Source organism: Bos taurus, chromosome 3 (genome assembly GCF_002263795.3).
Source record: "Bos taurus isolate L1 Dominette 01449 registration number 42190680 breed Hereford chromosome 3, ARS-UCD2.0, whole genome shotgun sequence".
NCBI lineage: Eukaryota > Metazoa > Chordata > Mammalia > Artiodactyla > Bovidae > Bos > Bos taurus.
In genome coordinates, this window is record NC_037330.1 from 32,029,696 (window position 1) to 32,137,044 (window position 107,349).

The window sequence follows — 107,349 nt, forward strand, 5'->3', positions numbered from 1 at the left end:
TTGGGAAGGAAGCATCTGAAACCAGGGCAGCTGGATGAGATGCATTTTCACTTTCATCGGATCCTCTCAGGACAATTATCACTTAGGTTGTCATAAGTTCTTTGATGCAACTCTCATAGGTTTTGGATTCCTCTGCTAATCTTTATGATACTACATGTACCATCTAGAATAAATGTAATCAGGGAGAGCCAGCGGCCATTCTAGTCTCTCCAAATGTCACTAGTCTTGTAAAATATTCTACTGAGTTACACCACCTACTACCTTACAATTTAACTGAGTGTCAGTGAAGGATCCTGGGTCCTAAGTCCTAATAGTCCATGGAGGAGAAGTGTTCTTCCTTCTGGGATAGTACTGGCTACCTGGTCATTGGAACTGACATGGGACCAATGTTTTAGTCATTAGTCAATTATTTCCTTTGTACCGCATCCCCCAATGATGGCTTTATTCAACTCCCTATAATGCTTTTATGCCATCAGTAAGGAAAATAGTTATTGATGGGTTGATTCTGGATATACATGACAATTTCTGTTCTATGTAATGTGCTCATCAGGGGTTCTTCCTTGTGAATGAACATCTTCCTCTATTGGCCTCAGGCAAATGAGACTTTCACCCTGTGGAAGATTCACCCAGTCATTCTTAGCTTTCCAGGACTTTGTGGCCATTATTTCTCCTGATTCAAAGAAGTCACCTTTCTATGGAGTAGGCTTCATAATGCTCCTCAGCTTTATTTGTAGTCTCATCTTTGGATGATAAAATGCAGAAGAGTTAACTTAATGTGATGCATGGCAGTAGTAACTCTAGAAGATATTAATAAGATGGAACAATTTTCCAAGAGATGAGACAAAATTAAAGATAATCAACAGCTCCTGTATTTCATTTACATTAAATTGAAATAATTATACATTAGTTGATTAATACCTTGAAAGACCAAGAACTGTGCTAGAGATATAGAGATGGATAAAATAGTATCTGCCTCCAAGGAACTTACCTATTAGCAGGAGATATGGGCTATAAACAAATGACACAAAGCACAGTGCTGTATCTAATAAAATTTTGCATAGGGTTACACAAAATCAATTTTCTAAGTACATATGAGAAAGATGTTACTTGAGTCCATTTCATATGCAGGCTCCATATGAAGCAAAACTGTGGGAAAGTTGCTGTAAGAGATAATAGTCTTAGGCTGCATTAGTAAAAATATTGAATTCAGCAAAATGATAAACAAACAAGTAAATAAAAACACAGAACTAGGAGTCAGAAGCTCCAAGCTCAAGTTCTGGCTAATATTTTACTGTGTAACTTCAGCAAATTCTCATTCTCAGTTTCCTCTTCTGTTAATAGGAACAATAAAGAAACAATGAAGTCTGACTGGCCTCCCTAATTGCTGTTGATAGAGCAAACGGATACAACTGCTTTGGAAAAGAAGTGCTTAGCTAAGCAGTAAAGTTTAAGATGCATGTACTATTTCACTCAGCAATCCCACTCCCAGGCACACACACAAGAAATCTGAAAGTGTGCACCCAGAGTTGGGTAGAGGAATGCTTACAGCAGCAGGTGAGTGGGGAACCTGGGAAAAAAAAAAACAAACAAATGTTTTCTAGACAGAAAGGATAAAGAAATCACAGCATATTCATATAATGAAATAGCATACAGCTGTGAAAAGTAAATAGTTTCTACTTGTAACAACTTGAATGAATCTCAAAAACTTAATACTGAGCTAAAAACAAGAAAAAGAAGAATATATATTGTATTATTTCACGTATACAAAAAACAAACTAATGAATATATTATAACTAAATAAGAAATACATTTTAATAATTTATTCTAAACTATTTAATATATTGTTTATGGATACATATGCATATGTGATAAAATTATAAGTAAAGCAAAGAAATGGTTGGCACAAACTTCAGGATAGTTGCTTACTCCAGGGAAGTGAGAAGCATCTAACTGGGGAAGGACATTATAAGATAATTTTCAAAAATAATATCATCTCCTTCAAACTGGGTTTTTGCGGAGTTCCCTCATGGTCCAGTGGTAAAGAATTTGCCTTTCAATGGAGGGGATGCAGGTTCGATCCCTGGTCAGGGAACTAAGATTCCACATGCCATTAGGCAACTAAGCCCCCTTGCACCACGACTACAAACTTGCACTCCACAGGAAAGACCCAGCCCAGCCAAAAAAAAAAAAAAACCAAAACCTGAAAAAAAAAAAGCCTGGGTGCTGGGACAGGGGTTTCACTTTATTATTTTTCTTTGAAATGTATACCTAAACTCATGTACTATAAAATTGAGAGAGACTGGAAATAGTATGGGTTTATTGAAAAAAGTTGGACAGTATGAGAAAATACACAATGCCAACACTTTTCAATATTTATTATTTTCAAATCTTATGATGATAGTAATTCTTTTTAGCATAGAAGTGCTCAGATGGAAGGCAAGTTTGACAGGGGCTCAGTGGATATCCTAGGCAGTTATTAAGAAGGGATGTTTTATGTGCAGGTCTTTACACAGGGCCAGGAGAACCAAATTCAATAGAAAATATCTCATTAAGTTAGGTCCAAATTTTAATAGGATAAATCTGGGACTAGTAGTCTTACTGCTTGTTTTTGCATATCTTTGACTTAACGTTGGTTTGGCACAGTTCTGGCTCTTTGTCCCAACCGTATTCTCTTGGGCACTGCATAGAAATGCCTTTCCCAGTTCAACCTGGGACCACTTAATATGAGGAAGCAATGTGGTGTAAATATTAGGATATTTCTGTTGTGGACACCTCTAACCTTGGCACTGAATCCCGGACCTGGTGCTTATGATTTGTTTGATCAACTTTCTCATCCACAAAGTTGAAGTGACAGTAATAATCCCTTTTATAGGCTAAAAAAATAATGAAATAGAGCCCTCTGATTGTCTTTCAGTCATTCAGTATTTACCCTCCATTCTTTTAGAATTTCATTTTGTGGCCAATCTGGATGGAAATTTAAATCCAAGTGCCCTGTCCTTTCCCTAAGTAAGGGACTGGTTCAGACTCAAAGCTTCACAATCATACCATTTCTCCCAGGACTTGGATTCTTGTGTGGACTGATGCATGAATGAAAAGTAAAATTGGTCCTCAGTTCTCCTCATACATTGCTTCCCTAAGAAATGTGATTTCTGTCACATCAGGGGCAGGTTCTATGTTCTTATCTTTGATTCTGTGAGCTTCTTCATATTCTCCCCATATACTCTTTTGTGCTTGTTGTATTTTTTGTTGTTGTTTGTTTGTTTGTTTTAGTAGCTAAGTCAAGTCTTACTCTTTTGCAATCCCATGGACTGTAGCCCTTCAGGCTCCTGTGTCCATGGGAATTCCAAGGCAAATATACTGGGTTTCCTTCTCCAGGGGATCTTCACAACCCAGGGATCAAACCTGCATCTCCTGCACTGGCAGGTGGATTCTTTATCACTGGGCCACCCGGGAAGCTCAGAGCTGGTTTTAGTCATTTGTAAAAAATAAATTCTTTAATTATATAAACACCAGAATGATCTCTGGTGTATAGTAAGTGCTTATAGTGTTTGCTGATATTACTATTTTTATAACTGAAATCCTCCCTGGAAGCACTTCTACCAGACTTTCTCTGGCCCTATTAGAACCAGATATCCAGGATCTAATCATCACTGGGAGAATGGATACAATTATTTAGTTCCTAAATGTGATAAAAATAAAAGTCAGTCTATATCTACAATAAGTCTGCTAAGGTGCCGGCATCCCATGATGGGCACTCATATGTCCACCACCTGCTTTCCAGGTACCATCATGAGACAGCGTCATGGAAGCAAGCACAGTATGTACTTGAGGATATACTTGAGGCAGTATGCGCTAGAGGACATGAGTGTTTCAGAGAAGGAGAGATCATTGAGCTTCCGAGAGAGGATCCGAGCTGGGCCTTGAAGAACTAATACTGGGGTAGGCAGTGAGGAGAAGGAGAAGACATGACAGGCAAAGTATGGAGAGACAGTGTGAGCAAAGGCATGCAAAACACGTTGGGGACAATGAACAGACCATTATGGCCGAGGCAGACGTTTTTAATAGGATAATAGTAGTGCATAATGTTTAGGAAGCTGAACTGGAGTAAATTTTAAATAAAAAGTTCCACCAATGGTCAAGTTGCAAATATTTCTCTTAAAAGAGACCCCAATAGCATCCCCATCATCTCTATCTGTCTGCAGCACAAAATATTTTTAAACATTTTCTAGATACAATTTGGAACTGTGGATTAGAGAGTTCTTACTGACCTTCAGAGGGTACATTTTGGGAACCATATGTTTTTTGATAAAATTACTTATAATCATGACTAAGGTTGCCTCACATTGGGTGGCTCAGTGGTAAAGAATCTGCCTGCTAGCGCAGGAGACATGGAGATGGTGGGTTTGATCCTTGGGTTTCCTCCCTGAAGGAGGAAATGACAATCCACTCCAGTACTCCAGCGTTCTTGCCTGGGAAATCCCACAGACAGAAGGCTACAGTCCATGGGGTCACAAAGAGTAGGACATGACTGAGCAACTGAGCACATACATTCCAAAGAACAGGTGTAGAAGGTTCATAAAGTAGCACCTAAAGATGAACTTTTCTTAGGCACTGATTGCATAAGTTATATAAGACTAATTCTACAAAGAAAAAAGGTTTAAGAACAGCTAATACCGTCCAAGGATTTTTAGTGTTTACTTTTCAATAAATACATGCTTTGATGCCAGGCACTAAATGTCCACAGCATAGGAATCTAATTATGTTTAAATGGATGTCTATCAGCCCTGAGAACTGCCACACACACACACACAAAAAAAAACCCACCCTATTAAGCGGGTACTTTTCATGGTGATGGTCTCTGCCACCTTGTTAGGAGATGTTTTGTCCTTATTGAGCAGAGGAGGTGGTGGAGGAGTGCAGGTTGGAGGTCCATGAGTGGTTGTAGGGGAGGAGATCTGTTGACTTACTGATTAGCTATATACACATCTGGGTTAGATGCTCTCCGCTTGGAAGATATCCTTTATGACGAGCTGGTAGTCAGATGATATAAAAGGCAAATCCAGGCTCTGCAAGACCAGTGCTGACAACAACCATGGCAAAGCTTATTCTCCTCACAGGTGAGTCTGTAATTGTTGTGTGTGTTAGTTGCTCAGTCGTGTCCAACTCTTTGCAACCCACCAGGCTCCCCTGTTCATGGAATTCTCCAGGCAAGAATAATGGAGTGGGTTGCCATTTCCTTCTCCAGGGGATCTTCCCTACTCAGGGATTGAACTTGGGTCTCCTGCATTACAGGTGGATGCTTTACCACCTTAGCTACTAGGGAAACCTGAAGTAAAGGTCACTCAGTCATGTCGGACTATTTGTGACCCCATGAACTATACAGCTCATGGAATTCTCCAGGCCAGAATACTGGAGTAGATAGCTGTTCCCTTCTCCAGGGGATCTTCCCAACCCTGGGATTAAACCCAGGTCTCCCACACTGCAGGTGAATTCTTTACCAGTTGAGCCACAAGGGGAGCCCAAGAATACTGGAGTGGGTAGCCTATCCCTTCTCCAGCAGATCTTCCCAACCCAGGAATTGAACTGGGGTTCCCTGCATTGCAGGTGGATTCTTTCTCAACTGAGCTATCAGAGATGTCCCTCTATAATTGGAGATGGAGTCTTATTCTTACCTGATTTCTTTTCTCTCTGGATCTGATAGGCATGAAGTAGTCTTTACACTTTTCTATTCTTCTTTCATCATTTCAAATTTCCAAGGGAAAAATCCTGACATGCACAAATATGTCTGCTTCTAATTCTCTTATCTCAATTGACTATGGCAGCATTTCTATCTACATTGATGCTAGAAGCATGGTCCTAAAAGAAAGGCTAGTTTTCTTCCAATGCTTGTTTTACTCTCCCATCTCTTGTTGGGTTCTCTTTTATCTATTCATCTTCCTGCACCATCTCTTTTTAATTGGCATTATTTTTATTTACATGCTTGTGTTTTTGGTATTTTTCAGAGATGAAAATCAGTAGGAACTGAGATAAAGTTATGCTAGCTACCTTTGTTCTACTCTTTTCAGGATTATTCCTTTTTTATCCCTTACTGTCCTACTATGCTGTTGATATATTATAAAAATATCAGTTAGAAAGTCAATCATTTAAATGGGTTGATTCAGTACATTGTTTAGAGCCCAGTTGTATCCATGGCTTTTTAGTTTACTCCAAACTTTTTATAGCTTCAGCTTGTCCAGATGAGATTTCTAACTCAATTTATAAAACAATCAGATCAAAAATGTTCCTTACACCCTGATGCCACCACCCCACCCAGAATGAGGATGAGAGGGCAGAGGTACAAGGTTCATGTTTATCTGACAGCTGATGCCCTCTCCTCATCCCAATATGGGAGGAAAGCTAGCACCTGCAGCATCCTCTGTCTGCCTCTATCCTTCCCCCCAGAACTGTGGCTGTAAAATCCCCAGGAGACAAGGGGGAGAAGATGAGGCTGATCCTGCCCCTTCCCTGTATTAGGTTCATTCCAGGACCCTGGCCACTGGCCTTAAGATAAAGGCTGGTCCTGTAGGAGGAAAATTATTCCTTAAATGAAAGCTGCTCAGTATCACAACTAACCCCCATGTGTTTTTCTGGCTTGGGACCCTGACTCCAGAACCGTGCCCTTCATTCCTACTCTGGGCTTTCATAGACTTGGCCTCAGTGCTGAGCTAAGTCCTCCAATTGTACAGGGTTCTGTCAGAATAGCCAGGCCTGGGCTGGTGAGGGAATATTCCTGGAACTCTCTCCCCTTACATTCCTATGAGTCTGAGATGGGTGGAGGTATGAACATGACAACCTTGGGCACCTGTGCCAGGAGGTGGCAGCTGTGCTTTTCCTGCGGTGATAAAAGTCTTATATAAGATTGAGCCCAGAGGCTGCCCAGGTGGCCAGTGTGTAGGCACAATGGGGAGGATGTTGTTCTGGGCCTGTGAGTCTCCCACTCTTTCTGCTCTTCTTCCTTCCCACACATCATGGGGTATCCCTGGGAATGCAGAGAGGGTGGGCTTTTGTTTTAGTGAAGCTTCTACATGAGTTATTCCCCCATGCCTTGGACTCTGTGTAGAGGAACTTGGGATCCAGGCCTGAGAATGATGAAATGGGGTCCTGGAAAATACCACTGATAAATCCAAAAACTCCCAGGCCCTTGACATTCTGAAAGTCTCCTGGGTAGCACCGAGTCCTAACTGGGAAGCCCATCTAAGGATGCTTGTTTCTGAGTTTTGCTTCTTTGTTTGTTTCAGCCTTGGCTGTTCTGCTGCAGGTACAACTAGGTAAGGAGTAACACAACCTCCTATCCACACTCCAATTTTCCTGATAGTTACTCTTCTTTCCCTCCTTTCTTCTGACTCTGAATTTCCTCCACCTTTCATGATGTCAGGACTAGGGCCTGTTTTGTGATGTCGGGACTTGAGCTAGCTCCCAGCCTGTTTTGCTTGATCTCAGAAAGGCAGCAATGGGAGGGGGCCTATAGCTCACCTAATCCAGAATAATTCACTTTATAGATGGGAAAACTAAAGCAGAGAGGGCAGAAGTGATTTGTCCTTGATTGTTCAGAATCAGGACTTAAACCTATATTCTGATGCCAAGACAAGTAAAGTATTTATTACCTGTGTAGTTTATACTCTTCTTTGTTTTGTCTTTTTCCCCCTCAAATATCTTCACATTATTTCTAATAACTAGGCATTGGCTGTAGATGTGAACATGACTAAAATCCAGATATGGGGACTCAGGAGACTGGGAAGAGCATGAGCTTTGGAGCAAGACTGCCTGGAAGTAGTGTAGGCACAATCAGTATTTGCGGAATAAATGGATGAATGAATTGGAATTCATCTTAAACTTTCAGCCTTGAGTAGTCCCAAGTTTCATCTGAAAATGAGAATGTTTCCCCCATTAGGCTGTATGGGAATTAAAATTTGCATAAAGCCCCTAAATAAAATATCAGTCATATCATATGCAATCAACAAAAGATATTTGTTTTATTGGTAGTGAAATTGAGTAATCTTTGAAATTATGAATTATTTGAGGAGCATCATTAACCTTACCACTTGCTGCTATGATGGCAAATTTATTTTATTTTATGTGTTGACTTGAAATGATCTCAAACTTTCTGGGTCAAGAAATAAGCTTAGACCTTGCTGGGATTCTGTTGACAAAAGTGTCATGACTGTTTAGCCAGGTCTTCCATAGGCGAGGGAAAAGGGTACTGCAGTATCTACCAGGTATCTGCCATGTGACCTCGTAGGGACCCCTTCCCCTTGAGTTCATCAGCAAGTGACACAGACAGTGGAGCCCTCCACCACAATGACTGCCACCTTCTCTTGCAGGTTCAGCCTATAAGCTAGTGTGCTACTTTACCAACTGGTCTCAGTATCGACCAGAACCAGCCAAGTTCTTCCCCAGGGATGTGGACCCATGTCTGTGCACACACCTGATATATGCTTTTGCCACCATGAATGACAACAAGATTGCTCCCTATGAATGGAATGATATTGATGTCCTGTATCCTGGGTTCCAAGCCCTGAAAGAACAGTCAGTAGGACTTGAATCCAAAGTGAATGGGAATCAACGAGGGAGAGTGGAGATGCCCAAGTTCTGTCCCCAGTTTATTCCCAAATATCATAAGATTCTGAAAGGCAGTCCTTTGCAGATTTCTGATGCATATGTGGTAACCTATGATGTAAAGACTAACGTGGGCAGATGGGAGGAGCACTTGCCATGGGAACTTTAGAGCTTGTACTTGGCTGTTGCCCATTTCCCAGAGACTCAAGAATGGGGATAGAAGAGTTGTTTTCTGCAATAAATGTATCCTAAAACTCACAGAGCTTTCACTTAAATGTGCCTCTTGGTTTCTTTCTGCAGCAACAAAGATCTGGTCACTTTGCTGGTTGTTGGTGGCTGGAACTTTGGCACTCAGAAGTAAGTCTTTCCATGGCCAGAAAATGAGAGTGGAGGCAAAAGAAAGAAACCCTCAAGCTGGAGTGGGAAAATAAGATACCAGTGGGGAGGTGAAAATGAATGTTCCGGGGGAAAGAGGCCAGCTCTTAAGAAGTAACTGTCCGTGGATGGGAAAGGCTGACTGAAGCAGACCTGGAGAAATAGCAGTAGAATGGGGGAAATGATGGGGAAACACTCAAAAGACAGTGGACAATGGTGAGTGAGACAGACTGGCTTGGTGACGGAGAAGCACTTGGGCTGCCGTAAGAGCATGAGCCCTGGGCTGGGTCATAGGCTCTTTTCTGGGGAAGTAGCGAGAAAGGAGGATTGGTAACCTCATAGGCTTTTTGACTCTGAGTTAGAAAAAAGAGATGATGAGGTTAGACTTGACTTATATGTTGAAAGTTGTCCAAGTCAGTGGTAAATGACTTTTTAAATTATGAAGTTGATGTCTTCCCATCTGCTGTGTGTGCTAAGTCACTTCAGTCATGTCCCACTCTTTGTGACCTTATGAACTGCAGCCTGCCAGGCTCTTCTGTCCATGGGATTCTCCAGGCAAGAACACTGGAGTGGGTTGCCATGCCCTTTTCCAGGGGATCTTCCTGACCCAGGATCAAACCCATACCTCATGTCTCCTGCACTGGTAGGCGGGTTCTTTATAACTAGCGCCACCTGGGAAGCCCAATGTCTTCCCATAATTATTTTAAAATTAGACAGCACAAAGTTATTTGACATGAAAAGTAACTTGCCCCTCTCTTCTTCCCTCCACAATTTTCCTGAGGTAGCCAGTCATGCTTAAAATGTTGGAGCAAAATGTACTGAGTGTTTTTATTCTCACTCTAATAGCCAAGTGAAACTTCTGGCAGTTACCTATCAGGTAACAAGCTAATTCTCACATATAGCATTTGATCAATATTTCTTTTACCTCAAGTCCACTCTGCCAGTAGAACTTTTTCTTATCTTGCTCACAAATCACTTAAATAAGAAAATCTTTGCAGGTCAATTCCCCCAAACTCCAGACAATATCTCTACCCTTCACTTTTTAGATTACCCAGTTTGTGCTAGTCATTTTTTTTTTTTAAAGTATAGCCACTGAATACCAGAATTAAAAACAAAAAGAAAAGAAAAAAGAAAAAAGAGATGAATTAGGGAGGTTGTGATCCAGTTTACAAAGGGTTTACCACAGGCTTTTTATAATCAGGAACTAACCAAGAGGGTTTGAATACATGTTAATAGACAATAAAATTATTGACTATGGCAGAGGCACTAATTTTTCTAGATATTAAGTTACCTTCAAATGCAAGACTCACAATATATTCATATATTGGGGGCCAGAAATGCTTCATTAAATGTATTCACATTTTATAAATCACATCTTAATTTTGGAAACAGTAAATAGAAAAATAAACATCTTAGGATCAAAGAACTGTGGTGGCTAAACCACTGCCCCTGAAAGATCTCACTAATAAGTAAAATGCACATGTACCATTGATGCTATAAACAGAAAAATATTATTCATTGGGTATACTGAAGAAAATAAAATTTTAATTATAAACTTTTCTACTAATTACCATTAACAATTTGGATTCACCTTAGCTGTAAAAATCCAACAGAAGTTATTATAAAATGCATAATAAAATTTATATTCGAGGGTGTAAGGAGGATTTAAGGATTGGTGATGTTAATATAGACAACCTCTCTGCTTAGATTCACCACCATGGTCTCCTCAGCTGCCAACCGAAGAATCTTCATCTGTTCTGTCATTGACTTCCTTCGTCAACATGAATTTGATGGCATTGACTTGGATATCGAATATCCAGGGTCCAGGGGAAGCCCACCTGAGGACAAACAGTGATTTACCATCCTGATTAAGGTGGGAACGAAGCACTAGTTCCTGTGTCTTTTCGTAGAGAGGCTAGTGACTTCATGGACTGTCTGTGAGAGTTGCGTTTCCCGGGGATAGCAAATGCTGCTGTCTTCAGAAGTACACTTATGAAGGTGTTTGGGAGTTGCAAGCAATAGAAACAGACTCTCTGGGCAGCTTAAATCAAAAAAGAATTTACTGGGAGGATATAGGTAGCTGAAGGAATCTGATGAAGAAATTCTTTTTTTATTATATGTTTCTGGTAACACAGCATTATAGTTCAACATCTGTGTACATTGCAGAGTGATCACAACCATAAATCCAGTTATTAGCCATCACCATGAAGCTGATGTCTTTCATCTGTTTTGTCCACCCCCCAACCCCCATCCTCTCTGGTAACCACCAATTCATTCTCTATATCTATGAATTTGCTTTTATTTGTTTGCTGTTTTTTTTTTTCTCCTCAGATTCCATATATGATTAATATAATACTGTATTTGTTTTTCTCCCTCTCACTCATTTCACTTAGCAAAATACCCTTACCTCTATCCATGTGGTTGCAAATGGCAGGATTTCTTTCTTTTTTAAGGCTGAGTAGAATTCCTATAACATCTTATGGAAAGATCCAAATGAACTTCTAGGACAAACATTGTGTGTGTGTGTGTGTGTGTGTGTATGCTAAGTCACTTCAGTTGTGGCCAACTCTGCCACCCTATGGACTGCTGCTTGCCAGGCTCTTCTGTCCATGGGATTCTCCAGGCAAGAATACTGGAGTGGGTTGCTATTTCCTTCTCCAGGGGATCTTCCTGACCCAGGGACTGAACTTGTGTCTCTTGTGTCTCCTCCATTGGCAGGTGGGTTTTTTTTTTTAACACTAGTGCCACCTGGGAAGCCCTGTCATCTCATATATAGGAAGAGAAACTAATACCCTCCTCCCAGGACTTAGTCCTCATCCCCTTTCTTTCTTTGTAGCTTAAGAATATGTAAGAATATGTTATGCCTCTTCCTACTGACCTATAAGGTTTCTGCAGAAAAATCTAATGATAGCCTTATGGGATTTCACTTTTAAGTAACAAATTATTTGTCCCTTTCTGCTTTCCTTAAAGCAGCAGATTCTTTCTTTTTCATTAAATTTTACCATTTGTATTACAATGTGTCTTAGAGCATGTCTCTTTGGGTTCATTTTATTTTGAATTCTCTAAGCATCTTGGACCTGGATGTCTATTTCCTTCCCCAGATTAGGAAGTCTTCAGTTGCTATTTCTTCAAATAATTTTATGTCCCTTTCTCTTCTACTTCTGGGACTGTATAATGGGAATGCTGTTCTACTTGATATTGTACTAAAGGTTCCTTAAAGTATCTTCACTTTTTAAAATCCTTTGTTCAACCTGCTGTTCTGTGGTAGTGAGTTCCGTTACTTTGTCTTTTGGCTCACTGATTTTTCTACCTCTTCCAATCTGTTGTTGAACACATATAGGGTATTTTGCAGTTCAGTTATAACTTCTGTTTAGTTTTAGTTTTTTTTTTTTAATATTTTCTAGCTATTTGTTGATTTTGTCATTGTTTTCTTCCCTTCTCCTCCCAAGTTCAGTATCTTTATAATCATTTTGTTGAACTCTTTCTCAGGTAGATTGGTTATCTCCATTTCATTTCATTCTTTTTCTGAGATTTTTGTCTTCTTCTCTTGACTGGAACATGTCTCCTCACTTTTTCCTAATTCTCTGTGTTTGTTTTGATGCATTAGGTAAAGCAGCTAAGTCTCCCAGTCTTGATGAGTGGCTTTGTGTGGGAGATATCCTGTGGGGTTCTCACCATAGGGAATAGATAATGAAGACAACCACTAAAATCCACCCTTTTTTCTCTCTCCAGGAAATGATACAGGCTTTTGAAGAAGAGGCTGAAGAAGCAGGAAAACCCAGACTTCTGATCACAGCAGCTGTGTCTGCTGGAAAAGAGACCACTGATGCAGGATATGAAATCGCAGAGATTGGAAAGTGAGTGTGATGAGCCTCCCAGGGCCTCCACATCCCAGAGCAGAGAATCCCTAAACATTTTAATAGAAAGCATTCCCAGTAGTTATGTAAACATAATGTTGAGAAGGATGGTACCATCAATTGCCAAAAATGGTTGAATATTTAGTGGTTCTGGGATAAGGTGGTGACCCCTTTATATTGTCACTATGGTAGGCTTTAGGGGAAAGAGAAATAAGATTTAAGATCTTGGAAAATCTTTATATGTAACAGCATATTTCACTGACAGTTTCTTTTGAAAAGCTGTAAAATCGAGAAAGCTATTATTGACAAAACAATAGGATAGCTTTCCACTTGCAGTTCCCATAATCCTAAAGACATGTGTTTCTGAGACATATACTCTAACAACTATATTTCCTTATCTTCTGCTCTGGGTTTTCCCTTAATCTTTCAAGGAAGTAAAGGAGACTTTCTGTCTAGCCTCACGGGAGTCACAGAAGATAACCAGGAGACACCTAGGAAGCCACACTAATGGGATCATATGGATATCTACTTGACATCATGAATTTCCATGGCTATCATTTCTTGCTCTTAAATTTTCTATTAAAAAATGCTCCCGTATCATGATGCTCAAATTCTCTTGTTCTAGGCTTCTTGATTTCATAAGCATGATGACCTATGACTTCCATGGTGGCTGGGACCCATGTACAGGACACAACAGTCCTCTGCATGTGGGATCCAAGGATCAAGGCAACATGTGTTATTTCAACTGTGTAAGAAAGAAAACCCCTAGTCATATGCAGAGGAAAGACAGGGGAGAGATTAGGAGTGTTGGTAGTTGGAAGGTTTTCTCTTTGTGGGACAATTAGCTAGACGTTTTTCATCACGTGGGACAAACACTGGTGAGGAATAATGCCCGTGTTGCTTCTGCAGGAATATGCCATGAAGTACTGGAGAGACAACGGGGTCCCTTCAGAGAAGCTCATCATGGGGTTCCCCACCTATGGGAGGACCTTCCGGCTCAGCACTTCTGACACCTGTCTGTGCCCCAGTCTCTGGAGCAGGGTCATCTGGTCCTTACACACGTGAGGCTGGCTTCTGGGCTTACTATGAGGTAACCACCATGGCTAATTCAGGCTAAAATGCCCTGGGGAAAATTCTTCCACTCTCCAAGTCATCTTGCTATCCTTATGTTCTTGAGATCCTGTACCCTGGTGGCTCAAAACTTGGAGCATATAGCCTGTGGAAAGGTAGGTTGATGGCTGAAGAACACTTTTCACTAAAAAAAAATCAATGTGAATTTCCTTTTGGGTTTAGAAGTATATGGGACCATCTTTTCTGTAGCTCAAAACTGATCTTGAGAAAGAAAAATGGAACTGGAGGAATCAACCTACCTGACTTCAGGCTCTACTACAAAGCCACAGTTATCAAGACAGTATGGTACTGGCACAAAGACAGAAATATAGATCAATGGAACAAAATAGAAAGCCCAGAGATAAATCCACGCACATATGGGCACCTTATCTTTGACAAAGGAGGCAAGAATATACAATGGATTAAAGACAATCTCTTTAACAAGTGGTGCTGGGAAATCTGGTCAACCACTTGTAAAAGAATGAAACTAGAACACTTTCTAACACCATATACAAAAATAAACTCAAAATGGATTAAAGATCTCAATGTAAGACCAGAAACTATAAAACTCCTAGAGGAGAACATAGGCAAAACACTCTCTGACATACATCACAGCAGGATCCTCTATGACCCACCTCCCAGAATATTGGAAATAAAAGCAAAAATAAACAAATGGGACCTAATTAACCTTAAAAGCTTCTGCACATCAAAGGAAACTATTAGCAAGGTGAAAAGACAGCCTTCAGAATGGGAGAAAATAATAGCAAATGAAGCAACCGACAAACAACTAATCTCAAAAATATACAAGCAACTCCTACAGCTCAACTCTAGAAAAATAAATGACCCAATCAAAAAATGGGCCAAAGATCTAAATAGACATTTCTCCAAAGAAGACATACAGATGGCTAACAAACACATGAAAAGATGCTCAACATCACTCATTATCAGAGAAATGCAAATCAAAACCACTATGAGATACCATTTCACACCAGTCAGAATGGCTGCAATCCAAAAGTCTACAAATAATAAATGCTGGAGAGGGTGTGGAGAAAAGGGAACCCTCTTACACTGTTGGTGGGAATGCAAACTAGTACAGCCACTATGGAGAACAGTGTGGAGATTCCTTAAAAAACTGGAAATAGAACTGCCTTATGATCCAGCAATCCCACTGCTGGGCATACACACTGAGGAAACCAGAAGGGAAAGAGACACGTGTACCCCAATGTTCATCGCAGCACTGTTTATAATAGCCAGGACATGGAAACAACCTAGATGTCCATCAGCAGATGAATGGATAAGAAAGCAGTGGTACATATACACAATGGAGTATTACTCAGCCATTAAAAAGAATACATTTGAATCAGTTCTAATGAGGTGGATGAAACTGGAGCCTATTATACAGAGTGAAGTAAGCCAGAAGGACAAACACCAATACAGTATACTAACGCATATATATGGAATTTAGAAAGATGGTAACGATAACCCTGTATATGAGACAGCAAAAGAGACACTGATGTATAGAACAGGCTTATGGACTCTGTGGGAGAGGGAGAGGGTGGGAAGATTTGGGAGAATGGCATTGAAACATGTGAAATGTCATGTATGAAACGAGATGCCAGTCCAGGTTCAATGCACGATGCTGGATGCTTGGGGATGGTGCACTGGGATGACCCAGAGGGATGGTGTGGGGAGGGAGGAGGGAGGAGGGTTCAGGATGGGGAACACATGTATAATTTTTTTAAAATTAAAATTGAATAAAAAAAAGAAAAACAAAAAAACAAAAAAAAAAAACAAAAAAAACTATACTGAATTCTATTACATCCATGTAAATAGATGGAGAAGGATTTTAATAATTTAGCTCAGGGATGGCAAATACTTGGATCTTCTTTCAAACCTGATTTGATTGCATTTACTGAAATCTGAAGCTCTAATACTTGGGCCATCTGATGTGAAGAGCCAACTTATTGGAAAAGACCTTGATGATGGGTAAGATTGAAGACAAAATGAGAAGAGGGCTGGAGAGGATGTGATGGTTAGATAGCCTCACTGACTAAATGGATATGAATTTGAGCAGACTCCAGGAGATAGTGGAGGACAGAGGAGCCTGGCGTGCTGCAAGCCATGGGGTTGCAAAGAGTCAGACATGAGTAAGTGACTAAACAAGGGCTATTCAAATCTTATGTTAAAAATTCAGACCGATAGAATAGTTAGCAGTTTTTGCCAGAGACTCAAGTGTTTTCAGAAGAATGACCTTAGCACTCATGGTCATGCTTACCATTTCTCAACTAAACTGTGGTTATGGAATTGGAATTTCACTTCTTGGTACCTGGTTTCATAGAAATTTGTATCTTTGTTTTATGATATAAAGTTACTTTCTAGAGAAATATGTGAAATTAATGTAGGTATTTCACAATGCCACTTTTCCCATCCCTCTTCCATTTCTTACTATTTTCCCCCTCCTTCCTCATGCAATACGTGACATAATCTGTGACATGCCCAATGTTGCCTTCTTCCTTCGCTTCATAGATCTGCACATTCCTAAGTGAAGCCACAAATGCCTGGATTGAAGACCAAAAGGTTCCATATGCTTATAAAGACACTGAGTGGGTTGGCTATGACAATATTAGGAGCTACAAATATAAGGTAAGAGCAGTGTAAAAAAATGCAATTCTAGCTTCAAATCCTAAGTTCATCATGAGCCCATTTTACTAAGATCTGTGGCTTCAAAGTTATAAATATATACAAAGTGGAATAAATCAACCTCATTATGATTTACCTTTCCCTCAAGACAGAGCAAATGATATGATTAAATACAGATTTAATGATCCAGTGTACAGCATATACTACTATACACTAACATATAGTATAATATTCTAAGGTGGTTAAAATTTATTTCCCCAATTTTTGTCCAGAATTAATCTATACTAACTTCCGTGAAATGATTATATAAGCCAGGCTTAAGACCAACATTTTCATGGACAATAATGAAAATATCCTTTAAATTTTTACTTAAATACTTTACAACCATTACCTAACTTGATTCTACACAATCCAGTGAAGTAAGAAATAGCCTCTCTGGTTTACAGATGTGTACACTGAGGTTCATAGATGCTGTGACTAATCCAAGGTTTCATAGCTGGAAAATGCAAAGGCAGTAATGGAACATGTTGTTCCCTGGCTCAGAGTCTAGGCTCTTTCCATAACATTGCATCTTTACTGAATCTTGGTCAGGAGAAGGTGGTCAAAATGGAGGAGAAAAAGAGCTGTATGGCGCAATGGTTAAGAATCTAGACTTTGGTGTTAGATATACCTGGTCCTCAAGCCCCGAAAGACAGGATGAGTTCCTACAAACTTGTGAAAGAGAAAAATCAACCTAGTAGTTCCTGTAAAGATTAAGCAAGTGATGAAAGCTAAAATGAAATGTAGCTTACCCTAGAATACCAGTATTATTTAATAGTATATTAAATTAGCTAATATATAGCTAATTTAATATACTATTATAATTAATTAATGCTATCAATATACTATATGTGTATGTATATACCTAAGAATTTATATGGAGAAGGCAATGACACCCCATTCCAGTACTCTTGCCTGGAAAATCCCATGGATGGAGGAGCCTGGCAGGCTGCAGTCCATGAGGTCGTGAAGAGTTGGACACGACTGGGCGACTTCACTTTCACTTTTCACTTTCATGCATTGGATAAGGAAATGGCAACCCACTCCAGTGTTCTTGCCTGGAGAATCCCAGGGATGGGGGAGCCTGGTGGGCTGCTGTCTATGGGGTCACACAGAGTCGGACACGACTGAAGTGACTTAGCAGCAGCAGCAGCAGCAAGAATTTATTAACTGGAGGAAGAAAACAAGAATGGGGCTGAGATAGCCCATCAAACCTTGAATTCACAAAGTGCATATCACATCCTTTCATAAAAGATATATCGACAGGTTTCAACCCACCTGCATTTTTCTCCCTAATATCACCTTGTCGCCCTGTACTCCAGTTTGTTGTGTAGATGCCATTTGATTTTGGTTGCCAAATGCTCCTTTGTCCATAGGTTGACTTTCTTAAGGAGAACAATTTTGGTGGGGCCATGGTTTGGGCCATCGACCTGGATGACTTCTTAGGCTCCTTCTGCAATGAGGGCAAATATCCACTCATACTCGAGCTGCAGTCACTCCTGGGCCTGTCCTCAGGTGGGTCACTACTGAGTTTACCACATTGTTCTAAAGATGATGCAGGTCAAGCTGCAAGAATGGCAACTGCAGAGGGACAAGAGTGCATGAGGCAGCCACAGACATCTAGACCCTCACATGTGAAAAAGGGACAGGTTTATAGGAAGAAGCTTTTTAGAAATGCGTTCTTTAATCAAAGAGGCCAGTCTAAGTTCAGTAGCTATGTGGGTAAGGTTTTGAATATACCTTATACTCAGAGATGGACTTTTCTTCTCAGGAAAACTTTGTCTGGGAGGAAGAATCAGATACCTTCAAAGTGAGTCTGATGTATGTGCTAACATTTTCTCTAAAGTAAACTGCATCTCTCTCAGTTCTGTGCACCATATCCTAACTTAGAAATAGGCAGGCTGGCTTAGCCACTTCCCACCTGCCTTAAAGGCAGATATTATCTTTGGCTGCTAGTGGTGAGGTTGGAGGTAGGTCTTGAAGAAGAACAGGGATAAAGACTCACATTGCTGACTCAGTAGTGTGTGACATTGTATGTTCCTTGGCTAAGCATCTCTGGAGAAGGCCTAAAGGTGGAGGCAGAGGTAAAGAAGTGGAAGATATAGGGTTCCCTATGTCTCTGCTTTCAGGAAATTCACAGAATCATTGTTTGTTTGTTTGTTTTTACTGTAAAACCTGTTAAAAGATAATTACAAAAAGATGGGTTCAGGACTTCCCTGTTTGTCCAGTGGTTAAGAATCTGCCTGCCAATCCAGGGAACTCGGGTTTAATCCCTGGTCTGGGAAGATCCCACATGCTGCAGGACAACTAAGCCCAAGTGCCACAACTACTGAAACCCACACACTCTACAACCTGTGCCCGGCAACGAGAAGCCCGCTGCAATGAGAAGACAGAGCAGCCCAACTAGAGAGTAGCCCTGCTCGCCACAACTAGAGAAAACCTACACGTAACAACAAAGACTCATATAGCCTAAAGAAACAAATATATAAAATTAATTTTTAAAAAAGATGGGCTCAAATTACAGAATGAGGGAGTAAGAGGCAGCAAATTGTGGTGGTGGAGAATGTTCTAGCAATAGAGTAAAATGAAAAATAAAATGTCTGAATTGCTAGAGGGAGAAAAAAAAAAAAAAGGGCAATGTTGAAAGGAAACAAGCAAAAACTAGAGCCTAAGAAACAAAACATAACAAGATGACAAAAATCAAAATACAGCACTTAAGGTTAACAAGATGACAAAAATACAGATGTATTACTTATGGCAGAAAAATGGACAGATAAGCCTCCCCTGCTAACACAAGTGTTAATTAGCCTCACACATAAAATCCTCCATCCAGTCACTATAGTGCTGTGTTCATTCCCCCCTTGAGTGGAAACAGAGTAGAAGCCAAGGACTGCTTGGACCACTGCTAGGACTTCAGTGGCCCTGTTCTCCCGTCCTCCTTGCTTGGACATCTGTCCCCTTGTAACATTCTTCCCAGCCACAGCTTGGAACTCTCATGGGGCTCAAGTTCTTGGAGAACAAAGCCAATACAGGAGAAAGTCTAGAGTTGTTGCTTCTGGGCTCAAAGATAACTTATGATGATGTTCTGAAGAGATCTTCTTGTTCTTCTAGAATGCACTCCATCAGCCACCAAGACTTGGTATCATCAACAAGTGATACCCAGAAGTGAAGGTTTCTGTGCCAATATTGGTGGAGACAGTGGCAGTGGTGGAGAAGGTGGTGGTGATGGGGGCAGTGAAGGAGATGAAGGTTTCTGCACTGGTAAAGCAGATGGCATTTATAGCGATCCTGAAGACAACACCAAGTTCTACCAGAGTGCAGGAGGCAGGACCTTCTACTTCCAGTGTAACCAAGGTCTGGTCTTCGACCAAACCTGCATATGTTGTAACTGGCCTTCAATTTAAAATGTTGGAAAAACTCTACTTTGCTTCAGATTTTCTCATGCTGCATGTCAAACTCCATCTTCCAATACTCCATGTTGTCTATGTATTATATCAGTCTATCTGTCAATTTGGAGGCCCTACCTTACTAAAACAGCATTATGATTAGGTTTTACTCCATTAGAACCTAAAAAAACTATAAACACCTTGAACCAAATCCATATGTAAAATAAATATGACACTGCATGTTTTATTTTTTATAATCATCTGTATTTTTTCTTACATACTTGTATATATAGCTCAGCATTTCAAGTGACCCTGAAGTTTAATAGAAGCTATTTTTATGGAAGTTAAAATTTTACTTTTTATCAAATCAGACTACTGTTTTGGAAAGGGGAGTTTCCTTCCCTGGCAAAAGCCTTGAGAATGTGAACCAAACAACAGTGTGAAAAAATTCTCTCACTCTTGTCAATACCTCCAAAGAAGGGGCCCAAGACCCTGTGTCAGAAAAATAACAAATGCTAAATTACCAACTCTGAAAAAAGTTGCATTTATGTGGATCCAAAGGAGAAAAGAAAGGGATGTGTGTGAGAGAGGTGAGAAAGGTTAATATTGACTAATTTCAAGTCATAAAAATACTTTTAACATGATAATAAAAATCTTTAAATCATCAGATTAAATGGAGTAAATGTTTTTAGATTGAGGTATCTAGGCTTATCTTAATATTTTAAGTTGATTTCCAGTGAACTCTCACTATTTTCTTCAGAGGATCCTGTCCCCTAAAGAATTAGGCCTCTCAGCATAATTTAGCAGGTTTCACCCTCCAGTGCCTCGTTCACCAGCTAACACTTACCATGGGGTGGCCTTGAAGGGTACAGCAGGCTATAGTTTTCTGAGGCACTAGCAGTATCTCACTCTTTGTTATCCAGACACATGAAGTCTTGCCATCAGGCTAAGTAGGGGACTACCCTGGTAGTCTGGTGATGAAGAATCCACCTTGCAATACAGGGCACACAGGTTCAATCCCTGGTAGGGGAACTAAGATCCATGTGAGTACCTCACATGTTATCCTGTGAGTAACATGCTGTGCGAAACTAAGCCTGTGTGCCGCAACACTGAGCCTGCATACTCTGGAGCCCATGAGCCACAACTAGAGAGGCCGAGTTCCACAACTACTGAAGCCTACATTCTCTGGAGCCCACACGCTGCAACTACGGGGCCCACGTGCCACAATTAGAGCATCCATGCACTGCAAAGAAAGCTCCTGCATGACACAATGAAGACCCTCTGTGCCACAACGAGGACCCAACACAGCCAGATAAGTAAATAAATAAGAAGACTAAGTAGGCATAGAAGGACCTTCCCAATACAAGAAGCTAGACTACACTTAATGCCCATTCTGAAGAAACTATACTTGAGTTATTAAGGTTTGTGTTGGAAGTAAAAGGCCTGTCTTCCAGGCAATGTCTGGGCTTCCCAGGTGGCTCAGTGGTAAAGAATCCACCTGCCAACATAGGAGATGCAGGTTCGATCCCTGGATGGGGAAGGTCACCTGGAGAAGGAAATGGCAACCCATTCCAGTATTCTTGCCTGGAACATTCCATGGACAGAGGATCCCAGTGGGCTACAGTCCATGAGACCGCAAAGAGTGGGAGTGCAACTGAGCAAATGAACACACACCAGGCAATGTCTAGATGAGTACTTTGAACGTGTCTCTCATGACTTTTGACCTTGGCACACCTAGAGCAACTTGTGAGGCTTTAGGGTATGATTCAAACTGGAAGACGGGGGCAGATCCAAACTACTAGCCTCCCTGGGAAGTCCTTTTCACATTGCAGTTCAGGGCCGTGGAGCCAGTAGATGAGTCTACTCTGATTTCTGCTGCATCCCCAGTGCTTGCCACTCTGCCTGAGGCACGTTTGGAATTCAGTATGATGATGACCGACAGACTAAATAGATGATGTAATAGGAAAGGGGGAAGGGGGATTATTGGTTCTTTGAGTTTTACATGAACATGAGGAAGGCAATCAAATCAACAACCCACTCCAGTACTCTTTCCTGGAAAATCCCATGAACAGAGGAGCCTGGCTGGCTAGAGTCCACAGAGTCACAGAGTCAGACTCAACTCAGCACAGCACAGAGAAATGCAGTCAAATCAGGACCTTCCCACTCCATGCTGGGAAACTCGGACACTTTGAAGCACTCCTGAAATATTTACTCTGTCTTTAAGTGTCCTCTGGGTCCCAAAAGCCCCAAAACAAGGCCCAGCAAGCCATTCAAAGCCTTGGCATGTATAGAAAAATAAATAGTCTCCTATCACCAGGGCTAGTGGTGTGGTGGTTTAGTTGCCAAGTCGTGTCTAACTCTTGCAACCCCATGGACTGTAGCCTGCCAGGCTCCACTTTCCATGGGATTTCCCAGACAAGAATACTAGAGTGGGTTGCCATTTCCTTCTCCAGAGGAGAGGCTCTCCCAACTCAGGGACTGAACCCATAACTCCTGCATCACAAGCAGATTCTTCACTGATGAGCCACCAGGGAAGCCCCGGGCTAGTGGTAGAAAACATAACACTTGTGGCTGGGAATTAGAGGGCGAGGACCCACAAGTATAATATTTCAGTCAAGTGAAGCCACCCTGCTGAACATTCACTAGGAACTAGCCCTTCTACATGAATACACAACAAACCAGCACAAGGAGAAAGAGCCTTGTAAACTAGTCTTTACACTGTCATGTAGTACTTATGAGGCCCTTGCCCCTCCCTGTGTCCCATGCTGGCAGACAGGAGGGTCAGAGCAATGCAGAAAGACAAGAGCACCTCTGGGCTCTGCATTGCTCTGTCCTGGAGGATTTGTGGTCAGGAGGCGCATGTGAAGGGAGTCGCAGCTTTTCAGTCATAGTACAGGCTTAGGTAGGCCAGACGGTTCCGATGCTTTCTAAAGTCTTTGTCTGTGGGCAGCTGCAATGAAAGAATATTATCTAGGTCAATATTCAAATGAGAACCCACTGCCTCTGGTCTTCCTGGCTCTGTGAAATAGGCATGTATGTTATACCTGTTGTGGCCTAGCTGAACCTCAACCCCATAGTAACCTAGCCTCACTGAGTCTCTCAGCATTGCTCTGTGCATCTACTCTTTGTCGTCTTACTCTGGAAATGTCATACTAGGAATTATTTTCTACTTGGGAAGTTGTCAAGTATAGCTGGTAGGACTTCCCTGGTAGTAGAGTGGGTAAGAATCCACCTGCCAATACAGGGGACATGGGTTCCATCCCTAGTCCAGTAAGATTCTACATGACATGAGCATCTAAGCGCGTGCACCACAACCACTGAGCCCACATCCTAGAGCCCGCAAGTCACAACTACTGAGCCCATGTGCTGCAACTACGGTAGCCTGTGTGTCTAGAGCTTGTGCTGTGCAACAAGAGAAGCCATTGCATTAAGAAGCCTGAGCACTGCAAGGAAGAGTAGCCCCAGCCTGCTGCAACTGAAGAAAGCCTGCCCATGCGCAGCAACGAAAACCTAGCACAATGAAAAATAAATAAATAATTAATTATTTTAAAATTATAGCTGGTGAACTTCTTGAAAAGAAAAATTATATATTTAATTCTTGAACGTTACCCATAGGCTCTAGCATAATGATGTTAATACATTTGGTGTTTAATACATACTTGGAGAATTAATCCCAGGTTCCACTGGATAATAAAGGGCACCTCTGGAATTATGATAGCTGATATGGACTGAGCATTTATTATGCTACAAGTATGGCACTAAATACTTTTCTACAATATCTCAATCTTTACAACTTTATCAGATAGAGTCTATTATTATATGCATTTTAACACTAAGCACACTGATGCTTAGAAAAGTAAGATTATTAGACAAAATCACACAGCAAGCAAATATGGAACTAGAATTTGAACCCAGGCAGTCTGTTCCTAAAATCCATATTCTTGGCAGAATGATCCACAGCCCTTGATGATCTAACACTAAGTGGTGTGATGGGAAGAGCAGTGGCTTAGGAGTCATCAGATCTAGGCTCTATTTGAGCAACTTCAACAAGCCACTTAATCCATCTGAGCCTCAGTTTCCTCCTCAGTCGCAGAGGATAATTATTTTGGACTAACCACAGAAGATTATTTGAAGACTAAATAAGAAAATGTGACTTCTGTTCCATCATACTCACCTTTAAAAATCTAGTGAAATTGGGTAACTCTCCAAAAAAAATTCCCATATGTATATACACAAAATTGTGCAAGTAATTTTAGGGGAACAAGGACTTAACTGAAGCTTATTCACAGACTTCTGGTTAAGAATCACTGATACACACGGAAGTATTAGGTAAAGAACTCCAGAGAAGTCCAATCCTATTACCTCAGTTCTCAGGGTTCTTTTCTGTAGACATGGAACCTGAGCCCAGTCTGGAGATCCAAATTTCATTGGCCATCTGACTCTCTTGGGTGGCTTTATCTCTAGGTTGTATGTGGTAGGGCTAGAAAAAATACAGAACATCATGTGTAATGAGTTAGCAATCATATATAACCTTCCACCCCTGATCTAGAGTCCTAACCCTTTGGGAAAAGGCAGTCAACTGATTCACATAGGATTCTTTTGCCTGCTAAAGTATTTCTGATTAAGTTTCAGTGTTCAAGGTATCTAGTCTTGACAAAGTAAAAACTCAACCCCAGTTTAAAATATTTCTGGAAGTTCAGTCTCCTTAGCTGAGAGATCAAAAGATCCCAGAAATGGTGGATGATAAAGTTAACACAGTGATGCATAAGTATTGCTCATGATGTAAAATTGAGGAGGAAAGAAAAATGCTAATTTAAAGTATCAACGACCTGGGGTCAGTAAAGTAGAACCATGTACAATTCCTTGACAATGGGATTATTTAATTATAGCCTTTGTTCATAACATTCTTTTGGTATAGACTCTTTGCTGTGGAAATAACATGTAGAGTGGACATAGGAATCAAGATTCAATATCTCTATTCCTTACTACAACCTTGAAAAAGTTACACTCACTCTCTGATCTTTGAAATTCTCACCAGTAAAAAAAAAGACCTTGACCCCATGCCCTACCATTCCACACATTCTCAACAGCTTCCTCAAGCACAGAGATGCCTCCCTTGGTCTACTGGCCTATGTAATATAGCCACCACCACCCCACCTTCCCCACCCCATTCTCACTTCCTCTTTGCCCATGATACTGTAGTCACACTAGCCTTCTTTCTTTTTTTCTGCACACCAATTTCCTTCCCAACAACAGCCTTTGTACAAGTTCCTTCTGCCTGGGAAACTCTGGGCCTAGATTTTCACAGGGCCAGCTCATTCTTGTCATAATGATTTCAGACCAAGTGTCATTTCCCTAAAAGAGCTATCTTGACAATCCTTGCCAAAGTATATAGATTTTAGTCCACCACTCTGTATCATATCATCATCTTGTTTGGTTTCATTCAGCATTACACCAGGTCACCTTACTTCCTAGTGTGTCTATGATAGCCCCAGCTAATGGCTACTGTCTTGGTATAATTATTAAAATCCCATTTCAAGTCTCAGAAGTGTCATGTGCTGACTAATAAATTATATAGTCGCTCTCTTTATTCCTATTTATATTTTCTTGTTTGTTTGCTTCTCATCTGTCTGGACTCTAGAATATAAGCTTCAAGAAGTCAGGAATCTTGCATGATGGGTTTAATGCAAAATCTTTGGAACCCACAAAACTGCTTGGCCTTTTATAAATATTTATTGAATGAACCACTATACTCTACCATTCTATAATTTCTAGAGATCTAGAAGGCAAGAGGTTGAATTTTTAAAGCTAGATGGTTTCTTATTTAGAGGGCATGGTTGGGATGAAACCACTTTTTGTATTTCCTTTCCTATTGTTCTTTGTTGAAGTGCAGCAGAAAAAGGGGCACATACCCAGGATAATAAGAGTCCTTTGAGTATGTCCAAAAGCGAGGCAACAAGGCATTAAATGGAGCAAAATTTGGTTTGTGTGTTTGCTCTCGAACATTGACTGTCTGGTACATGCCTGGGTAAGGTGTCATATCCTGTTTCCAAGAAAATGATCAATATGTTAGAGGGTGATATATACATGTAAAGCCTTTTAATTAGAAAAAACAAAGGTATCCTCTCCCTGTTCATGTATCAGCTATGGTTTAACTACCTCAATCTATAGAAATGGCCTACAGTAGGTAGAAAACCAAGATACGCGTATGCTTCAACTACATAAAGGTGCCTAATGCTTAGGCTGTAGAAATAAACCTATGAGGGTAGAGAGCCATGGTAACTTATTACAGTTACTACCCCACCATCCCACCATCCCACTCAGATTCTTTTGGAGCCAGTATCCCTCTCCCTGAGCTTAAGTGTCAAGAAAAAGTCTAACAAGAGATTAACAGAAGATAATTAAGACTTGAAATCCAGTTACACAAAAGAATGAAGAAGTTGGAATTGGTTTTTTAACTGATAAGATATTATACTATATATTACATATAATTATATGATGCATATAAATAAAGCTTCTAGTATTTTACAAGCAAGTGTCGCAGGGCTAAAACCTTGCTTTGGTATTATTTCTTCTTAGAATTATTTTCCACTCTCCCAGGACACTCACACACACATTTGCCATGTTAACATCCATGCTTTTAAGATAGGTTTTTTAGTGGCTTTTGCCCAAAAGACTTTTTTGTCTTGAATTTTGGGCATATTCTTTAGGTAGCCTCCAGCTATGCTCCCCAATGCAAATACATTCAGCAACATGGATAACAGTGAAATCTAAGCACATTCAGCCATGTCTAACCTTGCTAACTGGCTTAAACCTTGTAGCTGTTCTGGCACCAAGAGTGTATCCTTTTTTACTGGTCGGGATCTTAGAGAGGTTGTATGCCAAGCCATACTTCTTCAGGTGTTATGTAGAAAACAAACAAAGAAAAAAACACATATAGAGAACATTATAGTTATTAAAACAGTGTGAACTTAAAGTATTCCTGAATCTTCTCTGCCAAAGTTGCTCTTTCTTTCTTGATTCTTCTGAATCATGACCATAGAATTACATAAATAACACAAACAGTTGCATTCCTACAAAGGAATGTGGCTAGATAGGTAGAGAGAATGCCATTTCTATACATTCCAGTGAATCCAGTTCTCTAGGTCCCACAGAGCTGAATCTGCTCTAATTCAACTATCAGTATGATCATACAATTTCATAAACTACCTATCAGCACAGCCACAGTCCAGGTTTGGACTAAGAGGAGATACTGAGTCACTGGTCTTTCTGACTGTGAATAGTGAAGGAACAATACTGGGAACTGCATGAGGCCCAGGCTTGCATTTGGTGGGGATGGCAAAGGGGAACAGTGGCCCTTTACTTTCTGACTGTAGAGGACCAGGGCACTTTTTCATGTTGGGACCCTGATGGTCACAAATCCCATAGGGCTTTTCTTCGGGAAAACTTGGGTTTCCTTAGATAATGGTCTGGGAACTGACACCCATCTAAGGGAAGGTGAATACTCACATCTTCTGCTATATAACATCCAGGCCCTCTGTTGGGGGCTCCTCTAATAGGGGGAAATTTGTTTCCCAACAAGCTTTGGGGATGGATGTGAGGAAAGATCTTCCTATTCTGACATGTTCCAAAGGAATAGTTAAGCAGCGGCTCTGCAAATAGAGAAAGAAGAGAAACTTCACATGAGGAAAGGCCCCTTGGTCTAAGTGAGAGCTTCAGGGCTAGTTGGGGGTGGGCCACGGGACAGAGCTCTTAGGGGCAGACCCTTAAGAAAAATCCATGTAAAGGGTAGCTCAAATCTGTGTAAGGGGATGAACTGCATTTTCCCCTCCTTTTGCCCTTCGTTCCCAGCCTTCCTACTCTTCCTCCTGCCTCTACTGTAGACTCCCCTACTACAACCCTCCTCACCTGCTTTAACGAAGCACATCTCAGGAGCTCCACCAGGCCCCGGGTTTGTGTACTGCGTTGCCCAAGAAACAGAGGCGGGCCCGGCAGCCCCAGCCGTGGAGCTCCCAGAGAGGAGTGGCTCTGAGCTAGCCTACTCAGCAGTGGGGATTCCTGCGGAGCCCGCTTTGGGGCAGGAACTGTGCCTCCCAGACCAGGAACCCAGGGGAGTGAGAACTCTGAAGCTGGGCAGGAGGTAGGGGGTTTGCTAGATCCAAGTTGTAGGCTGAAGAGCTTTGAAAGCTGGGCCACTGGAAATGCACTACTGAGGAAGGATGGACTCCTCCACGTGCAGGATGCCCTGAAATCCAGGCTGCCAGGACCAGGAATATAGAAAACACAGCCTCTGCAGTGATGATCTATGGAGGTGGGCTTCCTGGGCAGTGCCAGAAGAGGGGAGTTGGGAACCTAATGGAGCCTAGATAGTTCCGTATTAAGCCTGTTTTAGACCCATTTTTCCTTTTCTTCAAGGCATTCCCATCAGGTTACCCCCTTATACCCTTAAGAGGGGCTCAAGTCTATAAAAGTTCTGGAATCCTTAAGTAGAACAGTAAGAGTACAATGGAATAAAAGAAGTGCTTAAATTTGGAGGCAGTTACTTAATGTTTAAGTCCCAGGTTCCTCAGACGCTTTACCATCTGAGCCACAAGGGAAGCCCTATCTCTAAATTAGGAACAGTAATTCCTTTTTATAGGGTTGTTGAGAGGGTTAAGATAACAGCATTAAAGAGAGTCATTGCCTAGTGCTTGGTAGTTCACAATAGGAGAGATTTTTTTAGTGCAACAGTATCTAGCCAGCTTAGGAGTACTCCCACCCTAACCTAAGAAGAAATATCAGGGTGTATGATGACTTCTTCACCTTTGTCCTAGATATTACCCTGACTTGTTCTCACTTGATTTTAGGATAACTTTCAGAGTTGGCAAGTGTGGCAGGCAACAGAAAGCACAGTGTGATAGTGTGATTGGTACATTCTGACTTTGGCTTCTAAGAACGATCTTGGGATCCACACATACTCAGGGTTAGAACTGTCTACAGGCGTGATTTTATAGCTCTCATGTCGGGTTCCAAGAGAAGTGATCCTGAGTCCTAGAGGATATTTTGGAAACTTAGAGAAGTCTTTTGGGCTTCCCAGGTGATACTAGTGGTAAAGACCCCGCCTGCCAATGCAGGAGACATAAGACACATGGGTTCACTCCCTGGGTTGGAAAGATCCCCTGGAGGAGGGCATGGCAGCCCACTCCAGTATTCTTGCCTAGAGAATCCCATGGACAGAGGAGCCTGGTGGACTACAGTCCATAGAGGTTGCAAAGAGTCGGACATGACTGAAATGACAGCACAGAAGCTTTTTCCTTGTTAAAAATTATTGAGGCGATGCTCCTGGTCAGTGGACCAGGAAGGCTGGATACGTGTAGCTCACTGTGCAATTGTACAGTGAATTGTGTCAAGTCCTGTATAACAAACACTCCAATGCTTTCCTGGCCTCTACAAAAAAAAAAAATTATATTTGACATACATACAAAAAAGACAGTGGTTTTTTTTTTTTTTTTTTTTAAGAAGTAATGCAGAAAGCCTGATAATATAGGAGAAGGTCTTAAGAGAAACAAAACTTAACTGGAATAACGATATGGTCTCAACATTATTGAACAATTTGCTTCAAGTCTCCTTTCTACTCAAAATATAATTGCAGTAACAATCATGGTAAACAAAATGTAAAGAGACATAGTATTAATTTGATTATTTTCACTGTCTTTAGAAATATTAATATTTTTAATACCCACAGTTTTTTTGGAAATTAATGTTTACATTATTAGTAACATGAAACAGGTCTCACAAAGTACTTTGAAATTATGACAACATATTCTTCACTGGTAGGTTGGTTTGCTTCAGACTAATTCTCCAGCTGAGAAGAGATAGAAATACCAGACAAAACATACATATTTCAAGATATCAGAGATATAGCAAAGAAAAAAGAATCTGAAAGGCTAAGACCCTGGAGAGAGGGCAGCCCAAAGTGGTGAGCCCAACAGTTGATGCTCTTGTTCCTTTTGAACATTCACTAATTACAAATCTCACTGAGAAGCAGAGAATTTGAGCAGAACTTTGATCAATCAGTCTCTAAAAACAGGGAGCAAAAGTTAGGCTGACCATGGCAGAGGAGAGACTGGAAAACACCCTGGACTTTTAGTTAGGAGTCTAAAGAGATACAACTCAGCTACAAAAGTAAATAAATAGAGCAGCTGTCAAAAAAAAAAAAAAAATTCTGAAGTTCAGTTTTGTATCAACTCTAGTCCCCAGCTCCATTAAGATAATCTATTTCTACCCTTACTGCATACCCAAAACAAAAGTAAATCATCTTGTACAATAGCATTATTTGAGCCCCAAATAATTTGTATGATTTTTTAAGCAAAATGTTCAGCATTCAATATAAAGCAACTTCTCGTACCAAAACAAAAAACAAAACACCTAAGTAGACATAAACCCAAAAGGAATCCAGAGACTGGAGTATCAAGAGTGGACTTTGACTGTGCTTGGCTTCAGGTTTTACAAGAAGGCTGAAGACTGCAGCGTGAACTGCAGGAAGCAAAAGAAAGCAAGGAAATTTGTCATCATGAAGCAGATTCTTGGCTTCTCAGGTAAGAGGCTAAAAGAAAAATATAGATTACACTCTAAAAACAAAGTCAATAAAGACTACAGTGTACTTAGGGAAAGAGACAATTTCCCCCATCAATCTTTATGTTTATGTTACTAATATAACACACAAGAGTGTCCACATACATCCAGATTGATGCAAATTTATCGACTTTTCATTAAAGCCAATCCAGACATAGTACAAAGATAGACTGTATTTTATGTATATTTCCTGTATTACTAATTGTGTGATGGTAAAATTCAGAAGTTAAACAGAATTTCAGGTAGCTCTAAGGATTGTCAAGAATCATTGAATCTTTAAATGATGGATTTTTTGAATGATGATCATGTGTAAAGGAAACTTTGCAGGTGACTGCTTGGAACAGAATAATAGACAAAATTTTATTTGTAGCCACCTTTGATGAAGACTTTTTAAAGACTTCAGCAGGTCCTGTCATGTCCATTTCTAACTATGATGATAGCATCAAGGGATGCCTGATGCTTATGGAGACTGTTATGGACTTATGAGTTAGTTATCTGCTTTCTTCATCTGACTATGTATGAGGCCATTGTATTAATAAGAATTACAATTCTAGGAAACCACCTCCTCTGTTGAATGGAGATGAGTAATTCAACATTTATATAATGTTTTAAATATATTTTTGTCTCATTTTAAAACATATTGGATTTAATGGTATTATATCAATTCAGCAAATGGTAAAAGTGATAATTGTATTTAAGAAACTAAATGAAAAGATGGAGGAATTTTAGAAACAGTAAGAGGAAAGCAAATAAAAACTGTAGAAATAACTGCCATCACCAAAAGTAAGAACTGAATACATGGGGAACAGAAGATTATAAAAGTTGAAAAAAAAATTAATGAAATGAAAAATGAATCAGAAGAATGTATACAGACCGAAGCTTGAGGAGGCAAGGACAGAAAATACAGAGGCAGAGGGAAAACAGTGAAAAGTTCTAACACACATGTATTTGAAGTTCCACAAGGAATGGAGAGAAAGAGAATGTGGCAGATGCTAGAGTTGAAGAGATAATGGCTGAGAATATTTCAGAACTGACGAAAAACATTTAACCAGAATTTAACAAATGCTATAGTCTACAGCAAGATGAATACAAAGAAAATTTCATTTGGTCATATCATAGTGAAACGTATGAAAAATAGAAAAATTTGAGATTGGCTAGATAGAAAAGGTAGGTTACTTTTAAAGAAGTAACAATAAGCCTGGAGGATGAATTCTTAAGAGAAACAAGAGAAACTAGAAAACAATGGAATAGTATCTTTAAGTGCTAAAGAAATCACAGTAAAAAGGATGGAATACATATTCCATATGAAGACTAACAAAAACAAAGTTAATGTATGTGTACCAAGGATATGAGGGACATAGAAAAGCTGAGCAATTACTTCAGATTGAGGTATACTGATGAACACAGCGTAATACAACATTTAATCCTGGATAGGATCCTGGGTGAGATCGGAAAGATACATTGTTGGGACAATAAATTTGAATAGGGTGTGTGGATTTAAGAATAGTGTATCAATCTGATTTTCAAACTGAAAGAGCTGTTCTGATCATGATTTATCAGAATCTCAGGGGGGATAACAGTAGAGTTTTTAGAGGGGATGGGGAATCATTGCAGAAAAAAAAGATATATATATATATATGGAAAAAAATAGAAGCAAAATTTAACAAGTGAGGAATTTGGGTGAATGGGGCTGAGGGAATTCTTGGTACTGTTTTGAAGCTTTTTCTTTAGATTTGAAACTTTCAAAATAATAATTAAAAACATGTCTGTATAATTATGGGTGAGAAAGGAAGCCAAGATATGAGAGAAACTATAAACTAGTGAAAGTGTTAGCCGCTTAGTTGTGTCTGACTCTTTGCGACCCCATGGACTCTAGCCCACCAGGTTACTGTCTGTGGAATTCTCCAGGCAAGAATACCAAAGTGGGTTGCCAATCTGTAATGTACAATAAAGTATCCACTACCCATAGGTAACTACTGAGCACTTGAAATGTGGTTAGTCCAAATTGAGATGTATGTAAGTATAAAATGCACACTAGATTTTAAAAGCTTAGAATGAAAACAAAGTGTACAAACTATGATTTAAGTGTCATATTGGTTACATGTTGAAATGATAATAATTAGATATATTTGGTTAAATAAACATATATTTAAGTTAACTTCATATTCTACTTTTTGCTCTTTTAAATATAACTGTTAGAAAATTTAAACACATTGAGTTGTATTTCCATTGGATAATGCTGATCTCTAGAAATAAAACACTTACAGATCAATAAGGAAAAACAACCTAATTTTTTTAAGTTGGTAAAATGCTTGAATGCACACTATAGACAAAAAGAATATCCAAATGACTAGTAAACATACTAAAAACTGCCCAATATCAACAGTCAAAAAGGAAATGCAAATTAAAACCACAATAACATACCCACCTGATGGCTAAAATTATAAAGATGGAGAAGAGTGCTAAGGACGTGAAATAGCTAAAAACCTTTAATACACTTTTAGTATAAGTATAAATTGATATATTCACTTTTAAAAATAGATAGTATTTGCTGAAGCTGAACATAGACATCTCTATGATCTAATAATTTCTACTCCTTGGTATGTTCTCAGCAGAAATGCATACAGTTGTGTTCCAAAGACATTATAAGAACATTAAAAAACGTTACCAATAATACTCTCCAAACTAGAACAACTGAATGTCCATTAACATTAGAATGGAAAAATATGTTGTGCTATACTCATGTAAATGAACACTATACAGGAATGAAAATGAATAAAATCCTGCACATTTAATAATGTAGATTAATCTTAACAGAGTTCAATGAAATAATTCAGACATGAATATTTACACACTGCATGAGCAAATTTACATGATGTTCAAAAATAGGCAAAGCTAATGGAGAAGGAAACGGCAACCCACTCCAGTGTTCTTGCTTGGAGAATCCCATGGAAGGAGAAGCCTGGTAGGCTGCAGTCCATGGGGTCGCACAGAGTCGGACACGACTGAAGCGACTTAGCAGCAGCAATCTATATGTTAGAAGTCAGGATGGGAGTAGCTTTGTAAAAGAGAGTGGAAGGAATAAATAAAAGGGAACTTGAGGAACACTTGGAGTGAAAGCAGTGTTCCATTTCTTTTTTAATTGAGGTATCGTAGATTTATAATATTATATTGGTTTAATGTATACGACATAGAGTCAAAGTTTTTATCAATTATACTCCATTTATAGTTATTATAAAATGTTGACTGTATTCCCTGTGCTGTATGACATATATTTGTATCTTATTTATTTTATACATAGTAATTTGTATCTCCCAATCCCCTACCCCTATTTTACCCAGCCTTACCCCGCCCCCTTCCCTCTCCCCACTAGTAACCATTGGTTTGTTCTCTGTATCTCAGTCATTCTTTTTGTTATTTCATTATTTTATTTTATGTTTTAGATTCCACATCTAAGTGATGTCATACAGTATTTGTCTTTCTCTGACTTATTTCACTTAATATAATACCCCCTCATCTCCATCCATGTTGTTGCAAATAGCAACATTTTGTTATTTTTCATGGCTGCGTAGTATTGCTTCCATACCTTGGCTATTGTAAATAATGCTGCTACGAACATTGGGGTGCATGTGTCTTTTCGAATTAGTGTTTTTGTTTTCTTTGACTGTGTACCCAGAAGTGGACCTGCTGGATCATATGACAGAAAGTGACTAACCTAAAATTGGTATTTAACAAATATTAATGCATTTTCAACCTACCACCCCCATGCCAGGGCTATATCTAACTCCAAGGGTGCCTTTGTGCAAATTTTTTAATGGTGCCCTTTTATCTGGATGGGTGTTACCCCTAGTCAAGGTTCATGACTTGTTGAGTGGAGCACTGACTCCGTCCCCACTGGGATCAAGGTTCCTACCCCATTGCTTTCCAATTAGACTCCAATACTGAAGGAATGAATTTTCATATATGTGCTAGAGTTCAAGAATATGATTACCATGATCGAAGTCCCAAAGGAATGGCTGGGTGATCTGTAGCATAATGTTGTTTTCCTTCAAGCTCCTGGATAGGACAGATGGCATGATCTTTGAAAATCTCCGAGAAGCTCTGGACCATAACTCTTCCCTATAGGGACTTTCAAAAACCCTGGCTCTCTCGTGTATTGACTCCATTAGTGACAAATTTTATAAGTGGACTTTAACCAAGACTTTGGACAGTGTAACTCAGACTGGCTGCTAAGCAACAGCCCCACCCTTGAAGTCACCTCTTCAAGTCATTGTGACAGAGCTTTCTACAAGGCAACATTATGGTGTACAGGAAGCCAGAAAGGCCCAATTTTGAAAATAAGCTCTGCCATTTATTATAACTTCATCATCTTGGACAAGTTTTCCCTCAATTTCTTTACCTGTAACACCAGGACAATATTCACCATGCAGGAGATAACCTATATAAAGTACCCAGTCCAGTGCTTGGCTTACTTAACTTGTTCACCATCTCCCTTCCTGCCCTCATTGATTTATTCATTCAGTAGGTACGTACTAAACTCTTATAATATGCTCTAGGCATTGGGAATATAGCCATGATCAGAGGCTCACAGAGGTTAATCCTCATTGACCTTAATTCTAGCGGGGGAGGCAATAAAAATGATAAACACATAAAATGCATGTGATATCAGGTATTGATAGGAAAAACAGAGGAATCAGAGGGAAGAAGGGAAAAGGGAGTTTCATGGCCAGGAATGGTGAAAGGTAGCTTCAAGGAAAGGCCTACAGGAAGTGAGGTAGAAAGTCAAATGGAAATCTCAGGAAGGAATACTTCAGCTTGTGCAAAAGCCCTGAAGCAGTAACAAGCCTGGACTATTGGAGAAACAGCACAGATGTCAACATAGTTGACGTAGAGGGAATAAGAAGAATCAAAGGAGGTGAGATTAGAGTGGTCATGGGTGCTGGGTTCTGCCTGTCCTCTTCTTGCACATATTAGGTATACAGTACACATTAATTTGAATGACTAATTAATATGTAAATGTAGCACAAAAATAGGGGGCAAACCAATTTTTTAGGTTGCCATGATTTCTGCATTCTAGAAATGGTGACAGGATTAATCTTTGCAGGAAAATAGTGGTGGAAAAAGCATTAGTCTAGGAAACCACTTTGATCTAGCCGGTAGCCATTGTGTTGTTCAAAAATGCTTTTCCTCAAATTCAGCAGTATTTTTCATGCTCTTCATGAAAAAGATCAGTTTTCATTCCAATCCTAAAGAAAAGCAATGCCACAAAATGTTCAAACTACCACGCAATTGCACTCATCTCACACGCTGGCAAAGTAATTCTCAAAATTCTCCAAGCCAGGCTTCAATAGTATGTGAACTGTGAACTTCCAGATGTTCAAGCTGGATTTAGAAAAGGCAGAGGAACCAGAAATCAAATTGTCAACATTCGTTGGATCCTCAAAAAAGCAAGAGAGTTCCAGAAGAACATCTACTTCTGCTTTATTGATTTCCCCAAAGTCTTTGACTGTGTAGATCACAACAAACTGTGGAAAATTCTTAAAAAGATGGGAATACCAGACCACCTTACCTGCCTCCTGAGAAATCTGTATACAGGCCAAGAGGCAACAGTTAGAACCAAACATGGAGCAATAGACAAGTTCCAAATTGGGAAAGGAGTACATCAAGGATGTATATTGTCACCTTGCTTATTTAACTTATATGCAGGGTGCATCATGCGAAATGCCAGGCTGGATGAAGCACAAACTGGAATCAAGATTTCTGGTAGAAATATCAACAACCTCAGATATGCAGATGACACCAGCCTTATGGCAGAAAATGAAGAGAAATGAAAGAGCCTCTTGATGAAAGTGAAAGAGGAGAGTGAAAAAGCTGGCTTAAAACTCAACATTCAGAAAATGAAGATCATGGCAACCAGTCCCATCACTTCATGGAAAACAGATGGGGAAGTAACGGAAACAGTGACAGGCCAAACTCACTGCAGATGGTGCCTGCAGCCATGAAATTAAAAGATGCTTACTCCTTGGAAGAAAAGCTATGAACAACCTAGACTGCTCATTAAAAAGTAGAGACATTACTTTACTGACAAAGGTCCATAGACCTATGGTTTTTCCGGTAGTCATGTATGGATGTGAGAGTTAGACTCTAAAGAAAGCTGAGCACTGAAGAATTGATGTTTTAGAACTGTGGTGTTGGAGAAGACTCTTGAGAGTCCCTTGGACTGCAAGGAGATCCAACCAGTCAATCCTAAAGGAAATCAGTCCTGAATATTCATTGGAAGGACTGATGCTGAAGCTGAAACTCCAATACTCTAGCCACCTGATGCAAAGAGCTGACTCATTGCAAAAAACCCTGATGCTGGGAAAGATTGAAGGCAGGAGAAGAAGGGGATGACAGAGGATGAGACAGTTGGATGACATCACTGACTCAATGGACATGAGCTTGAGCAAGCTTGGGGAGTTGATGATGGATAGGGAAGCCTGGTGTGCTGCAATTCATGGGGTCACAAAGAGTCGGACATGACTGAGCAAATAAACTGAACTGAACTGCATGCTCTTCACCAAGTCTAGTGCTCCACATCTTCACATCCCCTCCTCAGTATTATAGGAACTCCTTCCAAAAAGACTCCCCCAAATCCCTGTGTTCTCTTTTGCTGTTGTTGAGTTGCTAAGTTGTGTCTGACTCTTTGCAGGCCCATGGAGTGCAACAAGCCATGCTCTTCTGTCCTCCACTATCTCCCAGAGTTTGCTCAATTTCATGTCCATTGAGTCAGTGATGCTATCTAACCATCTCATCCTCTGCTGCCTCTTTCTCCTTTTGCCTTCAATCTTTCCTAGCATCAGGGTCTTTTCTAACGAGTCAGCTTTTCTCATCAGGTGGAGAACGTATTGGAGCCTCAGCTTCAGCATCAGTCCTTCCAATGAATATTCAGTGTTGATTTCCTTTAGGATTGACTGATTTGATTTCCTTGCAGTCCAAGTGGCTCACAGGAGTCTTCTCCAACACACCACACTTTGAAAGCATCAATTCTTCTGCACTCAGCCTTTTTTGTGGTCCATCTCTCACATCTGTACATGACTACTGGAAAAACCATAGCTTTGACTATACAGACTATTGTCGACAAAGTGATGTCTCTGCTTTTGAATATGCTGTCTAGGTTTATCATAGCTTTCCTTCCCAGGAGCAACCATCTTTTAATTTCATGGCTGTAGTCACCATCTAAAGTGATTTTGGAGCTCAAGAAAAGAAAATCTGTGACTACGTCTACTTTTTCCCTTTTTATTTGCCATTACATGATGGGACTGGATACCATGATCTTAGTGCTTTGAATGTAGAGTTTTAAGTCATCTGTTTCACTCTTCTCTTTCAGTCTCATCAAGAGGCTCTTCACTTTCTGCCATTAGAGTGGTATCATCTGCATATCTGAGGTTGTTGATATTTTTCCTGGCAATCTTGGTTTCAGCTTGTGATTTATCCAGTCCAGCATTCTTCATGATGTACTCTGCATAAGTTAAATAAGCAGAGTGATAGCCTTTTCGTACTCCTCTCAGAATTTTGAACCAGTCCGTTATTCCATATCAGGTTCTGTTTTACTCCAGGCTTTATCATTCTTTGGCTGGAAATGTAATTACATTAATAACCCAATTTTACTGGCTCTTGCCTTTACCTGCTCACTGAGGACACTAGTCCCCCATATCAATGTCTTCAATCTCCAAGGTAAGTCATGCAAGTGCTCAGCTACGATCATCATGAGTGCTGTTTTTCCATGTTCTATAATCCTATCTCAGCTCCATTTAGATCATGATATAACCTTCAGATTACTTCACAGTTCACTTAAAATAAAATCCAAACTTTTAACCATGTTTCAACACCTCGCATGATCTGACCCTTCCCTAGTTTTCCCTGGCAACACTGGTCTCCTTTTTTTTTTTTTTTTACTGAAGTGACATTGGCTTATAACATTATGTAAGTTTCATGCGTATGACATTATTGTTTGACATCTGTGTACACTTCTGCATCCCCACCACCAAAAGTCTTGTTTCCATTCATCATCTCACATTTGACCCTTTCTACCCATTTTTCCCTCCCTTTCCTGCTCTTCCCCCCTGGTAGCCACCAATTTGCTCTCTGTGTGTATGTGTTTTGATTTTTATATCCAAAATGAGTGAAATCGTACATTTGTCTTTCTCCATCTTATTTATTTCACATGGATTAATATCTTTAGGTTTCATTTATATTGTCACAAATGGCAAGATTTCATTTTTGCTTAATGGCTGAGTACTATTTCATTGCATACACATACCATACCTTCTTTATCCATTCATCTGTCAGTGGTCACTCAAATTGTACCACATCTTGGCTATTGTAAATAGTGCTGCAGTGAACATATGGGTGCATGTATCTTTTCAAATTATGTTTTCATATTCTTCAGATAACTACCCCAAAGTGGAACAGTTGAGTCTCCCAGAGGCAGCATATAATTAAATCTTGTTTTGAATCCATCCAGCCACTCTGTGTCTTAATTGGTGAACTTAATTCACTTGTATTTAAGGTGATCACTGCCAAGTGAAGGCTTAGTACTGCCATTTAATCTTTTGTTTACTGGTTGCTCTGTATCTCCATTGTTTCTTTTCCCTTGTGTTTTTGTCTGCCATTTTAGTTTGATAGTTTTCTATGATGTTTTTCTCAGTTTCTCTTTTCTTACATTTTGTTTCTCTGCTCTAGATGTTTTATGGTTATCATGAGATTTGTATAAAACATATCACAGGTAAAATAGTCCTTTTTCTGCTAATAGCAATTTATTTGCCTGTATGGATTCCGTCCTTTTCCTCTTCCCCTCTTATGTTTTTGTTGTCTCAAATTAACCCTTTTTAAGTTGTGAGTTCATTACCAAATTAAAGTAGGTGTAGTAATTTTACTGCTTTTTCCCTTTAACTTTTACTCTATAACTGTTTAACAATCTGTTCTGAAGTTACAATTTTCTGATTCCATTTACCACTTTACTCAAAGTTTTGAATTCTTTTGCCTTTTTGTTTGAGTTAGAAGAGTTGTTTTCAACATCTCTTGTAAGGCAGGTTGAGTGATGATGAATTGGAGTGTCTCATATCACCATGATATTGACGTCATCTCTGATCCTTTTTCTAATATTCATCTCCATTTACACCTGAAGGACTTTGTACCTGGTGCATCTCTGTCTGAAATGCACTTTTCCCAGATCTCAAAACAATTGGTTCTCCTGTAATATCAAGGCTCATCTCATATGGGATCTCTCCAGAGAGGCCTTCCTGGACTGCTCAAACTAAAGTTGGCTCTTCCCTTGGTCACTTTCTATTACTGTTTCATTTTCCTCTTTTTTATTTTTATTTTTTGGCTAATTTATTGCTTAAGATTCCTATCAGCAAAATATAATCCCCATAAATGTGAACTCTTTATCTTATTTACCACTGTGTCTTTAGTACCTAGAACATTATCTGGCACATAATAATAAAGAATCTATGTAGACTCATAAATGAATATTCATTACCCAGAAAGCAGCAGCCACCTCATCATTAACACCAGTACTGCCGTATGCCTTGAGAACACTGAGGTCTGTGTCAAAGGAGGCAGTGAAACATAATAGTTAGGACTGTGACTTCATTGAATCTAGCTCTGCAGTTAATGAGAAGTGAGATGTTGGGTGGGTTATTCAGTTTTAGATTAATGTTACCTTCTTTTCCTCACTAAGTTGTTGGGAGAATTAAATAATAAAATACATGTAAAACACTTAGAACAGAATTTGACTTTCAGCAAGTATGCCAGAAAATAGGAGCCATTATATTCTTATTTTATTAGTTAGGTCCTTTTAGTTGCAAATAAAGAAATAAACAAGCCAGCTTATGTAGCAAAGAGAAATTTATTATATAGTTATAGAGGTGTTTCATAGAACCCAAAGGCAGAAATGCCTCTAGGCCTCAGGGAAGAGCTAGAATCAAGAGTTGGAAAACCATCAATAAATGTTCTCTCTCCATCTCTCATCGTGGCTTTTCTCCATAACCCACCCTGCCCCCTTTAATCTTCTTGCTCTGCATGCGCAGCAACTTTCCCTTCTCCTCGGCTTCTCTCTACAGAGCCTGAACTTACATATTATAGGCAAAGCCACTCTCAGACACTGACAGCTGTTTCTTGTTCTCTGTTGTAGATTCCAAGGGATGATAATCTAATTAGCCCTTGTGAGTCTGATGTCTACCCTGTCAATCAGCCAAGCCAGGGGAGGATGTGATGCAGTACAATTACAGCCGTAAGTGACCACTATATATGGTTTCAAGGAAGGGACCTCTTATTTCACTCCTGAGAAAAGCAGGCATCCCCAGAGGAGTCCATTGCACAGACCTTCCCAATGCTGACAATTCAGAGGGTTGGACAAGCTCCAGGACTTCAGCAGGCATGGAGAGAATGCCCTGGCCTTCTATTCCTTGAGCAAGTCAAGAGGCCTGTGCCCCTAAGACTCCTAGAATCACTTTGGCTCCCTACCAAGGACACTCACCAAACTAGAGACCTATCTTCTTCATGACTTCATCCCCTGCCAACACCAAACATGCATAAATTTCCTTCTGACAGCTTTCAACCTTCATAAAGATCAACCTAAGCAAATAAAAGACTTGTGAGGTTGTTGGTGCCATGACTTCCTCACACACACTCTTCTGCCACTCCAAGCCCATGCACAGCCTATATTTTCACATCTAGAAAGGTCTCCACCCAAATCACTTAAAACCAAGGACACTCATGTTTTAACTGATGCGTTTTATTGCAGAACTCTAGGTAGGAACAAGGTGTGCTAGGCAAAGGAGACTTGTACCCTAGGAAATGGAGACACAGGTCAGTTTTATGCCCAGTTGCAGCAGTGACAGCTGGTGTCAAAGACAAGCCCAGTCAGGCAATTCTGTTTGTATGTGATTCCATTTACGCAGTTCCAGAAGGCATTTCTGTTATCCGCCACTGGGTAGAGGCCATCAGCTTTGCCAGCACAGTATCCTCTACCCTCGGAGCTGCTGCTCTTATTTCCACTCCCACTTTCATTTCCAGGACTGCTGTTGGGCTCACTGGACTGCGTGGAGGCATTACAGGCTGAAACAGCACAAAAAGCAGACCTGGCAGAGGCTCCCAGATTCACCTACAGGTGAAGAACTAGCAGGCCTGAGGTGAGGTCTGGAGATGGGTTGCTGTTCACTCTGGGTCCTGACACCTGAGAAGCTCACAAGGTAACTCCATACTTAGGAATTATGAAATGAGTCGCCAGTCCAGGTTCGATGCACAATACTGAATGCTTGGGGCTGGTGCACTGGGATGACCCAGAGGGATGGTATGGGGAGGGAGGAAGGAGGAGGGTTCAGGATGGGGAACACGTGTATGCCTGTGGCGGATTCATTTCAATATATGGCAGAACCAATACAATATTGTAAAGTTTAAAAATAAATAAAATTAAAAAATAAAAATAAATAAAAAGAGAGAGAGAGAGAGAGAGAGAAAAAAAAAAGAGCAGCTCTAATTTCAATCCGGAGAAGGCAATGGCACCCCACTCCAGTACTCTTGCCTGGAAAATCCCATGGATGGAGGAGCCTGGTAGGCTGCAGTCGATGGGATCTCGAAGAGTTGGACACGACTGATCGACTTCACTTTCACTTTTCACTTTCATGCATTGGAGAAGGAAATGGCAACCCACTCCAGTGTTCTTGCCTGGAGAATCCCAGGGACGGGGGAGCCTGGTGGGCTGCCGTCTATGGGGTCGCACAGAGTCGGACACTACTGAAGCGACTTAGCAGCAGCAATTTCAAGCCAGCCTGGTTTTAAATTTTAAAAGTTCTCTCTTATGATGCTAAAATAATTTTTAAAAAATTTTACTGAGCAATCAGTATATGCAAAATGCTTTTCTAGGATTTGTGTTTAAGTGGGGGAGCAGATAGGCTCTAAGAGAAAATCTGGACAAAATTTAGAGAATTGGTACTTCCTCTGAATTATAGATTAAAAAATATGTCAGTATGGGCTTCCCTCTTAGCTCAGTCGGTAAAGAATATGCCTGCAATGCAGGAGACCTGGGTTCTATTCCTAGATCGGGATGATCCCCTGGAGAAGGAAATGGCAACTCACTCCAGTATTCTTGCCTGGAGAATTCCATGGACAGGGGAGCCTGGCAGGCTATAGTCAGTCCATGGGGTCACAAGAGTTGGACACAACTTAACAACTAAACCCTAAACCCACCCCAGTACTGCTTAGAGTTTGTTATTCAGTCTCCCCAGGCAGGCTGAAAGAGACTTTTAATAAGGGTTTCATAGAAAAATAAATGCTAATATTGAAGGTCAGCCTAATTTCTTGAGGCTTTTCCACACCTTTAAGACTTAGCAGACCTGGAAAACCCTCACAGCAGACCTGGTTTCTCATTAGAGCATACAATTTCTAACAAGGAAAGAATGTAAGTGCCTCTCTCTCAGCCAGGCAACAGCAATGATGAGACTTCTGGGGGCAAAGGGCGTGGGAAGATGTTAGGTTGTCTTGAGTTGGAAAAGGAGCATCTATACACCCTGGGCATTCCCCTACTGTCACTTACTTGCACTCTTCAGGCCAAGAGCATCCTTCAAGGTATTTATCAGGGGGAACTTGCCCTGGTTGCAGAAAGTGCCTGTGAAATCATCCAGGTCAATGGCCCAGACCATGGCACCTCCAAAGTTGTTCTCCTTAAGCCACTGAGCCTATTTAAGAATCGAGGACACCAGGAGTCATTTTATTTCTTGAGACTCTGTGCTGAGCTGAAAGCACATTGGAGGGGCTGACCTTACCTTGATTCTGAAGCTGTTAACATTGTCATAACCAACCCACTCAGTGCCCTTGTAGGCATAGGGCACATTCTGAGAGTCATCCCATGCCTCAGTGGCTCCATCTTTCAGGAAGGCACAGATCTTTAAAAAGTCAAGAGATTCAAATCCTTTAAATATGACTCCCATGAAAAATAAAACATACACCTTCCTCTTTGATTTTTTTTTTTTTTCTGTCATGTCTCCAATTGGGGTTTTCCACAGGTTTCTAATTATGGCCTTTTATCTACAGTAAATAGCAACAAGTTGTTTTTGAAATACTCAGATGTTAACCTTATTCTTAGTGCTTGATTTTGGGAACCCACATCAGTATGGGAGATAGTTACTTAATTCCCTTATGTGTTAATATAAATGACTTTAAGTATGCAGTCTGTTGTTTGAATGGGCTTCCCTGGTGGCTCAGCAGTAAAGAATTCACCTGCAATGCAGGAGATGTGGGTTCAACCCCTGAGTTGAGAAGATCCCCTGCAGAAGAAAATGGCAACCCACTCCAGTTTTCTTGCCTGGAGAATCCCATGGACAGAGGAGCCTTGCAGGCTACAGTCCATGGAGTTGCAAAAGAGTCAGACATGACTTAGCGACTAAACAACAAACAACAATTGTAGTTTGAAGGGATATTGCACGCTATAAATCTTCATACTGGATTAGGTAAATGAATAGGTTACTTATACATCTGAAGCATCTGGAGTAATATTTGTGTTAAAGTATGTAAATAGTGGACAGAATGAACATTCAAGCTTCTTGCAGGTTCTAGCCCTAAGGCTAGTGTGCAGCCCAGGACATGGCATTCCCAGAGTTCCAATGTACAGCCCAGCCTACCTACCTCATAGTAGGCCCAGAACCCAGCCTCCCTGGTGTAGGGCCCGGCAGGACCAGCTCCAGAAGTGGGGGCACCGATACCATTGTTGGAAGCGTCTCTTAGGATGAAATTGTGTCCGTAGGCAGGGAATCCAATGATGAGCTTCTCAGCCGGGGCCCCATTTTTCTTCCAGTAGTTCATGGCGTATTCCTGAAAAGGTAGCAGGTGAGTTAGAGGCCTACCCAGCTGAAGACCCCACGCTTAGTTATGCTAGTCCACTGACCTAACAGGCAAAATTTAATGATGCTCATGACATAGATTAGTTTGTACTTTTTCAAAAATATTTTGGTGAGGTTATAGTTAATGAGATAAAATCGGTCACTTAGAAGATTTATCCAAATGAGACTTTTGCAAAATTTGTTTGTTTTGTCCCTGAATCTGCATGTAATTTACATCATCTCTGGTCTGCATCTGCATCTGTGTGGAGACTCACCACATTGAGGTAAGTATTGCTGCCAGTGTCAGTTGGGTATTTGTAGAGAGGGCTGTTCTCTCCTGTGTAGCCTTCCCAGGAGCCATGGAAGTCATAGGTCATGACATGGATGAAGTCCAGGTACCTGAGGTAGAATACAGGGTTGTAAAGCATTTCCCATGGCTGTTTCCCATACTTATGTGGGCATCCCTGGTAGCTCAACATTAAAGAATCAGTGATTAAGAATCCACCTGCTAATGCAGGAGACACGGCTTCTGAACCTGGGTAGGAAAGATCCCCTAGAGATGGAAATGGCAACTCACTCCAGTATTCTTGCCTGGGAATTCCCATGGACCTAGGAGCCTGGTGGGCTACAGTCCATAGGGTCCCAAGAGAGCTGGACATGACTTAGTGACTAAATAACAATAGTAGGTATGTCCCACACTTAAGCGAGCAAAAGATACCACCTCCAAAACACCCTAAACAAAGTCCCTGGGTAGTAAGACAAAGCACAAGTCTACCTTGCAAGAGTGATGCCTACAGGAGTTTTGAGGATAAGGTGAGTCACTCACTGGGATAGCTGGGGAATCTCATAGCCAGCCTGGATATTAGAGATGCCAGCAGCTACTGCAGCGGTGACCAGCAGCCTGGGCTTGTTGGTTTGCTTGGCTTCCTGTTCAAAAGCTTCACGTGTTTCCTATAGAATAATCAAGTATAGTAAAGTATCTATGAAGCTGATTTCAACTCCTTAACTATTATAAATTTATATTTGTATAATGCTTTACTTTTTCAAAATGCTTTCACATATTTTACCTTACTTTTGTTTCTCAATACTCCTATAAAGTAGACAAGATTGATGGTATTGATTGTATAGCTAATATGTGTATAAGTTAGATAATTTCACCAAAGTCTCACAGCAAGTTAGTAGCCAGGTCATGACCAAAACCCAGGTCCCAGATGATGAGTCAGAGCTCTACTTATATCACTGCACTATGAAGTTATAGTTGCTGTAATAATTTATATCCAGGTTTTAGCAGTACAGAAATTTGCTTCCCTCTGTCCAGTGAATGAGCTACTTTATTGGACTGACATCCCAATAAATGAAATGTTCAATTGGTCGATGAGGAAGCTATGAACAGCCAGGTGATAGGTTCCCATTCAAGGCTAGAGGTTAATCCACCTTTATTTTGTGTGACTCTAATCTCATCCTGAGTACTGAATTCAGTTTTCATAACTGCATTATTAGGGTGTACCAGAGTGTGCTCAAGTGAAGAATGTGTCTAAAAATTGTCATATGTATGCTTGTTAAATGAACTAGGTTATTTAACTAGAAAAAAAATTATTAACAAGATATTATAGCTGTCTTCAAATATTGGACCAACCAATATATTGCCAAAGGGAGAAGCTTTATTCTTTGTTAGTTCAGTGAACAGACTAGAACCAATGATTGGAAGTTATTAATTGTGACTGGAAGTATGTCTTGACTAAGAATATAGATGTTCTTTTTGATCACTAGAGCTGTTCAACAAGTAAGTGGATTGATTTTTCAACCAATGAATATTGAAATTATTGGATACTGGCAGACAATCTGGTGAAACAGATGGTATAGGAAAAATCTCTATCTTGGGGGAGGATAAATCTATGAAAGCCTTCCTCAGTGATCAATGCAAAGAAATAGAGGAAAACAATAGAATGGGAAAGACTAGAGATCTCTTCAAGAAAATTAGAGATACCAAGGGAACATTTCATGCAAAGATGGGATCAATAAAGGGCAGAAATTGTATGGACCTAACAGAAGCAGAAGATATTAAGAAGAGGTGGCAAGAATACACAGAAGAACTGTGCAAAAAAGATCTTCATGACCCAGATAATCACAATGGTGTGATCACTGACACTTACCTAGAGCCAAACATTCTGGAATGTGAAGTCAAGTGGTCCCTAGGAAACATCAGTATGAACAAAGCTAGTGGAGGTGATGGAATTTCAGTTGAGCTATTTTAAATGCTAAAAGATGATGCTGTGAAAGTGCTGCACTCAATATGCCAGCAAATTTGGAAAACTCAGCAGTGGCCACAGGACTGGAAAAGGTCAGTTTTCATTCCAATCCCAAAGAAAGGCAATGCCAAAGAATGCTCAAAACTACCACACAATTGCACTCATCTCACACACTAGTAAAGTAATGCTCAAAATTCTCCAAGCCAGGTTTCAGCAGTATGTGAATTGTGAACTTCCAGATGTTCAAGCTGGTTTCAGAAAAAGCAGAGGAACCAGAGATCAAATTGCCAACATCCACTGGATCATTGAAAAAGCAAGAGAGTTTCAGAAAAACATCTATTTCTGCTTTATTGACTATGCCAAAGCTTTTGACTGTGTGGATCACAATAAACTGTGGTCAATTCTGAAGGAGATGGGAATACCAGACCACCTGACCTGCCTCTTGAGAAACCTGTATGCAGGTCAGGAAGCAACAGTTAGAACTGGACATGGGCCAACAGACTGGTTCCAAATAGAAAAAGGAGAACGTCAAGGCTGTATATTGTCACCCTGCTTATTTAACTTCTATGCAGAGTACATCATGAGAAACACTGGGCTGGAGAAAGCACAAGCTGAAATCAAGATTTCCAGGAGAAATATCAATAACCTCAGATATGCAGATGCCACCACCCTTATGGCAGAAAGTGAAGAAGAACTAAAGAGCCTCTTGATGAAAGTGAAAGAGGAGAATGAAAAAGTTGGCTTAAAGCTCAACATTCAGAAAACTAAGATCATGGTATCCAGTCCCATCACTTCATGCCAAATAGATGGGGAAGCAGTGGCTGACTTTATTTTTGGGGGCTCCAAAATCACCGCAGATGGTGAGCACAGCCATGAAATTAAAAGATGCTTACTCCTTGGAAGGAAAGTTATGACTAACCTAGACAGCATATTAAAAAGCAGAGACATTACTTTGTCAACAAAGGTCCATCTAGTCAAGGCTATGGTTTTTCCAGTAGTCATGTATGGATGTGAGAGTTGGACTATAAAGAAAGCTGAGCACCGAAGAATTGATGCTTTTGAACTGTGGTGTTGAAGAAGACTCTTGAGAGTTCCTTGGACTGCAAGGAGATCCAACCAGTCCATCCTAAAGGAAATGAGTCTTGGGTGTTCATTGGAAGGACTAATGTTGAAGCTGAAACTTCAATACTTTGGCCACCTGATGCGAAGAACTGACTCATTTGAAAAGACCCTGATGCTGGGAAAGATCGAGGGCAGGAGGAGAAGGGGCCGACAGAGGATGAGATGGTTGAATGGCATCACTGGCTCAATGGACACGGGTTTGGGTAGACTCTGGCGGTTGGTGATGGACAGGGAGGCCTTGTATGCTCCGGTTCATGGGGTCGCAAAGAGTCGAACACAACTGAGTGACTGAACTGAACTGAACTGAAATCTAAAAGCCATCCTTGCTTTTCTTACTGCATTCATTTTTCCTTGGTGATCTCTTAATTATTTAACTTTATTGATGATGTCAATAAAATATATCAAATCAAGTTCTTGTCCTGAACACCAGTTTCTCATTCATCCAGTATCTATTCATCCAGCGTCTATTGGACATTCTTATGACGCCCTACAAATTCCTCTCACTCATCATGTTCAAAGACAAATTAATGAGTTTTTCTTGTTTCAAATCTACCTTTTTCCTGTATTTACCATCTTAGTTAAGAGGACCACAGTCAAATCAATTCTCAAGGACAGAAAACTGGAAGTTCTCTCTTTTCACACTTCCAATTGGTCTCCAAATCCTATTGATTCTACCCTCCTAATATCTCATATACTTCCTCTTTCTGTCCTCTCTGTTAGGATCTTTGTTCAGATCCTCAGCATTTCTGGCTTGAGTTATTGTAATGGACTCCTCTCTCCCTGCCTCCCTACCTCCTTGTAATTCATCCTCCATGGTTAAAGTCAGAGTAATTCTTCTAAAACATGAGTTTTGCCATATGTCTAGATTACTTAAGAATCCTTCAAAAATTAGTACTCATTAGTACCCATGTAGAACCCAGACTACATAGGTAGTTATGACACCTATTAGTTGTTTGATGTTAGGTTACTTAAACTCTTTATATTTTAGCTTTCTCATTTGTAAAATAAAGGTTATGATACTTATAGTATCTTTATCATAGGGTACATATGAAGATGAAATGGGTTATGACTTTAAAAACAGCGTATAAAATTGTGCCTGGCACATAACACATGTAATGTTGTTGTTGTTGTTATCAAATGCTGTTGAATGTAGGCATGATATCCAATAATCTTTGTGATGCAAAGATCCAGTAAGTCAAAACTCCAGTTGACTTTCATTCTGGAACCACCAGATTCTCCTTGCAAAGAATTCTTCTTTGAATTTTCTTGGGCTCGGTGCTGCCACCTTCCTCCTCACCTGCACTAAGACAGTGAAGAGATGCTTGTCCTGAGAAGGGCTTCCACGAGAGCCAGGGTACTCCCAATCAAAATCCAGCCCGTCAAATCCATACTGGTGTAGGAATTTGATGACTGAAGAAATGAAAGTCTTGCGGTTCTCCGGAGTGGCAACCATAGCAGTGAAACTGAGGGAGATTCAAAGAAGGCAGAGTGAGGCCTTGGTGGCCACGTCTTGTTGTAAAGTCAAACTCCTATATTTTTTGCCTCAAAGCTTTTCATTAGGACCCAAAGCCCAGATAAAAGTATATTGCTGGTTTTCTCCTGTACTTCTTTATATAACTACTCTGCCAGCCATGGTACCTCAACGTTCTCTTTACTTTGTTATCCACCCAACTGATTTTTCTCCCAAATTGGACCTGTTGCTTTGAACACCTGTCTACCTTGGCTCACTGTGTGGTCTCTCTAAACAGTCTCTGAAGTTCATATGCCCTTAAAAGAGTCTCCTTATTTATTTTCATGACTTTCTCTTCCTTTCTTCCAGAAGGTAAATGGAGAAAAGTGCTATAATGCTCTTCTCAGGCGTTGTGCTTCTGAAATACTGTAAGAAGAGATTGTTTTGAAGTCTCAGTCACTGAATCTCTGTGAATGGAGTCCTGGAATATCCATCTAAATGTAAACATATACAACAAATTGTGTTCTATTTAGTATTGAGATTCTGGTATAGTAATTTATTTAAGTAGCATATTTGTTTAATATACATCCTTAATACCCCATCTTAGGTTATGAAATCTGAAGGAAACGGCAACCCACTCCTGTATTCTTGCCTAGAGATCCGGGATTCTCTAGGCAAGGAGCCTAGTGGGCTGGTGCCCATAGGGTTGCACAGAGTCGGACACGACTGAAGCGACTTAGCCTGCATGCATGGATTGGAGAAGGAAATGGCAACCCACTCCAGTATTCTTGCCTGGAGAATCCCAGGGACAGAGCAGCCTGGTGGGCTGCCTTCTATGGGGTCACACAGAATTGGACATGACTGAAGCGACTTAGCAGCAGCAGCAGCAGGTTATGAAATCTGAAGGGACATGGGTCACACTGGGCTAACCTGTTACCCATAGCAAATTAAATGAACATCCAACGCTGTCACAGAGGACTTACGGGGCAGTTCCAAAGTTCCAGCCTCCAATGGCCAGGAGAATTTTCAGCTGGCTGTTCCTGTAAAACAAAGTAGAGAAAAGAAAAACTTCAAAATCCATGAATCCCTCAATTTAAAATAATAATGCTTTGTATCGGGCCTGATTATAAACTTTAATGTTGTCTTGATAAGATATTCTGTAGAACAATTACCCATCACTACAGAACAATTTCTTTATAAAAATTATTTGTGTTATCATTATGAATGCACAGAGTTCTTTAGCAAAATCTAAGTTAGAGGACTGCTTTTTTTCCCTTGAGAATAAAAGAACAGTTTATCCATGAGTTAAAAGGAACATGGGCTTCCCAGGTGGTGCTAGTGGTAAAGTATCTGCCTGCCAATGCAGGAGACATAAGAGAAGCAGGTCTGATCCCTGTGTAGAGATCTCCTGGAAAAGGGAACGGCAACCCACTCTTGTATTCTTGCCTGGAGCATCCAATGGACAGAGAAGCCTGACAGGCTACAGTTCAGACGATCGCAAAGAGCCGGACACGACTGAAGCAACTTAGCATATAAAAGAGACATATAAGCATACTATAGTTTAAAATATTACAGTAAAAATTTGAGGAAATAAAATAGGTTGATACTTATGAAACTACAGAGCTTCCCTGGTGGCTCAGAAGGTAAAGAATCTGCTTGCAATGCAGGGGACCAGGGTTTGATCTCTGAGTTGGGAAGATCCACTAGAGGAGGAAATGGCAACATACTCCAGTATTTTTGCAAGGAGAATCCCATGGACAGAAGAGCCTGGAAGGCTACAGTCCGGGGGGTGGGGTGGAGTGGGGGTCACAAAGATTCAGACACGACTGAGTGACTAACACTATTAGGGCAACCCATTTGCGTGGGATGGATGTTTCAGGGCAGCACTTGATGGGTGAGCAGGATCTCCTGGATCTTGTCCTGGAAGTTCTTTTCTGCAGCTATCCCTGCTTCAAACTCTCAAAGTTCCTCTTCCTTCTCTGTTTCTCAGGCCTAATTTTGGAAGCCCATTTGCATCTGAAGTTGCTTCCAGTACTCCTGGGCTAAACTGCAGCAAGTGAGTGTCTTATAAAATTCTCCCTCTCTTCATGGTTAAGCTCTTTAAGACCTTCATTTATGAGTTCCTGTTCCACAGGACTAGGTTTTTTAAAAATGGGATTGTACTGGGAATTCTTACATTCTATCCTATCAGCTGAAATGATAAATGTTGCTTGGACAAAATTACTTTCTCAGACTCTGTGATAATGAATATGAATCATTGGCTTAGAATCATGAACATTTTCTGGACTAGTGGTTCTCAACCATCAGCTTAGATAAGAATAGAGTACAAGGACCAGAGTTGAAGGATAACATTAAAATTTCAGGTGTTTAACCCCTTTCTCAAAGACTGTGATTCAGTTGGATTAGGGACTGAGATTTTTATCAACTGCCTTATATGTGATTTTGATGCAAGATCAATAATAAATCACAGTTTAAGAAATACCACTTTGAAAGGCCTTGGGCTTCCCAGGCGGTGCTAGTGGTAAAAAATCTGCCTGCCTATGCAGGAGATGTAAGAGATGTGGGTTCAGTCCCTGGGTGGGAAAGATCCCCTGGAGGAGAGCATGGCAACCCACTCCAGTATTCTTGCCTGGAGAATCCCATGGACAGAGGAGCCTGGTGGGCTATAGTCCATACAGTCACAAAGAGTGGGACATGACTGAAGTGGCTTAGCATGCACACACACATCATAACTCAAATTCTAGTAGCTACATTCTAGATACTGCCACTACTGATGTTTGCAATAGCCCATAGCCTTACTTCTCCTAGATGTAACTAACCAAACAAATTAGAAATTTAAAGATACCAAGATTTTCTTGCTTGTTTTGTTTCATTTTCCCACAAAGTAGAACTCTATTAAAATGCAGTAAACTCTTCTTATTTCCTGACCTCTGCTATGTCTAATCTTCAGTGTCCTCTGCCTCCTGCTCTCTGATTCAAGTAGTTAAGATGGTTTGCAGTTTCCTAGGCCATAAAAAAGATATCGAGAAGATGGTGGAGGAATAGGATGGGGAGACCACTTTCTCCCCCACAAATTCATCAAAAGAGCATTTGAACACTGAGCAAATACCACAAAACAACTTCTGACGCTGGCAGAGGACACCAGGCACCCAGAAAGGCAGCCCATTGTCTTCAAAAGGAGGTAGGACAAAATATAAAAAATAAAAAGAGAGTCGAAAGAGGTAGGGATGGAGAGCCGTCCTGGGAAGGGAATCTTAAAAGAGGAGAAGTTTCCAAACACCAGAAAACCCTCTCACCAGCAGGTCTGTGGAGAGTTTTGGAATCTCAGAGGGCAACATAACCGGGAGGAAAAAACAAATAAATAAAACCCACAGGTTACGCGCCTAACTACAACTCCCAGCAGAGAAGTAGCCCAGATGCTTGTATCCACCATAAGCAAGCGGGGGCTGAACAGGGAGGTGCAGGCTGCATTGCTTAGGGTAAGGACCAGGCTTGAATGCCCTGAGGGCAATGTGAGGGAGCTAACGTGAGATAGCAACCCAAATTGTGGGATAGCCAGAAAGAGAAGAAAAAAAAAAAAAGAGGAAAGGGAAGTTTCTGGCGAAAAGCTCTAACCTAAAGCTCTGCAGGCCCGCTCACTGAACAAAGGACTGAACAAATACCAGAGGAGAGCCAGCCAGCAGTGGACCGGCCCATCCCCCGCTGGAGCAGGGAGGCAGGTGGGTGACAGCCAGAGCTGGAAAGGGGCAATCTCCGCCCCAGAGATGGCATCCTCTACCAAACTGAGAGCAGGCTTCCTGTTGTTAACCAAGTCTTCCTGGGATCCTGGATGGTTGACATCCACCAGGAGAGTCACAGCCAGAGATCAGCTCCCCAGAGGAGACACATGGCACACCTGAGACAGCGCTCCTGCTGCGCACCCAGGAAACCAAATGACTGGAACAGAGGAGGTGATAAGACGCCCGGCCCCACCTGGGGAGACTGAGCTCGCCAAGCACTGGGTCGCCTGAGCTGCTCGGACCTGGGAAGGGCACAAAACGCAGGCCCAACCAAGTCTGTACCTTTGTGGAGTACCTGAGAACCTGAACCCGAGTGGCTTAGACCTGGGAAGTGCATACAATCCAGGGCCTGCCTTTGATAGTTCCTTTGCAGAGCAACTTGGAGCCTGAGCAGTATAGACCGGGAAAGCACACACATGGTGGGCGGGGGAAAACCCAGTGTGGCCCAGACACTGTGAACACTCCCCACACACGCCAGTGATATTTGTTTGCGGTGCTCCTCCCTCCCCGCAGCCCAATTGAAAAAGTGAGCCTAAATAAATGGCCACCTTCGCCAACTTGTGTCAGGGTGGAAGTTAGATACTGAAGAGACTTGCAGAGGAAGCCAAAATAAACAAAGAAGAAGGAACCACTTTGGAAGTGACAGGTGCAACAGATTAAAACCCTGTAGTTAGCATTGGCTATATTGGAAGAGACCTATAGACCTTGAGAAGAATTATAAGCTGAAACAAGGAACTATCTGAAACTGAACTGACCCCATACTGCCCCCAACAGCTCCAGAGAAATTCCTAGATATATTTTACTATTATCATATTTTAATTAAAATTAAAAAAATTTTAAGTTCTTTATCACTCCTTTAATTCTTATTTTTAAAACTTACTATTACCTTGCCAAAAAAAACCCCCTATTTTTAAAGCAAATTTCATATTTTTAAAATAACTTTTGTGATTTTTTTTTAATATTGTATTTTTGAGAGATTTTTAATCTTTGCTTTTTGGTATTTGTTATCAATTCTGTACCTTTAAGATTCCACTTTTCAGTACTCATTTTTACTTAGGAGTTTGATTACTGGCCGGAGAAGACAATGGCAACCCACTCCAGTACTATGCCTGGAAAAATCCCATGGACGGAGGAGCCTGGTAGGCTGCAGTCCATGAAGTCGCTAAGAGTCAGACACGACTGAGCGACTTCACTTTCACTTTTCACTTTCATGCATTGGAGAAGGAAATGGCAACCCACTCCAGTAGTCTTGCCTGGAGAATCCCAGGGACGGGGGAGCCTGGTGGGCTGCCGTCTATGGGGTCGCACAGAGTTGGACACGACTGAAGCGACTTAGTGATTACCGGCTTGATTGCTCTCTCCTCTTTTGACTCTCCATTTTCTCCCCCAGGTCACCTCTATCTTCTCCCTCCCCTTTATGCTGCTGCTGCTGCTAAGTCACTCAATGGTGAAAAATTGAAAGCATTTACCCTAAAGTCAGAACTGGACATGGAACAACAGACTGGTTCCAAATAGGAAAAGGAGTACGTCAGGCTGTATATTGTCACCCTGCTTATTTAACTTATATGCAGAGTACATCATGAGAGACGCTGGACTGGAAGAAACACAAGCTGGAATCAAGATTACCAGGAGAAATATCAATAACCTCAGATACACAGATGACACCACCCTTATGGCAGAAAGTGAAGAGGAACTAAAAAGCCTCTTGATGAAGGTGAAAGTGGAAAGTGAAAAAGTTGGCTTAAAGCTCAACATTCAGAAAACTAAGATCATGGCATCCGGTCCCATCACTTCATGGGAAATAGAGGGGAAACAGTGGAAATAGTGTCAGACTTTATTTTTGGGGGTTCCAAAATCACTGCAGATGGTGACTGCAGCCATGAAATTAAAAGACGCTTACTACTTGGAAGGAAAGTTATGACCAACCTAGATAGCATATTCAAAAGCAGAGACGTTACTTTGCCAACAAAGGTCCATCTAGTCAAGGCTATGGTTTTTCCTGTGGTCATGTATGGATGTGAGAGTTGGACTGTGAAGAAGGCTGAGTGCCGAAGAATTGATGCTTTTGAACTGTGGTGTTGGATAAGACTCTTGAGAGTCCCTTGGACTGCAAGGAGATCCAACCAGTCCATTCTGAAGGAGATCAGCCCTGGGATTTCTTTGGAAGGAATGATGCTAAAGCTGAAACTCCAATACTTTGGCCACCTCACATGAAGAGTTGACTCATTGGAAAAGTCTCTGATGCTGGGAGGGATTGGGGGCAGGAGGAGAAGGGGACAACAGAGGATGAGATGGCTGGATGGCATCACTGACTCGATGGACGTGAGTCTGAGTGAACTCTGGAGTTGGTGATGGACAGGGAGGCCTGGTGTGCTGCGATTCATGGCATTGCAAAGAGTCAGACACAACTGAGCAACTGAACTGAACTGAACTGAACTGAACCCTAAAGTCAGGAACAAAACAAGGATGCCCACTCTCACCACTACTATTCAACATAGTTTTGGAAGTATTAGCCACAGCAATCAGAGCAGAAAAAGAAATAAAAGGAATCCAGATTGGAAAAGAAGAAGTGAAACTCTTACTGTTTGCAGATGACATGATCCTCTACATAGAAAACTCTAAAGACTCCACCAGAAAATTACTAGAACTAATCAATGAATATCGTAAAGTTTCAGGATATAAAATTAACACACAGAAATCCCTTGCATTCCTGTACACTAACAATGAGAAAACAGAGAAATTAAAGAAACAATTCCATTCACCATTGCAATGAAAAGAATAAAATACTTAGGAATGAATCTACCTAAAGAAAAAAAAGACCTATATATAGAAAACTATAAAACAGTGATGAAAGAAATCAAAGATGACACAAATAGATGGAGAAATACACCATGTTCATGGATCAGAAGAATCAATATAGTGAAAATGAGTATACTACCCAAAGCAATCTATAGTTTCAATGCAATCCCTATCAAGCTACCAACAGTATTTTTCAGAGAACTAGAACAAATAATTTCACATTTTGTATGGGAACACAAAAAACCTTGAATAGCCAAAGCAATCTTGAGAAAGAAGAATGGAACTGGAGGAATCAACCTGCCTGACTTCAGGCTATACTACAAAGCAACTGGTCATCAAGACAGTATGGTACTGGCACAAAGACAGAAATATAGATCAGTGGAACAAAATATAAAGCCCAGAGATAAATCCACACACCTATGGACACTTTCTCTTTGACAAAGGAGGCAAGAATATACAATGGAGGAAAGACAGTCTCTTTAACAAGTGGTGCTGGGAAAACTGGTCAACCACTTGTAAAAGAATGAAACTAGAATACTTTTTAACACCATAAACAAAAATAAACTCAAAATGGATTAAGAATCTAAATGTAAGACCAGAAACTATAAAACTTCTAGAGGAAAACCTAAGCAAAACACTCTCTGACATAAATTATAGCAGGATCCTCTATGACCCACCTCCCAGAGTAATGGAAATAAAAGCAAAAATAAACAAATGGGACCTAATTAAACTTAAAAGCTTTTGCACAATGAAGGAAACTATAAGCAAGGTGAAAAGACAGCCTTCAGAATGGGAAAAAATAATAGCAAATGAAGCAACTGACAATTAGTCTCAAAAATATACAAGCAACTCCTGCAGCTCAATTCCAGAAAAATAAACGACCCAATCAAAAAATGGGCCAAGGAACTAAACAGACATTTCTCCAAAGAAGACATACAGATGGCTAACAAACACACGAAAAGATGCTCAACATCACTCATTATCAGAGAAATGCAAATCAAAACCACAATGAGGTACCATCTTACACCAGTCAGAATGGCTGCTATCAAAAAGTCTACAAACAATAAATGCTGGAGAGGGTGCGAAGAAAAAGGAACCCTCTTACATGGTGGGAATGCAAATTAGTACAGCCACTATGGAGAATAGTGTGGAGATTCCTTAAAAAACTGGAAATAGAACTCCCATACGACCCAGCAATCCCACTGCTGGGTATATACGCCGAGGAAAACAGAATTGAAAGAGACACATGTACCCCAATGTTCATCGCAGCACTGTTTACAATAGCCAGGACATGGAAGCAACCTAGATGTTCATCGGCAGACGAATGGATAAGAAAGCTGTGATACACATACACAATGGAATATTACTCAGCTATTTAAAAAATGCATTTGAATCAGTTCTAATGAGGTAGATGAAACTGGAGCCTATTATACAGAGTGAAGTAAGTCAGAAAGAAAAACACCAATACAGTACATTAATACATATACATGAAATTTAGAAAGATGGTAATGATGACCCTATATGTGAGACAGCAAAAGAGACACAGATGTAAAGAACAGACTTTTGGACTCTGGGAGAAGGTGAGGGTGGGATGATTTGAAAGAATAGCATTGAAACATGTATATTATCATATGTGAAATAGATTTCCAGTCCAGGTTCAATGCATGAGACAGGGTGCTCAGGGCTGATGTACTAGAATGACCCAGAATGATGGGATGGGGAGAGAGGTGGGAGGGAGGGTCGGGATGGGGAACACATGTACACCCATGGCTGATTCACGTGAATGTCAGGCAAAAACCACCACAATATTGTAAAGTAATTAGCCTCCAATTAAAAAAAAGTCTGCCTTGAACAATTAAAAAAAGATATTGATAGAGAAAAGAAGGAAGAAACAGAACTAATTTTTTAATACTAGCTAAAGCAGGCAATGTTCTATGTTATCTATAGCCTCAATACTTGAAGTTCAGTTCCTGGACAAGAAACATAGACATCACTGGGAAGCTTGTTATAAATAGTGTCTCAGAGACATTACTTTGCCAACAAAGATTCGTCTAGTCAAGGCTATGGTTTTTCCTGTGGTCATGTATGGATGTGAGAGTTGGACTGTGAAGAAGGCTGAGCGCCGAAAAATTGATGCTTTTGAACTGTGGTGTTGGAGAAGACTCTTGAGAGTCCCTTGGACTGCAAGGAGATCCAACCAGTCCATCCTAAAGGAGATCAGTCCTGGGTGTTCTTTGGAAGGAATGATGCTAAAGCTGAAACTCCAGTACTTTGACCACCTCATGCGAAGAGCTGACTCATTGGAAAAGACTCTGATGCTGAGAGGGATTGGGGGCAGGAGGAGAAGGGGACGACAGAGGATGAGATGGCTGGATGGCATCACTGACTCGATGGACGTGAGTCTGAGTGAACTCCGGGAGTTGGTGATGGACAGGGAGGCCTGGCGTGCTGCGATTCATGGGGTCGCAAAGAGTTGGACACGACTGAGCGACTGATCTGATCTGATCTGATCTAGGTTCCACCTGAGACTCACTGAACCTGTACTGCATTTTAAGAATCACTTGTTTGCACATTATTTAATGTCTAGGAAGTATTGGCCTGGGAGATACTAACTCAGATATCTCCCCTTTCTCTTACTTTTTTTTCAGGTCATTGAAAGAACTATAGAGAGCCACATCATTCCATTCAATGGTGGTGATCTCACTGTTACTCATCCCAGCGAAGGCATAGATCAGGTGAGTGCAGAGGCAGGGGTCGATGTTGTCAGGCTTGAAGCTTCCCAGGCCTGGACGGTACTGGGCCCAGTTAGAGAAGTAGCATACCAGCTGGTAGGCAGAACCTGAGGATAGTCAGAAGTAAGAACAATGGCCTGAGTTAGGTACCACTGAAATGTGCTATAAGTGTTAGCCTTGCCTCTGTTTGCCTCCCTTTCCCTCAGATGCCTGTTCTCTGTGCAGGGTTGGTTGGTAGGAACACCTTCACAAATGAGTTCAAAGCTTCTAATGTGGGAACAAGTCACTGACTTGAGGCTGGTTATTTTGAACTTTGACAGATTCACTTTGTGATCTCAGCTAAGCTGGAGAACCACTTGAGAAAAGATGCGTAGTAGTCCTCCTATGAAGCCCAGTGAATACCAATGTATAATTCTCAGGTGATTATGCTGAAGAGGATAGCAGTAGCAGCCAATACATCAAACCCATCTGTTTGTGAAGAAGACAGTAGCTTTCTTTCCTAGTACAGCTTATCTCTTGGGTATATTTTTTTTAAGTAATATTGGGATATGGAAAATAGCATTTAATACATTAAGCAGACAAAAATTGCATTTTGTATAATTTAGAGAGACATTATGTCAAGGATAAAATACAGAGTCCATGACTTACCTAGCTGAGCATTCAGCAGAAAGGCCAGACCTAGAGAGAAAGAAACAACATGAATTCTGAACCAGTTGTCTGTATCTTGCCAAATATAATTCTGAAGCCTTGGGTACCATGCTATGGGTCATAGATGTTTACAATCCAAGTGGCACTCAGGGGTTATGCCAAATAGTAGGCTTTTCAAGGAAGGCAAAGGGATTCCCTGGTGGCTCAATGGTAAAGAATTTGCCTGCCAATGCAGGTGACATGGGTTTGATCCCTGGGTTGGAAAGATCCCCTAGAGGAAGGCATGGCAACCCTCTACAGTATTCTTGCCTGGGAAATCCCAAGGACCGAGGAGTGTGGTGGGCTATAGTTCATGGAGTTGCAAAAGCGTAGGATACAACTTAGTGACTAAATGACAACAAACAATAAAGCTGCAATTCCTTTCTCTTAGTCAAAAATGAGCATGGCTCCCTATTCTTCCATTTCCATGTCAGTAATAAATGTTATTGAATGAGGAGTTGGAAGCCTACTATCTATGGAAGATCTACTTACTGAAACTATCCAAAATTTACTCTACTCAGTGACTACACACCCATCCATGCTTCACTGTCCTTAACTCTGATGAATACAGCCTTCACACACAAAGCATCCTCTAAATCAGTGAACTCAGTATCTCCCAGAGCCTTGGGATTTATTTAAACCAACTTTAAAAACACTTATAGCAGAAGAGAAGAACTAGGAACTGTGAGGCAAGACTCCAGATGGCATTCCCTGGCTTCTACCAGAGCACTTTTTTTTTTTTTTTTTTTGCTCACAGTCACATTTTTTAATGAAATATATCTTTAAATTATACAGGGCAGTGACACAGCTTCCTGGGCCCTCTAGAGCTTCTTATTCAATGGGTCTGGGATGAAGCCAAGAACTTGTAAAGTTTAACAAGTATGCACAGAAGATTCCCAGCAACAGAGAAGTTTGGCAAACACTGAGCTAGCATTGGCCCTGATGTCCAGCACTCCTCCAAGGACTCTTTGCAGAGGAGGTAAACTTCAGCACAGCAGTCAGCCTCCTGGTCAGTTAATGATTAACTCATGTGTACCAGAGCACTTTTGATCTGATTGTTTTATAAACTGAGTTGGAGATCTCATCTGGAAAAGCTGAAGCTATAAAAAGTTTGTAAATCTCAGCTCTAGAGCAACTAATAAGCTGTGGATACTGCTTGGCTCTAAACAATGTACTGAATCTACCCATTTAAATGATTGAATTTCTGATATTTTTATAATATATCAGCAGTATAATAGAACAGTAAGGGATAAAAGAGGAATAATCCTGAAAACAGTAGAAAAAAAGACAACTTGCATAACTGTATCTCAGTTCCTACTGATTTCCATTTCTGAAAAAGATAGACCAAAAACACAAACATGTAAATAAAAATAATACCAATTAAAATGAGTTGGCATAGGAAGATGAATAGAGAAAAGGAAACAACCCAACAAGAGATGGGAGAGTAAGACAAGCACTGGCAGAAAACTAGCCTTTCTTTCAGGACTGTGCTCATGGCATCAAAGAAGATAGAAATGCTGCCATAGACAATTGAGAAGAGGATTAGAAGCAGACATATTTGTGTATGTCAGGATTCCCTTGGAAATTTGAAATGATGAAAGAAGAATAGAAAAACGTAGAGCTATGTGTGAAGACTACTTCATGCCTTTCAGGTCCAGAGAGGGAAAGAAATCAGGTAAGAATAAGGTTCCTGTGGCGGATTCATGTTGATGTATGGCAAAACCAATACAATATTGTAAAGTAATTAGCCTCCAATTAAAATAAATAAATTTAAATTAAAAAAAAAAAAAAAGAATAAGGCTCCATCCCCAATTACGGACTCACCTGTGAGGAAAATAAGTTTTGCCATGGTTGCCGTCAGTACTTGCAGAGCCTGGATTTGCCTTTTATACCATCTGACAAACAGGTCATCACAAAGGATATCTTCCGAGCAGAGAGCATCTAATCCAGATGTGTATATAGCTAATCAGTAAGTCAACAGATCTCCTCCCCTACAAACAACCACTCATGGACTTCTAACCTGCACTTCCCCCTCACCACCTCCTCTGCTTAATAAAGACAAAACATCATGTCTCCTAACGGGGTGGTAGAGACCATCACCATGAAAAATACAAGCTTGATAGGTTTTTTGGCAGTTCTCAGCCATGATAAGCATCCATTTAAACATTATGATTAGGTTTTTATGCTATTTCGTGCCTGGCATCAAAGCATGTATTTATTGGAAAGTAAACACTAAAAATCCTTGGAAAGTATTAGTTGTTTTTAAATATTTTTCCTTTGTAGAATTAGTCTTATATAATTTGTACAATCAGTGCCTAAGGAACTTTCATCTTATTCAGTTCAGTTCAGTTGCTCAGTCGTGTCCAACTCTTTGCCACCCCATGAATCGCAGCACACCAGGCCTCCCTGTCCATCACCAACTCCTGGAGTTCACTCAAACTCACATCCATCGAGTCAGTGATGCCATCCAGCCATCTCATCCTCTGTTGTTCCCTTTTCCTCCTGCTCCCAATCCTTCCCAGCATCAGAGTCCTTTCTAATGAGTCAACTCTTCTCATGAGGCGGCCATGAGTTTGAAACTGGAGTTTCAGCTTTAGCATCATTCCTTCCACAGAACACCCAGGGCTGATCTCCCCTGAATGGACTGGTTGGATCTCCTTACAATCCAAGGGACTCTCAAGAGTCTTCTCCAACACCACAGTTCAAAAGCATCAATTCTTCGGCGCTCAGCCTTCTTCACAGTCCAACTCTCACATCCATACATGACCACTGGAAAAACCATAGCCTTTGTTGAAAAGGCTATGAAAACTAGATGGACCTTTGTTGACAAAGTAATGTCTCTGCTTTTGAATATGCTATCTAGGTTGGTCATAACTTTCCTTCCAAGGAGTAAGCGTCTTTTAATTTCATGGGTGCAGTCACCATCTGCAGTGATTTTGGAACCCAAAAAGATCAAGTCTGACACTGTTTCCACTGTTTCCCCATCTATTTCCTATGAAGCGATGGGACCAGATGCTGTGATCTTTGTTTTCTGAATGTTGAGCTTTAAGCCAACTTTTTCACTCTCCTCTTTCACTTTCATCAAGAGGCTTTTTAGTTCGTGTTCACTTTCGGTGCTACTTTATGAACATTCTACCCACACCTGTTCTTTGAAATGATCTTAGTCATGTGTGCTCAGTCACTCAGTCATGTTTGACACTTTGTGATCCCATGGACTGTAGCCCACCAGGCTCTTTTGTCCATGGGATTTCCCAGGCAAGAATACTGGAGTGGGTTACCAGAAGGAAGTAGGTTCCTTCTCCAGGGGATCTTCCCTACCCAGGTTTGGAACCTCTGTCTCCTGAATTGGCAGGCAGATTATTTACCTCTGAGCCACCCAATGTGAGGCAATCTTAGTCATCATTATACAGTAATTTTATCTAAGAACATATGGTTCCCAAAATGTACTCTCTGGAGGTCAGTGAGAACTCCCTAATCCACAGGTCCAAATTACATCTAAAAAATGTTCAAAAATATTTTTTGCTGTGGAGAGATGGTAGTGATGATATTGAAGAGTTTATTTTAATAGAAATATTTGCATTGTGACCTTGTATAGAATTTTTTGTTTAAAATTAACTCCAATCCACCCTCCTAAACATTATGCACTACTATTATCCTATAAAAAAAATTTCTGCTTCAGCCAAAATGGTCTATTCTTTGTCCCCAACATGTTTTGCATGCCTTTGCTCACACTGTCTTTCCATACTTTGCATGTAATGTCTTCTCCTTCTCTTCACTGCCTACCACAGTATTAGTTCTTTAAAGCCCAGGTTGGATCCTCTCTTTGAAGCTCAATGATCTCTCCTTTCTCTGAAATACTTATATCCTCTAGTGCACACTGCCTGTGTTTGCTTCCATGATGCTGTCTTATGACAGTACCTGGAAAGCAGTTGGTGAATATATGAGTGCCCATCATGGGATGCCAGCAACTTAGCAGACTTATTGTACATATAGACTAGTTTTTATTTTATTTTTTTTTATTTATTTATTTTTTTAAATTTTATTTTATTTTTAAACTTTACATAATTGTATTAGTTTTGCCAAATATCAAAATGAATCCACCACAGGTATACATGTGTTCCCCATCCTGACCCCTCCTCCCTCCTCCCTCCCCATACCCTCCCTCTGGGTCGTCCCAGTGCACTAGCCCCAAGCATCCAGTATCGTGCATCACATTTAAAAACTATATTGTATCCATTCACCCAGTGATAATTAGGTTCCCACTCATAGGACCAAAGAAAGTTTGGTAGAAGTGCTGCCAGGGATTTCAGTTATAAAAATAATGTCAACAAACACTACAAGCACCTATATATGCCAGAGATTGTGCTTGATATTTATATTATTAAGAATTTATTTTTTGCAAGTGAATAAAACCAACTTTGGGCTTCCCAGGTGGCTCAGTGGTAAAGAATCCACCCGCCAATGCAGGAGACATAAGAGATGTTGGTTTGATCCTTGGGTCAAGAAGATCCCTTAGAGAAGGAAATGGCAACCCATTCCAGTGTTCTTGCCTGGGAAATCCCATGGACAAAGAAACTGGAGGGCTACAGTCCATGGAGTCACAAAAGAGTCAGGCAAGACTTAGTGACTAAAACAAACAAACAACAACCAAAAACCCAACTCTCACAAGCACAAAACATTATATTACAAGAATATGAGGAAGCTCACAGAATCAAAGATAAGAACATGGGATGTGCCACTGATAACAACAAATATCACATTTCTTAGGTTAGCAAAGTAGGAGGTGGGCCTAGGACCAATAAGCTCCAATTTTATTTTTTATTCATGTGTCAGTCCATACAAGAATCCAAGTCCTGGGAGAAATAGTGTGATTGTGTAGCTTTGAGAGTGAGCCACTCTTTTGCTTAAGGAAAGAACAGGGCACTTGGATTTAAAGTTCCATCTGGATTGGCCACAAAATGAAATTCTAAAAGAATGGAGAGTGAATACTGCAAGACTAAAAAACAATGTTCGTCAGAGGGCTCCACAACATTATTTTATTTAGCCTATGAAAGAATTATTACTGTCACTTCAATTTTGTAGATGATAAAATTAATCAAACAAATCTTAAGCACCAGGTCCTGGATTCAGTGCAAAGGCTAGGGGTGTCCACAATGGAAATCTCTTACTATTTACTTTGCATTGCTTCCTTATATAAAGTGGTCTAGTTGGTGTCCTAGGTTGAACTGGGAAAAGGAGATTCTATAAGGTTCAGTTCAGTTCAGCCACACAGTTGTGTCTGACTCTTTGTGACCCCATGGACTGCAGCACACCAGGATTCCCTGTCCATCACCAACTGCCGGAGCTTGCTCAAACTCATGTCCATCAAGTCAGTGAGGCCATCCAACCATCTCATCCTTTATCTTCTCCTTCTCCTCCTGCCTTCAATCATTCCCAGCATCAAGGTCTTTTCAAATGAGTCAGGTGGCCAAGTATTGGAGTTTCAGCTCCAGTATCAGTCATTTAAAAGAACACTCAGGACTCATTTCCTTTAGGATGGACTGGTTGGATCTCCTTGCAATCCAAGGGACTCTTAAGAGTCTTCTCCAACACCACAGTTCAAAAGCATCAATTCTTCAATGCTCAGCTTTCTTTATAGTCCAACTTTCATGTCATACATGACTACTGGAAAAACCATAGCCTTGACTAGATGGACCTTTGTTGGCAAAGTAATATCTCTGTTTTTTAATATGCTGTCTAGGTTGGTCATAGCTTTTCTTCCAAGGAGCAAGTGTCTTTTAATTTCATGGTCCAAGTCACCAACTGTAGTGATTTTGGAGCCCCCCAAAATAAAGCCTGTCACTCTTTCCACTGTTTCCCATTCTATTTTCCATTAAGTGATGGGACCAAATGCCATGATCTTAGTTTTCTGAATGTTGAGTTTTAAGCCAACTTTTTCACTCTCCTCTTTCACTTTCACCAGGAGGCTCTTTAGTTCTTCACTTTCTGCTATATGGATGGTGTCATCTGCATATCTGAGGTTATTGATATTTCTCCCAGCAATCTTGATTCCAGCTTGTACTTCTTCCAGCCCAGTGTTTCTCATGAGGTACTCTGCATATAAGTTAAATAAGCAGGATGACAATATACATCCTTGATGTACTCCTTTCCCTATTTGGAACCAGTCCATTGTTCCATGTCTGATTCTAACTGTTGCTTCTTGACCGGCATACAGATTTCTCAGGAGGCATGTCAGGTGGTCTGATATTCCCATCTCTTTAAGAATTCTGCACAGTTTGTTGTGATCCACACAGTCAAAGGCTTTGGCATAGTCAATAAAGCAGAAATAGATGTTTCTCTGGAACTTTCTTATTTTTTCAATGATCCAATGGATGTTAGCAGTTTGATCTCTGGTTCTTCTGCCTTTTATAAATCCAGCTTGAACATATGGAAGTTCTTGGTTCACATACTGTTGAAACCTCGCTTGGAGAATTTTGAGCATTACTTTGCTAGCGTGTGAGATGATTGCAATTGTGTGGTAGTTTGAGCATTCTTTGGCTTGCCTTTCTTTGGGATTGGAATGAAAACTGACCTTTTCCAGTCCTATGGCCACTGCTGAGTTTTCCAAATTTGCTGGCATATTGAATGCAGCACTTTCACAGAATCATCTTTTAGGCTTTGAAATAGCTCAACTGGAATTCCATCACCTCCACTGGCTTTGTTCGTAGTGATGCTTCTTAAGGCCCACTTGACTTTGCATTCCAGGATATCTGCCTCTAGGTGAGTAATCACATCATCATGGTTATCTGGGTCATGAAGATGTTTTTTGTGTAGTTATTCTGTGTGTTCTTGCCACCTCTTCTAAATATCTTCTGCTTCTGTTAGGTCTATACCATTTCTGTCCTTTATTGTGCCTATCTTTGCATGTAAAGTTCCTTTGGTATCTCTAATTTTATTGAAGAGATCTCTAGTCTTTCCCTTTGTATTGTTTCCTCTCTTTCTTTGCATTGATCACTTAGAAACGGTTTCTTATCTCTTCATACTATTCTTTGGAACTCTGCATTCAAATGAGTATATCTTTCCTTTTCTCCTTTGCCTTTAGATTCTCTTCTTTTCTCAGCTATTTGTAAGGCCTCCTCAGATAACCATTTTGCCTTTTTGCATTTTTTTTTCTTGCTCATTCCCTCTGTACAATGTCATGAATCTCCATCCATAGTTCTTCAGGCACTCTATCAAATCGAATCCCTTGAATCTATTTGTAACTTCCACTGTGTAATCATAAGGGATTTGATTTAGGTCATACCTTAATGGTCTAGTTATTTTCCCTACTTTCTTCAATTTAAGTCTGAATTTTGCAATAAGGAGTTCATGATCTGAGCCACAGTCAGCTCCCAGTTTTTTTTTTTGCTGACTGTATAGAACTTCTTCATCTTTGGCTTCAAAGAATATAATCAATCTATTTCAGTTTGATTTTGGTATTGACCATCTGGTGATGTCCATGTGTGGAGTTGTCTCTTGTGTTGTTGGAAGAGGGTGTTTGCTATGACCAGTGCATTCTCTTGGCAAAACTCTGTTAACCTTTGCCCTACTTCATTTTGTACTCCAAGGCCAAACTTGCCTATTATCCCAGGTATCTCTTGACTTCCTAGTTTTGCATTCCAGTCCCCTATGATGTAATGGACATATTTTTTGAGTGTTAATTTTAGAAGGTCTTGTAGGTCTTCATCAGATCGGATCAGATCAGTTGCTCAGTTGTGTCCGACTCTTTGTGACCCCATGAACTGCAGCCCTCTAGGCCTCCCTGTCCATCACCAACTCCCGGAGTTCACCCAGACTCACGTCCATTGAGTCAGTGATGCCATCCAGCCATCTCATCCTCTGTCGTCCCCTTCTCCTCCTGCCCCCAATCCCTCCAGCATCAGAGTCTTTTCCAATGAGTCAACTCTTCACATGAGGTGGCCAAAGTACTGGAGTTTCAGCTTCAGCATCATTCCTTCCAAATAAATCCCAGGGCTGATCTCCTTCAGAATGGACTGGTTGGATCTCCTTGCAGTCCAAGGGACTCTCAAGAGTCTTCTCCAACACCACAGTTCAAAAGCATCAATTCTTTGGCGCTCAGCCTTCTTCACAGTCCAACTCTCACATCCATACATGACCACAGGAAAAACCATAGCCTTGACTAGATGAACCTTTGTTGGTACAGTAATGTCTCTGCTTTTGAATATGCTATCTAGGTTGGTCATAACTTTCCTTCCAAGGAGTAAGTGTCTTTTAATTTCATGGCTGCAGTCACCATCTGTAGTGATTTTGGAGCCCAGAAAAATAAAGTCTGACACTGTTTCCACTGTTTCCCCATCTATTTCCCATGAAGTGGTGGGACCAGATGCCATGATCTTCGTTTTCTGAATGTTGAGCTTTAAGCCAACTTTTTCACTCTCCACTTTCACCTTCATCAAGAGGCTTTTGAGTTCCTCTTCACTTTCTACCATAAGGGTGGTGTCATCTGCATATCTGAGGTTATTGATATTTCTCCTGGAAATCTTGATTCCAGCTTGTGTTTCTTCCAGTCCAGCGTCTCTCATGATGTACTCTGCATATAAGTTAAATAAACAGGGTGACAATATGCCTTGACATACTCCTTTTCCTATTTGGAACCAGTCTGTTGTTCCTTGTCCAGTTCTAACTGTTGCTTCCTGACCTGCATACAAATTTCTCAAGAGGCAGATCAGGTGGTCTGGTATTCCCATCCCTTTCAGAATTTTCCACAGTTTATTGTGATCCACACAGTCAAAGGCTTTGGCATAGTCAATAAAGCAGAAATAGATGTTTTTCTGGAACTCTCTTGCTTTTTCTATGATCCAGCGGATGTTGGTAATTTGATCTCTGGTTCCTCTGCCTTTTCTAAAACCAGCTTGAACATCAGGAAGTTCACGGTTCCCATATTGCTGAAGCCTGGCTTGGAGAATTTTGAGCATTACTTTACTAATGTGTGAGATGAGTGCAATTGTGCAGTAGTTTGAGCATTCTTTGGCATTGCCTTTCTTTGGGATTGGAATGAAAACTGACCTTTTCCAGTCCTGTGGCCACTGCTGAGTTTTCCAAATTTGCTGGCATATTGAGTGCAGCACTTTCACAGCATCATCTTTCAGGATTTGGAATAGCTCAACTGGAATTCCATCACCTCCACTAGCTTTGTTCGTAGTGATGCTTTCTAAGGCCCACTGGACTTCACATTCCAGGATGTCTGGCTCTAGGTCAGTGATCACACCATCGTGATTATCTGGGTCATGAAGATCTTTTTTGTACAGTTCTTCTGTGTATTCTTGCCACCTCTTCTTAATATCTTCTGCTTCTGTTAGGTCCATACCACTTCTGTCCTTTATCGAGCTCATCTTTGCATGAAATGTTCCTTTGGTATCTCTGATTTTCTTGAAGAGATCCCTACTCTTTCCCATTCTGTTGTTTTCCTCTATTTCTTTGCATTGATTGATGAAGAAGGCTTTCTTATCTCTTCTTGCTATTCTTTGGAACTCTGCATTCAGATGTTTATATCTTTCCTTTTCTCCTTTGCTTTTCACTTCTCTTCTTTTCACAGCTATTTGTAAGGCCTCCCCAGACAGCCATTTTGCTTTTTTTGCATTTCTTTTCCATGGGAATGGTCTTGATCCCTATCTCCTGTACAATGTCACAAATCTCGTTCCATAGTTCATCAGGCATTCTATCTATCAGATCTAGGCCCTTAAATCTATTTCTCACTTCCACTGTATAATCATAAGGGTCATATGATTTAGGTCATACCTGAATGGTCTAGTCGTTTTCCCTACTTTCATAGAACCATTCAATTTCAGCTTCTTCAGCATTACTACTTTGGGCATAGACTTGGATTACTGTGGTATTGAATGGTTTGCCTTGGAAACGAACAGAGATCATTCTGTCGTTTTTGAGACTACATCCAAGTACTGCATTTCAGACTCTTCTGTTGACTATGAGGGCTACTCCATTTCTTCTAAGGGATTCTTGCCCACAGTAGAAGATGTAACAGTCATCTGAGTTCAATTTACCCATTTCAGTCCATTTTAGTTCACTGATTCCTCACTCTTGCCATCTCCTATTTGACCACTTCCAATTTACCTTGATTCATGGACCTAACATTCCAGGTTCCTATGCAATATTGTTCTTTACAGTATTGAAATTTACTTCCATCATGAGTCACATCCACAACTGGGTGTTGTTTTCACTTTGGCTCTGTCTCTTCATTCTTCCTGGAGTTGTTTCTCCACTGTTCTCCAGTAGCATATTGGGCACCTACTGACCTAGAGAGTTAATCTTTCAGTGTCATATCTTTTTGCCTTTTCATACTGTTCATGGGGTTCTCAAGGCAAGAATACTGAAGTGGTTTTCCATTCCCTTCTCTGGTGGACTACATTTTGTCAGAACTCTCCACCATGACTCATCTGTCCTTGGTGGCCCTACATGGCATGGCTCATAGTTTCACTGAGTTAGACAAAGCTGTGGTCCACTTTATCAGTTTGATTAGTTTCCTGTGATTGTGGTTTTCTTTCTGTCTGCCCTCTGATAGATAAGGATAAGAGGCTTATGGACAAGGTATGCAGGAGAATACTGTTGGGATGAAGAGCTAGAATTGTATCAAATTGAGGTCATGTCAAAGATATGCAAAATAAAACAAAACAAAAAAACAGCAAACCACTAGTCCCAGATTTACCCTATTAGTATTTGGCTCTATCAAACCTAACTCCGTTTAGATTTAGTGAGATATTTTCCACTGAATATTATTCTCCTGGCCCTATATAAAGACCTGCAGATGTAACAGCCCTTCTTAATAACTACTTAGGAGATCTATATGAGTCTCTGTCAAACTTTCCTTCCATCTAAGCACTTGAGTGTTGGAAAGAATTACCATGATCATAAGATTTGTAGAATAATAAAGGTTTAAAAGTGTTGGTATTGTATATTTCCTCATATTCAACTTTTTTCAATAAGCCTATATTATGTTTAGTCTCCCTCAATTTTACAGTACAATGGAACATACACTTGAGTTTAGGTATACACCTTAAAGAAAAATATTAAAATGAAACACCTATCCCACCACCCAGGCTTTTTTTCAGCTCCTTCCACCCCCAACCCCCACCCCAGCTGTGCTGGGTCTTCATTGTGGAGTGCAAGTTCTTAATTGTGGCACAAATGAGCCTAGTTGCCCCACAACATGTGGGATCTTAGTTCCCTGATCAGGGATCTAACACTTGTCCTCTGCTTTGGAAGGCAGATTCTTTACCACTGGACCATGAGGGAACTCCCCCAACACCTAGTTTGAAGGAGAAAATATTACCTTTGAATATTATTCTGTAATGTTCTTACCCATTAGATGCTTCTTACTCCCCTGGAGTAAGTAACTATCCTGAATTTTATGCCAACTATTTCCTCGCTTTACTGATAATTTTATGACACATGCATATGTATCCCTAAGAAATATGTTAATTCATTTTATAATAATTACTACATTTAGTTTGTTATTCAGTTTTAATATATTCATTAATTTTGATTTTATGTAAGTGAAGTAGTATCATATGTATTCTTCTATTTCTCATTTTTTGCTCACGATTAAGTTTTTGAGATTCATCCAAGTTGTTACAAGTGCAAACTGTTTACTTATTTTCACAATTGTATGGTGTTTCATTATATGAATATGCTGCAACTTCCTTATCCTTTCTGTTTAGAAAAACATGTGTTGTTTTGTTTTTTTTTTTTCTTTTTTTCCCCAGGTTCCCCCCTTACCTGCTGCTGTAAGCATTCCTCTACCCAACTCTGGGTGCACATTTTGAGATTTCTTGTGTGTGCACCTGGGAATGGGATTCCTGAGTGAAACAGCACATGCATCTTAAACTTTCAGTTCAGTTCAGTTGCTCAGTCGTGTCTGACTCTTTGCGACCCCATGAATCGCAGCACGCCAGGCCTCCCTGTCCATCACCAACTCCCAGAGTTCACCCAGACTCACGTCCATCAAGTCAGTGATGCCATCCAGCCATCTCATCCTCTGTCGTCCCCTTCTCCTCCTGCCCCTAATCCCTCCCAGCATCAGAGTCTTTTCCAATGAGTCAACTCTTCACATGAGGTGGCCAAAGTACTGGAGTTTCAGCTTTAGCATCATTCCTTCCAAAGAAATCCCAGGGCTGATCTCCTTCAGAATGGACTGGTTGGATCTCCTTGCAGTCCAAGGGACTCTCAAGAGTCTTCTCCAACACCACAGTTCAAAAGCATCAATTCTTCGGCACTCAGCCTTCTTCACAGTCCAACTCTCACATCCATACATGACCACAGGAACAACCATAGCCTTGTCTAGACGGACCTTTGTTGGCAAAGTAATGTCTCTGCTTTTGAATATGCTATCTAGGTTGGTCATAACTTTCCTTCCAAGGAGTAAGCGTCTTTTAATTTCATGGCTGCAGTCACCATCTGCAGTGATTTTGGAGCCCAAAAACATAAAGTCTGACACTGTTTCCACTGTTTCCCTATCTATTTCCCATGAACTGATGGGACCAGATGCCATGATCTTCGTTTTCTGAATGTTGAGCTTTAAGTCAACTTTTTCACTCACCACTTTCACTTTCATCAAGAGGTTTTTTAGTTACTACTTAGCTGAACATTTCTTTTCCAAAGCAGTGGCATCAGTTTGCTCTATCAAGAGCAAGTAGGGAGGTAAATTAGACTTTGTCGTTTCTTTATTGTTCCTATAAATGGATGGGGAAACTGAGAAGAGAATTTGCTGAAGTTACACAGTAAAATACATATCCAGAACTTGAGCTCAGAGCTTCTGATTCCTAGTTCTGTGTTTTCTATTTACTTGTTTGTTTATTGTTTTGCTGAATTCAATATTTTTACTAATGCAGCTTAAGACTATTATCTCTTGCAGCAACTTTACCACAGTTTTGCTTCATATGGAGCCTGTATATGAAATGGACTCAAGTAAAATGGACTCTTGCTCATATGTACTTGGGAAACTGACTTTTTGTAACCTTATGCAAAATTTCATTATGCACAGCTTTGTGTTTTGTGTCATTTCTTTTTAGCCCACATCTGCTGACAGGTAAGTTCCTTTTTATTCATCTCTATGTCTCTAGTGACTAGTAAAGTTCTTAGCCTTGCAAGGAATTAATCAACTAATGTATAATGATTTCAATTTAATTTAAATGAAATACAGGAGCTGATGATTATCTATTTAATTTTGTTTCATCTCTTGGGCTGTTGTTCCATCTTACCAATATCTTCTAGAATTACTACTGCCATACATCACATTAAGTTAACTCTTCTGCATTTTATCATCCAAAGATGAGACTACAAGTAAAGGTGAGGAGCATTATGACTTCTACCTCACAGAAAGGTGACTTCTTTGAATCAGGAGAAATAATGGCCACAGAGTCCTGGAAAGCTAAGAATGATTGGGTGAATCTTCTGCAGGGTGCAAGTCTCATTTGCCTGAGGCCAATAGAGGAAGATGTTCATTCACAAGGAAGAACCCCTGATGGGCACATTACATAGAACAGAAATTGTCATGTATATCCAGAATCGTTCTTCCCTGGTGGCTCAGAAGGTAAAGAATCTGCCTGCAATGTGGGAGACCTGGATTCGATCACTGGGATGGGAAGATCCCCTGGAGAAGGGAATGGATACCCACTCCAGTATTCTATCAACCAGTCAGTGACTATTTCCTTACTAATGGACATAAGCATTACAGGGACTGAATAAAGCCGTCATTGGAAGATGCAGTACAAAGGTCAAGAAGTAACTGACTAATGACTACAACACTGGTCCCGTGTCAGTTCCAATGATCAGATAGCCAGTACTATCTCAGAAGGAAGGAAATTTCTGCTCTGAAGACTACTTGGCCTTGGGACACAGGATCCTTCACTGACACTCAGTTATATTGGCAGGTAGTGAGTGGTGTAACCCAATAGAATCTTTTAGAAGGATAGTAACATTAGGAGACCCTAGAATGGCTTGCTAGCTCTCCCTGACTGCATTGTATTCTAGACGATAGATGTAGTATCATAAAGATTAGCAGAGGCGTCCACAACCTATGAGAGTTGCACCAAAGAACTCATGGCAACCTAAGTGATAATTGTCCTGGGAGGATCTAGTGAAAGTGGAAATGCATCACATCCAGCAGCTCAGGTTTCAGATGCTTCCTTCCCAACTAGCAAGGGGTTTTCTTCTTCCATAAATATTTATGTTATTTTACCCATACCTAGGTAGGAATCCTGCATCAACACTTGACCATTCCCATGAGTCATGGAATAATTGAAGGGTTTCATTTGTACCAGCACCAGGTAAGAATGGCTACCCAGTGTCACACAGTAAGTTTTGGACCCAGAGCAGGGTAAAGGCAATGGGCACAGCTGCAGTTGGGTAGACCCTCAACATCCAGGTAGAGATAGCAATAACCCAGGTTAGCCTCTACGAACCCTTTAGCAGAGAGTGCAGTCCTGATTTTATAGTTGTCTAGAATCAGTGTTGGGGAAATAAAAAGATTATGGAATGTGTGGGAAGAGAGACCTGGATTGGGTTCCCAGATTATAGTTGTTCAGCTCCAGAAAGCTTTCTGTCCTTCGATTCCTAGGTTCCTACCAGACAGCTGGAGAATAGATCAACTATTTCTGGGACGGCTCTATTCAGGACGTTTATATCACTGGGCAAACAATCCACTTAGTCTACCATTTGGAAGTAAACACCTGGCTTAAGCAGTTTGTGTTAAGCGCATTCCCTTGACCCCATCCTCTGTGGGTAATAAGACATGAAATAGTATCAGATTATGTTTGGACATTGTCTTAGTCTGCTTGGGCTGCTATAACAAAATACCATAGACTGGGAAACTTAAAATAGCAGAGATTTGTTTTCTCATGGTTCCTGAAGCTGGAAAGTTCATGTTTCTGACAGTGTTTAGGTTCTGATGAAAGCTCTTTTCCTGGCTTACAGACAGCCACCTTCTGGTTGTTTCTTTGGTGGAGAGAAGGAGAGATTTCTGGTGTCTCTTCTTCTTCCAGTTCTATTGGATTAGGGCTCCACCCTTGTGACCTCATTTAACCTTAATTCTCTTCTTAAAGGCCCTATCTCCAATACTGTCACAGGAGGCTTAGAGCTTCAACATGTGAATTTAGGGGGACACAATTCTGGTCACAGTAAACATTGCAATAATAGAACTATCCCTTTAATGCGGACACATGTGGACACTAATTCTAATTAGAAAGCAAATGCTTCCAAATCATCAAGTCAGGAGGTGCCAGGGAATTCCTGACTATGACAGCCCCTGAGTGCTACTTCATTTGATCGAATATTTTACAGCCAATCTTTTAGAAACAAGGTATTATTTTGAATACCTCATAATTCTGTCCAGTAAATAGCCCCTTATCCACAAGGGATAAAATCCAAGATCTCCAATGGATGCCTAAAATTGCAGATATTGCAAATCCTAAATATTGCTGTTGTTGCTACTCAGTAGCTAAGTTGTGTTCACTCTTTGTGACCCCAAGGACTGTAGTACACCAGGCTCTTCTGTCCTCCACTATCTTCCAGAGTTTGCTCAAATTTATATCCATTGAGTTGGTGATGCTATCTAACGATTCATCCTGTGTTGCCCTCTTCTCCTTCTGCCCTCAACTTTTCCCAGCATCAGAGTCTTCCAATGAGCCAGCTCTTCACATCAGATGGCCGCATTAGATGGCCACTCAGCTTCAGCACCAATCCAACAGAATATTCTAATGAATATCTAGGGCTGATTTCCTTTAGGATTGACTGGTTGGATCTCCTTGCTGTCCAAGGAACTCTCAAGAGTCTTCTTGAGCACCACAGTTCAAAAGAATCAATTCTTCAGTGCTCAGCCTTCTTTATGGCTAAATTCTCACATCCATACATGATTACTGGAAAAACCACAGCTTTGACTATACAGACCTTTGTCTGCAAAGTGATGTTGCTGCTTTTTAACACACTGTCTAGGTTTGTCATAGCTCTCCTTCCAAGGAGCAAGCATCTTTTGATTTCATGGCTGCAGTCACCATGCACAGTGATTTTGGAGCCCAAGAAAAGAAAATCTGTCACTGCTTCCACTTTTGCCACTTCTACTTGCCATGAATCTTAGTTTATGGAGTGTTGAGTTTTAAACCAGCTTTTTCACTCTCCTCTTTCACCCTTATCTAGAGGCTCTTTAGTCCCTCTTCACTTTTCTGCCATTAAAGTGGTATCATCTATATATCTGAGATTGTAGATACTTCTTCCACAATCCTGATTCCATCTTCTGATTCATTCAGCTCAGCATTTCACATGATTTACTCTACATAGAAATTAAATAAGCAGGGTGACAAAATACAGCCTTGACTTACTCCTTTCCCAATTTTGAACCAGTCCATTGTTCCATGTCCATGACCAGTTCTAACTATTGCTTCTTGAGCTGCACACAGGTTTCTCAGAAGACAAGTAAGGTGAGTTGGTGCTCTCATCTCTTTAGGAATTTTCCACAGTTTGTTGTGATCCACACAGTTATAGGCTTTAGTGTAGTCAGTGAAACAGAAGTTTGATGGGTTTTTGTTTTTGTTTTTGTTTTTGTTTTGGAACTTCCTTGCTTTCTATATGATCCAATGAAAGTTGGCAATTTGATCTCTGGTTCCTCTACTTCTTTAAAACCCAACTTGTACATCTAGAAGTTCTTTGTTCATGTACTACTGAAGCCTAAATTGAAGGATTCTGAACATAACCTTACTAGCATATGAAATGAGCACATCCTATATATATTGGTTTTTTTTTCCCTATACTTACATCTCTATGGTAAAGCTTAATTTATATTACACACAGTAAGAGATCTACAACATTACTAAGGAAATAGAAAGTTATAGCAATATACTGTATTCATGGGGTTGCAAAGAGTCAGACACGACTGAGTGAACTGTAATGAAAGTTATGCAAATATGATCTCTCAAAGTATCTTACCATATTCATACTTCTTGTGATGGTATGAGATGACAAAATGCCTACTCAATGAGTTAAAGTGTGGTGAATGAAATAACATTAGACTATTCTCGACCTTCTGATGATATGTCAGAAAGAGGATCATCTGCTTGGGGTGATCCTAAATCCAAAGCCATGACAATGTCCATATTTGGATGTCAGGATAAGACAGTGTTGATGTTGGGGCTCCTGAGCAGGACAAAGAGAAATGGCACAAGAGTTCATTACTTAAAGAGGAATGGTGCACAATTGACAACTTATGAATTGTTTATTTCTAGAATTTCCCATTTAATAGCTTTATACCATGCTTGACCAGTAGTAAACTACACCATGGAAAGAGAAACCACAGACAAGGAGGGAATACTGTATTCTGGATATGTTGTCCCTTATTTTTCTTTCCATCTTACTCACCAAATAATCAGCCTAGTTGCACTCATCCCTTTGGTAACAAATTGCTATTTTCTTCCATAAACTAGGATAGATACTGAGATAGTCAATTCCTAGTCAGGTTGATAACAAGTCCGGGGGTCTCCAAGGAGAGAAGGGTCTGCAATTCTCAAGGAGGAAGAAAGGACAAACTTTTTTTTCCCCTTTACATTCTTTCAGTTCAGTCAGTTCAGTTGCTCAGTCGTGTCCAACTCTTTGCGACCCCATGAATCACAGCACAACAGGCCTCCGTGTCCATCACCAACTCCCAGAGTTCACTCAAACTCATGTCCATCGAGTCAGTGATGACATCCAGCCATCTCAGCCTCTGTCGTCCCCTTCTCCTCCTGCCCTCCATCCCTCCCAGCATCAGAGTCTTTTCCAATGAGTCAACTCTTCACATGAGGTGGCCAAAGTACTGGAGTTTCAGCTTTAGCATCATTCCTTCCAAAGAAATCCCAGGGCTGATCTCCTTCAGAATGGACTGGTTGGATCTCCTTGCAGTCCAAGGGACTCTCAAGAATCTTCTCCAACACCACAGTTCAAAAGCATCAATTCTTCGGCACTCAGCCTTCTTCACAGTCCAACTCTCACATCCATACATGACCACAGGAAAAACCATAGCCTTGACTAGACGGACCTTTGTTGGCAAAGTAATGTCTCTGCTTTTGAATATGCTATCTAGGTTGGTCATAACTTTCCTTCCAAGGAGTAAGCATCTTTTAATTTCATGGCTGCAGTCACCATCTGCAGTGATTTTGGAGCCCAAAAAAATAAAGTCTGACACTGTTTCCACTGTTTCCCCATCTATTTCCCATGAAGTGGTGGGATCGGATGCCATGATCTTCATTTTTTGAATGTTGAGCTTTAAGCCAACTTTTTCACTCTCCTCTTTCACTCTCATCAAGAGGCTTTTGAGTTCCTCTTCACTTTCTGCCATAAGGGTGGTGGCATCTGCGTATCTGAGGTTATTGATATTTCTCCCAGCAATCTTGATTCCAGCTTGTGCTTCTTCCAGCCCAGCGTTTCTCACGATGTACTCTGCATAGAAGTTAAATAAGCAGGGTGACAATATACAGCCTTGACATACTCCTTTTCCTATTTGGAACCAGTCTGTTGTTCCATGTCCAGTTCTAACTGTTGCTTCCTGACCTGCATACAGGTTTCTCAAGAGGCAGGTCAGGTGGTCTGGTATTCCCATCTCTTTCAGAATTTTCCACAGTTTATTGTGATCCACATAGTCAAAGGCTTTGGCATAGTCAATAAAACAGAAATAGATGTTTTTCTGGAACTCTCTTGCTTTTTTAATGATCCAGCAGATGTTGGCAATTTGATCTCTGGTTCCTCTCCCTTTTCTAAAACCAGCTTGAACATCTGGAAGTTCATGGTTCACATACTGCTGAAGCCTGGCTTGGAGAATTTTGAGCATTACTTTACTAATGTGTGAGATGAGTGCAATTGTGCAGTAGTTTGAGCATTCTTTGGCATTGCCTTTCTTTGGGATTGGAATGAAAACTGACCTTTTCCAGTCCTGTGGCCACTGCTGAGTTTTCCAAATTTGCTGGCATATTGAGTGCAGCACCTTCACAGCATCATCTTTCAGGATTTGAAAGAGCTCAACTGGAATTCCATCACCTCCACTAGCTTTGTTCGTAGTGATGCTTTCTAAGGCCCACTGGACTTCACATTCCAGGATGTCTGGCTCTAAGTCAGTGATCATACCATCATGATTATCTTGGTATTGAAGATCTTTTTTGTACAGTTCTTCTGTGTATTCTTGCCACCTCTTCTTAATATCTTCTGCTTCTGTTAGGGCCATACCATTTCTGTCTTTATCGAGCCCATCTTTGCATGAAATGTTCCCTTGGTGTTTCTAATTTTCTTGAAGAGATCTCTAGTCTTTCCCATTCTGTTGTTTTCCTCTATTTCTTTGCATTGATCGCTGAGGAAGGCTTTCTTATTTCTCCTTGCTATTCTTTGGAACTCTGCATTCAGATGCTTATATCTTTCCTTTTCTCCTTTGCTTTTCACTTCTCTTCTATTCACAGATTGTGCTGCGATTCATGGGGTCGCAAAGAGTCGGACACGACTGATCTGTGAGAACACAAGCGTGGGTGGTTGCGACAGCGCACAAGCATGGCCGAGAGGAGCTACCCCACGTCCGAGGTCAGGGGCAGCGGCCGAGAGTGCCAGGCTGCGACGGCGCAGGAACCGCTGGGAGGAGCTACCCGCCCCCGACCCGAGGCCAGGAGCGGCGGCCGGGAGGAACTACCCCACACAACAATCTGCTGCTGCTGCTAAGTCGCTTCAGTCTGTGTCAGACTCTGTGCGACCCCATAGACGGCAGCCCACCAGGCTCCCCTGTCCCTGGGATTCTCCAGGCAAGAACACTGGAGTGGGTTGCCATTTCCTTCTCCAATGCATGAAAGGGGAAAATGAAAGTGACGTCGCTTAGTCCTGTGTGACTCTTAGGGACCCCATGGACTGCAGCTTACACAACAATCTAATAAAGAGCAAATCTAGGCCTAAGAGGGAGACCCTGGACTTTGGATGTTGTGGTTTTTTAACTTTTTAGTTTTTAAAAACCAAAGTCTTCCTAGTGAGATTAAGGAATAGGACCTAATAGCAGAATGGTGTTGCAAAACCTTGGCTTTCAGCTCTACCCACTATCTCACTGTTAATTGATTGTGAGAACACTTGGCCTTCCCTTGGTGTGATATATATAACCCTTAGGATTACAGCACTGCTACTTGGTGGAAACTTGGCTGAAGCCCTGGTCTAACATGTCAGCTTTTTGCCAAGATAGACTGTGTCAAATCCTAGGCTACATCTGGTTTTCAGAGGCATCAGGCCAAATTTCTTTCTGGGAAACTAGTCTGCAGGGTATTGGTTAAATTAACCCTTTCCTTTCAACTGTCTTCTAGGAGCAAATGATAAAGAACCATCATAATCAAAGTGTATCCTAGTTGAGTTATGGAACTTCAAGGATAAATAAGTCTCTCCTCAGGCACTGGAAGGAGAAAGGTACTGATAATTAGAAGATATGGGTTGATAAAGGCATAGTAAGTATCCATTGGCCTCAAACATCCTCACTACTATATTCAGTGCCAGAACACAATGGACCAATACCTACCATCTAAAACCAAGTTTACCTGAAAGCAGATCATGTGAGAATAAATTATTTGAAAGTGGAATTTGGAGCAGGAGGAATAGATAGAGGAGTGAAACAGGAAGAAGGAGGGCCAGTACAAAAGTATATTTTTGAGTTGCCCACTAATTGGGACAACTGAATGCTCAATCCCTTGGGACTCTCTTAGGAGTCCTTGAAATGTGTTTTAAGACTATCAGGGAAGAAAGATGGAGACAACATGGTCCCCTGATCCCCAGGAATGACATTAACTCCTCTGAAGTCTAGTTTGTCCATGTTTCAGTAGAAGTCTGTATCTGAGAAGCCCCAGGATGGGAAGAAAGAAGTGCAACACACAGATCTACAACTTCAAAAGATGACTGAGCTTATGCAGAACTGGTTGCTGCCTGAGTTGCTGAAGTAAAGGGTAAAGCAGAGAGAACAGTTTTGAGGAAAAGAAGATATTAGCCTGTCTTATTGGACTTCACCAGAAAGTTTTCAAGTATAAAGTATATGTTCTCAAATATGAATGAACTCAAGGACTGTTGCAGCCACAGCACTATTTGAAAAAACTATTCACTGCAAACCAGTAAACAACAACAATAACAAAAAGTAAATGAAAAAAACCATAGGCAAAAAAACTAGTTCAATATGCAATGCCAGGGGGTGCGGGTGGGGGAGTAATACTTACAAAACTTGTGAAAAAAATTTGGAAAAAAGTGAGCCACAACTTTTATGTTCCACAAGCTAATGATCAAGTATAGAGACAAAAGTCAGGCTTTTTCATACATGCAAAAAAAATGGAAGGCAGCATAAGCCCTTCTCAGCAAAGAAAGCCAAAACAAAGGAAGAGTTCAGTATTAGAGAAGCTGTAGTATAAGTACTGGTGATACGTGAAAGCTTAGTCGCTCAGTCACGTTTGACTCTTTGTGATCCCATTGACACAGGGATCCCACCAGGCTCCTCTGTTCATGGAATTCTCAGGCAACAATAGTTCAGTGGGTTTCCATGCCCTCCTCCAGGGGATCTTCCCGATCCAAGGACTGAACCGTATCTCCTGTTTTCTCCTGCATTGGTAGGTATATTCTTTACCTGCTAAGTCCCCGGGGGACAACACATTAATTCAAATATGACTTTAGCTGTACTATAAAAAGGTGATGTTAAATTTTTTTGACGGAGCCGTGTCGCTCCTGGTTTCCGAATGATAATAATAACATAAAAATCGGGAGGTGAGAGGTGAGAGCTATTGAAAAAGTTTTAAATTAAATTTTTATTAAAAAATTATTAAAAAGTTTAAAATTTTTATCTTTCATATGTCTAAAACTGAGTTAAATCAGTAAGTTCAGCTTCCAGTGTGCATTATCTTTTACTTCTAACCTCTTCCCTTTGAGACACACTCAGACAGGTTTGTGTATTCTGTCTACTATCCTTTTACCTTTATCCTCTCTTAAACCTAGTCTACTCAGGCCCAAGGCATGTAATAAACTGACTCTTACTGATGACGTGTGTGTGTGTGTGTGTGTGTTAGTCGATCCATTGTGTCTATATGCTGCCCCATGGACTGTAGCCCACCAGGCTCCTCTATCCTTGGAATTCTCCAGGCAAGAATACTGGAGTCAGCTGCCATTTCTTCCTCTAAGGGATCTTCCCTACCCAGGGATGGAACACAGGTCTCCTGCATTGCAGCCAGATTCTTTACTGTCTGAGCCACCAGGAAAGCACCCTATTGATGAAATTCAGTTCAGTTCAGTTGCTCAGTCATGTCCGACTCTTTGCGACCCCATGAACTGCAGCACTCCAGGCCTCCCTGTCCATCACCAACTGCCGGAGTCTACCCAAACCCATGTCCATTGAGTCGGTAATGCCATCCAACCATCTCATCCTCTGTCGACCCCTTCTTCTCCTGCCCTCAATCTTTCCCAGCATCAGGGTCTTTTCAAATGAGTCAGCTCTTCGCATCAGGTGGCCAAAGTATTGGAGTTTCAGCTTCAACATCAGTCCTTCCAATGAACACTCAGGACTGATCTCCTTTAGGGTAGACTGGTTGGATCTCCTTGCAGTCCAAGGGACTCTCAAGAGTCTTCTCCAACACCACAGTTCAAAAGCATCAATTCTTCAGCACTCAGCTTTCTTTATAGTGCAACTCTCACATCCATACATGATCACTGGAAAAACCATAGCTTTGACTAGATGGACCTTTATTGGCAACGTAATGTCTCTGCTTTTAAATATGCTGTCTAGGTTGGTCATAGCTTTTCTTCTAAGGAGTAAGAGTCTTTTAATTTCATGGCTGCACTCACCATCTGCAGTGATTTTGGAGCCCAAAAAGATAAAATCTGACACTGTTTCCACTGTTTCTCCATCTCTTTCCCATGAAGTGATGGGACCAGATGCCATGATCTTGGTTTTCTGAATGTTGAGTTTTAAGCCAGCTTTTTCACTCCCCTCTTTCACTTTCATCAAGAGGCTCTTTAGTTCCTCTTCACTTTCTGCCATAAGAGTGGTGGCATCTGCATATCTGAGATTATTGTTATTTCTCCTGGCAATCTTGATTCCAGCTTGTGCTTCCTCCAACCCAGCGTTTCTCATGAGGTACTCTGCATAGAAGTTAAATAAGCAGGGTGACAATATACAGCCTTGATGCTCTCCTTTTCCTATTTGGAACCTGTCTATTGTTCCATGTCCAGTTCCAAATGTTACTTCCTGACCTGCATACAGGTTTCTCAAGAGGCAGGTCACGTGATCTGGTATTCCCATCTCTTTCAGAATTTTCCACAGTTTATTGTGATGTTGTTAAATCTAATCGTCAGTTCTCAGACCTCATCTTACTTAAATATCATTTAAATATCCTACTTAAATATCAGTAGAATTTGACACAATTGATCACTTTCTTCTCCTGATACATTTGTTTCCTTGGTTTTCCAGACACCTGACTCTGCTGGTGTTCTACCACACACATCCCTCCTTCTTTGGCCTCTAAACCTACACAATGTTATGTGTCAATGATATCTCAATAAAAAAGAAGTAATAAAAGCATTCAAATTAAAAAGAAATAATTAAAATTATTTGTTTGCAGATGCACAATCTTATATGTAGGAAAACCAATATTTCCACCCAAAATATTCCACGTGCATTCTGTGTGTGAAATCACTTCAGTCATGTCCAACTCCTGCGACCCCATGAGACTGTAGCTGACTCTTACCATGGTCTGTAGTCTGAGAGGCTCCTCTGCTCTTGAAATTCTCCAGGCAAGAATACTGGGGTGGGTAGCCATTACCTTTGCCAGGTTTGAACCTGGGTCTCCTACATTACAAGCAGATTCTTTACCATCTGAGCCACCAGGGAAGTCCAATAGCTTTTTGGCGCTTATCTGCTGGGAGGGCTTGCTAAGCAGCTTCAGTCATGTCTGACTCTTTGCGACCTTATGGACTATAGCTCACCAGGCTCCTCTGTCCATGAGATTCTCCAGGCAAAAATACTGGAATGGGTTACCATGCCCTCCTCCAGGGGATCTTCTTGATCCAAGGATTGAACCTCAGTCTTTTGTCTCCTGCATTAGCAAGTGAATTCTTTGCCACAAGCACCACCTGGGAAGCAAAAATACCCACCCCCACCACACACACACACACACACAAATAGCACTAATAAACCAGTTCAGCAATGTTGCAGGATACAAAATCAATGTACAAAAATCAGTTACATCTCTATACATGAACAATAAACAACATGAGTAAATTAAGAAAACATCCCATTTACAACAGCACCAAAAAGAATAAAGTATTGAGGCATAAACTTAATCCAGGAAGCTAAAGGCTTGTACACTGAAAATTATGAAACATTGCTGAAAGAAACTAAACACAAATAAATACATCTGTGTTCATGAATTGGAAAAATTAATAGTATTAAAATGTCTACACTACCTAAAGCAACCTACAGACTCAGTGTAATTCCTATTGAAATCTCAATGGCATTTTTTTTAGAAATAGGAAAAAATACCAAAGATAATTTAGGATTTTGATTCTTTCTCATATTTAGATTGTTTTTTTTTTCACTTTGGGGAGAAGTTCTCAAATCAAAGAATACCTTGGCAATTCCTTAGAAGTATTTATAAGTTGATATAATCTCATTGATTATATCTTTTTTTCTTACTTTCTCTTATTTGGAATCCAGCCTATGAGAGCCCTTAGTGGGGGGTCCAACTAGAGCAGCCAATATGAGTGCTTATCTAGCCTCCTTGCCAAATAATTATGAGTGTCCACTAGTAGCCCCACTAGTTAAATGAACCAAGAAGTGTTTGAATATTGTTTATCATGTTAAATTTATGGACTAAGAGAAACCCACCTATCCCCTTCTTTCTATGGTTTCCAAGAGCATACCTCATAGTAGGCCCAGAACCTAGACTGCCTGGTAGAGGACCCAGGAGAGCCAGGGCCAGTAGAAGAAGCATGAATTTCGTGGTTGTAAGGGTTACTCAGGATGATGGTGTGTTCATAGACTGGGAATCCAATTATGAGCTTCTTAGCTGGGGCCCATTGTCCTTCCAGTAGTTCTTGGCATAATCCTGCAATCACAGGCAGCTTAGCTTGAGGCCCCACCCAACTGATGTCCTAATAATTAGGTATTAACTAGACTTTTTGGTGGGGTGGCTATGTTATCAAAGGAAGCCTTTTATGATAGAGACATACTATTTCAAAACAGCTATATCAGTAATGCTCTAAAATGCATTGCAAATATTTTATAGCAGGTAAATTTGTACAGCAAGTAAAACCATACCAAAAAGTATGGTTAATACCTAATTACTAGGCTATCAACTGGATAGGGCCTCTAGCTAAGCTTCCTGCCATTGCTGGATTACCTCAAGAACTACTGGAAGGACAATAACATACCAATATATAGGCTTTGGGGCTTCCCTGGTGGCTCAAGACAGTAAAGAAACTGCCCACAATGCAGGATACCTGGGTTTGATCCCTGGATCAGAAAAATCCCCTGGAAAAGGGAATGACTATCCACCCCAGAATTCTTGCCTGGAGAATTCCAAGGACAGAGGAAACTTGTGGGCTTCAGTTCATGGGGTAGCAAAGACTTAGACACAACTGAGCAATTAACACACACACACACAATTTTAGATACAACCTTCACACCAAAAATATACGACAGAAGGACTTGGTTCATTTAACTAGTGGTTGAAGGTCAGGAAGGGCGGTGGTGAGGAGATACCCCTCGTCCAAGGTAAGGAGCAATGGTTGCGCTTTGCTGGAGCAGCCGTGAAGAGATACCCCGTGCCCAAGGTAAGAGAAACCCAAGTAAGACAGTAGGTGTTACAAGAGGGCATCAGAGGGCAAACACATTGAAACCATACTCACAGACAACTAGTCAATCTAATCACACTAGGACCACAGCCTTGTCTAACTCAATGAAACTAAGCCATGCCCTTGGGGCAACCCAAGACGGGTGGGTCATGGTGGAGAGATTTGACAGAATGTGGTCCACTGGAGAAGGGAATGGCAAACCACTTCAGTATTCTTGCCTTGAGAACCCCATGAACAGTATGAAAAGGCAAAATGATAGGATACTGAAAGAGAAACTCCCCAGGTCAGTAGGTGCCCAATATGCTGCTGGAGATCAGTGGAGAAATAACTCCAGAAAGAATGAAGGTATGGAGCCAAAACAAAAACAATACCCCGCTGTGGATGTGACTGGTGATAGAAGCAAGGTCCAATGCTGTAAAGAGCAATATTGCATAGGAACCTGGAATGTCAGGTCCATGAATCAAGGCAAATTGGAAGTGGCCAAACAAGAGATGGCAAGAGTTAATGTCGACATTCTAGGAATCAGAGAACTGAAATGGACTGGAATGGGTGAATTTAACTCAGATGACCATTATATCTACTACTGTGGGCAGGAATCCCTCAGAAGAAATGGAGTGGCCATCATGGTCAACAAAAGAGTCCGAAATGCAGTACTTGGATGCAATCTCAAAAACGACAGAATGATCTCTGTTCGTTTCCAAGGCAAACCTTTCAATATCACAGTAATCCAAGTCTATGCCCCAACCAGTAACGCTGAAGAAGCTGAAGTTGAACGGTTCTATGAAGACCTACAAGACCTTTTAGAACTAACACCCAAAAAAGATGTCCTTTTCATTATAGGGGACTGGAATGCAAAAGTAGGAAGTCAAGAAACACCTGGAGTAATAGGCAAATTTGGCCTTGGAATACGGAATGAAGCAACGCAAAGACTAATAGAGTTTTGCCAAGAAAATGCACTGGTCATAACAAACACCCTCTTCCAACAACACAAGAGAAGATTCTATACATGGACATCACCAGATGGTCAACACTGAAATCAGATTGATTATATTCTTTGCAGCCAAAGATGGAGAAGCTCTATACAGTCAACAAAAACAAGACCGGGAGCTGACTGTGGCTCAGACCATGAACTCCTTATTGCCAAATTCAGACTTAAATTGAAAAAAGTAGGGAAAACCACTAGACCATTCAGGTATAACCTAAATCAAATCCCTTACGATTATACAGTGGAAGTGAGAAATAGATTTAAGGGCCTAGATCTAATAGATAGAGTGCCTGATGAACTATGGAATGAGGTTCATGACATTGTACAGGAGACAGGGATCAAGACCATTCCCATAGAAAAGAAATGCAAAAAAGCAAAATGGCTGTCTGGGGAGGCTTTACAAATAGCTGTGAAAAGAAGAGAAGCGAAAAGCAAAGGAGAAAAGGAAAGATATAAACATCTGAATGCAGAGTTCCAAAGAATAGCAAGGAGAGATAAGAAAGCCTTCTTCAGCGATCAATGCAAAGAAATAGAGGACAACAACAGAATGGGAAAGACTAGGGATCTCTTCAAGAAAATCAGAGATACCAAAGGAACATTTCATGCAAAGATGGGCTCGATAAAGGACAGAAATGGTATGGACCTAAAAGAAGCAGAAGATATTAAGAAGAGGTGGCAAGAATACACAGAAGAACTGTACAAAAAAGATCTTCACGACCCAGATAATCACGATGGTGTGATCACTGACCTAGAGTGGGCCTTAGAAAGCATCACTATGAACAAAGCTAGTGGAGGTGATGGAATTCCAGTTGAGCTATTTCAAATCCTGAAAGATGATGCTGTGAAGGTGCTGCACTCAATAAGCCAGCAAATTTGGAAAACTCAGCAGTGGCCACAGGACTGGAAAAGGTCAGTTTTCATTCCAATCCCAAAGGAAGACAATGCCAAAGAATGCTCAAACTACTGCACAATTGCACTCATCTCACACACTAGTAAAGTAATGCTCAAAATTCTCCAAGCCAGGCTTCAGCAATATGTGAACCGTGAACTTCCTGATGTTCAAGCTGGTTTTAGAAAAGGCAGAGGAACCAGAGATCAAATTGCCAACATCCACTGGACCATAGAAAAAGCAAGAGAGTTCCAGAAAAACATCTATTTCTGCTTTATTGACTATGCCAAAGCCTTTGACTATGTGGATCACAATAAACTGTGGAAAATTCTGAAAGAGATGGGAATACCAGACCACCTGATCTGCCTCTTGAGAAACCTGTAGGCAGGTCAGGAAGCAACAGTTAGAACTGGACATGGAACAACAGACTGGTTCCAAATAGGAAAAGGAGTTCGTCAAGGCTGTATATTGTGACCCTGTTTATTTAACTTATATGCAGAGTACATCATGAGAAACGCTGGACTGGAAGAAACACAAGCTGGAATCAAGATTTCCAGGAGAAATATCAATAACCTCAGATATGCAGATGACACCACCCTTATGGCAGAAAGTGAAGAGGAACTCAAAAGCCTCTTGATGAAGGTGAAAGTGGAGAGTGAAAAAGTTGGCTTAAAGCTCAACATTCAGAAAACGAAGATCATGGCATCTGGTCCCACCACTTCATGGGAAATAGATGGAGAAACAGTGGAAACAGTGTCAGACTTTATTTTTTTGGGCTCCAAAATCACTGCAGATGGTGACTGCAGCCATGAAATTAAAAGACACTTACTCCTTGGAAGGAAAGTTGTGACCAACCTAGATAGCATATTCAAAAGCAGAGACATTACTTTGCCAACAAAGGTTCATCTAGTCAAGGCTATGGTTTTTCCTGTGGTCATGTATGGATGTGAGAGTTGGACTGTGAAGAAGGCTGAGCGCTGAATAATTGATGCTTTTGAACTGTGGTGTTGGAGAAGACTCTTGAGAGTCCCTTGGACTGTAAGGAGATCCAACCAGTCCATTCTGAAGGAGATCAGCCCTGGGTGTTCTTTGGAAGGAATGATGCTAAAGCTGAAACTCCAGTACTTAGGCCACCTCATGCGAAGAGTTGACTCATTGGAAAAGACTCTGATGCTGGGAGGGATTGGTGGCAGGAGGAGGAGGGGACGACAGAGGATGAGATGGCTGGATGGCATCATTGACTCGATGGACGTGAGTCTCAGTGAACTCCGGGAGTTGGTGATGGACAGGGAGGCCTTGTGTGCTGGGATTCATGGGGGCGCAAAGAGTCAGACACGACTGAGGGACTGATCTGATCTGATCTGAGGCTACTAGTGGACACTCATAGTTATTTGGCAGGGAGGCTAGATAAGCACTCATATTGGCTGCTCTAGTTGGATGCCCCACTAAGTGTTGGTTTTTTTTTTTTTTTTAGTAATTTTTCTGGTATGAGTCATTGGTGAATGATGAATGGCTGAAATTCTGTACAGTGTACATGTGCAAGAACTGGAATGGCATGAAATAGGCAAAGCAGAAAGGGAATAGAAAGAGGGGAAAGGTGGAAGAAACATTCGATAATTTATGAAAAAATGAGTAATCGTGCTTCATTTTCTTTTATTAAAAAAGCACTGGCTGTTTTTTTGTCCCTTATCTAATAAAATTGTCAGTACAGGGTAATTAGTTGATGAATTTTTAGTAAATAAGAACTAGTTAATTAATTATAACAGCTTAATTTCCCACTAAGGGCTTCCCAGGTGGCACTAGTAGTAAAGAGCACTACTGCCAATGCAGGAGACATAAGAGACGTGGGTTTAATCCCCGGATTGAGAACATCCTCTGGAGGAGGGCATAGCAACCCACTCCAGTATTCTTGCGTGTAGAATCCCATGGACAGAGGAGCCTGGTGAGCTACAGTCCATAAGGTCACAAAGAGTCGGACATGACTAAAGCTACTTAGCAAGCACTCCCAGCAAATAAGCGCCAAAAAGCTATTGGAGTTCCCTAGTAGCTCGGATGGTAAAGAATCTGCCTGTAATGCAGGAGACCCAGATTTAAACCCTGGAGAAGGTAGTGGCTACCCACCCCAGTATTCTTGCCTAGAGAATTCCAAGGACAGAGGAGCCTCTCGGGCTATAGACCACGTAAACCAAGAGTTGGAAATGACTGAGCAACTGGTGTGCACAGTGCTCGCGCGTGCGCGTGCACACACACACACACACACACACACACACACACACACTTTAGATATACCCTTCCCACCAGAAATATATGGGAGAAGGGCTAAAGGTTTTTGGTGGTTTTTTTTTTTTTTTTTTCATAATTTTTCTGGTATGATTCATTGGTGAATGACTGAAAGTCTGTACAGCATACATGTCCAAAAGTAGAATAGCAGAAAATAGGCAAAGCAGAAAGGAAACAGGAAGAGGAGAAAGGTGGGAGAAACATTTTATAATTTATGAAAGAATGAGTAATGGACTTCATTTTCTTTGATGAAAAATGCACTGGTTGTTAATCTTGCACTAAATTTATGATCTCTTTTGTCCCTGTATCTCCACGTAATTGATAACATCCCTGGGCTGTATTTGGTCTGTGCAGGGACTCATCACACTGAGGTTGGCATGGCTTCCAGTTGGGTATTTGTAGAGACAGCTGATCTCTCCAGAGTAGCCCTCCCAAGATGAGTGTCTCCTGCGTAAGCGATATCCAGAGAAGTTATGGGGCATGTTATTGCTCACTGGGACAGGTGGGGGAATCTCACAGGCTGACTGGCTGGTGAGGATGCCAGCAACTACAGAAGTGGTGATTATCAGCTTGGGCTTGTTGATCTACTTGGCCTTCCATTCAAAAGCTTCACACATTTCCTGTACATGAATAGAAGAAATTCTATAAATTTCAACTCTAAGCTGACTTGCATTACTATTTTTTGAATTACATTAATCTCTCCCATCCTTCAATCTTCAGCATCCTCACCAGAATGGAGTCTCCAGATCCTTCATTTCCAATTGAGATTGTAGGGATTTAGGCTTTCTATATGGTCTCAGTGATCTTTCATAAGTGACTGATTGTGTGCTTTCCAGTCAAAATTATAGGGAACATAGTTCGCCTGCACCAGGACAGTGAAGAGATTATTCTAAGGAATACTCCCACAAGAGCCAAGGTGTTTCCAAATTCCAGCCCATCACACTTGTAGTAGGGCAGGAATTTGGTGACCCAACCAATAGAAAAGTCTGAGTGGTTCTCAAGAGTGGATACCATGGCAGCAAAACCAAGAGAAACACAAAGAAGGCAGAGTAAGACCTTGGTGGAGAAGGCAGAGTAAGACCTTGGTGGTCCCAACACCTTGTAGTAAAATCAAAGAAAGTCATCTTGAAAAATTAATGGAGCAATTCCAAAGCTCCAGTTGCTAAGAGCCAGGAGAATGTTCATTTGTCTATTTCTGAGGGAAAAGAAGCAAAGTGCTGAATCAGAACAAATGGAAAGATTGACTGATCATTTCAACATCAGCTGTTGGAGTAACTGGGAGGCCAGGAGTCTCACACTGCCTCTCATGCTGATTTTCTTTATTCTCATCCTTATTTCCTAAATTGTGAGAGTAGTTGGAGTAGGTGACCTCAAGTTGCTATGTTTCAGTGTCTCTACTGTTCTAATTACTCCTCTTGGAGTGAAGTCCATGACTAAGGACTTCACTAAGGATACAGTGCTTCATCAATGCCAGCTTTGGATGGGTTCTGAGTGGAAGATTGTTTCCATCTGAGTCCACAGGAATATGGACTTTCCTAAATTTTCCTTGGCAATGAAGCTGTGTTTCAATTGACAACCACTTCCTATGAGCCAGTGATTTCCTTTATGTTAGAGTCATCACTGTACTGGAAATATTAAGAATCTGTGTGCTTCTTGTTGGCCTGTTTGGAATTTCTGCCTGTGAGATGCTGTGGAAGGTTTTGTTCAACCTGTTCTTGAAGGTAAAAAGATTTTGACTCACAGTCCTTTCATCATTTTTGTGTCTTTCAGGCCAATGAGAGCTTGGTAGAGATTCACATCCTTTCTTTTGATGGTGTGATTTCATTTTCCACATTCCAGCAAAGGCACAGATCAGATGAGTATGAAGGCAGAGGTGGGGCCAGGCTTGAAGTGCCCCAGACCTGGCAGGTACTTGGCCTAGTTGGTGAAGTACTAGGTCAGCTGGTGGGCAGAACCTACTACCCAGAGGAATAGAGTGGGAAACTCTCACTGAGAAAGCTCCCTGGGGAGTTGCAGATTGCTTTAGAAACCACATATTTCCAAATAACTTTTATGTTTAAATCTGAAGAGGCAAGGGGGAGGATCTGAATGACATCCTTGTGTGTTACAGCAAACCCGTAATTTATAGGCAATTCAGGACTGATGGTATCTCTTAGAGGTATCTCTGTTTCTCCAAGAGGGAATTTTAAACTTTATCATCAATGGTGTTTGCTAAAATGAAACCTTAAAACTGGAAAACTCTGATTTAAATGTACTCTATTTCCCTTACATGCTAATATTAGCAATTACTAATGCTTACTCAATATGTGCTGTGTTCCAAGCAGTGTTCTGAGTAAATCGTTAATAATTAAATTCACTCACTAACTCTCACTAAAACCCCACGTGGTCGGTACTGTATTTATTCCATTACTCCCATTTTACTTATTTGGAAATGGAAACAGAAAGGATAATAGTGTATGTCTATTTAATACCTGAAGCTATCTCCCTGAGGAGTAATTTCACTCAGGGCAAAAATGAACCATCCAGTAGGAGTTGAGAGTCCTGGCTTCAGGTATAGATCCTGCCGTGATAACTTCATGAACTCCCTATACTTCCAGGGTCAAGTTATCTGACTCATCTTTGCTTTTGTTGTTGTTGTTGTCACTCAGTATGTCTGAGTCTGCAACCCCCTGGACTGCAGCACACCAGGCTTCCCTGTCCATCACCATCTCCCAGAGCTTGCTCAAACTCATGTCCATTGAGTCAGTGGTGCCATCCAACCAACTTGTTCTCTGTCATCCCCTTCTCCTCCTGCCTTTAACCTTTCCCAGCATCAGAGTCTTTTCCAATGAGTCAGCTTTTTGCATCAGGTGGCCAAAGTATTGGAGCTTCAGCTTCAGCATCAGTCCTTCCAATGAATATTCAGGGTTGATTTCCTTTAGGATTGACTAGTTTGATCTGCCCGCAGTCCAAGAGACTCTCAAGAGTCTTCTCAAAACACTGCAGTTCCAAAACATCAATTATTCAGCACTCAGCCTTCTTTATGGTTCTACTCTCACATCCATACATGACTAACTGGAAAAAAAAACATAGCTTTGACTCTATGGACTTTTATTGGCAAAGTAATGTCTTTACTTTTTAATCTGCTGTCTAGGTTTGTTATAGCTTTTCTTCCAAGGAACAAGTGTCTTTTTAAAAAATTAATTAATTTATTTTAATTGGAGGCTGGTTACTTTATAATATGTGGTGGTTTTTGCCATACAGTCACATGAATCAGCCATGGATGTACATGTGTCCCCCATCCTGAACCCCCTTCCCACCTCCCTCCCCATCCCATCCCTCAGGGTCATCCCAGTGCACCAGCCCTGAGCGCCCTGTCTCGTGCATTGAACCTGGACTGGAAATCTATTTCACATATGATAATATACATGTTTCAATGCTATTCTCTCAAATCATCCCACCCTCGCCTTCTCCCACAGAGTCCAAAAGTCTGTTCTTTACATCTGTGTCTTTTTTGCTGTCTCTCATATAGGGTCATCGTTACCATCTTTCTAAATTCCATATATACGTATTAATGTACTGTATTGGTGTTTTTCTTTCTGACTTACTTCACTCTGTGTAATAGGCTCCAGTTTCATCCACCTCATTAGAACTGATTCAAATGCATTCTTTTTAATAGCTGAGAAATATTCCATTGTGTATGTATACCACAGCTTTCTTATCCATTCATCTGCCAATGAACATCTAGGTTGCTTCAATGTCCTGGCTATTGTAAACAGTGCTGCAATGAACATTTGGATACATGTGTCTCTTTCAACTCTGGTTTCCTCGGTGTGTATGCCCAGCGGTGGGATTGCTGGGTTATATGGGAGTTCTATCTCCAGTTTTTTAAGGAATCCCCACTGTTCGGAGAAGGAAATGGCAACCCACTCCAGTATTCTTGCCTGGAGAATCCCAGGGACAGAGGAGCCTAATGGGCTGCCGTCTATGGGGTCGCACAGAGTCGGACACAACTGACGTGACTTAGCAGCCACACTGTTCTCCATAGTGGCTGTACTAGTTTGCATTCCCATCAACAGTGTAAGAGGGTTCCCTTTTCTCCACACCCTCTCCAGTATTTACTGTTTGTAGACTTTTTGATAGCAGCCATTCTGACCAGTGTGAGATGGTACCTCATTGTTTTGATTTGCATTTCTCTGATAATGAGTGATGTTGAGCATCTTTTCATGTGTTTGTTAGCCATCTGTATGTCTTTGGAGAAATGTCTGTTCAGTTCTTTGGCCCATTTATTGATTGGGTTTATTTTTCTGGTATTGAGCTGCATGAGCTGCTTGTATATTTTTTATATTAATTCTTTGTCAGTTGCTTCATTTGCTATTATTTTCTCCCATTCTGAAGGCTGTCTTTTCACCTTGCTTATAGTTTCCTTCATTGTGCAAAAGCTTTTAAGTTTAATTAGGTCCCATTTGTTTATTTTTGCTTTTATTTCCATTACTCTGGGAGGTGGGTCATAGAGGATCCTGCTGTGATTTATGTCAAAGAGTGTTTTGCCTATGTTTTCCTCTAGGAGTTTTATAGTTTCTGGTCTTACATATAGATTCTTAATCCATTTTGAGTTTATTTTTGTGTATGATGTTAGAAAGTGTTCTAGTTTCATTCTTTTACAAGTGGTTGACCAGTTTTCCCAGCACCACTTGTCAAAGAGACTGTCTTTCCTCCATTGTATATTCTTGCCTCCTTTGTCAAAGATAAGGCATCCATAGCTGTGTGCATTTACCTCTGGGCTTTCTAGTTTGTTCCATTGATCTATATTTCTGTCTTTGTGCCAGTACCATACTGTCTTGATGACTGTAGCTTTGTAGTATAGTCTGAAGTCAGGCAGATCGATTCCTCCAGGAGGAACAAGTGTCTTTTAATTGCATAGCTGCAGTCACTGTCCTCAGTGATTTTGGAACCCCAAAAAATAAAGTCTGCCACTGTTTCCATTTTTTCCCCATTTATTTGTCATGAAGTGATGGGACTGTATGCCATGATCTTCATTTTTTGAACGTTGAATTTTAAGCCAGCTTTTTCACTCTCCTCTTTCACCTTCATCAAGAGGCTCTTTATTTCCTTTTCACTTTCTGCCATTAGGGTGGTGTCATCTGCATATATCAGGTTATTGATATTTCTCCCGGCAATCTTGATTCCAGCTTGTGGTTCATCCAGCCTGGCATTTCACATGATGTACTCTGCATAGAAGTTAAATTAGCAGGGTGACAATATACGGCCTTGATGTACTCCTTTCCCAATTTTGAACCAGTCTGTTGTTCCATGTCCAGTACTAACTGCTGCTTCTTGACCTGCATACAGGTTTTTCAGGAGGCAAGTAAGGTGTTCTGGTATTCCCATCTCTTAAAGAACTTTTCACAGTTTGTTGTGATCTACACAATTAAGCAGAGATAGATATTTTTCTGGAATTTTCTTTCTTTTTCTATGATCCTACAGATGTTGGCAATTTGATCTGGTTCCTCTGTCTTTTCTAAATTCAGTTTGTACATCTAGAAGTTCTCAGTTCATGTACTGTTGAAGCCTAGCTTGGAGGAGTTTCAGCATGACCTTGCTAGTATGTAAAATGAGCGCAATTGTGTGGTAGTTTGAACATTGTTTGGCATTGTCCTTCTTTGCAAATGGAATGAAAAGTGACCTTTTCCATTCCTGAGGCCACTGCTGAGTTTTCCATATTTGCTGGCATATCAAGTGCAGCACTTTCATAGCATCATCTTTTAGAATTTGAAATAGTTCAGTTGGAATTCCACCACCTCCACCAGCTTTGTTTGTAGTTATGCTTTCTAAGGTCCACTTGACTTCACATTCTAGGATGTCTGGCTTTAGGTGAGTGATAACACCATCACGGTTATCTGGGTCATTAAGATCTTTTTTGCATAGTTCTTCTGTGTGTTCTTGCCACCTCTTCTTAATATCTTCTGCTTCCCTTAGGTCCATACCATTTCTGTCCTTTATTGTGCCCATCTTTGCATGAAATGTTCCCTTGGTATCTCTAATTTTCTTAAACAGATCTCTAGTCTTTCCCATTCTATTGTTTTTCTCTATTTCCTTGCATTGATCAATTAGGAAGATTTTCTTATCTCTTCCTACTATTCTTTGGAACTCTGCATTCAGATGTCTATATCTTTCCTTTTCTTCTTTTCCTTTTACTTCTCTTCTTTTCTCAACTATTTGTAAGGCCTCCTCAGACAACTATTTTGCCTTGTTGCATTTCATTTTCATGGGGATGGTTTTGATCACTGCCTCCCATACAATGTTATGAATCTCTGTCCGTAATTCTTCAGGCACTCTGTTTATCAGAGCTAATCCCTTGGATCTATTTGTCACTTTCACCATATAATCGTAAGGGATTTGATTGAGGTCATATCTGAGTGGCCTAGTGGTTTTCCCTACTTTCTTCAATTTAAGTCGGAATTTTGCAATAAGGAGAAAGCCCTTACAGGGCTATTAATGTTCTTTCATTCTGGCCTTTTTTCATCAGTAAAGCCAGCCTATGATTCTAAAGCAGGAGTATGATTTTAGAGCAGGTGCGGTCTCTCAAAGGACTGTAAGGACTAGGACTACAGTGGAAATGAGGGTAGGGTGAGGGAGGAGGGTGAAATGCAGGTACAACCCTTAATCCAAGTACAGGGTATAATGGATGAGAACACATCCTGGACTTGGAATTTAGGAGAAGTCTAGTGCAGCCTCTACCACTAACACTGAGGGGCTTGAGAAAGTCACTTAATCCTCCGGCTTCCTAGCTCATGCATTTGTAGCAAACAATCTCACTGGTCCTTCTCAGAAGGAATGACAACCCACTCCAGTATTCCTGCCTGGAGAATTCCATGGACAGAGAGTCTGGTGGGATAAAATCCATGTGGTTGCAAAGAATGGACATGACTGAAGCAACTAATATTCCCAGAAGCAGATTAACATGCTTCACTCTGTCTCCCTTTCCCCTGTGCCTTCACTCCTGATACTAGAATATCTAACAGTGCTTTTGAGTGGGACAAATGTCCAGATTCTCAAATTTCTTATGTACTTACCACTAGAAAGTGGTAAGTAAATGCCTGAAAATGAAGTTTATAATCTGAAGATTTTCCTTCTTTGCTTCCCCTTTTTCACAATTGTTGTTCTTCTCAATGGAGAAAGAAAACAATATAAAGCATATGGGTCACAAACATTATAGGTTTAGCTCTTTCTCTTCAATTAGGCAGCCAGTAAGAAGATGCAGAGATGCAAATCTTTGTGAGACACTGATGGGGGTCTTTGGTCTTGAGGTTGAGCCCAGTGACCATGTCAAAAGTGTCAAAGGAATTTCAAAGGCAAAATTCAAGACAAAGAGGGCATCCCACCTATCCAGCAGCTTCCAATTTCCATGGGCAAACAGCTGAAGGGTTTCAGTACTCACTCAGACTACAATATCCAGAAAAAATTCATTCGGAACTTGTTCCTTCACCTACGAGGTGGCATTACTTCCACTAATTAGACCAGAAATATCACTTTGACAAGGTAATCTGTCCCAAGGGCTTTGCTCACCTGCACCCCTACCCTGCCAAATCTTACAAGCTGTACCAACAACCTGCCCCTCAAGAAGAAGGTCCATTACAGCCCCTCCTGCTCTGTAGGGTGGTATTCCCTTAGCCTTGGGTCTCAATAAAGTTTCCTTTAAGTTGACTGGAGCAGCAAAAAAAGGATTTCAGATTTAAACTATAACTTAACTATGGGGCTTCCCTGGTGATGCTAGTGGTAAAGAACCCACCTGCCAATGCAGGACACCTAAGACACGTGCATTTGAACCCTGGGTTGGGAAGATCCCCTGGAGGAGGGCATGGCAACCCACTCCGGTATTCTTGACTGGAGAATCCCATGGACAGAGGATCCTGGCGGGCTACAGTCCATAGGGTTACAAAGAGTTGGACATGACTGAAGCGACTTAGCAAGCCACATGCAAACCTTAACTATATCAGTAATCACAGTGAATGTAAATGGGCTAAATACTCTAGGCATAAGTCAAAGATTTCTCATTTATTTTCTTGTTTTAAAACTGCTTAAAAGTATGCTGCTTATGAGACACATACCACAAATAAACAGCAAGACTGAAGTATAAGGATGGGAAAAATATACAACATAAACACTAGCCTAAGGAAGTTGGTGTAGCTATATTGATATCAGAAAGAGTAGGCCACCGCTGCCGCCGCCGCCGGGAGCACCGCGCGCCTCGGGCTCCGCGCGCCGCCAGCTCCCGGCCCTAAAAAAAAAAAAAAAAAAAGAAAGAGTAGACTTTAAGATAATAAGTAGTCTTTGAGAATAAAGAAGGACATTTTATAATAATTATGAATTATTATATAATATTAATTAGTATAATAATAAATATTAGATCAATTATTATAATAATTGATCCAACAAGGATATCAAAATTGAAAATCTCTATCATATATAAACTGACAAAACTGAAAGGAGAAATTGACAGTTCACAATTACACTGTGAGCTGTTAAAGTATCTCTCCACTTTAAAGTATCTCTCCACTTTAACAGAACATAGAAAAGTCAGTAACTGTCTAGATATGAATGGATTATTAATAAATTTGACCTAATTTGCATACATACATCACTGTATCCACAGTTGCACAATCATGCTTTTCAAGTGTACAAGAAGGAATAAGGAGTGTAGGGATACTTGTTTCCAGAGAGTTCCATCACTTAAAGTACATCCAAAGAGGAAATACTCTGATAGAGAGACAGAATCTAACAGGTGGCACTCATAGATGTGTACATAGATATCTGAGATTGTTGCCAAAAGAATGAGCATATGGGAAGCCAGGTAAGAGGTATTAAAAGAAGGCATTCTTCCAGTAAAAGATTAGTCACAGGTTGGAAGAAATAAAGGGAGGAGGTGCAGTTCCCAACCCTTATAACCTTGTAGAGAGATACTGTACTCACAGTGAAAATCATCAGCCTATACCTGTATCAAACTATTCATTAATGATCATTTATTTATTTAATAATGACCTAACGAATGCCTATATTGTGCCAGGTACCATGAGAATGCTCAGTTATATAAGTAAACAAGACATAGGGCTCACTGTCACTGGTACAGATAGGTAAATAAGTGGGAAATTATGATCTGGTGAATTAAGTTCTATAAGAAAAATTGGTCTGGATTTAATTGGGTCCAACTATTAGAGCCAAATAAAAGGGAGCCCAGCTTGAGGAGTGGGCAGCTCTGCATCTGGAGTTAAGGATTCCAAAGGGAAGGGACAGAGGTAGATAGAGGGAATCAATAAAATGTATTTGGATAAGATCATCTTGAGAATATCCTGCATTTAGTACTGAGATTCTAGAAAGATGGGGGGAAGGGAAGCTTAACAAAGAGATAATGCAAAAATTCACCACTAAAAAAATTAAATAGCTCTAATCTACAGATGATATGTCTGAGGAAGCAAAAAAAGTGAAATACTAAAAAGTGTGCTTCTGTACATATAAACCATAAGAAACAGATAATAATGGATTATTCTGGAAAATGGGACTACAGAACAAGTGTGGACCATTGTAAAAATAGCCACGCTCATTTATAGCTTTTTGCATCAGGATTTGATTTGGCCTTGCTATTTGCTTTGATTGATAGAGAGCAGTTGGAGGGATAATACTGTGTGAGTTCCTGGTCTAGTTTTGAAGAGGCCATGTGGTTTTTGCTCTCACAATCTTAGAATGCTGAGACTGCCATGTGAGCAGGGCTAGCCTGAGGGAAGACAAGAAACATGCGGCCTGTCACTTTACTGGCCCTAGCTGATAGCCAGGCAGCCCCAACAATGGGCCAGGCTGCTGACTGTCAGCTGACCATAGAGGCATATGTCAGCCCAGCCAAGACCAGTAGAAGGAATACCCAGCCCATCCTAGCCCAAATCGTTGATTCATAGAACTGAGAACTAAATTCATTGTTGCTGTTTTTTTTTTTTTTAATTTAAATTTTTTGAATTGCGGTAAAAAACATGTGCTGTAATATTCACCCTCTTAACCATTTTTAAGTGTGCATTCAGTAGTGTTTACTATAATCACATTGTCACACAACAGCTGTCTAGAGCATGTTCATCTTCCCAAGTTGAAACTCCATACCAACTGAACAAAACTCCCCATTTCCCCCTCCCCACAGTCTCCTGTAACCACAGTCTACTTTCTGTGTCCATGCTTTTGACTAATCTAGATACCTCCTGTAAGGGAAATCATACAGCATTTGTCTTTTTGTGATGGGTTTATTTCACTCCACAAAGTTCATCCATGGTGTAGCATGTAAAATGGTCACTATTATAAGCCACTATATTTGAGGGAGGTTTATCATGCTGTAAAAGTTAACTGATATAAAAAGGATAGTCTCAAAGGGTTTGATTCATTAAGTCTGGGATAAAGACTTGAAATCTGGTGAAAATATTGGTTTAGATACTAGTTGGAGGAAATAGCAAGAGAAGAGACTTCAGAGTTAAACTACAAGCCACACAAGAGACTTGAGGACTAGGGTAAGTGCTGTGAGACATTGTTTGGGTCAGTGTTCCCTCAACTGCCCTTCAGAGTTGTGTCAATGAGTGCTGTGTTCAGGATGAAAAAAGTTCTTTGGTTGAATATGTTGGGGAAATGCTGCATATATATTATATATAATTATATCATATTATATATTTTATATATTTATTATATGTAGAATATAGTCTAAGTAATATTGCTTCTGTTCAGTAGAAATATATTGAGAGCCCCATATATAACTCTAAAATTTTTAATAGCCACATTTATAAAAATAAAAAGAAACAGGTAAAGTTAATTTAATAATATTTTATTTAATCTAATTGATCTATAACATCATTTTATCATGGGACTACTAATTTATATCAATTATATAAAAGTTATTTGGATATTTTACTTTTTTTTCCTTTATGAGTCTTCCGAAGCTGGTGTGTATTTCAGCTTAAATATATATCTCAGTTTGGATGAGCCATGTTTCATGTGCTGAGTAGTCACCTGTGACTCATGGCTACTATTTTGGACAGCCCATCTCCAGAGAGCCCAGCAGAAAGGCCAGGTTTGGCTCTTATGTTATAGGCTTGCTATTGGTTGGCTCTGATTGATTGCATTTTTGACTTAGGCCCTCCCCTTCTTCTGAGGGATGCTATAGGAGGCAACTGTCTATAAAATAGGCCTTGTGTTTACTGGGAAGATGCTCATCTTCCCGTTATACAGCGTTCTCTTTATGAAAATCCTGGGGAGACGTCTGTTTTTGTTCTTAGAATCTAAAATAGTTGGGCTTGTCTTGTTGGTTTGTTCTGATCTTTCAGACATTATATATTGTGTAACTAATTTCTTTTTCTATTTTTTACTGGCTACTAGAAATGTAGAATCAAATCTGTGGCCTACACACAGTATGAATATAGGATACATTTACCCAAATGTGTTCTGTTTACTACCAGTTTGCAAACCACTGGTGTTCTTCAGAGCATGTTTTGTGAGACACTGCAGCTGATTGGAACAGTCACTTGTCGATCCAAATGATAACACTGATACCGATTAAAAAAAAAACTGGTGACGGAGTGAGCAACTAGAGACAGCAGAACATGAGTGGGGCAGGTGAGCATCCATGGGCAGGAATAATGGGCAAGGTCTGAGCACCTGGTCCAATAGACTTCCTGCCTTCCATGTGGGTTCTCAGAGCTTCTAGCCAGGAGGTTTTTAAAGAACACCTTCCCTGGTGGCTCAGATGGTAAAGCGTCTGCCTACAATGTGGGAGACCCAGGTTTGATCTCTGGGTCGGGAAGATCCCCTGGAGAAGGAAATGGCAACCCACTCCAGTACTCTTGCTTGGAAAATCCCACGGACAGAGGAGCCTGGTAGGCTACAGTCCATGGGGTTGCAAGGAGTCGGACACGACTGAGCAACTTCACTTTCTTTCTTTCTAGCCAGAGCGTGGCCCACCTGTTTCTTGTTGTTGGAAATGGTGTCAGCTGCCTCCAGCTAGTCTGTGGTGGCCCAGATCGACTGGTTAGAAGGGAACCCCAGCAGCCAGCACCAGGCAGCCTTAGGAGTCCAGGGGCCCTGCAGCTGAGAGAGTCCTCACTTCCCTGGTGATTTTCCCAGGGCAGGACCCAGGACAGGCCACTCCCTCCAGCGGAGAATCCACCTTTGGATTCTGACCTTGACAGCTCAAGCCAACACAAGACGCCCCTACCGAGGTTTTGGGGGTGGGAGGCGGGAACTGCCAATCTTCAGCACTGGATCACCCAGTCTGTGGGTGTGGATGAAGAGCGCAGGTATCTGGGAGAATTGTGAAGGGCAGGAGATGTAAATCTCTGACACCTCCAACACGCTGTCACTTGTCTCCTTCTGGGAACAGGGATGGGGATTTCCTCACTGGGCTCCCCCACCCTTCCCGTCCAGTCCAGGCCAGCCATGACAGCAAACAGGCTTTCTTCTTCAACCTGTCAGCTACAAATTGGCACTTACCAAGAGCATTGCCAATGACTGAACAACAAAGGCATTTGCCATCTGCCTCTATGAAGATTGAACCCCATGCTCCTAAAGCTGTTGAGCTTCAACAATCCCTGAGGGAGTTCAGGGTGGAGTGAGGCACTCTGTGATCCAGGCAATCTGGTGGGACAGGTCTTTAGATAGTTGGATGTTTTTAGGAACAGATTTTATGATCTCAGTCCTTGCATCTCTTCATATCTAGAGAAGCACTAAATCCCTTCATGGTGACATCAGACCCTCATGACTAACAAAAAACCTTTTGTAAATTGAGTGCCTCATGGTATTGAACTCCCCCTTCACCAAAACCTTATATATTGACTTTCCTCCAAAGCCGCTTTAGAGCAGTCTCTCATCTGAGTTGCTGCCTCCTGGGCTGCAGTCCTCATTTTGCCCCAAATAAAACTTAACTCACAACTCTTTTTTTAGTCGACAAACCTAAGAGATTTGGGGCCCTCTGCCTCGGCCCGCGAAAGGGGAGTGATAGAAGATGTTGGGTGCGACACAGGTAGAAGAAAGGAGAGAGCGCCGAGGTGTCTGCAAGAGCGCTCGCCAGGGAAGCCACTTGGGGTCGCTCCGTCTGAGCTCCAGCGCCCAGGGCCCGAGGTGGGGAAGGGAGGGCGGGGGTGAGGGGGAAGAGGAGCAGCCGCTTTTACGGCCTGGGGCACGGGGTGGATCTTTCCTTGCAGGAGCGGGTGCTAGTGGTTCTCCGCCACACAGCTCTGGGCAACAGACTGCTCCACCCGGTCGCCTGGGGCAGCGCGGTTGGGTCACCACCTGTCATTTTACTCCAAACCTCCTCGGCTCCCTCTTGGAAGTCCCTTCCCCGCCCCGAGGGCGATCAGTCAGGCGCAGCGTGATGACTTCAGATTCCTGGAAGGGGTGTGCTGCAATCAGGGAACCAGGTCCTAAAACACCGAGTGCTAACCCCCTGACCGCTCCACTTCGCTTTCCCCCTCAGGTTTGAGTGTGATCCAAAAATTGGAGCCTGGACTGGGATGAAGAGTGGCCTCAGGGTGTGGTTGGGCCAAAGGGCAGTATAGTGTGGGCTAAGATCACGGACACCTGAGTCATGCTGGCAGCTTTCAAAGCATTTTGCAGCCCTTTGACCTTAGGCAAGTCTCTCAGCCTCTCAGTGCCGGTTTCCAGTAAAGCTGGAATAATCACCATGACTACCACAGGGGGTCCTCACGGAAATCCAGAGATTTGATGTTTATTAGAGTGCTGAAGACCGGGCCTGTTCATAGAGTGCTATATAAATGTTGGTTAAATAAAGAAAGCAGCAGGAAGGGACTTGGAGAGAGCTCTGGGGGGAATACCAAGGGTGACTTCCTTCCTGGCAGAGCCAAAGCAATGAGATAAGGATCCATGTGTGTGGACTCTCCAGATGAAGACAGCAATCCAGACACATTACAGAAGGTTAAAGTGCAAGCCACGGGGATCACAGAGGGATGCGGATCTCTGGGCCAGAGGTGCTGTAATGGCTGTGAAATATGTCAGATCCACAAAAAATTAAGTTCAAGTTTTCCCTTTTTAGTTCGTATACAAAATGACTGGGTCCCCACTCTGTGTACATCTGGAATTTTCTTTTCTGCAAACTTATAAGGACATTCAGTTTACAGTGGAATATCCGATCAAAAGTTCTGAGTCCTTTCACATAATTTATCATCCAAACCCAGACACGCTTGAGATGAAAGGGGCATTAGAAATACATAATTTTTAAAAGCAACTATACTCCAATAAAAATTAATAAAATTCTAATGCCTATTAAAAAAAGAAATATGTAATTTTTGAAACGTTTACTTTTGCTCAGTGTTTTGCTATACAGATGAACTTAAATAGTTCTGTTAAAACTATTCGCAAAGATTTTTTTTCTAAAAAGTGAATATATATGCACAGTAAATAAATATTTAAAATTTCAAATTATTCTTGCTATATATTCACAAACATCAATAAATTTCTTAGCCGTATTTCTAAGTAAGGTGTTACTGGCATTTTTTCTGAAGAATAAAGATTTTTCAGTATGGTTTTGTCACGCGAGTGTATGTTTCCCGGTTCTTTGTCTCGTCACAACAAAGATTTGGAGCAAGGGACATTAAAGCCCTTGGCACGTCACAGCTCTCAGGTCTTGGAAAAACCGTGCTACAGCTCTTAGGCAAATCAGTGTTACAGCTCTATTTTATTTAGAAGATAGCAGGAGAATCCAAGACTCAAAGAGAAGAGAGTGGAGGAGTGCGAGGGGAGGTGGGGAGAGAGAGAGAGCAAGCGCTCGAGAGCAAGAGAGAGTGCGTGGGCTCAGGAGCGCACAGGCACTCTGGAGAGATAGTCTGAGAGAAAGCGCTTTGGCTCCTCCTTTTATATGTTTTTTCCTCCACCTGGGCCTGCCCTATGCAAATTGGGCTTAGCCAGGAGTGCTGTTTGTTCTGTTTGTTCTGCCTGAAGTCTTCACTCTGGTCCTCGGACCTTCCTTGTCTTTTAGCCACCACCATTTTGGACTCCTTTTCCCTATTCTACCTACCTAACAGTTTTATTATGTTTTATAATGTTGCTTGAAATCTTTAAAATTGCTTTTCATGGTTAATCATTTCAAAGATGTTGATACCTTTGATGTGAGATTGATAGGACTGCCACAGCAAAATGCCATTCTAGATGGCTTATACAATAGAAATTTATTTCCTCGTAGTTCTAGAGGCTAGAAGTGTGAGCTCAAGGTATCTGCTGGGTTGGCTTCTTCTGAGGCCTCTCTCTTTGGTTGATAGATGCCCATCTTCTCCACGTGTCTTCACATGGTCTTCCCTCTGTTTGTCTCTGTGTGTGTGTCCTAATCTTTCATAAGGAAACCAGTCATGTTGGATTAGGGGTCACCCTAACGATCTTGTTTTACCTCAATTACCTCTTTAGGGCCTTATCTCCAAGTACAGTCACAGTCTGAGGTACTTAGGGTTAGCACTTCAATATATGCATTTTGGAGTGATAGAATTCAGTCCATAATAACTCTATTGATTTTTCTTTGTAGGCTAGAAAATTTTTAATTGAGGAAAACTCTCCTTAAAGATGCTCAGAGGAAATTCTGCTAAATAGGTATGTTTGTACTCAGTCAGTCGTGTCCAACTCTGTGATCCCATGGACTATAGCCCACCAGGTGCCTCTGTCCATGGAATTTTCCAGTCAAAAATATTGGAGCGGGTTTCCATTTCCAAGGGATTCTTCCTACCCAGGGATTAAACTGTGTCTCTTGCATCTCCTGCATTGGCAGTGTATTCTTTGCCACTGAGCCACCTAGGAAGCCTGCTAAATGGGGGATATTCTCAGTGGGGGATATTCTCAATTCTGGTTTTTTCTATTAAAATGTTTTAATATTATAATGCTAATATTTTAACAGATGCTATCTTTTTGCTTCCATCCACAGAAGATTTCTTCAACAACTATCTTCATGACTCCTTCGAATGTTTCCCCAAACTTAGGTGCAAGATTGTACACCTCTTCAGAATACTTCTTGTATACCTCTCATCTAATTAGCAATAAATATATCCAATTAAAAATCATACTAAAAATAGCTCTATCAAAATGGTCTTCTTTACAAATTGAAATATTTGTACAATATTGTACAATTTGAAATATTTACAAATTGAAATATTTCTTACAAATTGAAATATTTCTTTGAAATATTTCAAAATTTTAAAATTTCAAAATTGTATGTTATATACATTTGCGCACTTCTTGTTTAATTTGTTCAGTGCCTCTTTCAGAGTCTTCTTATTTGCAAAATTCTTTTTTGATAATATTAACTTATGAAAACTTCAAACATTAAAATGTTTTAGAGCTTCTCCATTAAATACTTTGTTAAAACATTTATAACCAGTTGGGGGAAAAATGCAACCAAAATGCAGAAGACATACAGATTTTTTTTTAAGTTCAGTACCACTGTGGAACACTTTGAGTTAATTAAGAAATAATTCTTTAATGGTTCAAACATTTCTAAAATCAAACAGAAAATAGGCAGCAAAGAGAAGTTTGTACTGTCACATTGATGTATATTTTCTTGATTCAACATCAGCATTGTCTAAAAAGTTATAGATCAGTTACTCTTTACATATAAAAATATTTGAAAATTTTATAACTTTTATCTTGAATGATAGAATGTCACATTTTAAAACACATTAGTGAGTGATTTGTGACTTCAGCTAAATCCCAGGACATTTCTGCTCTGTAGGGTTTTTTAAATTTAAAAAGAATATTTTTTTTTACATAATGTTGTTTTCCACTGATATTTAAATTCATCACCACAAAAATAATTTTTAATGTTTAACTTTTAAAGTGAATTTACAATAGCATTTACAATAATGTCAGATGTTTCACTTTTGATGAAATAAACCACAAAAAGCTTTACTTTGATTTCATGAACTAGGTGAAAAAATTCAACTATTATTAGAATTAACTTATGTGATTTTCTATATAATGCATCGGATTACATCAATATAAATTTGGTATTGTGTAAAAGCTTGTGAATTTATTCTGCAAACAGAGTTTGACTTTAATAATTGTGTGCACACACACACACACATACATACACAGTAGAAAAAGAAATGAATTTGGTACTTCTGTTCTTATAAGAAAAGTGTTCTTATATTTACCTAAACTGACATATTATGCTTCACCAAGTGATATAAAATACCTTTAGTAACTACCTCTGTTAAGTAATCAAATTTAAGTAAAATCTTCTTAAACTAATTAGTAATTTAGAAATAGATGGTGATGCTTATTCAGCAGATTTGTGTCTTCTGGTTTTCATGCAATACTCAACAACCCTATGGTAGACAGTTAATGTCAACTAACATCTTACACAAGTCATACATTCATCTCAACTTTCTTGGAGTATGAAAATTCAGTACTTAATTTTTCATTATATAGTCACTTTAATTGTATATAGCTTATTGCTAACAAAAGCAGTTACTTCAAAAATAGAAAGTGTTGTCAGAGAATAAAATAAGTGGTTGTAGATTTATTCCACACAACAAATAACAAACCCTGTAGCAAGAGCATTCAGATTACTCTCTACAAGTTCAATGGTGTGACTGCTTGATTTCTCCTGTTCGTATTTCACATAATTCTAACCTGTATTTTCCCAAACTTCCCACTGATCCCATGTTGGTGACCTGATAATTTTATGCATCTTGCAGGCCATGGTGGGCACAGCACAGTAGTTGGCCCACCAAGGAGCCACAGTATCAAGACCTCCCCCTCTAGTTGGGCTGCTGCTGCTGCTGCTAAGTTGCTTCAGTCGTGTCCAACTCTGTGTGACCTGACTGATGGCAGCCCACCAGGCTCCACCACCCCTGGGATTCTCCAGGCAAGAACACTGGAGTGGGTTGCCATTTCCTTCTCCAATGCGTGAAAGTGAAGTCGTTCAGTCGTGTCTGACTCTTCGTGACCCCATGGACTGCAGCCTACCAGGCTCCTCTGTACATGGGATTTTCCAGGCAAGAGTACTGGAGTGGGGTGCCATTGCCTTCTCCACTCTAGCTGGGCAGACCA

The 107,349-nt window shown here is 40.8% G+C and overlaps 2 protein-coding genes, 1 long non-coding RNA gene and 1 pseudogene across 8 annotated transcripts; 2 read left to right on the plus strand and 2 right to left on the minus strand.

The window, feature by feature from the left end:
• The first annotated feature begins 5,131 nt into the window (after window positions 1-5,131).
• On the plus strand, window positions 5,132-19,820 carry LOC786961 (acidic mammalian chitinase-like; annotated as a pseudogene).
• Window positions 19,821-20,221: 401 nt separating this feature from the next.
• CIMAP3 (ciliary microtubule associated protein 3) lies at window positions 20,222-34,833 on the minus strand. 3 transcript variants are annotated; one of them, XM_059885038.1, is made up of 6 exons: window positions 34,608-34,833; window positions 27,512-27,654; window positions 26,798-26,893; window positions 25,915-26,045; window positions 24,365-24,482; window positions 20,222-22,952 (listed from the first exon to the last, which is right to left on the minus strand). In XM_059885038.1, exons 1-6 carry the CDS (start codon window positions 34,780-34,782, stop codon window positions 22,884-22,886), a joined length of 732 nt encoding a protein of 243 aa, XP_059741021.1. In that variant the 5' UTR covers window positions 34,783-34,833; the 3' UTR covers window positions 20,222-22,883. The 3 variants fall into 3 exon arrangements, with proteins under 3 accessions (XP_059741021.1, XP_024845792.1, XP_002686190.1); XM_024990024.2 differs by having other exon boundaries at window positions 26,798-26,896; XM_002686144.6 differs by lacking the exon at window positions 34,608-34,833 and adding an exon at window positions 27,911-27,989 and having other exon boundaries at window positions 26,798-26,896.
• A 5,964-nt stretch (window positions 34,834-40,797) lies between these two features.
• On the plus strand, window positions 40,798-105,377 carry LOC104971588 (uncharacterized). Of its 2 annotated transcripts, XR_009493899.1 has the most exons (9): window positions 40,798-40,892; window positions 41,678-41,853; window positions 49,669-49,799; window positions 51,290-51,355; window positions 58,526-58,612; window positions 60,092-80,913; window positions 100,764-100,920; window positions 104,831-104,895; window positions 105,224-105,377. It is a non-coding gene; the product is annotated as an uncharacterized lncRNA (long non-coding RNA). The 2 variants fall into 2 exon arrangements; XR_009493900.1 differs by lacking the exons at window positions 49,669-49,799; window positions 51,290-51,355.
• On the minus strand, window positions 41,376-61,228 carry CHIA (chitinase acidic). 3 transcript variants are annotated; one of them, XM_024984982.2, is made up of 11 exons: window positions 61,121-61,228; window positions 59,258-59,287; window positions 58,515-58,716; window positions 50,283-50,339; window positions 49,147-49,312; window positions 45,305-45,429; window positions 44,754-44,877; window positions 44,285-44,470; window positions 43,426-43,545; window positions 43,197-43,338; window positions 41,376-42,005 (listed from the first exon to the last, which is right to left on the minus strand). In XM_024984982.2, exons 1-11 carry the CDS (start codon window positions 61,143-61,145, stop codon window positions 41,866-41,868), a joined length of 1,317 nt encoding a protein of 438 aa, XP_024840750.1. In that variant the 5' UTR covers window positions 61,146-61,228; the 3' UTR covers window positions 41,376-41,865.
• Window positions 105,378-107,349: the final 1,972 nt, after the last annotated feature.

What these genes read in the sequence shown, in the direction of transcription:
- CIMAP3 (XM_024990024.2), bottom strand. Translation starts at nt 34,782, where the DNA reads ATGGAGTCAATACACGAGAGAGCCAGGGTTTTTGAAAGTCCCTATAGG. An exon ending in GATGTTATATAGCAGAAGAT is followed by an intron (nt 26,897 to 27,511) that starts GTGAGTATTCAC and finishes TAACACCTGAAG; the next exon opens with AAGTATGGCTTGGCATACAA. An exon ending in GGTTTAAGCCAGTTAGCAAG is followed by an intron (nt 26,046 to 26,797) that starts GTTAGACATGGC and finishes TCTTGGAAACAG; the next exon opens with GATATGACACCTTACCCAGG.
- CHIA (XM_024984982.2), bottom strand. Translation starts at nt 61,145, where the DNA reads ATGGCAAAACTTATTTTCCTCACAG. An exon ending in TTCAATGACCTGAAAAAAAA is followed by an intron (nt 50,340 to 58,514) that starts GTAAGAGAAAGG and finishes TTTGTTTTACAG; the next exon opens with GAACAGCCAGCTGAAAATTC. An exon ending in TCTTGGCCTGAAGAGTGCAA is followed by an intron (nt 42,006 to 43,196) that starts GTAAGTGACAGT and finishes AATCCGCCACAG; the next exon opens with GCATACACGTGTTCCCCATC.